At 41.0% G+C, this 144179-nt stretch overlaps 3 protein-coding genes and 1 non-coding gene across 4 annotated transcripts; 1 reads left to right on the top strand and 3 right to left on the bottom strand.

Moving 5' to 3' along the window:
• Positions 1-25921: 25921 nt before the first annotated feature.
• LOC122670098 (high mobility group B protein 13-like) lies at positions 25922-26574 on the bottom strand. Its single transcript, XM_043867064.1, has 4 exons — positions 26414-26574; positions 26221-26324; positions 26055-26140; positions 25922-25959 (listed from the first exon to the last, which is right to left on the bottom strand). Exons 1-4 carry the CDS (start codon positions 26552-26554, stop codon positions 25931-25933), a joined length of 360 nt encoding a protein of 119 aa, XP_043722999.1. The 5' UTR covers positions 26555-26574; the 3' UTR covers positions 25922-25930.
• A 14093-nt stretch (positions 26575-40667) lies between these two features.
• LOC122670163 lies at positions 40668-40823 on the bottom strand. Its single transcript, XR_006334140.1, has one exon. It is a non-coding gene; the product is annotated as a U4 spliceosomal RNA (small nuclear RNA).
• Positions 40824-56308: 15485 nt separating this feature from the next.
• On the top strand, positions 56309-127759 carry LOC122667863 (serine/threonine-protein phosphatase BSL1-like). The gene is made up of 21 exons (XM_043864310.1): positions 56309-56547; positions 56676-56736; positions 56842-56920; positions 57011-57090; positions 57198-57292; positions 60930-61029; positions 83220-83289; positions 106126-106227; positions 106500-106581; positions 106674-106844; positions 110225-110411; positions 110509-110707; positions 110790-110960; positions 111050-111288; positions 125546-125630; positions 125727-125825; positions 125901-126100; positions 126196-126271; positions 126879-127014; positions 127089-127228; positions 127319-127759. The coding sequence occupies exons 1-21, from the start codon at positions 56343-56345 to the stop codon at positions 127400-127402; spliced, it is 2661 nt and encodes an 886-aa protein (XP_043720245.1). The 5' UTR covers positions 56309-56342; the 3' UTR covers positions 127403-127759.
• A 610-nt stretch (positions 127760-128369) lies between these two features.
• On the bottom strand, positions 128370-132195 carry LOC122667862 (lipase-like). The gene is made up of 8 exons (XM_043864309.1): positions 131892-132195; positions 131689-131783; positions 131463-131566; positions 131213-131313; positions 130992-131095; positions 130434-130871; positions 130195-130326; positions 128370-128645 (listed from the first exon to the last, which is right to left on the bottom strand). The coding sequence occupies exons 1-8, from the start codon at positions 132144-132146 to the stop codon at positions 128486-128488; spliced, it is 1389 nt and encodes a 462-aa protein (XP_043720244.1). The 5' UTR covers positions 132147-132195; the 3' UTR covers positions 128370-128485.
• Positions 132196-144179: the final 11984 nt, after the last annotated feature.

Here is a 144179-nt window from a genome sequence, read left to right as displayed (position 1 = left end):
GGATCAGAAATAGTCCAAATTATCATACTTCTTATGGACAAGGCCCTCCTAGCAAGAGTATCTACGATAGAATTAGCAGCCCTTGGAATATACTGAAAATTACAAGCTAGTATCAAAATAAGATTGCAGATTACGGATATCCTTCACAATGGAGGTTTCTCAAGAGTCGGTATATTGATGAACTCCTGCCGAGCTTGTTGTGCAACTTCAATAACCTCCACAAAAGTCCGTTGTTGACGAGCAAACAACAAATCATTACGGGCAATGCAAAGGCACCAACAAACAAAGGAGCAGGGAGAGGAGGACTCTTTAAAAATCTGTTTATAAAGAGTCCTCTCTCTGCTCCTTTAAAAATCTGTTAAATTATTCTAACACCATACAACATGGAGCCCCACACTAAGGTTATAGAGTTTTATTCTATTTTCATGGTTTGGAGTACATATAAAAAAAAACTTCTCAAAAAATAAAATAACTGTGAGATCCATACTCGACACTCTCTCTCTATCTTATATTCTAATCATATAAACTCAATATGGATGATGTCATTCTCCAAACCATCATTCGTACAATCATGCAAATTTCTTCTTACACTGCCCTTTAGAAAACCCTCCCTCAAACAAAATTTTGATAAGATTTTTCTTTAAAAAAATTCTTACTGGGCAAAAACGAACAATAATCCGATTCAGACTCCATGGCAAATGTGGAAGTTGCAAGTGGGTTCATATGTAACTAGGCTCGCACACGCCCAACATGGAGCCCCACACTAAGGTTATAGGTATTCATATTAGTGTCTGTATCGGTTTGTATTGGCTGATGGGCATAAGTTTAAAATTGAACTACACGATCCAATTCGGTAGATACGAGTATACGACTGATACAATATTTATACTTAGGTCCGATTCTATATTGTTTCAGATAAGATTCTCTCCCTCCTTGTATAATTTCAAACATAAACAATTATTTCAAAAGGAAATCCTTATCGATGTCATGCTAAATAATTTGTAGCCTTATTTTATAGTCTTACCCTTGTTTTTCGTAGAGAGACTATTTCCATACTCGAACCCATGACCACTACTTTTTTTTTTTTTTTTTGGATAGGTAGGGGGAGGATGTAGGATGTGAACCAGGAGACTTGAACTCAAGACCTCCTGATAGCAATGGGCCTTTACGCACCACTAGCTACCAGTGCACTGGACACTTGACCACACATGGTCACAATGGAGCAACCTTTATCGTTGCATCAAGAACCTTTTTAGTATAAGACATTTTTTTTCTTTCTTTCATGGAAAGTAAAATCTTATCATTTGTGTGTACTTGAAAAGTTTGTAAGAGAAAAACAACTTTTGAAAATGACTTGATGGTAAATCATTGTAAAATTACTTTAAGGAGAAAGGTTTTCGAGGATGCCAGTGAAGGACACTGCACTCAACACTAATAAGGGTTTGGATAATGGTATCATTCGTATGGTCATGGTTTAATAACTTCAAGGTATCAGATCTAGGATCGGTTGCTGTAAAGCTGGTTGAAGAGCAAGGATCCATTTAGCCGACCCTATTTAGCTGGGATAAGCCTGAGTTACTAAGTAGTCGTTTTTCATTGTCCATAATTTCCCTCCTCTAGTCTTATTTCAGGTCAGAACTTCTAATTCAAATCCCGTAATTCCAATATCTTACTTAAATTTTTAGTTTCAGCTTTAATTTGAATCCTGTTTAATGCTTCAACTCCCAAATAATCTGCTTTATTTGTATATCCAATTGTTTGCTGAATCTGATTAGCAGTTTCTGATTTAAGTCCTGTTCCCTGAAGTTAATTTTCCAATGGGCAGCTGTTCTCTGTATCGCAATGCAGACTGCGGCCAGGCACATGGGGGTGAGCGCAATGACCATCCTGCCCCCTATAAAGGCTGCTCATGTGCCTGGGCGCAGGCTGCGCTGCGGCACAGAGAACATTCTCCCTTTTCCAGGAGCCTATTTCAACACTACTTCAATTCTGGCTTTTCTGGATCAGATTTGAAGAATCCGATTTCTGTTTTTGTTCCCATATCCCTGCTTATTAACTAAATCAAATAACTATTAGCTCACTATTTATGCCCTTAAATCCCTGCTATCAATTTTTGTTTCCAGAAACGATTTCTAGTTTTCAAAACCCAGAACGAAAACTACACAATTTGAGATCTGTCCATTGGAACCAGAACTTCTCAGGTGAAACCCAAGGGAAAACCATCAGATATGAGTTTTCTATGTCCATTCCCAAAATCAATTGTGGATTACCACTTGAAATTGAAGTCCTAATTTGTTGTCTCTCCCCAACAATCTCACATACTCTTTAAAAGTATAAACAAGTTCGCGTCCTCTTTGGTGCTTTGATCCCACCTCAATTCTCAGGATCTCTCTCTCTCTCACTCACAATCAATTTGGATCCTCCACGGCTGAGCAGGGTGCTCAGTTAGAGGGTGGGGCAGTCATTTCACCCCTGTCTGTCGGTGGCCGTACAAGGACCACACATGCTATGCTAGTAATAAAAGAAACTACATTGTACATCACATATCATTATAATACCATTCTTATTTAGTGAGAGATTTGACATGAGAGAGAAACCATTAGTAGCTTGCACATAAAAGGAGAAAAACCAAGGGGTTGAAAGCATATACTACTATTTTCACTTCATTGCAACCTATAGATATACCTATCTAATAAAGAGGTTAACATCTCCGAGATATTCAAAATTAAAAATTGCTGCATATAATATGATAAGGTTTGATTGACATTTTTTTCTTTTTTCATTTTAAATACACTTAAGAAATGTGTTTTTTTTTTCACAGCACTATGGATAGTGAATGAATTCGTTTCACTATCATTTTATTTGCTCTAGAGTTCTGATTTGCCCTTATCCCTCAAAGCCTCTGTTGTACAATGTTATAATCTCATGTCAAATGCTGATAACAGAATTGCAACTAATCCATTATAAAATATCTTAAGAGCTGATGATCTTTTGTTCTTTGCCGTGTGATGAACCACAAATCATCCCACCAATCGGAAGATGCCACGTGTCCCTAAGAAAGAAATCCACCTGGACATCCTCTCCTCCAAGGCAACGTACTCCAACGGGATATAAGTACGAGTTAGATTACACTACGTCAACAACAAGATAAACACCTCTGCAGGACTCCGGAGCTTGGCTTACTACTCACGTAACCCACATGGACTCAAGAAGGACCTAGTCATCCGGAAGGATCTATCCATCTAGAAGGACAACCCTACTGGGACTCTAAATCTCGCCGGAAGACGACCAACCAAAGAGGAGCCCTGTTACTTAGGGAAACCTTCACCTACAAAGAAGACTCCACATCAACTAGGGACTCTCCACTCCGCCATGCACTACTATAAAAGAGAAGGTATCTTACACCCTCAACGGATCTTGAATAATCTCTATTCATCTGTTTGCTTAGGAGATCTCACTCTGGCATCGGAGAGCCCTAGGCCGGAACCACACCGGTTCTCTCTGGTGACTTATTTGGTCCTCTTGCAGGTGACGGCACTCGTAGGACCGCTCGACGATTTCTTGAAGCAACAGATTGGTGCCGTCTGTGGGAACGACGCTAGCCATTATACCTACTAGCTCGCTTCCATACTTACTCAATGGCACCATGAAAGAAGACCGCTGCTTCCACCAACAATGTTCCCAAGAATAAATCACCGCCCCTCGAGAGCTCTCGTCGCCGCAGAACTAATGGCAATGACCGTGTCTTTTTGGAGGCGGAGGTCCCAAACAATGATCCAATCGCCATAGTCGAACCTAACAACGAGGCGGTGGTTGAGGCGGTACCCGACCCCAATGCACCGGCAACCATAAGTCAGGTCAATGACCTACAGCGGCAGATACTGGATGACCACCGACTCTTCCGAGACTATCTGACGCAGCGTTCGATGTCCCACCGCTATAGGGTATCGGCAGCCGTAAGGGCAGAGCCTGTACCTAGATAAGAGCCTAATCCTAGGGGACCACCACTCCAGGAGGAAAGGTCAGAGAGACTCGCCAGGCGATCAACATCGGTTCCCCCACCAAGGGAGCAACAACTCGCCAGGCGAACACCCATTCCCCCGCCGAGGGAGCCTTCTCAACACCCTAGAAGGGCGAGAGACCTCCCAGGGCGGTCAGACCATGGAAGGATACGGGCGCCTGGGGCACGGGTGCCAAACCCAGAGAGATCTGCTAGGAGGTCTGTGGTCCAAGGTCGACTAGGGGAGAGTCACAGGCCAGGACAAAGTCGGATCCGGTAGGAGGAGAGCCCCTCCCCATCGCGTCAGGGTTCATCGCGACGTAACCATTCACCATCCCGCCAACACTCAAGGCGGGAGGGGACATCAAGGAGAAGTAGTGAACGAGGTCGTAGTGAGCGTCCTACCAAACATGAAGGACAGACACGTGAGGAAGAGTTGGACCAGAGACTCCGAGACCTGGATGAGAAGCTGGAAGGGTTGAAGAGGCAGACCTGAGGAGACACCCACTCCGTACCTGGACAACACCCGTTCTCGACAGAGATCATGTCAGCCTCACTCCCCTCCAGGTTTCGACTGCCTACCTTTGAACTCTACAGTGGAACCACGGACCGTAATGACCATATCAACTACTTTAATGGCATGATGACGCTGTATGGTGGGTCAGACGTGATCTCCTGTCGAGCATTCCCTACATCCCTCAAGGGTGCAGCCACCTCATGGTTTTCCAGGCTACGACCGAGGTCGATAGGTTCATTCGCAGAGCTGTGCGAATAATTTGTCACCCATTTCCAGAGCAGCGTCAAGCAGAAGAAGACCACCATCAACCTATTGAACGTGGTACAGAACCCTAGGGAATTTCTCAGGGAGTATGTCAGCAGGTTCACCAAGGAGTCCTTGGAGGTTCGAGACCTAGACGACCAGACCCAACACGTCGCCTTGGCTGGAGGCATCAGAGACCTAGAGCTGATCAAGGACCTGGCACTCCATGAGACCAAGACAATGAGAGAGCTCCTGGAACGGTGCAATCAATTCGCCAACATGGCTGAAGTGCTGCAGGCTAGGAAGAAGGTGATCGAGGCCAAGCCCCAAGACAACAAGAGGTCAGCATCGGATGATCGTAAGGAAGGCAAGCGGTCAAGGATCGAGTGCCAATAGGAGAAGAGTGACCACCCGTCAGGAAGAAATGATCGTCGTTCGGAGAGAAGTGAAAGAGCCAGCAGCCCTGAGTTCACGCTGCTGAACACTACCCGGTCACAAATCCTCATGCAGATCCAGGACCGTGACCTCATCCGTTGGCCACGACCCATGCTGGCAGGACCTGAGAAGAGGAACCCTAACAAGTACTGCCTCTTCCACAAGGAGTGAGCATGACATCAAATTCCAACCACGGACTGCCATCAAGGGCCAAGCCCTGGCAAACTTCGTCGTCGAGTGCACCCTACCCGAGACCAACCCGGAGGCAGACGAACCAGAGGAACAGGATCGTGGATTGTGGGAGATGTTCGTGGATGGCTCGAGTAACGCAGCAAGAAGTGGGGCTAGTTTCATACTTACCAACCCCGAGGGATTCTGGATCCAGTATGCACTCCGATTCACCTTCCCGGCAACCAACAATGAAGCAGAGTACGAGGCACTACTAGCTGAACTCCGGGTATCCAAGGCCATCCAAGTAACACACCTATCCATCCGGAGAGATTCTCAGCTCTTCATGAACCAGGTGAATGGAGAATATGAGGTAAAGGATGAGCGAATGGCCGCATACCTAGCACGTGCCCGGTCACTGATCGAGGGGTTCATGAAGTTCGAGATGGTTCGTGTTCCCAGGATCGAGAACACGACTATCGATGCTCTGTTTAGGCTAGCCAATGACAAGTTCCGGGACCTGGCAGGAGCAGTGTACATTGAGGTGCTGCATGAACCAACATACCAGGAAAAGCAGGTTAATACCATAGCGGAAGGGCCCAGCTGGATGGACCCCATACTTGACTACATACAGAACGACATCCTACCAGAGGACAAGGTCGAGGCAAGAAAGGTCAGGATGAGAGCTGCGAAGTACATAGTCCTGGATGGAGTACTATACAAGAGGGGGGCCACGACACCACTACTCCAGTGCCTGGGACCCAAAGGAGCTGACTATGCCCTAGCTGAGATCCACGAGGGGATATGCGGAAGCCACATGGGAGGACGACCCATAGCCTACAAGGTCCTCCGCCAGGGACTCTACTGGCCACGAATGCAGGAGGAGACCATACAGTACGTGAGAAAGTGCGAGCAGTGTCAGTTGTTCGCCCCTGTACCCCATCTACCCGCCACCAAACTGACATCGATCCTCAACCCCATACCCTTCGCCATGTGGGGGATGGACATCCTGGGCGACTTCATTGCAGCTTCAGGAAACAGGAAGTACTTGGTCGTCACTATCAACTACTTCACCAAGTGGGTCGAGGCTAAGCAGCTGACCAAAATCACAGAGGTAAAAATGGAGAAGTTCGACCGCGATGACATCATCTACCGGTTCGAGGTACCAAAAATCCTAGTCTCAGACAACGGCAAGCAGTTCAACAACCCCAAGTTCAAAGAATTCTGTCAAAGCTACAACATTGACTATCGGCCTGTCTCGGTAGCATACCCACAGGCCAATGGTCAGGTGGAGGTAACCAACAGGACCTTGCGGGAAGGGGTCAAGAAAAGGCTAGAAGGAGCCAAAGGGAAGTGGGTCAAGGAGCTACCAAGTGTTCTGTAGGCATACCAAACCATAGTACGGACACCCACAGGAGAAAGCCCCCTCCGCCTGGCCTATGGCACAGAGGCACTAGTACCGATAGAGGTGGTCGCCATGACCCACAGGGTACTACACTTCAACGAGAGAACCTATGTCGATGGACTCCGGGCAAACTTGGACTTCATCGATGAAATTCAAGAGAAGGCACTACTGAGAAACGTGGCCTACCAGCAATGAACTGCCAGGTACTACAACTCCAGGGTAAAAGAAAGGCTATTCCACCAGGGTGACCTAGTACTAAGAAGGGCAAGTGCGTCACAGCCATAGAAGGAAGGGAAGTTGTCAGCCAACTGGGAAGGACCTTACGTAGTCTCCAAGAAGATACGTCCAGAAACCTACCGCCTAAAGACTCCGGGGGCAAGAAGATAGACCGCACCTGAAACTTGGAGCACCTAAAGAAGTATTACCAGTGAGGAGAACACCAGCAGTAGCAGTAGCGGAGTAGACAGTCAGCCAAGTAGTAGTAGCAGAGTCGGCAGTCAGTCGTAGTTTGGATTTTTAAGGGTAATTTGAAAATTTTTATTATGAAAGACGTCTGGTGATTTGATTGCAACACGATGGTCTACTCATGCTCATGGACAAGCTACTGCCAAGACCAAGGTCCGATGACCACCAACGCCTATAGGCCACCAAGGCGTAATGCTACCAAGGTCTGTTAACCACCAAGGCGTAATGCCACCTAGGCCCGTAGGCCATCCGACACAAGGTCCGATGACCACCAAAGTGCAAGGTCTGCTGACCACCAAGGCGTAACGCTACCAAGGCCCTTAGGCCACCCGGCGCAAGGTCTGATGACCACCAAAGCGCAAGGTCCGCTGACCATCAAGGCGTAATGCCACTAAGGTTTGTTGACCACCAAGGCGTAATGCCACCGAGGCTCGTAGGCCACCCGGCGCAAGGTCCGTTGACCACTAAAGCGCAAGGTCCACTGACCACCAAGGCACAATGCCACCGAGGCCCGAAGACCACCAAGGCATAATGCCACCTAGGTCCGATGACCACCAAGGCCCATAGGCCACCAAGGGACAAAGCCACTCAGGTCTCCAGACTTCCGGAACACCTAGGTCCTACATAGCAAATAATAATAGAAGGAAAACACATTAACTATAAATGACCGAGGTCATGATATGTACAGCTTGAAGTTCAAAACACAAAAGTCAGACAAGTCTATGCATCCGGTACAACCATAAAACTAAGAAGCCTAAGAAGGAAGAGTCACGTTCGACTCGGCAGGGGATATCATGTCAACCTGAGGAATACAAATAGCACCCTCCTCAGGCAAAGCAGCATCCACCTCCGGCACTGGGACGCTGGCCACCACTGTAACATCAAGAAGCACTGCCGCAAACTCGAAGAACCCCGGGTTGGAGAAGTCATAACCGGGGGTCACCTCCTGGACGCAAGCCACTAGGTCCCAGATCCCCCCTTCATACGTCGGCTGAAGCTGAGCCTGGTATAACGCCAAAAATGTTGGAGACGTCTGGAACTCAGCCACAACTCGCTCACCTGCAGACTCTAGCTCCGCCTCATGCCTCTCCCTCAATGCATGTAGCTACTCCTCCAAAGCAAGAACCTTAGCCGAACTCTCGGTTCTGGCAGCAGAGGACACTCGAAGCTCCTTGGACACCTCCAAAAGCTTCCCTGACACCACCACAAGCTCCTCTGACACCCTCTGCGTACGGGCCTCGGCCCTCTCGTGGGCATCACGATGCCCCTGGAGCTCCTTCTCCACCTTGCGCAGAGCGTACTGTATCTGCACCTCACAGGAAACATGACCCTCCAGTCGAAGCACCGCCTCAATAAGACGGTAATGAACCTATAATCAGCATAACAAACAGTTAACACTCTAAACATGGGACGAGCGACGAACATGATGAAACCAAAAGGAATAACTCACCGAAGCCATATCATGGTAGAGAGTCTGGACCAGACACGCGTCGCTGAGCCTCTGCAGGGATACTCTCGCAGTAGGAAGCCTCCCCTTGTCCACCCATTCCTGAGACACGTCAGACCCGGCCAAGGTCGAACCCTCTGGCATGCCCAAAGTGATCACCAGTGACTCATTCCCAGCGAGAAGATCAGTGGCAGCACCACCGAAAGAACTCACCCCTTTCCCCTTGGAGGGGGGCAATACAGAAGGCCCTGAGGAAATGGCAGTAGAAGGGGGAGGCGGAGATCCCGAGGCATCGTCAACAGCAGAAGAAGTACGAGGAAGGATGAGTCGCACACCAAAGCTCGTCAAGTGAGTAGAGCCTGGAGTGCCCTTCTGCTTGGCCCCGACAACCACAAGCGCAGAAGAGCCACCGACATCTGTGACCCCCGCAGATGAACCTCCCTGGGAAGCAGCCTTCTTCCGCATGGTACTACAGAGCAAGCTAAAATCCAGACGCGTATCCACTGCATGACAACATCACATTAAGACCACAAAACGAGTCAAGCAACTAGTAAAGCAAAAGATAAATGTAGGTGCAAGCCAAAAAAGGAAACATCTTACCGAGACTCAACTTCCAGAGGCACAAGAAAGCCTCGAAATCCAACTAATGAACATCGAATGAGTCGCATCCCTGACACTACTGGAGGGTATCGTGCTCCGAGTCACTCAGCGCAAGGGGGTGGTTCACCTCCCTGATATCAACGGCCTCCCAGGAGGACCGCAACCCACATCGAGGGATCATGGCAAAAAAGAAGCGATCCTTCCAGCGCTTCACCGAGTCGGTGATCCCCACAATAGGATCAAATGTAGCAAGAGCAGCCTTAGGTACGCGATGGGCAAAGTGGTAGCACCCACCGTCCCCCTTCCTCAGAAAATAAAAGTACGAAAACAGGGGAACAGTGGTTGCACGCCCTGCCCGGGCAAAAAACATATACACTCCTAAGATAATCCGCCATGAGTTGGGCACCACCTACCCAGGGGTGAGACACTAGTGCTCCAAGACTAACTCCACAAAGCGAACAATGGGGAGACGAAGACCAGAGGCGAGGAAAACACGAAAGAGGCAAACCTCATCCGCTCTAGGGGAGTAGGCACGGTCGTCGGGATCAAGGACACGAAGAATGATCTCAGGAGGGATGTGAAACTCGCAACGAATGGAAGCTAAGTCCGAGGCAGTCAAGACACTAGTAGTCTGGGCCAACACACTGTGACGATCTCCCAGCAAGGCCCGGGAACCCTGTGAGCCCTGCCGACACTGAAAGTAGAGCCTCTAGGGACCTCCTCCTCCCCATCACTAGTAGGGGCGAAGGCAACGGCGAGGTGGTACCCGTAGGAGAGGACGACCCCGATAAGGACTCCCCAAGAGACTCAACCAATGTTGTACTCGGATAGGGGTCGTCGGAGGATGACATGAATAAAAAGGGAAGGGTGAAGCTACGTACTCGGAGCGACAGTTCCAACACCCGAAGAGAGATGTCAACCTACAAGCACCAACATGTGAAAATAATCAGGGAAGATCATATCCAAAAAACAAAAGAAGAAGAAGAAAGAAAGAGAGAAAATGCATAAGTTCTTACCAAACACCACAAGAACGTGACCGTGACCCTGGCGGGCGCAAAGACCAAGGAGGGCACAGCGGTCAGGGATGCGACAGGGAAAGCCCCGATAGGCTGGCACGGTGCCAGGCAGACGCGATGAACCCAAGAGGGCACGATGTGACCGAAGGTGTGGCGGACCTAGACGGCCACGACATGACCAGGCGGTCGTGACGTGACCAAGAGGGCGCGACGTGACCAAACGGGTGCAACAGACCAGGCGGGTGTGACATGACCAGGCGGGCACGAGTAACCGAGGGCGCGACGTGACTAGGCAGGCGCAACATGACCGAGGGCGTGACGGACCCAGAAGGCCGGGACGCGACTAGGCGGGCGCGACGGACTAGGAGGGCGCGACCTAACCAAGAGGGCGCAATGTAATAAGCGGGCGTGACAGACCAGGCGGACGTGACATGACCAGGTGGGCGTCACTTGATCAGGTGGGCGCCACGTGATAGAGGGCGCGGTGAACCGAGTGGACGCGACGGACCCAAGAGGGTGCGATGGACAAAGGCACGATGACCCAGGAGGGCGTGACGACCTGGGCAAGCGTGACACACCAAGGCATGTGAGGCGATGGCAGACGATCTAGGCAAAAGCAAGCCACAAGAGCAAGCTCGAAGCAAACCACAAGACACTAAGCCCCAAGGCTAGTAGGCAAGAGAAAACATGAGAGAAGACATGTAGCAAACACGTGGGGGGCACACCAATATGGGGACAAAGAACAAGGCAAGGACGAAAATCCAAAAAGCAAAAAGTAGAAAGCATAATTCACAAGACAAGAGAGAGAAGAATATATATCTGTACAAAAAGAAAAGAAAGAAAAAAGGTAAAAAGATGTGAGAGGAGGGATTTGAACCCACAACCTCCTCCTCACATCAACAATTTTGTAGACTCACCCCTGGAGAGGAATTATTTGCCAACAACCCCCTAGATGACATACAAATGCATGAAGAACTCTCTTGAGCACGTTGTTCCAAGAGAGTGGGGGCAAATGATGAACCACAAATCATCCCACTAATCGGAAGATGCCACGTGTCCCTAAGAAAGAAGATCCACCTGGACGTCCTCTCCTCCAAGGCAATGTACTCCAACGGGATATAAGTACGAGTTAGATTACACTACGTCAACAACATGATAAACACCTCTGCAGGACTTCAGAGCCTGGCTTACTACTCACGTAACCCACATGGACTCAAGAAGGACCTAGTCATCCGAAAGGATCTATCCCTCCAAAAGGATCTATCCATCTAGAAGGACAACCCTACTGGGACTCTAAATCTCGCCGGAAGACGAACAACCAGAGAGGAGCCCTGTTACTCAGGGAAACCTCCACCTATGAAGAAGACTCCACATCAACTAGGGACTCTCCACTCCGCCATGCACTACTATAAAAAGAAGGTATCTCACACCCTCAACAGCTCTTGAATAATCTCTATTCATCTGTTTGCTCAGGAGATCTCACTTTGGCATCGGAGAGCCCTAGGCCGGAACCACACCGGTTCTCTCTGGTGACTTATTTGGTCCTCTTGCAGGTGACGGCACTCGTAGGACCGCTCGACGATTTCTTCATGCAACACCATGTAAGTATCTGATCTAACCGCCATGTAAATCTTCTTCTGTGTTACATTGCAGTGGTGGTTGAAACAAGATGTTAAACAATGTCATTAATCGGCTTGAATCTCTGGTGATAGCTGAATCTATAGGGATTATCAAATCCAATTGTCTAGTGTGAATCGAGAAATATCAATAATCCAATACAAAATTGCCAAGCAAATAAGAGAATAAAATGCAATAAATCAAAATCACACAATGAACACCAAGAATTTTTAGGTGGAAAACCCCCAACGGTCAAGTCTTGCACAAATACATTATGAAAATATAGGAGTACAATGTTTCCTCAAGTTTTTACCTCACAAGAAACCAAATCATATTCATCTCACAAATACTCTTTGAATGAGATCTCAAAGTTATAGGCTCCAAAACAATTCCAAACCCCTTGTTGTTCATCCTTCTGCCTCCTTCCTCCCAGGTTCTCAAAAAGACAAACTTGTTATATTGTAGTATAAGTTTACATTATATAATAAACCTAAAGACATATATAAATAAAGTTATCTTCATTGCTTCTAGAAAGCCAAATATAAAATCAAAAAAATTTTAAAATTCCCAATATCACTCAAGCCAAACAATTCCAAGTAGTACATCATTGCAAGAGATTGCACTATATTATCGGTGGCATAACCAGAGACCCACTAGACCCATTAGTACTAGATCCAAGGGAAATTTCTCCCCCCAAATCACATCAATAACAAAACTAGGTTTAGTGAATGAAGCTTATTCACCTCTTCTCTTCTGTAGCCATGGAAGTGAGAAATAAGAATCCCAAGACAACTAACTACAAGTAATACAACAAAAGTAGACAGATAGAGAGACTGAGAGAGAGAGGAGACCGAGACCAGAGACTCAGAGAGAAAGCAGTTCTGGCCTTCTGCAGAAGATGAGGCTAGTCTGATATAAGTTACAAAGGGAGTTTTGTGATAACATCGACGGCTGGGGAAATGGGGATCGCCAAAATGGCTTACAATCGGATTGTCCATATTTAACTGTAGGAGGTTCACACGAATCACTGACGTGGATTCGGAACCTCTTGTTTTAACTTCCACGTATACACGAATTATCCAAATTATCCCTCATTTTCAAAATAAATAAATCAAAAAAAAAAATTTTGAAAAACAAAGTCGATGTAAGATTGTAGATGGACCAGGATCCTCTGCAGTACTGGTGGTGCACATCCAACGGCACAGCAAAGGCCAGATGGTACACGTGACCTCTGCTGTATTGCGAGATGTGCTCCGCCACCCTGCCGACACTGCAGAACCCATTAGTCAGTCGTATTTAGGGAAGAACCAGTCTTGCTTTAATTTCTCTTCATCAGATTATTTAAACCGTCTGATTTGTCACTGATTAGGTGACAATTGTTGACCTTCAGATTGATTTCTTGGGTTTTAGATACCACAAGAAAATGGTGAACTGATTTAACTAATAAGGAGAAGTTTCACTGGCCCTGACATTTATAAAAGATAGATCACGGTTTTAAGTATTAGTATTAATATTGGTATTGGTATCGATTATCAATATTATATTACTCGTATTCATCAATTTATATTGGTATCAGTCATGACTGACATGGATACCTGAGGTGTAAGGGTATTTATGTAATATCCCTTCATATGTTCTAATATAATCCTACTTGTATTAATGCCCAGGCTATGAGGGGCAATCTAGTAATTAGCCCATCTGACCTAAACCCTAGTTTCCTATAAATACTAGCTGGAGGCAGCAGTTTGGGTATTCCAAACTAGAGACTCAGGGTGTAATGCTTTAAGCAACCTTGTGCTTAAACCCTAAACCTTAACAATCTTAAAGCATTAGGTATTTTATCTCAATCAACTTTGAAGATCAAATTACGATTGGAAGATCGATTTTGCAATCCTTATTTTATTGGCGTTTATTATTCACTGCAAGGTAATCTCTGTGATTTGCTTAGGATTTTGGATCTCTTTCTCTGGCTTTATTTTGTGCGTTGTCATTCACGGTAAGACGTTGTTTATTACTTTGATCCAAAGTGCGTCTACAAAATTTGTCAGGAGGCTTTTTGCATCTTCTCAAAAGAAAGCTTCTGCGTGCTTTGATTTATATTTAAAAAAAAAAAAATCAGAAGGACATCCTGCATCTTTTTTGTCAGAGAACCTTTAATCAAAGGTATTCCATGGTGGTTTGATTACAAACGGTCAAACAGATATATAGCTTTAGAAAAGCATTAAGTCTCTTTTGGTTTTGTCAAATCAAATAAAGTGGAAGTGGAAGATCTACAGAATCGTTGTTTTCAAATCTCTTTTCTACTTCCTTTGATTTGAATAAAAAAATTTAAAAAAAAAAAACAAAGGAAAAGTAGAAGAAGGCAAAATCAGTTTTTGTCCGTACAAACCTTTTGGTTGTTTGAAAAAAAAAAAAAAGTAGCTTTGGTAGAAAGTTTTCTTTTCTTGGGTTTGGCCACTATCTGCAAGCAGTCAACATCGCATCAGAGCTGACACCACTGCAATTTTGCGATCCTTTCCTCCGCCATCTAAATTCAGGGTTCTCCATCTCAGGTGTGATTGTTCCTTTGAGCATTTATTTTTATTTGAGTTTTTCCTTGGGCATATAAACAAATCACGTAACATTGGAGAAACATGCTGTTCCAATTGAGATGATCAAATTGGAAAACTTTAGTGACTCTGAGTTCAATTCTTGGAAAAAGATGACTCAATTTGGACTGAAGTACCTTAATATTTTCTACACTATAGTAAATAATTTTTTGATTGCACAGACCTAACTGAAGCCCAATGGATAAGTGATGAAGACTTTTACAAAGACTATCTATTGAACTGCCTGTCAGATAGGCTGGCAGAGTGTTAAATCCGTGCCCAAAACCCAATTTGAAACCCGATCTGACCACCGATCTGGTTTGAACCTTTTGTGTAGAACCGGGAACGGAGTACACCAGTGAACTGTGGGTCATATTACTCAAGCCATCACACAAGATTGTCGACCGCGAAATAGGGGAAGTCCTCGAGGAAAGATCCACCGTCAGAGATAGGGGGAAAATCGTCCACGAAAGCATATTCTTGAAATTCCCTTATGATGGGAATCCATGGGGCCCGCACCTAAATCGCCCTTATCCACTTAGCGATGATTGGGAGTAAGTTACTATCCGACTAATTCATGCCTATGCATGACCATTAATAAGCATAAGAACTAGAATGGGCTTGGGGTTAGGAGCTTAGTCTCTTTCTATTTGTAACTAGAACTTAGGACATGGGCCCAAGTGGATCCAATGGCCCAATGACTTAAACTAGACCTTGGGCTTATACCTAACCAAACAAGCTCCTAAGCAAATGGACCTAAGGACTTGAGACTAACTAAATAAGACCTAATGCCTAGATGGGTTATTAAAGACCCAAAACTACTATTTACCTCACATTACAATCCTAAATCGTGGAGAGGAGAGAAGAAAAAGAAAGAAGAGGAGAAGAAGAAAGAAGAAGAAGAAAGAAGAAGAAAGAAGAAGAAGAAGAAAGAAGAAGAGAAAGAAGGATGGAGAAGGGAGAAGTATGGTGGAGCACAAGCTATCATCATCAACCCTTGGTGAGTCTCTTTCTCTCTCTCTCCATCTCTCTTTCCCTAATTCTATTACCTAGGGTTTGAATCGGTTGAGCACACCTTGAGTGCTCCATCTACTCAATTAGAAGAGCCATTAATGGCAAATCCTTGATGCTTAACTATGAAGCACCCAACCCTACCTTAAACCCATTCACCCTTCTCCATTTATGAACCCTAAGTTGGGGATTTACCTCCATTTATGGGTTTCACCAACCCTCATGGAAGACCATAGAGGTGTGGTTTGTGGGTTGTTAAATAACATTGATTAAAGACCCTTTCAAAACCCCAATACCCAAACCCATGAGTTTCCTTTCCATATGTATTTTAATGGAGGAAAACCTAATCGATCATGGGGTTTACAAACCCATGTTGGGTGTGTGCTATGGCACCTTGGTTGGAATTGTTCTCACGGCCAAAGAGACCCCAAAAAAACCCCTAAGAATATCCCATTTTAGCCCAAGACTTTGGGGCTGCAAAACCATTCTCGGAATGGCATGAACAGCAAGACTGGCACATGGACAGGCACATGCAAGTGCCTGTCCCTGAGAAACTAGATCTGCCGGTGGGAAGTCCGAGAGGGACAGGCACATGGACGAGCACATGCAAGTGCGCCCCGAGAAAGATCTGCCGGTGGGAGGTCCGAGAGGGACAGGCACATGGACAGCACATGCAAGTGCCCCCCGAGAACCTAGATCTCGCGGGGAAAGGCCGAGAGGGATAGGCACATGGACAGACATGATATAGCCTTTACGTGTCGGTCCCCTATTTTAGCCTTGTTTGATAACTTATGGGGCCCAACTCTTCTAGTCCTAAGGCACTAATCTCTCCCCACGTTGTACACTCTCTTTAGGTTGACTGACTCGGCTCGGGGGCGTATTAGTACATGGAACAGTGTACTTGGCATCGAACGCCGATTTGAAGAGCTCCGTACTGACGATTGACTGAGAATCAAGGTGAGTGAGTTAAGCAAACGTCTTAATTTATGGAATGTTTGTGTGTCGTGTCTTGCGAATGCCATTCATGCATGTGTGCTATAATATATAATTATTGGTAAGATATAGGACGATATAAATGTTTAGATGTTGATAGGACTTCACATTCTTGTCTTGCGATATTATTTATTTTATTGCACTATGGTGCAAATGGTATTGGATTTAGTTATGGGACTCGGGTGCCGGTTGGTGCTGGACCTGGGGATTCCATAATATAGACTCACTCATGGCATGTAGATCTAGGGCTTCGGAAGCGGGATCCAAGTGCCGGTGGGTGCTGGGCTTGAGATTGTCGTACTTGAAATTGCATTAGAGTTGTAAATTGCATTAGGTGGAAATGGGATGGTGACCGACCGACTACCTGCGGTATTCACATCTCGTACTTGTATACGTACGTATGGGCTAGAGGGGCGAGAGGATAGCCGGCCGACCGTATTTCGATATCTATGGACTCGGCCTCTGGCCTATGCACATGCGTACCTCACTCATACAATAGGTGAATGCTGGCTAGGATAAATGTTTACCCAGTACTGTGACCCTTACCGACAGGGGGTTAGGTGTCGGTCAAATCTGTGGGTTCCGACCGTTATTCGAGTATACCTACCCGGGAAGTTCGAGCACCAACCGTATTTTGGGCCGAATGCCAGGACGGGATTTGACTTGGGGGTTTGCGTATATCTCTGGGTGGAGATCGGTACGGCAGGCTTCCAGCGCAACTCGGGTTTGTCATTGCCGGTATACCATCCGTTTATGGTACCGATGTCGGGGATGCTACCTAAGGTGTTGCTATAGTACTATACCTGACTTAGTTGTGTGTTAGGTGGATAACAATAAAACTATACATCATCATTCATTCATGTAGCATGATTGTAAATTGTATGTGATGTATGGTCTACCTTGGTGGTATGGGACACCTTGGTATCCGTCCATCATGTATGGTTTGCAATAACCCCATTCATTATTATTATTGTGTATGCTTGTGTGGCTTAGCCACTCATTGGGCTCAGTTGGAGCTCACTCCTCGAGGAAACATATTTTTTAGTTGATGCAGGTACATTCGAGCAAGACGGCACGGAGTTCAAGACTCCTGAAGAAGGTCATGAAGAGTGGTGGACTTCGGAGTATGAGGATCATGGACCGGAGTGCTACTGTGAGATGTGTTCCACGAGGGAACAGTGATTCTTGGCTGGTGGCCATCTTTTGTTACACTTTGATAAACTATTTTCTGATTCAAGGTGTATTCTTTTATTCCTTTCTTGATAAGTGTATTTATTATACAGTGATAATACATAGATCTTGATTAGAACCCATTGATATGAATGGGTAAATTTGAATAGACAATATTTTATATGCTATCACCTAGCTTCTGCTAACTCTGATGTTATTAATATTAATCCTTTCCTTTTACCTATTATTTGTTGTTGTGAATGAGTTAGTCTTGGGTACTGCATCAGTGATTCTGGTGGTTAGAGAGCGTATTGATACGCTCTGGTTGCATTCCCTGTGGTTCAGGGATGGGAGTGTGACACAGAGACCTATAGTAAATATGAGACTGCAAAAGAGATTTGAAAAAACTTAGAAGCCCAATTCAAAAAGGAGGAGGACCTATCAAAAACTCACTTGGTTGACAAGTTTATGGATTTCAAGTTTCAAGAAGACAAGGAAATACTTCCTCAAGTAACAGACTTTGAGAACTTGAGAACAAAACTGAACCAAGAAAATATCCCTATTGTTGATGCATTCTTAGTGAGTGTAATTATTTTTAAGTTACCCTCTAACTGACATTCGTTTAAAACTGAGATGCATAGGAAGAAAACACAAGTGGGGCTAGATGATCTCAAACGGTTCATTAGAATCGAAGATGAAAACAGAGCCAGGAATAACTTGGAGATGGTGAAACAACAACAGGCATCTACCAATTTAGTTTCACAATCCAAGAAAAATTCTAGGCAGTCTAAGCCACCTAAGAAAAAACCCAACAGTTGGAGGCCAAAAAGACTAACTTTAAAAAGAAGGACAAGTGCCGCAACTGCGAAAAATATGGTCACTATGCATCTGAGTGTAGGGGTCCTAAGAAAGGGAACACTGACACACCACAGAAGGAAGTTCACATGTTGGTGGATAAGACTGAGCCTACTAACTTTGTTGCCATGGTTGGCAAGGGTAAGGGGTTGGCCAGTACATCTTCAGATTGGTGGTTAGATTCTGGAGCGACTTGTCATGTTTGCAATAGCAATGACCTGCTCACTGATGTTGTTCAAGTAGTAGGGACTATCGCTGTTGCAAATTGAGACGTCGTGGAAGTGATTCAACAAGGGACAGCGAACCTGGTTCTTTCATCAGGTAAAATATTTACTTTGAAAAATGTTAAAATCTTTCCTGATTTTGAAAATAATTTAATTTCAATTGAAATTTTGCTTGATGCTTGCATGTTTATTACTTTTAGTAGTGGTAGAGCAACACTGTCTGTTAACTTCTTTTATTTTGGATGTGTTTATAATTTGAATGGTATGTTTAGGTTGAGTTTAGCTAATGAGACAATAAACCAGGTTAATCATATTTCACTTGATCCCAAAATACTACACTGTAGGTTAGGACATGTGAACTATAGGAAAATGCTCAAACTAGCTAAAACTCATAATTTACCATTAGACACTTCAATTAGATTTAACAGATGTGAAGTGTGTGCTCAAACCAAAATAACTAAAAAACCTTTCAGACCGGTTTCTAAGAGCACTCAACTTCTTGAACTTATACATTCTGACATTTGTGACTTTAAAAACTACATAACTAGAGGAGGTCGGAAGTATTTGATAATATTTATAGACGATTTTTCTAGATATTATCATTTATACCTGTTAAAATTTAAAGATGAAGCATTTGAAATTTTTAAAATTTTCAAGAATAGGGTAGAAAATCAGTTGAACCTGAAAATTAAAAGATTTAGAAGTGATAGGAGAGGAGAATACAAATTGACAGAGTTCAAGGAATTATGTGCCTCTACGAGCATAATCCTTGAAACTACTGCTCCTTACTCACCTCAATCAAATGGCATAGTTGAAAGAAAGAACAGGACGTTAACAGCGATGTTAAACTCCATGTTATTGACAGCTAGCATGCCCTCTTGCTATTAGGGAGAAGCAGTGTTGACTGTAAATCACATTCTAAATAGACTACCACATTCAAAACTGACTTCTACACCTTATAAACTATGGCATAACCATTCCTGTAGATATGATACTCTTAAAGCTTGGGGCTGTATAGCTTATGTTAGGATACAAGTAGGAGACCTAAGGTGGAAACTATAACAAACACTTGTGTGTATCTAGGTTGTGCAGAAGACAATGCTGCAGATCAATTTTTTGGATCTATCAACCAATGTGGTGATAGAATCTAAGGATGCTATATTCTTTGAAGATAAATTCCTCAGAGATAAAGGTCTGACCTTGCCTGGTTTAACAGAAATGGTTACAGAATCACCTTTGGAATCTGAACCAATTATTTCTGACACTACTCCTACAATGCTCCCTGAATCAGAACCTAGAAGAGTATCTACTAGAGATAGAGTACCTAAGAATTTTGATGAGGATTTTGTGACCTACTATCTAGAGACTGATCCATCCACCTATAAGGAAGCGATGAGATCTAGGGACTCAATGCTATGGACAGATGCCATTGATGAGAAAATGAGCTCTTTAATGCAGAATGAGACCTAGCACCTTGTTGATCTACCTAAAGGGGCCAAGGCAATAGGGTATAAGTGGGTACTAAAGAAGAAACTTAATCCGGGTGGGTCTATACCCAGGTATAAAGCACGGTTAGTAGCTAAGGGCTATACCAAGGTGAGAGGGATAGATTATTTTGACATCTACTCCCCCGTCTACCATTTGGCAACGATAAGGATTCTTCTTGCCATAGCATCTATTGAGCACTATGTTGTGCATCAAATAGATGTAAAAATGGCTTTCCTTAATGGAGACCTAACAGAAGAAATCTACATGAACCAACCTGAAGGGTTTGTCATGAAAGGTTATGAAAAATGAGTTTGTAAATTAAACAAATCTCTCTATGATCTTAAACAAGTACCTAAATTGTGGCATGAAAAGTTTGATAAGACAGTAAAGAGCCTTGGTTTTCAAACCAGCAACTCGGATAAGTGCCTTTATTTTTTGTCTAAGTCAAACAAGGTTGCGATTATTTGCTTGTATGTAGACGACATGTTGATTCTAGGTTCTGATCTCTCTGTAGTGAGACATTAAAGAAACTTTGTCCAACGAATTTGACATGAAAGATCTTGGTGTGGTAGACACCATTCTTGAAATGAGAGTAAGTTTCGATGAGCAAGGGATCACTCTTAGTCAGTTTCATTACATTGAGAGGCTACTTTCTAGTTAGGGATACAGTGATTGTAAACCGATTGAGACATCCTATGACTATAACAAATGGTTGAAACCTAACACAGGCGACACCGTGAATCAGTCAGAATATTCTAAACTGATTGGTAGTCTCATGTATGCAATGAGTTGCATTAGGCCAGACATATCCTTTACAATAGGCATGCTGAGTCGTTTCACTAGTAATCCTGAAAAAGAGCATTGGGATGCCCTGACGAGGCTGATGAGATACCTTAAGGGTACTCTAGGTTATGCTCTATGTTATACTGGACATCCTTCAACTTTGGAAGGATGTTCTGATGCATCTTGGTGCTCAGATTTGAGAGACAGCAGATCCACCAGTGGTTATGTATTTACAGTAGGAGGAGCAACTATAGCATGGAAGTCCAAGAGACAGACTAGTATTGCTCTGTCATCTAAGGAATCGAAACTTTATGCTCTGGCTTCTGCGGGAGATGAAGCAGAGTGGATAAAGGATCTAATCATGGATATTCTATTGAGGAGTTTTAAGTTAAACTCCATATCTATATTCTGTGATTATCAAGCAACAAAGACGATTGTGAATAACTCACTCTATAATGGTAAGAGGAGACACATCAGGCTGAAACAGGCCATACTGAATTATCGAACAGAACAAGGGATTATCACTTTGATTGATGTGAGATCGAAGGATAATACGGCAGATGCCCTTACAAAGGGATTGAACAAAGATCGAACATTCAAAACTACGAGGGAGATGGGATTAAAGACCATTTAGTCAGGTCTTAACCTAACCCAGTATTATTTTGAATTATTTGAATCTCATCTAGCCTTGGAAAACATTCGAGATAGTTTACATGTTTCAGATAACTTAGTTAAATTACTAAGCATGGGGGTTTGTGAAACCATTCCAAATTTGATGGTGTAGCAAATTTTCATGTGAAGTTTTCTTACTTTGTTATTCCACAAAGGAATATGAAAAATGTCTGTTATGTTTCAATGATATTGTGCTAGTCTTTATGTCATTCCAAATTTGATGACATGTCTTTCATAGTATGGTGTACCATTCCAAATTTGATGATATAACATAAATCTAAGACTGATATGACGAACAGAGTATTCCAAACAAAAACATGGTATGATCCTTATGATAGAGACTATATAGGATCGACTTCTTGTAAAGAAACTTGATGATGATGCTCATTGTTTTTTATTTACCTTCAGCCATATATGAAATGTACTAAGTTCTTATTGTTGAACTAGATACTATTGTGCAAATGATTGAATTCATATTATCTTATGAAATTCATATTTGATAAATTACAGAGAATGGCGAAGATGGAGGAGAACGGTTGAACCTGGATCTCGATGAGGATGACTTACTTGATGAGTAAAGTCACATGGATTGCAAAGACTTTTTCTTTTGATTACTTCTTTTGGTTTAGCCACTTGCATGTGGAACTTCGGATTTATTGTTGGGTTTAGTTTTGATCTAAAACCCTAGTTTTATTTCTTGAAGTTTACTTATTGATTACTTAATTTTTTGGATTATTGATATTCAATTTATACTGATTCAATTACTGATTGAACAATGGTTTCTATACATGTGTGGTGGATATATGTAGAATATAGGAGGAGATTGTAAGGGTATTTATGTAATATCCCTTCATATGTTCTAATATAATCCTACTTGTATTAATGCCCAGGTTGTGAGGGGCAATCTAGTAATTAGCCCATCTGACCTAAACCCTAGTTTTCTCTAAATACTAGCTGGAGGCAGTAGTCTGGGTATTCTAAACTAGATACTCAGGGTGCAATGTTTTAAGCAACCTTGTGCTTAAACCCTAAACCCTAACATGAGGGACATCAATATTTTATTTAAAAAATATTGCTTTGATTCTATATTGGTCTGGTATCAATATCATCTACCAATGCTGATGCCATGAACTAAATCTTTGGATCAAATGTAGAGACTGCTCACCAACTAGCCAATAAAGTTAAAAGTGAGAAATCTTTTATGTCAATAATGTGGATCTATTCTACCAAAAAATAATAATGTGGACCTAAACTTAGTTTCTCCATTATGGCAATGGAAATAAATAAAGGAGAATGGTCTACCTTGGGTCCTAACATCGTATCTTCAGATGTTGCTGTCCAATTTTGGTGACGTCTTCTTCCGGTGATGGTCTTTTGATTCGGCAATGTCCATTCAAGAGAATTGTCTTCTAACCTATATCAGTCTCTCATTATTCACACAAATAGATAGTTTCAGTATTTTACCTAATGAGACTAGGACTCCCTTATTGGTATTTTGCTTAACCTTCCTTACCATCAATGGGAGTTATCCTGAAGTTGGAGAACCACCATCACTAACTACCACGAAAGCAACTCCTAAATGATGTGACATATTGGACCACATTAGCCAACAATCATTTCATGTGTTTACTCAAAAGTGCCTAAGATAATGATAACTTTTTTAAGATGTCTAATTATTTTGAAAACCTTTTCTTTTTACTCCTTACTTAAAAATTGGGGAACAAATGAACAAAGGGCAATTAATAAAGTGACCGGAGAAGCTCTTCAAATCTTGATTTTAGTTCCCCCTAGCTGTGAAGAACAAAATTTTTCCTGGAGTTATCATATTTGATGCAATGCCACATAGAATGTAAGAGTGGATTTGAGGAGCCAATCAAAATTGGATCTCTAGCTCCTCAAATCCCCACCTTCTTTTGGTGGAGACCTTGGTGCAATGATAAGGTTGCTACATTACGATCCAGTGTTTGCGGGTTCGAGTCAAAAAACAACATTTTCACAAAACAAGGATAAGGCTGCTTACATTATGACCCTCCTATAATCTGCACTGGCGGAAGTCTCGTGTGCTAGGTATGCCCTAAACTGAGAATTTACATCAACAACCAACATTCATAGACTTCATGTACTTAATTGAAAAGGAAAAACTACTCCATATTGATTTCAGGGGGGTATTATAATGGGATTTAAAAAATACAGACACAACGTTAGATGTTTCCATTAAGTGGAATAGTTTAATCATTGACCCAAAACATCTAGTTACCAATGGCTTCCCAATGGCAGACTAAGAAATCAAGTAATGCTTTTTTTTTTTTTTTTTTTTTTTTTTGGGTAGAAGAAATCAAGTAATGCAAACCTCCATTATTAGCCTCAGAAAATTGCACTCTCTGTTTTGTAACAAAAGAAATACCGGAAAATGGAATATTTACTTCATACAAAAGAGCATTGAGAACTAGATCTGCAGCAAGCAATTAAAACTGTAGCATGACCAACACACCTCCTACCAAACTTGAATCTACAATTGAAGCAATGTGCAATTTTTTATGAAAAAGAAGTAATATCAAAATAAGGAAGAAATAGGGAGATTAATTTCGTAGAGGAAGAAAATGAGAGAATAAGCTTTACTAAATCTCTCTCCTGAGCTCGTTCTCTCCAACATATCTCTGGTTCGTTGCTATGATGTTTTATTTCCATAAACATTGGGAAATAATTTTGCTAGTGTAATAGACGACAATAGTTTAAGAACATTGGGAAATAATTTTGCTAGTGTAATAGACGACAATAGTTTAAGAACATTGGAGGAATAGAAATCAACATTCTGTGGTTATTTTAGACACTTCGTACAATAAGGAGAGTTTGATTCTATTTTCGTGGTTTGAACCACCAGACCGCACATTTTCCCATCATTTGTTTTTTGACGTAAAAGTATAGTGTGGACAAGAATATGTGTGTGATGTGTGAGAGAAATATAGCGTGTGTTTGAGAGAGAGAGATGTTATTGGTGAAGCTTGATTTTGGTCCAGAATGTGCGGTTGAGATCTTCGGAGGGTCATTTTGGCCTCGAAACGATCTCGAATTGCCGAAAAATTGTATATTTTGAGATATATGTTATGTTTTGTTCCGACCCTGTCCAATTAGACAATTTCTGGGTCTAAGGGTATTTTTGGACTTCCTCAGGTTAGGGCTTCTATACATAATGTTCTTATCTCTGAGGAATTAAAATCCTTTGCAGAACCCGGCGGAGCGGCACTGCACATCCGACAGCACAGCAAAGGCCATGTGTGCCATGTGTACCACGTGAGCTCTGTTGTGCCGTCGGATGTGCACTGCCGCCCCGCCGGTATTGCAGAGGATCCTGGTCCATCTCTGAGAGGGTTGTATGAGAGGTTTTATAACATTTCTAAGAGATAGTGACATTTGTTCTATTGCTCGGTCATGGACGTAGCTTCCCATCTTGGGGTTGAACCACGTAAATCTCTGGTGTTGTGTGCTAAGAAACTGTTTCTCGTTTTCTTCTGCAAATCGCCACTTCTGGGTGTTGTTTTCTTAACAAGAGAGAGCGACGGAAAAGAACACCCCAACAATTTATCTTTGTAGAATACAATCAAAATTTAAGGTGGTGAATAAAGTTGTGGTTCAGTGCAAGACTTAATTATGATAGTTAACAAGAGTAGGAGATTAGAGTAAACAAAATTGTGAATTTGCTGGACATCTTCAATTGATAGCTCAACCTCAACATGGGCATTGCAAGGTAGAAAAATATAATTTTATAGTATATTAGTCTATTATAGGTACTATACATTTCGCAAGTTTGTGCTCAATGATCGCCAATGTGGATCATTCAAGGTTAAATGATTTGATTAACGACGTTAAATAAGCCTGGGCTGCAGTAAGTAGATTGAGAGGTCATTCGGCCCCTTTTCCCCGAAGATGGGTAATATATTCTCATACAATGTTGCTCCAATCTGACCTAGCTAGCGAGCGATCCCAATTCGCGACAGAGAACAAGACAACAAGCAAACGTACCTTTGTTCGCTTCTTCTCCACCAAGCAGGGAAGTTTAAGGATAATTTAAGTTACTCATCCTCAATGTAAATCTTTCTTCAAAAATTACTATCCATCTCGACGAAGAGGAAAAATCAAACTCATTAAATCTCTATGTGGCACTTTCAAATAGAATGGAAAAGGGTTGCATCACCAATGCTTGTTTGTTCAAGCTGCTGCTTGCATTTTAACATTCTAAAGCTGTTTGTCCGCTTCATTCAGCTCGTGTGTTACACAATCCACATTAATCAATGAAAAAGGCAGAATGTAAAGCATGGAAAGAAGCCATAACCAATCATATCTGTATCCTGACTCTATACCTTCCATTTTACTGAAATCAGAACATTAAGAGTGGAGTAGCTGATGCTTGGTCTTTCCAGCAGAAGTTCCTTCCTCATTTCTTTGTTGTAGCCACAAAATAAGAACACCTCAAATGAAGTTAACAAGCCAAATACTTAAAAATTATTAAAATAAAAAAAAAGTACCGGAAAAGAAAGAATGCAGAAGCTGGCTTCTTTGGCCTTTTGGGGTCTGAAATCTGTTCTTCCTTCTGCTTCTTCTTCTTCTTCAAGCAGTTCTCTTTTGTTTTCTGTTAATAAAGACCAAAAAATTGGTCAGCGGTGAATCTTCATGAACAAATTTTCTCAGATCATATATGAATAGACTGATAAAATAAACCTTGATTATATTTCCTGCCGTCTTCTTTTTATTTTTGTGCAATTGCAAGGCCTCCTGTTTCTGAATTTTCATCTGCTCCTCCTCCTCTTCCTTATGAAGGCTTGCTGCTTCCTCATCCTTTTTACGTTTGTATATCTCCATTTCCCTCAGATACTCTTCCTTCTGCTTTTTGGCTATCTGCCAGATTCATAAATTTTAAATAGGGTAAATTACACATCACCCTCTTGCTTTCAAAAGAAACTTAAATCACCCCCTGGTTTTTGAAAATACTTAAATCACCCCCTGCATTAGACCGCAATATAACAAATTAATCCCTACCGTTAATTTTATGATGTTGAGTGCTGATGTCAGCCAGTTAAATGAATTAAATCCCTTAACTACCCTTCAAGATGAAGGAAGGTTAGTATTTTAAATTTTATTCTAATGTTTTAGTACAAGAATAAAATAGTCCTTTCACATCAATAACTAACAGCAGACTAACACCGTTACTGTAGAAGGAGACGGATGAGTATTTTCAAAAACCAACGGGTGATTTGAGTTTCGTTTGAAAACCAAGGGGTGACGTGTAATTTACCCTTTTAAATATACCATCTATCAAGGATAAGAAACAGGTTAAAACAAATCATGGCAAATCGATCTCAAGGATGAAATGAACTCTTCATATGGTCCATCCTATTCGTCTGTCATGTTCTTCCATTCCTCTCCTGCAAGCTTGGCAATCTGCCAAACATTAACGATGGTAATGAGGTGAATGAAGGAATGGAAGTGACCCAGAAAAAATGAATCTCAAGATGGGCTAGTCAAATACCTCCAAAACATTAATATTATCTTGAAGCAGAGCAGCACGTCTGTTCAAGCAACTCCATTGTTGTCTTCTGCTTCTGTTCCTCATCAAGAAGCTTCATACAGCATCTTCTCTTCTGGGCTGAGGTTCTTCCATTTCAATCCCAATATATTTGAGGTTTCTTTGAACTCTGCTTGTGGGTTCTCTTTCTTTACCTATATCAACATCTCCAGAGAACAATTTCAGGAGAAATCAAGTAGGAAATTGCTAAATATGTGAAGCTATTTCTTCCCCCTGTTTAACTGGTTCCATTGGTCTCTGCACTACAGGATTGAAAACGCAACAACCTAACGGTCACTGCCACCTCATGTGGAACAACCTGAATTCTTATCTTTATCTCTTGTAAGTCTTATCTTCAAATACCCACGGTTGTAACCAAACCCTGAAATCATGTACCACTTCAAATATAAATATACATGGTCACACTCACGTCACAGTGTGAGTTCAAACCAATATCTTTGTTTATCTTTCTTTATGGTATCAGTTTCCAGGTTCTAATACACACCTATCATGGCCGATGCTTCTTCATCCTCTCCCTTCCCTATAACCAACTTAGCCAACCTTGTTGCCGTCAAACTCGACGGGACAAATTACCTCTTATGGAAGGAGCAGCTCGAGTCAATTTTCATTAGTTGCGATCTCATGAATCATGTTGATGGTACAACCTCAGAACCTCCCCAACACCTCTCTCAAACTGCAGAAAACGGGACTGTCACAACAACACCCAACCCTGCCTACCATACTTGGCGCAAGACAGACCACTTTGTGCGCGCATGCATCAACGCCACCCTCAATGAATCTCTATCTTCTCATATTTTGGGTTTGCGTACGGTAAAGGAGGTCTGGGATTATTTATCCCTACTTTTTCAACAACAATCTACTGCTCGAAGGACCTTCTTGCACAGTGAATTACAAACCATTGTCAAGGGAACATCTATTATCACCGATTATCTTCACAAGGTAAAATCACTTGCTGATTCTCTTGCTGCGATTAATGAAAAGGTTAAAGACTCTGATCTTGTCACCTGTACACTGAATGGGCTTGGATCCGATTACACTCCTTTCATCATCACCATAGAATATGTCTCCCCCAGTGACTTTTTCTGATTTGAGGGCCAAGCTCTTAACTCATGAGCAACGATTGCGTCGTGGATATGGAAATAATGGATCTGTCCAGCCAGACCCACTTTCACAAACTGCTCTATTGATAATGGAATACCCACGCAAATCAAAGGGAAATGGTGGTGGACAGCACAAACAGATGCAACCCCATAATCCCTCTTCAGCCACACGTGGCTACAATCATCCAAATACACCATTCACTTCATTTAATCAAAGGCCTTTCAATTCCCAACAATAGCCACCCAAACCCACCACTTCACCACCTGGCAATGGATCCATTAAATGTCAAATATGTGCAAAGTATGGTCACGCAGCAAGCAAGTGCTTTTTTCGGTACTCTGCTAGCCGAAATAGTGCAGTTACTCCCCAAGCTCCTCAGGGCACTCCATTTGCTGGTGTTCACACCTATCCACACCCGATGGTCTCTACTCCAGAAACTCAATGGATTCCAGATACCGGAGCTACATCCCATATGACGTTCGACACGTCTCTGTTGCAACAAGCTCTGCCTTACAATGGCACGGACCAGGTAGCAGTTGGTAATGGTAAGAGACTAAATATCTCCCACATTGGCAGTACCTCTTTACCTTCCTCCCCTACCCCATTATCACTCAATGATGTTCTAGTTGTGCCTGATATTACTAGACAATTGATTTCGGTTTCAAAACTTACCCGTGAAAATAATTGTTCTGTTGAATTTTTCCCATGGGGATTCTCGTATAAGGATCCGCACTCCGGATCGACACTCTGAAGGGCCCTCTCATGGATGATTTATATACTCTCTCTCGCACCGAATGTCCATTCTATGGCTTTTTATGGAGCTAGAATACCTCTGCCCGGCACCAACGGTTAGGACATCCATCTATTCCAAGATTTCATCAAATAAAGGAGGATGATGATTTATTCACTATTCATGGCAAGGAGCTCAATAATTTATGTGAGCCTTGTCAAATGGGCAAACATCATAAATTACCTTTTTCCAAGTCTAATAGGCAGTCTCAATTACCTTTAGAAATTGTTCATTGTGATCTTTGGGGGCCTACACGCCATGTTTCTATTAGTGGTTACAATTCTTATATTATTTTTATTGATGATTTTAGTCGCTTTTCATGGTTGTATCCACTAAAGTGTAAATCTGATGCATTAACTTGTTTTCAACACTTCAAAACCATGGCCGAGGATGTGTTGTCCAATACAGTGAAGTACTTTCAAAGTGATGGAGGATTGGAACTTGTCAAAGGTGCTTTCAAGGCTTATTTAGACAATTGTGGCATCGTATCACGGGTCTCATGCCCTCATACCCCCGAACAAAATGGGGTCTCTGAAAGAAAACACAGGCATATCACTGACATGGGCTTAACTCTACTTTTTCAAGCACACATGCCTAAAAGGTACTGGCTAGAAGCATTTAACACAGCAGTTTATCTTATAAACCGTCTTCCAACACCAGTATTGCAAGGACGGTCACCCCATGAGGTTCTATTCAACTCAAAGCCAGACTACTCGGCCATGCGGGTTTTTGGATGTCAGTGCTATCCTAATCTCCGACCATACCGTCAAGATAAGCTCAGCCCCAAATCAAAAGCCTGTGTATTTCTCGGCTACAGCATCTATTCAAAAGGGTATCGTTGCTTGGATCTACAAACAGGGAAAGTCCATCTCTCTCGTCACGTAACATTTGACGAGTCCATTTTTCCCTTTGCAGCTCCCTCACCACAAGTACCCATTACACGCCCTCTCTCTACAATTACCCTTTCTTTACCTCACCCATCAATTCCAACACACCAAAACTCACCATCCCTATTACCCATTACAACGTCTGTGACCCCACCCACAATTCCATCACCTACACCCCCTCCATCCACTAACCCACCATCTTTATCTACTCCATCACCACACTCCACCACCCAATCAATAACAACAAATGACCCACCGCCAGCACCCCCAACCCTACCACCCCCCCATCCAATGGTCACTAGAAGTAAAACTGGATCAAGAAGATCTAGAGTTCCTCTATCTCTTCTTCATATCCGTCATCCCATTCCCCAAGCCTACACATCCATACGCACCTCCATACCCACTGATCCACATACCTACAAGGCTGCAGTGAAACATCCACACTGGATTGCTGCTATGCGTGAAGAATATGATGCACTACAGGCTAACCACACATGGACTTTGGTTGAACCCAAGAAAGACATGAACATCGTCGGATGCAAATGGGTCTATCGTACTAAAACCCATAGTGACGGATCCATACACCGTTACAAAGCCCGGCTTGTTGCCAAGGGATACCACCAACAACCTGGAGTAGATTTTACAGAGACCTTTAGTCCAGTGGTTAAACCCGCAATGATCCGTGCCGTATTAAGCCTGGCCATCACTCGAAACTGGCCTATACGACAATTGGACGTGAAGAATGCATTTCTACATGGGTGCTTGGATGAGGAGGTATACATGCAGCAGCCGCAAGGATTTGTTGACCCTCAAGCTCCACATCATGTGTGTCGCCTTCAAAAGGCACTATACGGCTTGCGACAGGCCCCAAGAGCCTGGTATCACAGGTTCCGAAATTTTTTACACCAGAATGGGTTCACTCAAAGTAAAGTTGATACATCCATGTTTACTTTTCATACCAACAATGGCCCGCTTATCCTCCTATTGTATGTCGATGACATCATCCTAACAGGAGCCGATTCAACATCTATCACTAATTTTATCAACATCCTCAGCCAGGAATTTTCAATGAGTGACCTTGGAGCATTACATTATTTTTTGGGGCTGGAAGCTATGCATGACAACAAGGGGTTGTTGCTAACCCAAACAAAATACACTCTGGAGCTCTTGGATACCACTAATATGACCAATTGCAAACCATGTGGAACCCCTGTGGCTGCTGGAACTAAGCTCTCAGCCAATGATGGTGATCTGTTACAAGACCCTCATGAGTACAGACAAATAGTAGGTGCTCTGTAATACTTGACAATGACAAGACCGGACATCTCCTATGCTGTCAATCAAGTATGTCAGTTTATGCACGCACCGCGCACAACCCATCTCCACTCGGTGAAGCAAATTTTACGATATTTGAAACACACAATTGGAGCGGGTCTTCCTATCAGGTCAGGTTCTCTTGACTTAATAGCGGCTTACACAGATGCCGATTGGGCCGGATGCCCTGACACTCGACGGTCCACTACAGGGTTCTGCACATTCCTAGGCCCCAACCTCCTCTCATGGGGCTCGAAAAAGCAGCCCACCGTCTCTCGTTCTAGCACAGAGGCAAAATACAAGGCTTTAGTTGTTACTGCGTCAGAAATATTATGGCTATCCTACCTCCTTCACGATTTGGGAGTCAGCATCAACAAACCTATGGTGATACACTCGTGATAGCATATCTCGCGCTCACATGGCAGCCAATCCGTATTGCATGCTCGAACCAAACATATAGAAGTTGACTATCATTTTGTTCGAGATTTAGTTCTCAACAATACAAAGGCAAGTTCGTTTCGTCCGTTCAAACGCCAAATTTCGACATATTTACAAAGGGGTTACCATCGCCTTTGTTCAACAGTCATCGGGCCAAACTGCTGTATGTTCCACCCATCAGTTTGAAGGGGGGTGAAAACGCAACAACCTAACGGTCACTGCCACCTCATGTGGAACAACCTGAATTCTTATCTTTATCTCTTGTAAGCAGTTTGTAATTCTTATCTTTATCTCTTGTAAGTCTTATCTTCAAATACCCACGGTTGTAACCAAACCCTGAAATCATGTAACCACTTCAAATATAAATATACATGGTCACACTCACGTCACAGTGTGAGTTCAAACCAATATCTTTGTTTATCTTTCTTTAAGGATATATGAGCCGGAGATGGCTTTTTGATGGCTGGGCCTGCCTTCTTTTTTCTCTTAACGTAAATCCTGCCTCCAAGTCTGTAAGGAAAAAAAAAAAAAAAATAGGCACCAAAGGTGAAAGCTGTAAAGGTGCAATTTCCATTAGTCCAGCATGACCAACAACACCATAGGTGCTATAAGAACATATTTAGGCATTTAACTAGTAGAATATTGTGGCAGTCTACCAATGACAACATTCCAATGCAAACACAGGCAAGGATTGGAAGTTTGGAACAACATAAACAAAGCTAGGCTAAAAGTTTTTTCGACCCCGCAACACACAGGAACTGGGAGATACTAGGGCCCCCATGTTCACCAGGGAGTTTCCTCTCTGGCAAGCAGGTGGCCCCAAGGGGGGAGGTGGAGTTGAACTCAGGACCTTCAGCTTCCTTAGGCCTCCTCCCTTGCCAACTGTGCTGCCACTTGGAGTTAGGCTGAATGATTTCTGTCCAAAAGAAAAAGATTTCACCACCCAAAAAACCAATTAAAAATAGCAGATATGAAGAGTTTTACAAACTGCTGCTCTCTTTTCTTTTCTTTTTTGGATAAGTAAAACTGCTGCCCTTCGTTCTCATGCATAAACCTATAGACTGAAATATAGAGAGATCAATATAGCCCATCAGTTCACTTGTTGTGCATTCAAGTGGATTTGATTCACAAATGATTCAAAGGATTTTCCCCATTGTAATTATTTGCTGGTTTTGAACTTATAATTTTATGTGAATTGATGCCTTGAAAATGTATGGATATTCAGTAGAGGGTCCTCCCTCCCTACCATCTCTCCTGCTCTCACATTCCTTCTTCTTGCCTGTTTTTGTGACTTTCTTTGAGATTTTTTTATTAGCAATATTTTTTTTGGTTGGGGGGTGGAGTTGGGGGTTGAGAACAGGAGGACATAAACCTGAAGAAATCAATCGTAGATCATATTGACAATATCTCCTCATAGCACAGCCACAAATAAAAAAAACAACCAATACCTAAAAATCCAGAGGTTGCAAGTACTATAAACGTTCAGAACATGAACAAAGGCTCATAATTAAGTAGTAATCAACCTCAGTCCTCGCAAATCCAACATTTTTATCTACCATAAATATTGAAATGAACAGAAGCCATCAATTATCTATCAGACAACCTTGTCGTTTCCTAAGGATGAACTAGGGAACCATGAAGATTTGCAAACCCTTTCATCACCGTCGGTTTGAGAACGGAAGCGAGAAGAGAACCTTAACCATTGCCGACAACATTTTTTGTTGCCTTCTTCATCATCATCGCCGAGCAAGAGCAGCCGTGAGGTGATGAGTGAAGGGAATGTAATCCTAAATGGGGGATAAAGCCAACTAGAACAGGGTTTAATGGGATCGGAAGCGAGAAGAGAACCTTAACCATTGCCGACAACATTTTTGGTTGCCGGAATGTAATCCTAAATGGGGATAAAGCCAACTAGAACAGGGTTTAATGGGATCGGCTATGGCAGAGTTATGTAAATAGTAAAACTAGTTAGTGTTTTAGATTTTTTTAAGAAGAAGATTAATGTAGAAATTAGGGTTTATGACAGGGCTGGCACGTGAAGAGTATTTGTTCCAATTTTGGGGTGGATTTTATGGGTGGTTTGATCTACACAGAACTTAGGGTGTGGGGAATGATATTCTAACATGGTAAGCTAGGGCTTGGTTTAGGGTATTAGAAGAAGAAGGGATTGGAGGATTAGGATGGGTAGGGATTGGGGGATTAGAATGGGTACTGACTTATTGGTTGAGGATTCTTGAACTTGCAGCAGGATCCACCAGCTGAGTATGAGTCTAAACAATATCGGCTATGGCAGAACTGAAACTGATGAATCACTTGAATGCAGATCGATGGGGAGAAGCAGTGAAGACTATATCAGCCAGGATATTTCAGTGTTTACAGAAGCGGGAGATAAAAATCCAAGACTTTTTACCGCTACACCTTTCCCTTGAACCACTACACCCATTCCCGACGCTCGTTTGGCTACAATTCCAAACATTATACAACGTTACAGTCTCACAAATTAACTCTCATTTGCTTGATTGGAGCTTCAATATTTCGGTTAACCAAGCAAAAAACAAATCCTCCGCAGCAGGAAACTTACGAGGTATTATGTCCAGCGGTTGCATTATATCATCACCATGATAACCGGCGTTGCCTCGTAATCAAAAACCAGCAGGACTAGATCCAAGACCGAAAAGTTCTATCCAAATATCATTAACAGCAAAAGAACAGCTCCAAAAGAAATAGAACTAGCAGCAATAACAGTGGAGTGGAGAAGGCTAATTCACTTCTTCTGTAACCATGAGAGTTACAAACAAGACTCACCAGACAACTAACTACAACTCTACAAGTATAATTACATAAACAGAAGATAGAGGGACTGAGAGAGAGGGAGGCAGAAACAGAGAAGAGAAAACAGTTCTGATGGAGAAGACGTAGAAAGTCTGAAGGGATTTGAAAAGGGGGGTTTTGGGACAAGAAGGAGAACTGCCGAATGGAGCAATATCGACGGCTGAGGATCACCAAAATGGCTTACAATCGGAGTGTCGATATTTAACTGCAAGGGGTTCACACAGATCGCTGGCGTGGATGGGAGAACCCTTTCCTTTTCCTTTTACAGTTTATACCCGAATTACCAAAATTATCCCTCATATTCAAAATAATAACAACTCAAAAAATTATAAAACAAGTCCAACTTATTTCCGTGGTCAGTGGACCATTGCTAAGCTGCATATTGGACCTACAAGACTACAATTGGATAGATAGCATTTGCCCAAGTGTTCTTCATCAAATAATCTAAACCGTCTGATGTGTAACTGATTAGGGTGACATTTGTTGACCTTCATAATGATTTCTTGGACTTTACCTATTAGAACCGAATGGTGAATTGATTTTTAGTTTTTTTGGTAGTACAAATGGTGATTTGATCGAACAACAAGGAGTTTCACTGGCCATGACATTTGTTTGTAGTGTTGTTTTCATATCCAAATTTTGTTGATTCGTTTTTATTCTGTTATAGTCATAAAAGAAAAATAGATCAAATCACCGTTTTAGGTTGTATATTCGCCATTTTCGATTCCAAAATTTGGTTAAATGTTAGGTACTTCATCGATACGTCAAAATTTCTAAAGTAGATGAAATGCATTAAATCAAACATTTTAACCTATTCCATACTAGGTTTACCCAACTTAGTATCAATACATTAGAGTGGGTCCCATTAGGAACATAAGAGACCACCACTCTTCCGCAACCGTCGTCTTTGGCGACTCTCACTCTACAGTACTAGGGGTGCAAGTTTGGCCTTGTCGACCCGAACCCGCCTTGGCCTGCCCTGAGTGCGAATAGGGTTTGGGCTGAGATATTTGGCCATAAGGGCGGGTCAGGGCTGGGAATTTCTAGCCCTGAGTCAGGGCCGGGTTGGGACAGGGTTGAGGCCTCGGGCTAAGCCCAGCCTGGCCCGACCCTGTTTTATATATATCATATAAACTTTAAACATCACCCACATTTTGTTATATAATATATAGTATATGAAGATAATAAGTGATATAATACATTTTATTATAGTGTAATTTTACATAAAATTGATCATTTTTCCCCGGCCCATTTCAGTCCATGCATTTCCTTCCCCCTCCTCATGATCAGGGCCAATCAAGGTCAGCCCGGCCCGGACCGACCCTGAGGGCGGGTCAGCATTGGATTTGTAAGGCCTTGAGCCAGGGTAGGGTCGGGCTTGGGCCCAGCTACGGGGACTCAGGGTTGGGCTAGAGTTCTATAAAGCCTAGCCCAACCCAACCCTATTGCAGCCCTACTCCAATACAGATCGTCTACGGCCCAGCTGCCTATAGCAGCCTATGCGGCGTAGATTGGGCTGCACATGCAATGACCGCCTTACCCCCTGCCCAGCGCCTTGCCTGAGCGGGGGTAAGGCAGTTATTGCGCGCATGGCCCTGTCACGTCGCACCAGCTGCTATGGGCAGCTGGGCCGTAGGAGATCTAGATCTGCCCCTACTCTAGACTGTTTTCACTCTGGCGGTAGGTAGCCCTTTCCAAGTGGCTCCACTCTGCTCTAGGATTTTAGCCTGGCAACAGGTAACCTTTTCTTGATGGCTTCACTCTACTCCAAGTAGCCATTTCCGTGACTTGAATCTATGACGTGGTGTCCAGCTCTAATACCAAATGTTAGATACTTGACTCATACGCCAAAAACTCCGAAACTGATGGAACGCATTAAATCAAATCCTTTAACCTATCTCATATTGGGTTGACCCCATTAGACAAATAACAGTTAACCTTTTATGACTAACGTGTGGTTTGAGTGATTTTCCAAAAAAAAAAAGGGAAATTTATACATACCAACCCTGAGGTTTGACGAAAGGATATTTTCACCCCCCAGTTTTGAAAAATTCTACGTATCCCCCTGAGGTTTGCAAATGGTAACAAATAAACCCATTCCGTTAGTTTATGACTAACAGTGTTAAAAACATGGCATGAAATGACAAATTTACCCTTGTAAAGAAAAAAAAAACCTGCAATTCATCCTGCAGGTATGGAACACCATGGAACGGATCCTGACTCACTCTCCTTCCTTTCCCTCTATTCACAGATCTTTCTCAGTGAAGTTCCTTCTCTCTCTCTCTCTCTCTCTCTCTCTCTCTCTCTCTCGTGACTCTAGGGGTGGAGTCTAGACAGAAGAGTTTCTGAGCTTTGACAACAGAGTTGTCTCCCTCACCATGGCGGCTAAGAAGATACTGAAATTCAGAGAGGTTTCAGCAATGATAAATAAGGTTCCATCAAAAAAAAAAAAAGCAATGATAAATCAGGGTTTCATTCCAGACCAATCTCTCTGTTTCTCTCCTTTAAGGATAGTTTCTGGGGTTTCTCCTTGTTCTTCTCCCTCCAACCCTTCTCCAGAAGAGGGTTTCCAAGATCTTGGCTGAAGCTCCATTTCACAACCTCAATGGTGAGAGTGTAGGTGATGTGAAGCTTACCATCAGCTCCAGAGATGACTTTAACATTTCTATGAACGTCCATCGCCATGTGCTCGCCGGTCGAAGCTGTTTCTTTGCGGAGAAGCTTGGGCAGGATGGGGACGTCTCTCATTCAGTGGAGATCTGTGATTACGACATTCATAGCCGATTTAGATGTAATAGCTGAAATCTCAGATTTTCAGATTAGCTTTTATTAAAAGAAATAGGGTTTTGGTCGTGTTTGCTACAATCGGTGGAGATGGGAAGAAGAATGGAAAGAAATGGTGTGGAACGGTTTCGGCTATTGGCAAATTGAAGATGGTGTTAGGTTTTTAGGACTTCGGTCATGAGAAAAGAAAGGATGGAGAAGAAGAAGGAAGAGGAAGACGGTGCCCTCTCTAGTTCTTCCCCTGGTTCAGGGACTGCCGCCATTGTGTTTCAGGCCAATCGTGTGTTTCTGTGTGATATAGCCTTGGTGCCATGATTTCTCGAAAGAACATTGATAATCTCAAATATTTGAAAGATATGTGCACTATATCCTTGCATATATTTGTGGATATGCTGGGCATAAATTCATTTCTTTCACCTCTTATTCTACATAAGTAATCTGTGTACAGAAAAAAAAACCTGCAACTCATCTCGTGGAAGAAAAATGGACCCCAAATTATCCTCTCTCTCTCTCTCTCTCTCTCTCTCTCTCCCAAGCAGCTACACCGCAATATTACATTTCTTGTTTTCAACTTCCACACTCAATTCTAAAGGAAGGAAGATGAGTTTCAAGATACCTGCAACTCATCTTCCCCAAACGATTTGGGGAAGATGAGTTGCTGGTTTTTTCTTTTTTTTTTTTAATGTTTTCTTACAAGGGCAATTTTGTCAGTTCACTTTATATTTTTAACACGGTTAGTCATGAATTGACGGAATGGGCTTATTTGTTACCATTTGCAAACCTCATAGGGGTACGCAGAATTTTTTAAAACTGGGGGGTGAAAATATCCTTTCGTCAAACCTCAGGGGTGGTATGTGTAAATTTCCCCCAAAAAAATCAAGGTTTTAAAGTATCGACCATGATCAATAATGATACATGATCTCGATACACATCCGCCAATACAAATATACAATATGGACATTTATTTTGTTTTGTTACAAAAATACTATTTTGATTCTTTATTGGTAGGATACGGTCAATATGTATTGGTATCGATTACGATCTCACCAACAATCGATAGCGGTGCCAATGCCATGAACTAAATCTTTGGATCAGGGATTTTCTTGTGGTCTAGAGCATCGCAAACGCTATTGGCTGTAGCACTTAGCTAGCTGCTACCAAGGTTATAGGTATTGGAATTGATGTTTGTATTAGTTTCGGCCCATATTTATACAGTATCGATAAGATTGATTGGAAGCAAGTGTAATTTCAAAACCCAACCACTTGCTTGATTCACCTGATCCATATTGGTATCAGACTCCATTATATTGCTACTAGTTGGTACAATTTGATACAATACCAATACCTAGAATCATGGTCGTTGCTAACCCGAACCCATGTGTAGATCTGGTTCTATACTGTTTCGGATAAGATTCTTTCTCTTTAGGAGTGTCAAACTCTAACCTGAACCAGCACGAAACGAAACCAAAATAACGCTTATTAAATCAGCTTCGTATTGTGTTTTGTGAAACCAAACCCAAATTGGACCGCACCAAAATGGATAGACACCGACCCAACCTTAGAAAATCGAACCCAAATTTATATAACCTATTAATAAACCAATACTGAACCTAAACCAATATAACCTCATAAGAAACCGATACCAGCCCAATTTCAAATAATTTATGATTTTACTCTTCTTGCTATCCTAAGATAACACATTTTTGCCTTTCAACGAAAGTAAACTTATAGTAAATCATTGTAAAATTATTTTGAAATTTTTTTGGCAAAAGTTTAATGCAGGGCATAAATGCCTGCCACCCGGATGGTGAAAAACCTTTCACACTTTTTTTAAGACAATCTTTACCATAGTTAGTAAAAATAGGAACGGTAAAAAGGGGAGTCTAACGGTATGGGTTTTAGACGGTAAAAAATTGCAATTGGACTGTCAAAGAACAATAAAAAATGGAAAATAGACAGTACGGGTTTAAATATTTATATTTCAAAGAAACGAAACCAAAAAATGGCAAACAAAAATATATGCTTCTAATGTTCAAAACAACTATAACATCCAAAATTAACTTTTGAAACCCTTTATAGTAGATGCGTCAATTTGTAGCTCAATTTCGAGGTCTGTGCATTGACCTTGAGTTGAAGGTGATATCATGAGAAATGTAGCCCTTTCAGTCATCTTTACGTCGATGAAAGAATCAAGTCGATCAACATTCGGGAGAGAGAGATATGATCAGTTAAGTAAATCATTGTTTAACAAGTCCAGGGTCTAAAAAACACTAAACAATAGGAATGCACTTTAAACGCTTTTAAAACAAAAATGCTTTTTTCCCGTGGAAAAACATGTTTAAAACGGTAAAAAACTAAGATCCTTACTTAAGGATGTCAACGGATATTTTAAAATCCGTATTCGATCCACGTTCGTATCCGTTTAGGACATCCGAATCTATACGAAAACTAATCGGATACGAATATGATAATCTCCCTATCTGACCGATTATTATCCGATTCATTTAGCAATCCAACGCTATAAATGTTGATTGGTTTAGGTGAGCACTAGATAGATTCCTTAGGGCAATGCCCCAGAGACAAAGCAAAAACTACTTCTTTAAGTTCCGATCGTGGAATGTTCTGTTCATACGGTCTCTCGATCATGTTTATACAGCTCCTGAGAAGCGTTGATAAGAAGAGGATCCTATGAACCAATTCTTCCCCTAATTCCACTAGCTATGAAACAAGATTCATCATAAGTAACAATTTTTTCGCGATTGCTCACAGTCGAGAAGATGGTCCAAAGGAATGCTTTGTCCCGTCATTTTGACTCATCCAATTCGAAATTGACTCAATGAATAAGTCATTCCTACCTCTCAACGAGAGAGAATTCCCTCCGGGAATTCCTTGGGTCGGTACATCAATAGTTTGAAAGATCCTTATTTCATCATTCAATCTCGGCTTGCAACTTCCATACATATCTCTTGAAATAAATACAAGATAAAATCAAAAGTACAAGAGATAAGAAAAACAAAGACTAAGAAACATAGAAGAAGTATTCTCAAGTCTCAACCCTAACCCTCATCAACAATGTCAACAAATCAGATATTTTATCCTTACCTTCAAATTTCCTAATTATTTCCAGATAAATCCGACAACTAATATTGAGAGCAGGCCCCTAAATTTGGACTCTTGACTACAATATGAAAGCTAACCTTAATGAAAACAATGATTCTTAAACTTTCAAACTAAGAATTGTAAGGCCTTTCCCTAGTTAAAGGGAGCCTTTCCAGAAATTCTCGATGGCCGTGAGCGAAACCCAGGCCGAGGAGGGGGTTTGGAAATAATTTTCAACCAGCAATTGACGTGCCTTGGTTATTACCTCACTAGCTGCGTCATTGCCCCAAGCGCAAAGATGCCTTGTCTCCGTCACCACTCTATCGTTTTGTAATCCACCTTCCTTCCATCTCATCTCCTCCGCATTCGATGTGGGATTAAACTAATGTTCCTTTAAATGTTCAACTAATTAAGTCTTTTGGCCAACAAGAAATTACTACTTTCACTAAAGTGAAACCCTCTCTTCTGTCTTCTCCTTGTGGTTTTAAGACACTAACATTTTCTTACTAAAAATTACGGAAAGGTGAATGTAGCTCCTCAAGACTCGAGTGAAAGTGCACGCCCGGATCTATTCCATGGACTTTAAATTACACTTCATGAAAACAAAAATTTAAGGTAAGGGAGTATTATTAAATATAGACTAAGGTTGTGTTTGGTATGCATTCTCAAATAATAAAAGCAATTATTTTTATCACTCGAGAACATGAAATCGACCTGGAATGGAATGCATTCTAAACGCCGCCTAAGTGCAGGCGAGTGAGATATTTTTGTGTAAAATCCCTTTATATATAATTGAGGAAATCTTTTTGTATGATTTTATGAATTGGAGCTTAGAGCTTTATCCCTCGCCCTCCCAACACACACCCCCCCCCCCCCAAAAAAAAGAAAGAATTGGAGCTCAGAGAAAGATTTAGTTCACGATATTAGTATGCATATTGATGTCGACTAATACCAATACAAAATGGTCATATCAAGTCTGATTAAACAATTTTGCCCCTCAAATGACCAATATTGTCCGTATTGCACAAAATTTACATTTGTCCAAAATAACCTTAGATGCTAAGTTTGTAAGACTATGGGTAATATCATGGCCAGGGTCGTTACCTTATTACCGTTATCAATTTTGGGGTAGACCATTTGTCTTAAAAAATGTCCAATGGATTTGTCATGAGAACCACACAAAAGACAAGTAGGTCCGATCGGGATCCATTTTGAGAGAATAGCTTTGACCGGTAGTCCTGCAATTAAAACAGGCCAAAATAACATTTTAAATTTCGGGTGGATATTTAACTTCCAAAAAAATTGCCACCATATAGAAAAGATGGACATGAGGGAGATGAGGATCAAATGAATTTAACAGCAATTTGACTTGAGAACAAATCATTCTTATATATTGAGCATATCCATTGATCCTCTTAACCAGAGATAGAAATTTTTTAAATTTCATCAACAAAGGAAGGTGGTAACAAGTTCAAAAGGCTACTGGTATTCCAAGATAGACGAGAAATATATAGAGTCACTAACACAAGAGATAGACTAGGCACGAACAAAATTAAAGGGTATAAACTAACCAGGGATCGATGGGATCCAATGATCAAACCAGAAATGCGCCTTATTACCATTACCAATTTTGAGGTAGATCATCAAAAATTTATCCTTTCAAGTGCGGTGCACTGTCTAGTGGACAACACTTGAGAATCTAATCGTTCAACCAACACTTACGAATTAAGAGGATAAAAAGACACTATTACCCATGTTTTTACGGTTGAATTCTCAAGTGTGGTCCAACACACGTGAAAGGATTACAATTATCCCCCCTAAAAACTTTCAAACAACTATTACCCCCTCTGGTGCACACTAACCACTAACTGACCCCCACCGTTACAGACTCGTAACGGAGGGGGTTAGTCTTGAGAGTGTGCCATTGTCACGGTTTTTTTAGGACCAAAATGCCCTTAGTAGTGAAATAAATCCTTCTTCAAACGGATACCTTCACTTCCTATTCACTTCACCTGTTGCTGCAGCAGCAGCAAACCAGAGGAAGAAGAAGAACTTCATCTCAGCCCTCTTCTCAAGCCACGATTTTAGCCCTCTCTGGTTTCACTATCTCCATCGTCTCAGTTGACATTGCAATTTCCGATGAAGTTAAGGTAATACATGCATGTCTTCTTCTCCTTATTTTCTCTCTTTGATTAGGTTATAATATCACAATGTCTTGCTATACCCTTTTGATGTTTGTTGTAGATGAAATTACCCTGCCCATCATAAGCTCACAATGCCTAATTTTGTTATCCCTTAGTTTCCCCTGCAATTTTCGGTGAAGGCCCACAAATTTGTTTTGGGTTGAACTATCCTAGAGTTGGCCTATTATTTAATAGTTTTCTCAATTCAGTATGATATCGATTTCATAGGGTCAGCCTCCCTAGGTAAAAATACAGAATTACATTCAATAAATTGCCGGATTAGATGAAGTATATCACAAATGACTGGTTCCGCTTCTGACGAAGGAATTGGGGAAGAACTTGATAGAACTCGAACCAGGTCTTTGCAATCAGTTTCCACCTGAATGTGCGATAAACCAGCTTCAGTAGTGTGAATAAGCCTTGTTCGGACTGCTAAAGCCTCTCCAGTAATAACTTCCTGAGATGGCAAAGCATTGACTCCCCTAGTAATTTCTTGTTATAATTCCAAGGCCACCTGTGGACGATTCTTGTGTGATTTTGAAAAAATTTCCACAAGAAGGAGACCATCTACATGGTTGTGGTTGACTCTGGCATGGAGATTGATCGTATCCAGGCTTATTTGCATTCTAGAACTCATCCATGGCCTTTTGAGCTGGCATTGATTACTGCAAGTGGAGTCCATTCTTGGCAAATGGGGAGTTGTGAGAAATATCCTTATGAATTCCTACACCCTTTATTTCGGTTGTTTTATTTCATACCGAATAAGAAACCGTTTTTTATATGTCCAGAATATATGAGGTGTGTGGTGAAGATGAAAGTCCAAGAACCAATGGTATTAAGGGTCCACTAGATTAAGCTTGTCTTGACCAAGAGATCAAGGTACTCATTGAGTGGTCTTCAGAGAATGCACTTGTGCTTGGTTCTAGGACTTGGGGAACAAGTGGATAGTGATCTTTTTTGTCAACTCATTTAGATCCCCATGTACAAACACCCAGCTGCAAATGGGTTTCTAGTGAATGAAAAGCCAAGGAATTTCTAAAGAAATTATGGAAGTGGGTATTCGTTTGACAATTCATGAAAACGTCAAATACTTCTTTGTTTAAAAAGGAAACAAAGACTAATTAATCTATGGCTTGTTCTCCTGGAATGTTTGCAGGTAAGATGTCATCTGGGAGTGTGAATAGCGGTTGTGCAAGGTGGGTGAGGTTCCAAAACATGGAATGTTATTGCCGGAGGAGATCTACTGTGAGGATTTCAGAGTCAATGGACAACCCAGAGAGGCTGTATTACATTTGTTTTAACAGAGACAATGGTGGTTGCAGATGGGTAGTACCCATTGGTGAAACAAGCCAATCTGTGCATGCTAGTGATGCACTAAACAATGAGGGTGAAATAGAGCAGCAGAGAAGTGAAGAGATTGGTAGTCTGAATATTAGATTGAATACTGTGGAGAAGACTGTAGCAATAATGAAGATCACAAATCAAGTAGTAATAGTTCTGATTGTATTGTACTGAATTTCGAATGTAGTGATTTAAGTCTAGGAATTTCAAAGTCATTTTGTTGAAGTCTATTTTGGTTAGTCTTGGGTTATAATCATGGATGTTTTTTAGTTTTGGGTTGTAATGATGGATGTTAATTATGGTTGAATATTGTAGTAAAGTAGTATCTTGTGAACTATTGTCTGTTATAAGAATATAGGTAGAATTAATACCAAGGCCCTCATTCTGACAATTAGAGTGTTCTCCTTATCTTTCTAAAATTCATGTGTCCTCCTTTCTAGTTCTCTGACTCAGCAGATAGACAACCCCTTCTGGTAAGTGTCTTTCAATTATGTTAGAGAAGTAGACAAGGTTATCTGAGTTGATGCCATTAGAAGGTACTCAATTAAAGATCATTTGAGTTTATGCCATTAGAAGGTGTTGATTTCATGAATATTTGTGATGCTTAAATTCAAGAGGTGCCAAATAGTGAATCTTTACTTCTCTGAGTAAGAGCTGAAGCATCTCTTGCAAATTGTCTCTTTGCAAACGCTTAGCCAAACATTATTGTTTAGCTAACTTGAATTTAGGAGTTCTTTTTTATTACTTCTTGAAATTCTGTTTTCCACTATAAAGCAATGTAAAGGCTTGGTGGCCTCCCTACAAATTGATGAATGAAATTTAGTTGATTTAAAGGTTGTTGCCTCTTTTGTCTTTCTCCTCTTCCCCCCTCCCCCACGATTTCTCTTTCCCCCATCTCTCCTCTCTCTCTCACCCATCAACCTCCTCTATTCTCCCTCTTCTTCTCCTTTTCATCCATCAATTTGACCCACCACAGTAGATCCATCCACCAATCTGTAGCACTTTAATTTTACATGCTATAGCAGGTACATCCATGACTCATCATATTATACGTTGCTACATAGAGGTTTGAGTTCAATCATCAATGTCTATAAATATGATGTTACCGTCAATCAATCTGAGCAGCCAGCGCTTCACTGGGAGTGTGAACTTCTTACTTAATCACTGTTCAATACAGTTTCCAACAATGCTCTAATTCCCACTTTACAAAGCCACTTTTACCAACTGATATAGGATACATGCATGAACGAAAGGAAAACCGCAGAAAAATAAAAGAATAAACAGGTACATAGGCCAACTAGAGCCTTTTCTTTCTTTCTGTGACAGAATAAACAGGTACATATTCCCTTTGAACCCTTTCTTCACTTCATCAATAAGTCCAGCAGTTATGCATGGCAAGCTACTGAACATTTATTGCAAATATTTTTAAGTGACCATCTGTTTCATTCAGTCACTTTAATAAGACCCCTAAATGAAATGCAGTCCATTCGGTTAATTAATAAAGATGTATCAAGCATGCACTATACCAGCAAACTTTTTAATGCTTCTTTAGATTCCTTGGAGCATATTTGATAGAAATAGCATGAATTACATATTGCAGTCTATCTATACGATTCCTCCAATGTCAATTTCCCAATGAAGATTCATAGAAATTAAGCTTCATTTCACCTTCTCAAAACATAGCAGGATCGACAGAACTATAAGCTCTTTGTTGACAAAACCAATACAAACAATGTTTATGCTGTACAATTCCTTTCAAAAGAAGCAATGCAAAGAATGAAGAAACTGAACATATTTTCCAGAACAAACATGGATTAGGATCATGCAAACCTACATGCTCCTGTTTCTACACAAAAAAGACTCAGCAATTTAAAACATAATTGAGTCTCGATAAAATTGATATTAGAAATAAAAAAACAAAAACAAAAAGAAGCACAATGTGTATATAAAAAGAAGAAAAAAATCTTCGATTAGAAAGGTAATCTAAATAGCCCAAAACAGATATGACCACAGCAAAGAACAGAATATATGATCATAGACACAAAATAGCTAATCAGGTTTACAGACATAGAAGGGTAATAAGATATTCCCAGAAACAGGGTAAAATAAGATTATATTGTAGAAAGTAGATACCTCAATGAATATTTATCCCATAGATGGCTATAAGATGACTAGGAGAAGAAGATGAGAAAAAAAACCTGCAACTAGAACATTGCAGGTAAGGAAAAAAAAGATGGGGGATCTCAGGAGAGAGAGAGAGAGAAGAAGGCAAATCGTGGGGAGAAGAGAGAATGCATATATCAGAGCTACAAAATCTTCAACCAGAAGTACCTCATCAACAAAAAATGCATATATCAACCTCAAACAGTGAGATTCACAAATAAAGTTACTGCAAAATCAAGTCCAAAGGGCAGGATAGCAATCAAGCCCCAAATAAGTCAAGAACCCCAGTAGGAGTGCAAGTAAACAGTCTCTCTAAAACTGGCCCTTAAATGGAGAGGCTTTCCAACAGTAGTAAAAAAAAGTCACAATGAAATTACAAAGACCCATTGTACTTAAAAATGTCACAAACAACCTATGACCCTGCACCTTAGTACCAGCCCAACCCCAAGACATATTTGTAAATCCAAAAGACATAGTTGTAGCATCTCATTGAAGTTGGCTCCTCAGCTCAATATCACCTCACATATCTAAAAGTCATGAAACAAATTCCAAGTGACCAACTATACTTAAGTAAATGTTAAATGTTTGTTTTAAACAAATCAAGTTAATCAAGTATTACACCCCATTGATAACTAGTAATTTAACTCATATCATTATTGTTTTGGGTTTGCTCTTCTGAATGCTATAACCTTTGCAGACTTGGCAGCTATTTTTCCCTTCACCTTCTCTTGTGCACACCCAATTGAAGTTGTAGTAGATTGCTGTGAGGACCTCTGTGAAGAGGTAGCATCATCACCCCTGCTGTTTCTCTTTCTCTAAAAAAAGGTAAAAACAAAAACATTAGATTCTACATAGTTTTATCCTGCAAAACTAAATATGACATTGAGTATGTTATCATGCCATACCTTAGGAGCACTGCGAGAAGTAGATGGTCTCTTGTCTTTATACTTGCAAGTCCTCTTGTTATGATTAGTACCTCCACAGAATTGACATTTGATACTCCTTGTCTTCTTCCTTGAATTGCATGGGGCTGCCTCATCTGATTCTCTTCTCCTACTCATACGAGGTCTACCAGTCCCCCTCTTTAATATTGGAGGAAGCAAGTCAGTCTCTTGTAGTGTACTAAGATCACTCATTGGGTAAATTATTTCTTGATAGGCCATTAAATATCTTTCTGTGGTGTAAGCTGGATCACAATAGTCCTCTAAAGTTCCCCTATAATTTGGAATGCAAACTCCGGCATGTTTACAAGGTAACCCTGTTGCTACCCAGACCCCACACTCACAGGTTGACTCAGTCATGTTAACAACATATCTTAGGCCAGATCCATCTTGTATCTCAAACAACCCTCTACCTGATGAAATGGGTACACAGTGCCTCATACCCTTCTGTACTGCCTCCAGTTTCTCACAAATTGTTGGAGTCAGCCTAGTTACACTGGTTAAGCCACTCTCATACCTTTTATGTAATCTTTTCATCATCTTCACTCTAAGACCATCCACCAAAGTAAGGATAGGCTTAGTCCTCAAGGGTCCTACCCAGTGATTGAATGACTCAATACAGTTGTTGGTGATGTGGTCACTTATGGCTCTATGATCAAAAGCATGTCTTGCCCACATTGGTACTGGTGTCTTCATCAACCAATCATAAGCCCCTTGATTATCTTCCTTCATTTCATTCATAGCTTTTTGGAATCCATTGGCATTATATGATTTGCATGCAGCCCAGAACTGACTCCTCAGTTGAATGCCACTACCCCGTCGTGACTTGAAGTTATTGTATAGGTGTCTGCAACAATGCCTATGGTGTGCCTCAGGGAATAATGTTGTAATAGCTTCAATAAGACCCTATATATGAAAAGAATATTCACTAGTCAAAAACTTAAACATCATTAATATATTTCCATAACATCACAAATATATATAATGTCAATGATATTAGTCATACCTTCTGTTTATCTGTCATAAATGTATATGGAAGTCCTGTAGGTGTGACTGGACCTATGGCATCATGTAAGCAACTGAGAAAGAATAATCAACTGTCAGTGGATTCATTCTCAAGCACACCATAAACAACTGGATACAAGCCATTGTTTCCATTCATTGAAACAGCAGATACCAGAACTACACCATATATTCCCTTCAAATGACATCCATCAAGGCCCAAGAATGGCATGCATCCCTTCAAAAAACCTTCAACACAAGCATTGAAACATACAAACAAACGCTTGAACTGACGATCTACTCTATATTCATCTCTGATTAATTCTCTCTCTACTAGTCTATATAAATATCCATTCTGATATTCTATCGCTACTTGATTCTAATGTTTGCTCTCATTATCATGTCTGCATAACTTTTCAGTCTCCTAAATGCTTTTTTATGACTTGAACTATCTTCCCCTAGGGCAATCCATTTAGCCCTATACAATTGCATATTGCAGGTCTCCACTGAATACAGATCTCTCAACATTTGTTCCATGGTTTTCAGACTCATATCTGGGTCCGATCTAATTTTGGACCCAATCTTTCCTGCTATCCAACATGCACTTACTCCCTTAATTCTAACCAATTTCGTACATGTGTGAGTAGGAGTATGTCTTGATAGCAAATGTAATGCCATCTTTTAAATGTGAAGCATATATCTTTCATGGGCACCCTCTTCCTGCACATATTGCACTCACCTTTTTGCCCTCATTTTTTATCTTCAATGTCTTAAAACATTCTTGCACTTCATAATCCTTTAGGATTTCTTTGAAGTGTTGCCCATTCTTGAACAATTGTCCAACTTTCAAATGGATCCTATTGCTTGGATCCCTCACTATATCAGACTGGGTGGAACCATCCTCTTCCTCACAATTTGATTCCTCTTTGCTGTTCTCTTCCTCTTCTGCATCACTTCCAAATTCTTCATACACTTCATCACAACTCTTTGAACTCTCACTTAAATCATCAGATTCTCCAGCTACATAATCAGAATCTGATGTGTCATTGTTCACTTTCTGTTCCTCAACCTCAAGTACCTTGCTAGCTGATGGATTGGTTGGATCAGCTGATGGAATGGTTACATCATTACTTCCCAAATCTATAGTGGTAGTAGTAGTTGTAGTAGATCTCACAATACTAGTACCCCTACACCTACTAGACATATCAACTTCAGTAAAAGAAACCCCACTATCATGCATAACTGCAGAACTCTTATTGTCAAATGTGACTCGGCTATGAAATGCACTAGTTGACCCAAGAACAGCAGTCTGACTGCTATTATGCATTATAATAGCACCACCATTCTGAACATTCATGTCACCATCACTTTGAAGATTTTTGGCACCATCCCTTTGAGGATTATTGAGGCCACCCCTTCTTATATTAGCTTTTGGCCTAGTACTTGTAGTACACATATTAGTAAGGGGAAAAGCTAGATATGGTGCTCCAATCTCTGGTCTATTTCTTGCAGTATCATCCACAAACTGGACATGGTGTCCATTGATGGTAACCTGATCAGTGTTGTTACCAACTTGGACATTGTAAACATACATGTGGATACAATCCACCTGAGTACCAAGCATGTTTACCATTTCCATCACATCTTTATCTGTCCTCACTACCATATCTTTCATATTGTCAGTTGTCATATATTTGACATTGAAGTCCACAGATCTCCCTTTCGGAACAGTACTCAACAGTGAGTTATATATGTCAGATATCATATCTAGGTAACCATATTGATCAACATCAATAATCTTTGTAAATGTGCCTTGAAGATAGTGGTATTGTACTTCAGTCGTTGTCATTTTGAAGATTAGAGACGGTTTGGCTGCATGGTATATGGATTTTATAGAAAAGTGGGAGAAGCAACAATTTATCACATTAGTCAAGAACAGTCATTAAAATTCAAGTTTGACAAATTACATCCAGGTATCAATAATTTTAGATAAACTTCTCAACTAAAGAAACAAATACAAGATTATCCATTAAGTCAGGTACAAATTTATATAAAGTTCTTCACAGCACTAAATGGAAAAGAAGGGAAGAAGTCAGGGCTTTTGAATGGAAAAAAATCATGCAAAAGCCTGAACCTTTGCCTATTTTTAGAACCAAATTTGCAGCACCGCATTGAAGTTGGGTCACATACAAGAAAAATGCAATTTACATAGTCAAACTACAACAAAGAAGAGAATTAAGTAGCATTTCTATCAAGTAGGCAAGAGATTGATCAAGGAATGCATTCTTTATGTAGCATCTTGAAGAGAAAAAGAGAAAATCTATCTATTTCCAAGCAAAAATAGAACACCAGACACAGACGCCAAACATGTTTATGAACATGGTATGAACCAATTTTTCCATGAAGAAGCTTACATTGAACTTTGTAATTTAGAAAGATCAGTCTCGGATTCTCTATTCACCATGAGCACCTTCCCTAAAAATCAATTCTCTAAAATTGCAGCCCCCATTAGGACCATACGCAAATGCACAGGGGGTTTACCAGGCCAACTGGCCACCCCTCTCACCCCACTTCACTCTCTCTCTGTCTCTCACATTGTCTCTCTTTTCCTCACTTGGCCTTCACCATCTAACACTTGAAATCCTACAATCACCAACAACTATGGCTGTACTGTAAGCTATTCCCAGATCTTCCATCAGAAAAAATGGGCACAGCCACAAAGCTACAAAAATGGATCTTAAAACAATTTGGAATTAAACCATTTACTATGGATCTTAAAACAATTTGGAACTTGGGAGCTGGTCCAGCATGCCCATACCCAAATCCCATTCCATCACCATCGGTTCAATAAAATGAAGTTACTATACATAAATAACTAAAAATGGAAAACGAGAACTATAAGACATCAAAATAAAGAGATAGATTACATAGATGAAGGTGAAAACTAAAGTCCCAAACCCAGAACAAAAACCCTAAAACAAAAAAAACACACAATCTTCAATAAACGACAGATCTGTGGTGGCAACAAATTGACAGTAAATCTTTTCAAAACATTCAAAACGAATAGAAATCTGAGTCGAAAAACCTTAGCTCTTAGCGAGTTTGAGCCAAAAAAATATACCTTTGTGCCCTTGCTCGCTTCTCTCTTCTCTTCTCAGCGAGGATGCAACTGCATTTTTCCTTCTGTCCTGCTCCGAGAGCTTTAACGGTGGCACCCCTCTATCCTTTTATACGGCGGAAGAAATCGTGGCCTGAGAAGAGGGCTGAGACGAAGTTCTTCTCCTCCTCCAGTTTGCTGCTGCTGCAACAGGTGAAGTGAAGAGGATGAAGTGAATAGGAAGTGAAGGTATCTGTTTGAAGAAGGGTTTATTTCACTACTAAGGGCATTTTGGTCCTAAAAAAACCGTGACAACGGCACAGTTTCATGACTAACCCCCTCCGTTACGGGTTTGTAACGGTGGGGGTCAGTTAGTGGTTAGTATGCACCAGAGGGGGGTAACAGTTGTTTGAAAGTTTTTTTTGGGGGGGGGGGGGGTAATAGTAGATAGTAAAGTTTTTCGGATGGTAATTGTAAAAAACCCTTCTAATTTTAGATTAAATTTGTCCAAGTTGTCGATGTTCGGAATGTTCTAGACTTCTAGTGTTTTCTTGGGTGACCGTGGACATGGGCTACAGGTATCGGGTCATTGCATTACTGAAGACCACTCATTCGATTATCAACTGATCGTTGGAGCATTAGGACAAAACTCAAGAAGGGGGGAAGATATCAATTACCCACATTTTATTTCTCGTGTTGTTGGGTTGACTTGGTTCCATACCGAAAAAGATTCTCTCTAACTCCAACTTCTCTCCAACCATCCATTCAATGGTGGGAGGATTTTGACACGCATCGTTAGGTGTTGGGATATGTGTTCAAGTCCTTCTATCTGTTGGATAGCTGGTTGGAAAGGAGTTGGATGCCTATGTAGTTGAAGAGGATCCACATCCTTTCATATCCCATTACTTAGGAATTGTCTGGGTAGCAAACATCAATTTGACACGAATGCCCCCATTGATCCCTGTTCGTACCAAATCATGGACTTCTTTTTTTGACTCATTGGACCATTTGTATATTTATGCATTAGGATCTCGATTCATGGATCTCTCAATTTGAGAAATAAGATGATTAAACCTTTTCTTCTAACTCTTTAAAATTCCAAAAATTCTAGTTAATTGTAACAAGCTCAACCCTGTTTGTTGCTTTGTTGAGGGAGTCCCAGCGAAAACAATATGATTGAGGATAAGCCATCTTTTTTTTTTTCAATACCTCCCCTGCTTGTATCTCTTTGACTTTGTATGTAGACTCGCTTGGAACTTTGTTCCCCAAATAATAAAACTCTTTTACCAAAAAAAAAAAAACCAACCTCATGAATTTACATAGGTCAACATAGGTCAAAGAAATGATTTGTTTTTTTCTCTTTGAAATCCCTTGTATTGGAATGTGGGTGGATGGATTGAAATCTCATCCTCCCATTAGTTACGATATGATTTTCAATTTTGTTTTACTGGTTTCCATGCCATGGCTAGCTCGTATAAGTTTTGATAATAAATGGTAGACATTGACCACCGGGTCTAAATTCAAAATGGTTGAGCAAGTTGTGGAGGGTTGGCATGTGGGAGACTTGAGGAATCATAATTAGATTGGTCGAATAGGCTGAGATTATCCTATTGGATTTGTTTTTCTAGGATTCTAGGATTCAAGCTCACAATCCTGATTTTGGATAATTTAACTTGTGTTTCTATTGGTTTAGGTTGATTTCGATCGGATTTGGTCCCTATTGCATACTCTTGGATGGACACATCACTCGTGTGTGGCAAGCTAATAGGTAGCATCAATGGGGGCGTGGGATGGGGCATCATACAAGAGGGGTAAAGGTTCAGTTCAGAGAGAGAGAGAGAGAGCTAATAAGAGTAAGGGCAGATGTTCTCTCTCGCAATGCAGCCTGTGCCTAGATACATGGGCTTGCCATTAAGGGGGGCAGGGTGGTCGTTTTGCCTACCCCATGTATCTGGCTGCAACCTGTGCCCCGAACACAGATAACATTTGGCCTAAGAGTAACATTGGAAATAAACTTTGGGGGGGGGGGGGAAGAACCTTAGAAGACAACGTAGCTCCTAAAAAAACATGAAATGACCATCCTACTCCCATGAAAACCCCAGTTAATCCCAACACTGCCCTCACGGAACTCTCTCCCTTAACTTTGAATAAGTGATTAATTAATGCATTAATAACGAGACAGTCTTTTTGGCCGGGCAGTAAAAAGAGGGTTTTTTTTGGTAAGAAGAAAATTCATTGAGCTAAAGAGTCATTACAAACAGTGGCTTCATTCTCACAAAGATGAAGAAGCCAAGGAGAGGTAAGAGGCCAAACAATCGGAGACTCAACCGAAAGGGTCGACCTGGCCAATGAATCAGCCACTGTATTGGCAGACCTTGGAACAAAAGAAAAAGAGCAATCATCAAAAGATACCTGAAGATGAACAATATCGTAATGAATACTCTCAATGGCAAACGCCGGATCAGAAGAGGATAATTGCTTAATTAACAAGTTGCAGTCTGATTCCACCAAGACCTTCTTGAAGCCTCCCCCAGATGCAAGAAGAAGGCCGGAGCGAAGGCAATGAAGGCTGAATCACAATGACCACCAACCGAATAAGCCGAGAGAGGAAGCCCAAAGTGATCCCTTATAATATTTCCAATACCACATTTCTTAGATCCTTTCCTTTGATCCAAGCTGCATCAACATTCAATTTAACCCAAGAAGGCGATGGGGGAATCCAACTGTGAGTAGGAATAGAATCCGAACTACGAGATGAATCCATGGTATGAGCAGAAGAGTAAGGAGGGTTATTTGGTAACTGGAATTCAGTGAAAGCTTTCTCTACCATTTGAATAACCTCCACCGACGACCAAGATCGATTTTTAAAGATAACATCATTCCTAGCTCTCCAAATATACCATAATAAAAATGAAGCTTGAGAAAAAAGATCTTGGGCCATCTTCTTATCCGCAGAAAACAAAGGATCCCAGGCTTTAAACCAATCGCTCATAGTAGCTTGCATTGGAAAATTGACCTTTTGAGAAAGACACGAGCCGAACCAAATAGCTTTAGAAAAAGGGCAATTGAGGAAAATATAGCCCACTGATTCCATATCTGCTCCACATCTTTGACAAGAAGGATTAATAGAAATATTCCTAGAAAATAGGCCAGCCCCAGCGGCAATCACATCCGCACAACACTTCCATAAAAACAGCTAAGAGCCCGCTTGATAACCTTATGAGAAACAGTTTCTGGTGTTTTTCTGTTCTGAGAAATGGAAAAACACATAAAAATCGCTTGATAACGAAGTGTTTTTTATTCATCTAAAAAAAAACGAAGTGTTTTTTGTGACTGTTTTTGGAAACATAAATCACAATTTATGCTCCCTGGAAGACTTTTGACAGAACATGTTGGACATGTTCGATCGTTTCTTGGCTGAAAATTGGAAAAGTGTGCCCTAGAAAAACTCCTATAGTCGTTCACTATGCTCTTTTGTAAAATTGGAAAAGTGTGCCAAATATATCCTTTTGTTAATTTAAAAAAAAAAAAAAAAAAAAAAAGATTTTGCTTGTTTCTAAGAATAGGTTTACCAAACAGGTCAAAATGGTTTCTCAGCACAGAAAATGAAAAAACTGTTTTGTTGTTTCTCAGCACATAACCAGAACAGAAACACCTGTAAGGTTATCAAGCGAGCCATTAGTTTTAGGAAGATTATTAGCATGCCAAATACGTGCCCGTTTGATAACCTTATGGGTGCTTCTGTTCTGGTTATGTGCTGAGAAATAGTAAAACCGTTTTTTCATTTTCTGTGCTGAGAAACCGTTTTTGACCTAGTTGGTAAACATGTTCTTGGAAACAAGCAAAACCCTTTTTTTTTTTAAATTAACAAAAGGAATCGGAGAGCTTCCTCCTCAAATCGCAGAGTGAACGAATATAGGAGTTTTTATCGGGCATACTTTTCCAATTTTCAGCCAAGAAACGATGGAACATGTCCAACATGTTCTGTCAAAAGTCTTCCAGGGAGCATAAATTTTGATATATGTTTCCAAAAATAGTCACAAAAAACACTTCGTTATCAAGCGATGTTTATGGATTTTTCCGTTTCTCAGAACGAAAAAACACCAGAAACTGTTTCTCATAAGGTTATCAAGCGGGCACGTAAACGTTCCCAAAAAAATTCCTTCATCAACTGGTATGTTTTAGTATTTGAAGAAGAACTCGGGGCGATCCATAATAGAAGCTGCTCTCCTATTAATAAGGAGGAGATGATACATAAATCTAACTGAAAACTTTCCTGACTTGGCAGCACCCCACACAAGTTTATCATCATGGAGATAAAAGCTTAACTGAATTTACAGAATAACTTGCCTATCCGCTTATTCAATGGATTGAACCATTGAGGAGGGGACCAGCTCGCGTCCAGGAGATTCTATAAGTAACTGTTTGTTTCTTTTATAATTTGTTTGATTCCTGGAGGGAGATATCATCATTTTTTGAATTTGACAAGGAAAAGAGAAGGGGAAATATTTAAATGATGTTGATATATCTGATACCCGACAGAGCGGGAGGAGACGAGAAGACGAGGAGAGAGAGAGAGAGAGAATATAAAGACGGGGACTTCTGGGAGATGTCAAGGAGTGCGAGGAAGATCTTGTGTGCATGACTGGCATGTATGTTGACTCTGTAGTGGTTGACTTTCAAGCTTCTTCGGAAGTTTATGAGGAAAACTCCAGACAACCCCACCGCCCACCACACACCCCACTTCCTTGATTCCTCCTCTCTCTCTCTGTGTGTCTCCATTTGTTTTATACTTTTTTTTCTTCTCTGTTTCGTTTCTCTGTGGTAGAGCACGACCCAAACTAGAGAAGAGAATTAATTAAATAGATAGAACAGAACAAACCCAATTAGAATTCAGATCAATCAATCGTCAAAGCAGCAAACAGACAGAAGTGGACGAAGGAAGAGTTCGGTATCGGTCCTCAGCTCTTCACCTCTCTGATCCACCACATTAGATCTCCTCATTTATTCCCCTCTCGACACTCTTCGCTTCTGTCTGTTCTTGTGACCTTTGCCTACTGTCCCTCTCTCTTCCTTATCTGTCGCTGGCTGGATGGGTTCAAAGCCGTGGTTGCACCCGGCTCCGACCTTCCATGGCATAGAGACGAGTTGGGACACCGACGAGGACGCACCGGGTCCACGCTGTGGCCACACTCTCACCGCTGTCGCCGCCACCAAATCTCACGGCACTCGCCTCATTCTCTTTGGGGGCTCCACTGCCATCGAGGGCGGCGCCCCCTCCTCTACTGCCGGAATCAGTTACTGATTTATCTCTTTCTCTCTCTCTCCTTCTCGATCGCTCGCTACTTCTGTTAGCTTCCTGAGATTTGCCTGATATTTATTAATCACGTAAGCAATTTCATTGTTATTACTTCTATTTTTGCAGGATTGGCTGGTGTGACCAATTCCATTCATTCTTATGACGTTGTCACCAGGAAATGGACCAGGTATTAAGCTTTTAACCTGTCCCCCTGGCAGTTCTATTTAAGAATTACATGAATGTGGGTTTTCTTTTTTCTTCGTACTTAAATTTTTTTTTTTTTTTTTGGCAGGCTCCAACCGGCCGGAGAGCCGCCTTCTCCGAGGGCTGCTCATGCTGCTGCTGCTGTTGGCACTATGGTTGTTTTTCAGGTGAAAGAAGATAATCTCCATTGATCTCTGCCTAGTAACGCTTGTTTTGGTTGGTTAGTTTTGTTTTACTGGGTGATGCTGTCTTGTTAGGGTGGCATAGGTCCTGCTGGGCATTCCACAGACGATCTTTACGTGCTTGACTTAACCAACGAAAAATTAAAGTGGCACAGGTTTTATAGAAGCTTCTTCTTTTCCTTCTTTAAGCAGTTTCCTCTTTCCCAGATTGTGGCCTCTTAGTTCTGTAGTAATGTTTTATTTTTCTTTCAATTCAATGTAGGGTTGTTGTTCAAGGCCCAGGGCCTGGGCCTCGCTATGGCCACTCAATGGATTTGGTTGCCCAACGGTATCTTGTTAGTGTCTGCGGTAATGATGGTGAGGTCGTTATACTCCCCTCCTTCGCTTCTATTTTCTCCTCCTCTTTGTTTTCTACTGCATTGTGGAAGGCAAATGATCATGCAATGTTTGTAGGAGACTCAGAAATTGTAAAATGAATTCATGGAAAATTGAGGTGATAGTTGTCCTGAGGTTTAATAGGATTGTCCTCGGAATGAATCTTTGCATTGTAAGAGCTGCCCTCTCTGCAAGCTCAAAAGATTCTAGAAGTAATACTTGTAACATCATAAATAATTAATGCACTTGGTGTGGACTTGATCTACTAGCATCACAAATTGCAAGTATTAGTATATATCTCTTTGAAAAAAAAAAAAAAAAAAAAAAAAAAAATCAAAAAATCCTTGCTCATGCTTTAGCTTTGTGACTTTCCCTTATTGTGTCAACACATGTAATGTTTTGTTGGTAGTGGCTCACTGGCCCCCATGGATCCCCTAGGATGAATTTAAGAGAATTGTCCTTTAACTATTGAATCTCATAATCCCAAGGATAAGAGGTATCCAATGTTTAGCCTGTTAGATATTTGTCCACCTGTAAAATAACACAAAAGCTTTGTAAAAAAAGAATGTTTAGATTTATATTGTGATTGATAATTGATGTAGGAGTATCAATGCATGGTCTATTTATTAATCCTTGTATTACCATTTTATGCGGTATATGAGCAGTGACAAATGTGAGAGCGTGGACACTTTTTTAACAATTATGATGAGTGTAACCCATTTGCAGTCAATTTAAACACAAGCTATTATTCGTATGATTACCCCATCCTATGAAGATGTTTTATCAGTTGTCTCGCGATCTGTGAGTTTAATGCATAAGAGATAAACGTTGTTATAGTTGCTGGGTGAAAATTTTGGGCAGCTCAAGTGTAGCATGAGAATGGGGTTCTAATAACTAATGCCCTTCAGACTTCAGACGCTGAGTGTGGAAGTTGATCTGGTGGTTTTCATTATTTGAGTTTACAAATTGAAAATGATTTGTGAATGTTAAAACATAAGTAAAGAAAGGCTTGTATTTTGGCATCATTTGGTTTGTGAGCTGGGAAGATGTCCATGGATGTTAGCCTATGAGACACTCATACTTACGCTTTCTGGTTGAAAATCTTATTCTAATGAGGTTCGGGTTGAGGAATATTTTTGACGGGCTTTTAATAGGAGCAACAACTGGTGCAATGTCTGTTGACAGGGACAGATTAGCAAATTTGTTCCTCGTGGTCTGTTTCTGAGATCTGACATCTGATCTCTATCACCAGTCTGATCTCAATGAGTTGTTGGATTGTTTTCTGGAGAGAAGTCTTGAAGCACATGCTTATTTTTCCCCTGGTGTGATTGAAGTTTGTGATGGCTGCAAAACCTACTTTTGGAGTGTTAAGTGGCCCTTGGACAGGTCTGTTAAAGACCAATTCCTGATCTATACAGCTCAGCAATCTAATATGATAGCCTGGGTGGCAGAGGACTTGGGGATGATAAAACCATCAATATTTGGACTCTACGTTAGAAGAGCCGAGGATGATGAGGGAGGTCCTTTTTGGTGAAAATGTATGCATTGACCATTGGGACAGTATTGCAAGTGATCTTGGCAGAGAAGACTGAAGAGTTTAGTATTTGAATCATTCCGGTACCTTCCCTATTAATACTTAACATGAGGCGCTTTGTAGTGCTTGGCCCTCTGACTTCACTTTTACTCAAATCTGAGTGAAAGGAGCAATTGATGAATTCAGGTCCTATAAGCCGTATCACGTGGCTGTGTCCTCACAGAAATATTGTTTCATATCAAGGGGGCTCTTAATTACCAATGTATACTTCAGGTTCATGGGTAACATTAAATCATGCGGAATCTGTACCCCACATGCCCTATTTCCACTGGAGGTCTGAGATATTGTTCTTTCTCGAACTTTGATGTCAGTTGAGTCATGCTAGGTATTCTTAAGGAGTTCATGAAGTTTGGAATCCTCCAGCAGGAGTCGAAAAGGAAGGAAGAATTGAAGATTAACATCATCTGCCATGATCTGCTCCTCAGGGTTGGAAAAGGACATATAACTTTGACTGGTCATTTTCTTAGTATCCATTTGGAAGAATTTAAAAGGAATACCAAACAGTTGCCAACATTGGATCTTAGTGGCACATTCTATTTCTGGCTAAGCTTTACTTTGTCAGTCCCTGTTTTTTAACACTTTTGATGTTGGGAGGCTAATGTAGGACCAGTTCCCACCTAGTCAACTAGGAACTATTCCCACAATCTATGTTGACATCAGTATCCAGTAGTTTACAGCATATAAACCATCAACAGAAAATAACAGAAACACCTAAACAGAAGGCAGCATGGTGTTTAACTCTTAAAGCTCTCAACAATGTGTAACATACCTTAGGAAGATGTCTAGCCACGGGAAAACAAACACTACCAATTCTGGCCTATCAGCTGGACAGAAAACAGGTTAGTAACCCGAAAAACCACAAGTTCCAGAATTAAAACTAAACACCTTGGATGAGGATGATTTTCCAGTCGAGGACAGAACTCCTAGGTTGGGATAATACCTCAAAATCTCAGCCTATTCTGATGGCTGGATTAAGAGATATCAAGGGAACTCAGAATTAGAAAATATGAATCAAAATAGCAACTCACTGTCACAGCAAGATCCAGCCTTTGTTGGATCAGGCTTATCCAGCCATCGAAGAAGGTCCCTAGGGAGGGTATTACACTGTCCAAGGATGGGCTGAAACTGTGGGTTTGATCTGGGTATTCTTGGACTTGAAGTCTGTTGCAGAGCAAACACCAGAATAGTTGAGCTGCAGGGTTAGGGTTGACTCTCCCAGGTCTGCTTGAGTTGGTACTTGATAGGACACAGTCTTCAAAGTGTCAAAAGCAACTCCAGCAGTAACAACAGTGCTTCAAATGCCTCACAGATGCTTGATAGTGGCAGACGAACAAAATAGTAATGAGCACTCGATGGGCAAGGAGAAGAGGAAGAAGGGGGGGGGGGGAGATATGACCAAGGCCTCTCACCTATGGCCTTGGTCCGTCTCTCACAGACCTTGGTCTCTCACCAAAGACTGTCTCACACAGCAAGCATAAGCTATTCTATTTTCAAACTCCAAATCATTGCCACTATATTGGCCTCTCCTTTTATTTATAATGAGTAAAACCAAAAAATAGTAATTCTCTATGGCTATTGGAGAGTTAACAAAATAAAGTTGCATTACAAAATAGAAACTCTTTTAAAACAACTACTTACTGGTCAAGGAAAATAGAAATAGACATTAAATAAAATTTAACATTGTCATTGGCTAAGTAACACAGATTGGTAACTAAGGAAATAAAAACTAAAGATATGAAAGCCTAAAGAATATAGGTAGCATCTGTCATGCACACCAGCTGTCCACATGGGCCTATAAAAGATCTCCAGGAACAGTATCACGTGAACAGTGCAACGTGAATAGTGCTGTGTGAACAGTATTCTTCTTCATGCTTCGATCTACATCAGGGGCCCGTTATTTTTAGTCATCTTCCCCTAGGACCATGTTTTTTTTCTTTAAATAATTCCCTTTTGAGTGATTTATCTTTAAGCTTCTTGTTATATGTTATAATCTGTTTAAGGTTTTGAATTTGGTTCTTGTCCTAGGGAAGAGAGTTTTATCAGATGCTTGGTTTTTGGACACTGCACAGAAACCATATAGATGGCAACAACTCAATCCTGAAGGCGATAGTCCTTCTGCTAGAATGTGAGTTTACATACTTATGCTTCACAATTGAAAATCTGCTCATTTGCTAATGGTTGAATAGTGGGTGTGTGCACTTGTTCCTGTCCTGTAATATATGAGGCTCATGAGCTTCTTGCTGAAAGCAAAAGATTATAATCACAAGCATTTTTACTGGGTGTTTGCACTAGTTCCTCAGCTGTACTTAAAGCCACTATAGTTAGAATCCTGATGAGGAAAAAGCTGATTGAACTTATAAGGAGTTTATGTCCAAAGGGGACAAATATTACCTCCCCTCCCCTCTCCCCCAAAGAAGAATGTAGAAGCTGTTTCTCAAACTTTGATGGACTCTACTTATCTAGGGTTTCCTCCATAACCATGTGATGCAGATAGTCACCTAAAGGGCTCATTTTATTGGAAATAAGCCTTAGGTTGGGTTATGTAGATGTTGGGCCTTTGATCCTATGGGTTTTCTTTGTAATGAGTTTCTTTAATAGGCCTAAAATATGGTAGAAAGTAGGAAAACGGGATTTACTTCATTAGTTTAGTTAGAGTCATGTTTTGAGTCAGTTTCTTTCATTATTTTAGTTTTGTAGTCAGTTTATTTTACCTTGTTAATTAAGGATTGCTGTTGCAGATTCATCACCAAAATAGGCTTGTTTTATTAGGAATAAGTCTAGGGTTGGGTTCTATACATGTTGGGACTTTGGTCCCATGGGGTTTTCAATGTAATAGGTCACTTTCATGGACCTTGTTAGAAGTTCTCGATATAAGGGGGAGGGAGTCGTGAATTAGAGCTAGCGCTAATTCACGATCTCCCTCTTAGGGGTATTTTGGTATTTTACTTTTACCCTATTGTATAAGCTATTAATTATGAAGGTTTTGGGGCAGTCGGACTTACGGCTGTGACTCCCAACTTGTTACAGCAATTCTTCTTCTCTTCCTCCTCTCTTTCTCCTTTCTCCTTTCTCTTTAATTAGTGTACATGGTATCAGAGCAGGATCGATAGGGACTGGTTCATGCTTCTAGAGATCCATTGTTCTCTTTTGATCACGGTTTTACAGTAGCTGACGTTGTCTTCTACAAATCAATCAAGTTGTAGACTCTTCAGTCTTTCGTTTGAAGGGGTGCAGCACCCAATGCTGTCTTTGGTTTTTGTTTAGAGACTAGTTCGTGAGTATATGAAGAACTAGGTCTTTGTTTTTTGATGATGTTGATGAGTTGTGGGACGTGAAGGTTGATGGAGTAATAGGTTGAAGTCAGCAATATTGGGAGTATTCACGATATTTTTTTGTATCATGATTTTGTGCTTTGAGTTGTATTATACTTTGGGGGTGATTCTCTATTTTGTTTTAATCTGGATTATTTAGTGGAGTGTTCTTTGGCTGTCTCTGCGATTTGAAGATAGTTAGAATGGTTGAGACCAAGACTACGGTTACTGAGCTTTCGTCTTCTCATCGTATTACTGATCGGAAGTTAGAAGGAATATCAAATTTTCAGCAATGGAAGAAGGTGGTTTGATTGGCTTTGATAGGCTGTGATCAACGAGATCATTTGACAAAATTGAATCCTGTTGATGATACATCATGGGACATTGTTGATGCAAGGATTTTGAGCTAGATGCTGAATTCAATGGAAAATCAGATTGCAGTCTTGGTGACTCATATTGATACAGTTAAGGAATTATGGGAATATTTGAATGTCCTGTACTCTGGACAGGACAACCTATCACGTATATATGATCTGTCCCAGGCTTTCTATAAAGTGGATCAAAAGAATCTTAATGTTACCCAATATTTTGCTGACATCAAACGTTTGTATGAGCAGCTGAATTCTGTCCTTCCTATTTCATCGGATGTGCAAGCAATGCAAAACCAGCGGGAACAACTTGCTGTTATGGTATTTTTGGATGGACTTCGTAAGGAATTTGAGTCGGTGAGGTCTCAGATTCTTGGTGGAGATAAGGTCACCACTCTTTCAGAAACTTTTTCTCGAGTTTTACGTGCTTCCCGTGAAAGCAGCCAAGAGCCCACCAATGCTGAAAATTCTGCTCTTGCTTCTTTTCCACCAAACCGTGGTTCTAATGGTGGGATAGGTAATAGTGGTGGTGGTGGTCGTGGTCGTGGGACTGGTACTAGTAAAGCTCCCACTTTTGGTGCTTCAGAGACTTCAGGACAGGTGAGGACTTGTCATCATTGTGGTAAGTCTGGCCACATTCAGCGCTTTTGCTGGAAACTATATGGTAAACCACCTTACTTTGCCAACTCGGCTAGTAGTGATTCGGGTGTTCCTTCTCCCTCCAAGCTTGAGGGTAAGATTGTGAAGATGTCTGATGAAGATTATGAGCGCTTTACTCAATTTCAGAATTCCCAGTCATCTCAGTTCTCCCCTGCTACTCTTTTTCAGACAGGTAATGCTACTGCGTACCTTTCATCCACCTCTTATCCCTAGATCATTGATTCAGGTGCTTCAGATCATATGACTGGGGTTTTAGGTATTTTTTCTTCATTTTGTGAGTCTTCTTCGAATGTTGTGTCAGCTAATGGGTCTTTAGCTCAAGTTCGGGGTACAGGCACTGTGCATGCTACCTCGTCTTTGTCATTATCCTCTCTTTCTTATTTGCCTAAGTTTCCATTTAATTTGTTGTCTGTTCACAAGTTCACCAAAGCTGATAATTGTTCTATCACTTTTTTCCCTGGCTATTGTGTATTTTAGGATCTCAAGTCAAAGAAGACAATTGGTAGAGGCCGTGAATTTGGGGGGCTGTATCTACTTGAAGACACATCAGCGATGGCATGTTCGAGTGTGGCGCTTCCTCATCAGATTCATTGTCGTTTGGGTCATCCTTCCTTGGAGAGTTTGAAAATTTTAGATAGTCGTTTGAAATCTTTGTCTAGTCTTAATTGTGAGTCGTGTCAGTTTGGGAAACTTCACCGTGTAAGTTATCCCCTTAGAGTCAATAACAGGGTTGCCCACCTTTTTTCTTTAGTTCATTCTGAGGTATGGGGCCCTTGTCCGGTTGTTTCTCAGTTGGGCTTTCGTTACTTTGCTATAGTTGTTGATGATTATTCCAGTGTTACCTGGATTTATTTAATAAAGAATCGTTCTGAATAATTTTCCATTTTTTGTTCTTTTGTTCTTGAAATTCAAAATCAGTTTAATACTTCATTAAAAGTTCTTTGTAGTGATAATGCTAAAGATTACTTTTCTGCTCTTTTATTACTTTTATGGTTCAGCATGACATCATTCATCAGTTCCCTTGTACGGACACACCTTAACAAAATGGTGTGGCCGAAAGGAAAAATAGACATTTAATGGAGGTCACTCGATCTCTTTTGTTTGAGATGAAAGTGGCTAAGATTTTTGGGCTGATGCAGTTTTGACAGCATGTTATCTTATTAACCGTCTGCCATCTTCAGTTTTGTATGGGGGTATTCCATATTCTTTATTGTTTCCTTCTCAACCTTTGTTTGCTGTACCCCCTCGTGTCTTTGGGAGTGTTTGTTTTATTAGGGATCATCGTCCTAGTCGCTTTGAGTTGGATCCTAGGGCTCTTAAATGTCTTTTTGTGGGGTATTCTAAAACTCAGAAGGGTTATCGTTGTTATTCTTTTGATTTAAAGAAATACTTTGTTACAGTTGATGTCAAATTCTTTGAATCCATTTCGTTTGTTGAGTCTTCACTGTCTTATTCAGATTTGGACGATGATCTGCCCATCTATGTTGTCGAGCATTCTTTTCCTTTGCAGGATCCTTTGCCAGTAGCGCCACCTCCTACTAAGCTACCTGTTATGTTCCACCGAGCTCATCCGACGAGTCGACACCTCGCATTCCAGCTTATGACAACTATAGTACCCGGTTAGCTACCTCTACCTCGTTTTCTTTGCCTCTAGATGTGGATCCTCCAATAGGTACTTCCTCTTCGCCTCCCATTCTTGTTATTTCTGATTTAGATGTCCCTATTGCTCATTCGGTGTTTTTCCGGCATTCTGATGCAGGGAGGATATTTTTGGTAGTTTATTTAGATGACATTGTTATCACAGGAGATGATTCTTCAGGTATTGAGAGCTTGAAGACACATTTGGGGCAGCAATTTCAGACTAAGGACCTGGGATGTTTGAAATATTTCTTTGGTATTGAGGTAGCTCAATCACGGAAAGGAATTTCGCTCTCACAGAGGAAGTATGTTCTTGACTTGCTTCCAGAGACAGGGTTACTGGGATCTAAAGCTTTGGATACTCCTATGGATCCTAATTTGAAACTGATGGCAGATGATGGTGATATCCTTGATGATCCAAAGAAGTATCAGAGGCTTGTAGGGAAACTCAACTATTTGATTGTGACTAGACTTGACATCTCCTTTCCTGTCAGTGTACTGAGTCAGTTTATATCCTCTCCTCGGACATCTCATTGGGATGCGGTTCTAAGGGTTTTGCGCTATATCAAGAAAGCTCTAGGACGTGGTCTTCTGTATTCTGATCATGGTCATGGGAGGGTTGAAGGTTTTATTGATGCTGACTGGGCAGGATCTCTAGTTGATCGAAGGTCCATTTCAGGTTATTGTGTGTTTGTTGGAGGAAATGTTGTTTCATGGAAGAGGAAGAAACAGATTGTTGTAGCTCGGTCCAGCGCAGAGTCGGAGTATCGTGCTATGGCACATGGCACTTGTGAGTTGATGTGGATTAAACAGTTGATGACAGAGCTTGGCTTTGATGATGATTCTCCTATGTTATTATGGTGTGACAATCAGGCTGCCATTCATATTTCTACTAATCCTGTGTTTCATGAGAGAACGAAACACATTGAGATTAACTGTCATTTTGTTCGTGAAAAGCTGCAACAAGGGATTATTTCTCCTTGTCATGTTCCAAACCGGGGAGCAACTTGCTGATTTTTTTACAAAGTCTTTAGGAAGTGTGAGAGTAGATTATATTTGTAACAAGCTGGGCATGATTAACATATATGCTCCAACTTGAGGGGGAGTGTTAAAAGTTCTCGATATAAGGGTGAAGGAGTCGTGAATTAGAGCTAGCGCTAATTCACGATCTCCCTCTTAGGGATATTTTGGTATTTTACTTTGACCCTATTGTCTAAGCTATTAATTATGAAGGTTTTGGGGCAGTCAGACTTACGGCTGTGACTCCCAACTTGTTGCAACAATTCTTCTTCTCTTCCTCCTCTCTATCTCCTTCTTTCTCTTTAATTAGTTTACAGACCTAAAGTAGGGGTACATAGGTTGCATACGGAATTAGTTGTTTTAGTTCCATACTTAGTTTTATTTTGGTGTTTTTGTTGATAAATTGAACCGGTTCAACCAATCGTTCAATTTAAGTGATTTTATTAGTTTTCTTTTAAGTGTTTAGTGGGGCTGGATTAGGATTCTGTTTTGTGTCTATTTCAGTTTCCTAGTCAATTTAAGTTACCTAATAGGTTGAGGATTGGATTAGGCCTGTCCTTTTTAGTGTAGGAGTCTAATTTTGAGTCTTTTATATAAAGTTATAAGGGGGGCAATTATTGAACACGAATTTTGATATTAATGAAAAGCTTTTGTTGCTCTTCTTCTCCATTGAAGATTTTTGTCTTGTGTTTGATCAAGGCTGGTGGGATCGGTGTTTGATCCGATTGACACCTTGCGGTGGGAAGCCCGGGTGGTTCGTTGGTGGGATTGGTGTTTGATCCAATCGACACCTTGAGGTGTGAAGCTCGGGTAGTTCTTTAAGCTCTCTTTCAATTCTTTGAAGATCTCCTTCAAGTTCAAGATCAAGATTCAAGGTTTATTCAAAATTTTCTAACAAGCTGAGCTGCCCTTGCAACAACAGTAAGTTGGAATCATCCCCATCCCCAATCTTCTTCTCCTAATCCTCTACATCCCCAAGGCCTTCTTAATCAACTAGGGAAAGCTCATAGTGACATGGCTATTGAGGAAAGGATTGGAACTGCAGAAATATAGAAGAGAATGCTCTTTTCAAAGATGAGAAACTTGAGGATACCCATTCTTCTCCTAATCCTCCAAACCACCCCAAAACCCTAATTTTCCCACCCATCTCTTGAAACCATCCCATCTCTCAAAATTCTTAACCTTTCAGCTAACAACACCTTCACATAATTGGATCGAGTATTCTTCTGCCCAATTGGAATACTCGAACCAAGCTGTTTTCCCATTACTCCATGCAAACCACAACATCCCACCTATTTCTGCAGATCATCCCATTACCCAAATTCTTCATAGACCAATCCAACCATCAGAAACACACCATACCTGAATCGAATTTCATTCCCTACACTAGGAATAATCGATCCAAACCCTAGCCCCAAATTCCCATCCTAAACCCTAGATCCCCCTCTTTTTTCTCTTTTCCAAAACCCGAAACCCTAAACCTAAGTTGCTTCCCATTCAAATTTACACGCTTCCATCCATTAAAACATTTTAAGACCTTCATTATAGACTCCCCTATCTTGACTTGGCATAACCCTAACATCAAACCCTAACATTAATTTCACCTCTTACCAAACCCCTTCCATCTCAATCCTTTACGATCCAAACCCCTTCCATAGTTCCATCTCAATCCTTCGTTGGGCCCTCCCTCTTACCTTTTTCTCCCCTATCTCCTTTGGGCTCAGCCCACAGGCCCACCCTAGTCCCTACACCTCTTTCCCCTTCCCTTTCCTCCCCTACCTTCTTTGAGCCCATTCCTCAAGCCCACCCTTGCCCCTCTACCTAGCCCAATTCCTTCTTCTCTTATAACCTCCCCATTATCCAACCTCCAGCCCATCTTTACCAAAAACACTACCCAAACCCACCCAATCCCTCTACCACTCCTACCCTTACCCAATCATTTTCAGACCCTCTTATCCCTTCCCTATTGCTTACCCCCTTCTCCCCCCCTCCCCTGACCTTCTAACCTTATCCGCTAAATTCCATTCCGTTCTTCCTGGTGAGGTTCTGCCTCTTCCCCCTCTTCGGCCATTTGTTAGCAGCCCCGCCATTGCTTATTCCAGTCGGTAGTACAATAGTACCCCCCCAAAGAAATCCTTGCCCCTCTCCCTCTAGTTTCCCATGTCGGCTGGATTTATCTGGAATGTCCGAGGTCTTAACTCCCTGGCTAAGCACCAGGATATTAGATCCCTCATTAAGTCCTCTCATCTCCTTTTGCGCTCTTCTTGAAACTCATGTTCTCTAGGAGAATGCGGCTCGTATAGCCGCATCCGTTGCCCCCTCTTGGTCCTTCCTATCCAACTACAACCATTCCCCTAACGGTCGTATCTGGATCCTTTGGGGCCCCTCTAAATTTCATATTTCTATCTCTCATTCCTCTTCCCAGCTTCTCCATCTCCGTTTCTCCTTTCCTAATTCCCCATCCTCCTTTATTTTTGTGATCTATGCTTGCATCTAGGCTGCTGACCGTGTGTCCCTTTGGATTGATCTCACTCTTCTCAAATCTGGAATGGATTCCCTCCCTTGGGGAGTTGGTGGTGATTTCAATGCCGTGAGGTCCTAATCGGAAAAAATTGGAGGTAGATCCATTGATCCCTCTTCTGTCAATCCCTTTAATGATTGCTTTGAGGATCTTCGCTGATCGGGCTCCCCTCTCACTTGGCACAATCGCCGAGTTGGCCCTGATCGCATTGGTTGCAAACTAGACAGATTTCTCTTCAATGAAGCTTGGCTTACCTCCTTTCCCCATTCCCATGCCTCTTTCCTCCTCCAGGGTCTGTCCGACCACTGCCCCTGCCACATCCTTTTTCAGCCCTACTCCTTTGGTCCCATTCCTTCCAAGTTCTTCGACATGTGGACCTCCCATCCTCTCTACCTCCCCACCATCTTGAAAGCTTGGCGCATCCCTGTCTCTTCCCCCTCTTTCCCCCTTATAGCCTTTGCTAGGAAGCTCCGTCACACCAAGTCTGCCCTTAAAAGCTGGAATCTATCCACTTCTGGCAATCTCCCCACCCGGCTCTCCTCTTGCCGGACTGATTTTTCCCTATTCAATCCAAGCTCCAATCAGATCCTCTCAACCCTGAGTTGGCCAATAGGGAGAAACGGCTCTCTGAGGAATTATCCTCTCTTTCTTCACTCAAGGAAAGTTTCTTGCGCCAAAAATCTCGCATTTAGTGGTTGGAGCTCGGAGACTCCAATTCTACCTACTTCCACCGCTCCATTAAAGCTAGGCAGAACTTCAACTCCATCACCTTATTGCATGCTCTAGATGGGACCCCTCTCTCCTCTGTCCCTGAAATCAGTCAGAAACAATTTCCTTTTTCTCTTCTCTTTTCAATCCCCCCCTTCCCCCTGACCTTATTGATAAGTTTATCCCCCCTCTCTTAGTTGATTCCCTTCTAGCCATCCCCTTTGATGAGGAAATCTCTAAGGCTATCCTCTCCCACAAATCCAATAAAGCCCCTGGCCCTGACGGATTCAGCATGGGATTTTTTCTTAGCTGCTGGGACTCTATCAAAGGAGATCTCTTCAAAGCCATTCGTAGCTTCTTCTTCAACCCCAGCCAGCTCGCTCAGGTCAATTAGACTTTCATCTGCCTCATCCCTAAAAAAGATGGGGCTACTTCTCTGTCTGATTTCAGACTTATCTCCTTCTGCAACCTTCTCTATAAGTTCATTGCCAAGATCTTTGCCAATAGAATTCATGTGGTCATTCCCTCTCTTGTCAGTCCCAATCAATCGGCTTTCATCTCTGGTAGAAGCATAGCGGACAATATCATTCTCTGCTCTGAGATTGTGAGAGGTTTCGATCGTAAATCTCACTCTCCTGCGGCCCTTATGAAAATCGATCTTCACAAAGATTTTGACTCCCTCCGCTGGGACTTCATCTGCGATGTGCTTTCCCAAATGGGCTCCCCCCCCGCTTTTGTTCGATGGATTTATGCCTGTATCTCTTCCCCCTCCTTCTCGGTTCTTGTCAATGGCTCCCCCGTCGGTTTCTTCCACTCTAAAGTTGGCATCCGTCAAAGCTGCCCTCTCTCCCCCTTTCTTTTCTCCCTTGCCCTAGAAGTCCTCTCTAGAAGTCTCCAATCCAAAACGGACCTCCATCTCATCTCCTCTATTCCCAAATGCAAGCATATCAATCTCACTCACCTGGGCTTTGCAGATGACCTGATGATCTTCTCAAAGGCCACCCCATCCTCTATTTCTGCCATTATGGATTCCCTCCGTCTTTTTGAATCTTTCTCGGGTCTCCGCATCAATCTCCTCAAATCCAAAAATTTTCTCTCTGGCATCCCTGACTCTGACAAAGAGACCCTCCTGCATCTGACTGGCTTCTCTATCGGTTTGCTTCCTATTAAATATCTAGGCCTTCCTCTAATTCCTGCTAGGCTATCTAGCCATCACTGTACCCCCATGCTTGACAATATTCGTAAGCGTCTTCAGCTTTGGAAAGGCAAAATCCTTTCCTATGCTGGCAGACTTGAGTGTATCCATTTGGTCCTTCATGCTTCCTATATTTATTGGAGTGGTATCTTCAGTATCCCTAAAGCCACCATCAAGGCTATGAAGCGCATCTTTTGTGCTTTCCTCTGGAAAGGGTCTGATACCTCTAATTTCCTTCACCCCATCCGCTGGAAGTCAATCTGTCTCCCCAAATCTAAGGGAGGTCTAGGCATTCGTCGCATTCAGGACTCTAACATTGCTGGCATTCTCAAGCTCATCTGGAAAATCTCTTCCCGTCAAGATTCCATCTGGGTTAAATGGCTCTACTCCCAACTCCTCAAGACCGACTCCTTCTGGACTGTCTCTATCCCATCTAATTCCTCTTGGATTTGGTGTAAGATTCTCTCCCTCCGTCCCCTAGCCCTCCGCGATATCTCTACCTCCATTGCTGATGGTTCCTCCGCTTCTCTTTGGCTTGACCCCTGGCACCCTTTGGGGTTCCTCTTTAACTTCTTTGGCCCCAGATCTATCTACTCTTCTGGTCTTTCAAAAGCCACCCATCTCTCCTCCCTCATTTCTTTTGGCTCCTGGTCCCCCCTCCCCCTTCTCTCAATCCCGCTATCCTTTCCCAAATCTGGGCATCCCTCCCTCCCCTTTAGCCTTCCCCCTCCCCCCATGCGGATAAGGTTGTTTGGCTCCCTTCTCCCAATGGCCTATTCATCTCTAGTTCATTCTGGAATTTCACTCGAGTCCCTAGCCCTATAGTCCCATGGCACAGTTTAGTTTGGTTCAAAGGCCACATCCTTTGCCACAGCTTCACTGTTTGGAGATCCCTTAGACTTAGCCTACCCACCCAAGCTTTCCTCATTCACCGCAATATCCCTGTCCCCCCTTTCTGCATCTTTTGTTGGAATGGCTTTGAAGACCTCCCCCACCTCTTCTTTGCTTGCCCATTCACCTCCCCCATCTGAAAAAAAGCCCTTTCCTCGATCTGGCCTCCTAGTAGGAGAATCCTTGCCTTTGACCAAGAATGGCTTTGGATGATCAGGATTTTCTCTGGGACCTCTATTTGTGACACTATTGGGAAGCTTGTTTATGGCGCTGCTATCTACCATATCTGGATGGAAAGGAACCTCAGGAGATGGACTTCCAACTCCCGATCTTTTGATTTGATTTGGAAATCCATCTCCTTCGATGTGTCCTCTAAGCTCAATTGCATTCGTCATAGGCATTTTTTGAATACCCTAAGGAATAGGCATATTGTTGTCTCCTAGGGTCTTGATGTGCATCTTTTGTAGTCTTCCACCTCTACGTAGGTCAGGTTGATTGTTATTCCCCCCCACCCTCTCCTCTCCCCCTTTTTTCTTTCTCTATCCCCTCCTGGGGTTTCGTAATATATTTATTTACCAAAAAAAAAAAACATTAATTTCACCAAAAACCCTATTTTGACCTAGCCAATTCACATGTTCATAACAGATCCTGGTTTACTGGCCCTAGTTGGTCTTCTACCAATCTAGGACTATATTAATTGGGTTAGGCCTTTCTTTTTTAGTTTGAGTTTTTTATTGTCTTATATATAAGTTTGTAAGGGGCTACAGCCTTGTACATGAATTTGATTAATGAGATTGAGTTAAAAAAAAAAAACACCGTTTTGTGCTTTGCTTTGTGAGAGAGTATGGTGAGATGCCACTGGTGAGAGACCAAAATACGGTGAGAGACCCAACTTCCGAGTCTAAGAGATACTACCCTATCTTCTTCTTTCCTTCTTTGATTTCTTGTTTTTTATTGCTCTGAAATTTCCTGCAAATCTGAGAACTGGTCAAAATATTTATTGTTGCTGGATCTGAAGTTTGCGATCCTCTTGTGGACTGGTTATCACTTGCAAGGTTCAAGAACTTGGTTTTGGTACAGGTTTTGCCCAGCCAAAAAACCGTGTTGGGCCAAGATCTCGGCGAATTGGTGTAAAATATATTTTTTTAACTCGAAGGCTGGTTACGGTAGTTTTTAGACCTAGTTTGGGCCTGAAATTTTGTACTCAGCCTATTTTAGGCCATTTAACACAATGATACTCAGATTTTACAAAAACAAAGACCAAATAGGAGTTTTACTTCGGACCCTAGGTTGGTAGGCGACGATGTACTAATAGGCCCTATTCTACACATAATTTAGTAATTGAAAACAATCAAATCATACAATTAATATAAAACAACTTAAGTAAACATTACAAATCTAAAAGTGTACAATACATCAATCTTGACATATTACATATATTTCTAACATAAACTGCTGTAAAAATCCTCAAAAATCAAGTCAAATACCCACTTCTCTGTCGAGTTTTGGAGTGATCTCAACTATCTCGGTCAAGATATGTACATTATGAAGGTAAGTTTGGTCCAAATCTCGGTCAAACTGAAATCTCGAACCGAGATCTCGACCAAGTTGGGGTAATATTTCATTTCGCCTTAAGTCTCATCTCGCTTTTTTTCTAAAAGAGAGATATTACCCACGAGATCTCGGTGAGTTCTTGAACTATGATCACTTGTGACTGGTCTACATTACCTTGAGGTTGACCATTTGACTTCATAATGCAGTGCTAACCCCAAACCAGTGAGATCCAGTGGGGGATCAGCTTACAACAGGATCACAAGGAAAAGAACAAACCAGATTAGGAGAAAATTGAGCAACTAAACCAGAACAAATCTGATATGTATAAAATTTGGTAAATTTCTCTAATCAGCCAATATAACAAGTATGCGAAAGATGATCTAATCATCTAAATTAGATGGACAGATTCAGAGATTTGAAGTAGCCATACTGGGAGTTGCATGGAAACAAATCTCGGTTTCGCCAACTTCCGAGACGAGTTGGTCAGGTACTTGAAAAAATGCATGGTTTCGACTGGCAAGTAAATGATTTTATATTTGGTATTTCATTTACTTAAGATATTATTTATAAATAAGCAAATACCCCCTATTTGAATCCAATAAAAATAGTTAAAAAATAAAATTCCAAAAGGATAAAAACTCAACCCCCCAGTTCAAGAACACAAACTAGATTTTTGGCGGTAGGTGTAATTTTCAACTTTTAAATGTCGGGGTTTTTTTCAAATCTATAAATTCCATTAATCTTAATATGGTAAAACATGCTAAAAACCAGAAGTGTGGTAAAATATTCATTTGTTTTGATGTCTACAAAAATATTTTCATTTAGAGAGATTTTGATAGCATTCACACATACCAAATTAGATTTGACCAGAACATACCTCCTTCAATATAAATTAGATTTAAGAAATCTCGGTTTTTTAGCAATGTTTTACCATATTAAGATTTATAGAATTTATAGATTTGAGAAACACCAATTTCTTTCTGGTGTACTAAGCTAACTAGACGATTTCCCGCTACCGGGATTGGTTACCCACCGTAATTCCATTGTTAGATAGTTAGGTCAACGTCTTTGGTTTTTAGCTATTCATCACGTTGGCTGTGGGCTGAACTGGTGAGTTAGCCTGGCCTATAAAGACACATCCATTTTCCCATTTTTCTCATCAGACTTTGTTTGAAACTATTCACTTACACGGACCCGTAAACGGAATGAGTACTGTCTCGATTGGGTGTATAGTAATTAGAAAGGTTACATTGTACTATAACTCTTGGTTCTGGAATAAGGGGGTTCCGGCCCCTCCGCATCAAGATAGTCAATCGAGAGAAATGTTCATCCGAGAAAAGCGGCTTTCGCACCTCAAGTCGGTTATCCGTATCGGTGAAACCCAACATTTAAAAGTTAAAATTGCACCTACGGCCGAAAATCCAATTTTTGATCTTGAACCGGGGGGTTGACTTTTTATCCTTTTGGAATGTGATTTTTTAACTATTTTTATTGGATTCAAATTGGGGGGGGGGGGGTTGTATTTGCTTATTTATGAATAATATTTTAAGTAAATGAAATACCAAATATAAAACCATTTACTTAAATGATATTTGCCATAAATAAGTGTCTGTCTTGGTTTCCAGCCAATGTCCAAGAACAATATACACTATCAAACTTTGGTAAAAAACCACGAGTACCATTTTGAGTGTTTTTTGTGTGACAATAGTTCATGCATTGTGTTTAGAATGTAAAAAATAAGCTGTATACAAAAAATCAGATAAAGCAAAAGCATTTCTGGGCCTCGAAACCACCAACTCGAGTTGGCTGGGAAAAAATCACAGGTTCGACCATATCTCGGTTTCTGGCTGGTCAAAACCCGAGTTTTAGAACCTTGGGGACTAGTAAAGTTGAAAAGCTACAGAATTTAATGGGCAGGTGTGTGGGGTTTCAGATGTGAATATAGCAATGTAATGATTATCATATAAAGGGAGGGTGGGCCTGCAACGGTAAAGGTTGCTCCATTGTGACAAAGTGGTCATGGTTTCGAGTCTGGAAACAGCCTCTCTGCAAAGGCAGGGGTAAGGCTGCGTACATTATGACCCTTCCCAGACCTCGCAGTGGCGGGAGTAATGCAAAAGTGGACCTCGAACCAGGGAAACCAGCGGGAGATCAATTGCAGTGGGATCGATACAATGAAAGGAACAACAGCAGGGTTCAAGACTGAGATCTAGTGGGCTCCGTGGGGGCCTGAAGCAGTCCTCCAAGTATCACTCTGATTGGGAGGAAGAGTGCTGAAATCAAGACCTTCGAATCAGCAGCAGTGAATAAGGAACTGATGCAGCTGCAAGTGTGCAAAGTGGTCTTCTTTGCCTCTGGACAGCAACAGCAGATGCAGTTGTTGTTTAGGATGCTCTCTAGGTCTTCGCAGATGTAGTAGCAGGTAGCAGCACTTGATTGCAGTCACACAACAGCAGGAACAGTAGGGAATCGAATAAGAGAAGAAGGGGAAAGGGATAAGGATATTCGGCTCTCTCAGCCCTTCATCCTCACAATAGGACAGAATATTTTGCCAAAACAATAATCTCAATCTTCATTAATTCATCCGTTTGGCTTCTAAAAGCCTTACGTATAAATAGGTAGCAATGACTTGTTCCTCAGGTTACAAAAATTAGAAAGTTTTAACTTTGACAAGTCCTAAAATTGGAAACTATAAAAATAAAAACAATAAAATAGCAAGTCTCTTATAAGGCTGAGACTTGGATTACAAGCAATGAAACTAAAATAGTAATTATCCTAGCTTACCTCAATGATCCAAGGCCTTAACTCTGCCTCGAAGCAAGCCTCTGTTTGTTCCAAAATCCGCTCCTCTCACTTTGTCTTCTGCTGCCTCCTTGAAACTCATATCAAGGAGCAAAATTCTGCAAATATCCTCCTGTCCATTGCCCCAGGCTGGTCCCTTCTCTCTAACTATCCCTCCCATCCGAATGGCCGTATCTGGTTCATTTGGGATCCTAGAAAAATCTCCATCTCCCTCCTTTCCTCTTCCTCCCAATTCCTCCATCTTAAGTTCTCTGATCCCTCAGGCCTTGATTCCTTTCTCTTCACCGCCATCTATGCTCTCAACTGCCCCATCCAAAGATCCCTTCTCTGGGATGATTTGCGTGCCACTGCCAGCAGTATCGGTGTTCTCCCTTGGGGTCTGGGGGGTGACTTCAATGTCATCCATTTCAGTTATGAAAAACAAGGTGGAAATCATCTTGACTTGGAGGCTATGGACAGTTTTAATTCTTGTATTGATGACATTGGGGTCAATGACCTCCGGTGGACAGGCTTTCCTCTCACTTGGAGCAATAAAAGTTCTGGGTGCCATCGTATCAGTTGCAAGCTAGATCGAGTTTTAGTCAATGAAGCTTGGCTCACCACCTTCCCTTCGTCCCAGGCTTCTTTTGATAACCCTGACATATCTGACCACTCCCCTATATCCCTTCCCATCCAGCCTTACATCTCCTTTGGTCCAAAGCCCTTCAAATATTTTGACATGTGGTCTTCTCACTCCTCATTCCTTCCCACGGTTTTGAATGCTTGGTCTAAACCTGTGCTTGCTTTCTCCTCTCCCCTTATAGCGTTCTCCAGAAAGCTCGCAATGTCAAGGAAGCTCTCAAGCTTTGGAATAGAAACACCTTTGGTGACATCTCTCTCCAAGTTACTGATTGCAAAGAGAGGTTGGCCACTGTTCAGGTTCAGCTGCAGGCAGATATGCACAATGTTTCTCTTGCTGAAGCCGAGAAGACCATTTCAGCTGAGCTCACTTCTTTGTTTTCCCGGGAAGAGAGCTTCCTCAAGCAAAAGTCCAGGATCAAATGGCTTGATTTGGGGGATTCAAATACTGCTTTCTTCCATCGTTCTGTCAAGGCCAATGTCAATGCAAACTCCATCACTCAGCTCACTTCCAATGATGGTTCTCTTGCTACAACTGTGAAGGACATAAAGGACCTGGCTGTCCAGCACTTCAAGGGCATCTTCAATGCCCCCTCGATGGGAGATACTCCCCTGCCTAGCCACTTGCTCAACAACTTCCTTCCTCCTAGTCACATTGATGTCCTAAGCTCCATCCCCAAAGAAGGTGAGATTTGGCAGCTATCCACTCCCTTAAAGTGTCGGGTGCTCCTGGGCCGGATGGTTTTAGCATGGGGTTCTTTCTTTCTACCTGGGACATCATCAAAGTGGATCTCATTGCAGCCATTGAAAGCTTCTTCTACAACCCCAGCCAGATCAATGGAGTCAACCATACTTTCCTTTGCCTCATCCCTAACAAGGATGGTGCTTCAGCTATGAATGACTTCAGGCCCATAGCCTTATGCAATATCCTCTACAAGTTTACGCTAAGATCTTAGCTAGAACACTAAAGACTATTGTGGATCTGCTGGTCAGTGACAACCAATCTGCTTTCATTCCAGGAAGAAACATCTCTGACAACATCCTGCTCTGCAATGATATAGTTAGAGGATTTGACAGGAAAAATCATGGCCCAGCTATTCTCCTGAAGATTGACATTCACAAGGCCTTTGATTCCTTAAGGTGGGATTATATCTCTCAAGTCATGCTCAAGATGGGGTTCCCTTTGCCTTTTGTTCACTGGATCAGCTGTTGCATCTCCTCCCCAAAGTTCTCGGTCCTTATCAATGGCAGTCCTGCGGGTTATTTTGGAGCTTCTGTGGGAATTCGGCAAGGGTGCCCCCTTTCTCCTTACTTGTTCACTTTGGCCTTGGAAGTTCTCTCTAGGCAAATTCAGACCTGTATTGATCAGCAGCTCATCCCTCCTATTCCGAAGTGCAAAGCTTTAAAGCTTACCCACCTTGCTTTTGCTGATGACAAGATGATTTTCTCAAAGGCTTCCATTGCTTCCCTAGATTGCATTATGCTATGCCTGCAGCATTTCCATGAGCTCTCGAGTCTACGCATCAACCCCTCCGAGTCCCTTATCTTCTTTGCGGGTCTTTCTGAGCTTCACAAAGGGGACTTCCTTGTCAAATCAGGCTTCCAAGAGGGGCACTTTCCTGTGAAGTACTTGGGCCTTCCTTTGATCCCGGCTAGGCTCACTGCTCACCATTGCACCCCCATGTTGGACCTCATGAGAAAAAGATTGCAGTTGTGGAAAGGCAAGCTACTTTCTTATGCAGGTAGGCTGGTCCTTATCAGATCTGTCTTGGAAGCCTCTTATATCTATTGGTCTGGAATCTTTGGTCTCCCGCAAGCAACCAACAAGTCCTTAGAATCTTTACTTGCTTCTTTTCTTTGGAAGGGAGCTGAGACCTCCAGGTTCCTCCACCCTACTTTTTGGGCTTTTGTTTGCCTCCCAAAAATGGAGGGAGGGCTAGGCATAAGAAGAATCAAAGAAGTCAACGAGGCTGGTATTATCAAGCTGATCTGGAGGATAGCTTCAAAACAGAAGAGCATTTGGGTTGATTGGATTTATTCGGGGCTTCTTCGGCAAGACTGCATCTGGACTGCTTCTGTCTCTTCTAATGCTTCCTGGGTTTGGCGCAAGATCCTAGAGTCCCACCATTTAGTTCTCCCCTCCATCCACTCCAGCATTGGAGATGGCCTCTCCACCTCCCTTTGGTTGGATCACTGGCACCCTAAAGGGATTCTTTTGCACCTAGTCACGCCAAGGACGATCTATGCTTCAGGTCTTCACAGGATGGCTCTTGTTGCGGACATCCTTCATCACAATGAGTGGGCTCCTCCCCCTTCCTCTTCCTAGTCTCTCTTTCTTCTTTGGGACGACCTTCAGTCCATCCAAAGAAGACTGCCTTCTAGGGGTGATTGTGTCTCCTGGACAGATGATGGTTCGCTGAGGTTCTCGTCCAAGGCAGCTTGGAATCTTATCCGATCCAAAGGCTCTTTGACTGGTTGGGGGAAGCTTCTATGGTTCAAGCATCACATTCCGCGCCATTCCTTCACTGCTTGGAGAGTCTTCAACAACTGTCTTCCTACTCTAGCTTTCCTTCGTAGGCATCACATCCAAGTTTCCAATGCTTGTTGTCTTTGTTGGAACAACATTGAAGACTCAGATAATCTTTTCTTTGAGTGCCCTACCTCCAGAGCCATCTGGAAAGGTATTCTGTCTAAGTGCTGGCCCGCCCAAAGAAGTATCCTTCCTTTCTCTAGAGAATGGATATGGATTGATATGACTGTTTATGCAAGAAATAAATAACCGCAAGCGTACGGATCAATCGTAGCTACTGGTCGAACTCAAGGAGATGTACGCCACTCTATCTTACTCACTTTAAAGCAATGCAAAGTGAACCAAATTAATTAAAGTGTGAAATTAAACTAATGATAATTAAATTAACCTATCCTAACTCACAAGCATCTAGCGTATCTAACGAATTGAATTGGCGTCCTAACACACATCCATCTAACCTATCAATACTGACTCGGATTGGAAGGAATAAATCGCAGCCACACACCACAACCACATAAAAAAAAAACAAAAGAAGAATGAGATTAAGAGATTAGAGAGGTGAAACCCGAAGGTGCTTGAACCGGACTGAAATTGCTTGCTTGCTTCTACCACACTTGAAATGGCGCTACCAAATCTGAAATTAAAACAACAATAATTAAATTAAAATCCTACCATAATGCATAATGATAATAGTAACTAAAAAAATAAAATCCTAAAAGCATGATTGAATTAGAGAGATAGAGAATGAGAATGAAAATAAAAATAATGGAGAATGAAAATTCCTAATAGAATGGAGGGATTAATGGAGATGAGAATACTAATAAAATAAAATTAATAGAAGAAGAAAGAGGTAGAGAATACGAAGAAGAAATTAGAAACTAGAAGAATTAAGAGGTTAAGAAGAAGAAGAACATAAAAATAAAAATAAGAACTTGATACTCCCTTCTACCAAAGTTGAAAGTGCATGAATTAATTAAGCCTTGCATGAATATAGTTGAAGAAGCTTGAACACTTGAACAATCCTTGCATGGCTTCCTCTTCCAAGTCTCTAATTCTTCTCACTAGAATTAGAAGCCTAGACTAGAAAGCTTTAAAACTAAACTAGAATTAAAATATTAAAATCAAATTGAAGACATAAATAAATTAAAGCATGAATTAAACCTATTACAACCATTAAACTAAGCTCATAAATCAAACTAGAAACTTAGAAAGCCAAAAAATTAGAAGGAGAAGAAGAGAAAATTTCACTAATAATTGAACAAGTTTATAAGAGAGAACCATGGGGTATTTATAGGGAAGGAGAGGAGAAGGGAGAAGAGGTAGGAGAAATATTCTCTTCTCCTTCCTTTACAAAAAGCTTGAATCCCAAGAAAAAAAAAGAGAAAAATTGAAAGAGGGAGAGATAAGAATCTTAGCTACATAAATCTTCTATTTTACAAAAAGTGACTTTTTAATTCATACTTGTGCTTCCTTTTCTTTGTAGGAGTCTTCTCTAAGCAATGAGATCAAGGCATCTTTGACTTTTCAACCTTCCATAGATGGGAGAATATTTTCCAAAAGAAATCTATCCATAGTACAATTCCAAAAGTGCCCTTGGAAAGTTGGAGGAGAGAGCGAATAAGAGTGATGACTAAGATTCCCCTCAAGAATTAATTAAATTCCTATTCTGTCCTTCAAAAAACATGGAGCAGGGGATGCTTATATAGGCCTCACTGTTGCATTCCTTGCGAAAAATCACCCAAAATAGACCCAAATTTCGTCCAATTTGGAATTCGGGAGCCCAAGATATCTCAAGTTGAAGTTGGACTGCTCCAGAGCCTTCCAACTTTCGGCTAATAGAAAAGATAACTTCTGATAATTGCAATACGGCCCCTCAAATCCAAACTTCCGCTTTACTTTGTCCCCGGTCAATTTTTAATAATTACAAACAAACCCTTGTCATAAAAATTGAAAACAATGGCATGTCATTTTCGCGCGTCGTTACGGAAACGACCGTAACTTCTTCGTTTCAACTCAGAATCAAGTGTCGTTTGAACTGTTGCGAAGCTGACTCGATGGGCTACGCATCCATACTATTAACACCTCAAAATTATGCTAAGGTACCCATTGTACTCACGTTCAAATTTGACTAATTGGCGTGATTCTTTCAGTGCTCAATCCAAACTTGATTTTCTCGATTCCTAGGCACTTCCGGCTACTGCCAAACACCACTAAACAGCTTAAAAACAGCTCCGTAGCAACATTTGCTCCATTTTCACAAGAATTCACCTAAAACCTGAAAACACAAACAAAAACCTCGAGTAGCTCCGTTCCAAGTATAAAAATGCACGCTTTATGGCCCTAAGATTTCACACATAAATGTGCTCATCAATGACTTTCGGAGGGACCTCTATTTGTGACACTGTTGGGAAGATGGCTTTCTGTGCTACGCTAAACCACATTTGGATGGAGCAAAATATTAGGAAATTGACCTCCAATTCTCGTTCATATCAACAGATTTGGGATTCCATTTCCTTTGAAATCTCTTCCAAATTATTGTCAGCCCCTCTTTTTGTAATGACACCCCAAGGAACAGGCTCATTGTTGTCTCCTGGGGTGTCCCAAATGTTTCTTTCTCTTCTTCAGCTGCCTCTAGCTGAAGTTCCCTTTAGCGATCGGCTGTTGTATTCCCCCTTTGGGGGCCCCTTGTTTTCTTTCTTTCCTTGGTAATGAATTCTTTTATTCACCAAAAAAAAAAAAAAAACTAAAATGGAAACTAACTAAAATAGAAAGTTCTAAATAAAAGCTAAGCAACCAAAATAGAAACTCTAATTTAGAAACAAATAGCTAACAAAATAGAAACTAGGTTTATGCCAATCTAGAAACTAAATTAATAGCCGCTTCTAATAGAATATATCACCAGCATCCAGCACCTAATCTTCACACCAACAGTGAACAGTAACTTTTTTTTTTCTTAAAATCTGTCTGTCTTCTTCATGCTTCGATCTACATCAGGGAGCCTCATGCACTGGGTACACTCTTTTTAATAATAATTAGATAAAGGAGTTAAACAGCTATTCAGTCAGGAAATCAGAACCAGAAATTATAAAAAGTAAACAGATTCAGAAATCCCAAATTTGAAGAAGTTTATTTGCAGTAAAATTTTAGACTTGGATTGGAAATATTAGGTTTGGCCATGTGCAATGGAGGCGTGGGGACACCCTAGTAAGGAGGAGTGATCTGATTCCGATTGAAGGAGCTAAAAGAGCTAGGGGTAGGCCTAACATGACTATAGGTGAGGTTGTGAAGAATGACATGCATACTCTGGGTCTTGTGCCAAGTATGACCTCAGATAGAGCTTATTGGAGGGCAAGGATCCATGTTGTCGACACCATGTAGCTGAGATTTTCTTATTTTTCTAGGCTATACTCTTTCCTCTTACTTTCATCTTTCATTTTTCATTTCTCACTTTTCTTATCTCATTTCTTCAATTTTAATTTTCATTCCTCTTACTTTCCTTTCCCTTTGTGTGGATCTTTATTTACCCCACTTTGTTTTGAAAGGATCCGTGTAGCCGACCCCATTTAGTTGGGAAAATTATGAGTTGTTGTTGTTGTTGTATTGGAAATATCAGGTTTGAAATCTGGAATTAGAACTAGAAGTTGATATGAAGAGAGGAGAGAATTAGAAGAAATAAGAGAGAATATGAACAGAGAAGAAGAGAGAGGAAAGATTACTCCGGATCTCAGAGATAACAGATCTAGAAGAAGGAGAAGGGGGATCAGATCTGGAACTCCAATCCTGCGTGCACAGCTCAAGTGCTCAACAGCCTCAAAACTCTTGAAACAACTCAAATTTCTGTATTCAAAACATGTCCAATTGATTGGTGTGGTGGTGATGGTGTATACATATATATAACCTTGTAAAATTTTATATAAAAAAAACAGCAACCCTGTGCACGAGGCTCTCACTACTGCAGGGTCTGGGAGGGGCAAATGTACGCAGCCTTATCCCGCTGCTTCACAGGAGAGGCTGTTTCCTATACTGACTCATAAAAGGATTCCTAATCACTGTTTTATATTGACTTGAAGTAAGTAGACTAAAACCTAATCTAATTCAAACACTCAACTATTAATCTCGTATCCTAACTTTAACTCCCTTTATGGGCTTATAAATTAGGCCTATTACAATGAAACCCAAGATAATAAATGGCCCAAATTATATCATAACTACCCAATGCTTATTTTTAGCCTATTAGACCGTCGCCAACACCTTGAGGGCCTCCCAAGCTTACTTCTAGGCCTCCATACGGGATCAAGGTCTAATGCAACTGCATCACTTCAATCTCATTGCTATCGGATGAAACAGAGATTTGATGCATTTTCCGTATTTACTTTTCGGTAAAATTACACTTGAGCTACTTTTAAGGGCTTCATCAACTATTCTGCATGTATGTTGAAGATTTTTGGCTGCCTACCTGATTGTTCCATTTTTTAAGTAAAATTCTGACTGTTCTGCAGGTATGCAACAGCTAGTGCCCGCTCAGATGGCATGTTCTTGCTCTGTGGTGGAAGAGACTCTACAGGCACGGTATGATCTTATGTTGTTTGGAATTGGAAATAGTCTCAATTGTTGGTAATATATTTCATGCATACAGCATAAAGATTGAAGAGGTATTACTCTATTTTGATCTAGTTGCATGTTTTGCTGCTTAGATGAGCTTTTATTTGCAATTTATTTTCTCAACTTTATTCTGTGTGTATTGGATTTATTGTTTCCCATTAGACCATTTGGTCATGATTTCTTTCTTTTTCAGCTAGTTTTGTTTACTATAATTGAATTTTTGTCATAATTGATTTTTCTATATGTGGCCTTGTTTTTCCAATGTGCAACTCAATGTGTTGCAGAACACTTAGTAAATGACAATGTTTTAGCTACATTGGGTCCATTATTTTGAAGTTCTGCTTGAGTTGTTTGGTGAAATTCAATAGAGTTATCGTCTTAGTGAGTCTCCTTCTATGGGCGTGCTTTATTCTTTTATTGTTGGGTACTTAATATCAGAATAGAAAAACAACACAACAGGAACCAAATATCGATGGAGCTTCTTGGATAGAGAACTCGGTCGAAACCTTCAGTATCAAGGTTTTTAAGTATCCTTTCGTATCTTCCGATACCATGGAAAGAGAACTCGGTCGAAACCTGTCGAAACCACCGAGATATCTCAGTTTCGTAGGTTTCTGAGACAAGTTGGCCATGTACTTTAAAAAATGCATGGTTTCGACCGAAATTTCGCAAGTTTTGACACTTATGCCCATCGAAACTTGGGGAAACCTGGCTCGAAACCAGTACAGATACTTATGTATCCCAGTAACCAGGTCAGAAACTAGGACAACCACTTATTTATGCCTAATATCATTTAAATAAATGATATTTACTTAATATATTATTCATAAATAAGCAAATACCCTTATTTGAATCCATTAAAAATAGTTACTGGATTTTCGGTGGTAGGTACCATTTTCAACTTTCTAATGCTGGGGTTTTTCTCAAATCTAAAAATTCCATAAATCTTAATGTGGTAAAACATTTGCTAAAAACCAAAAGTGCGGTAAAATATTCATTTGTTTTGATGTCCAAATTTTTTTTTTCATTCAAAGCGATTTTGACAGCATTTATACACACCAAATTAAGTTTGACCGGTACATAACTCCTTCAATATAAATCAGATTTAAGCAATCTTGGACTTGTTGGAAAGCCATCAAGGGGGTTGACTTTTTTATCCTTTTGGTATTTGATTTTTTAACTATTTTTATTGGATTCTAATAGGGGGTATTTGCTTATTTATGAATAATATCTTAAGTAAATGAAATACAAAAACATTTACTTAAATGATATTTGGCATAAATAAGTGCTTGGCTTGACAACTATGACTTTTAGCACACTGTGCGTACATTAGTAAACTTGGGTAAAAAACCTCAAGTACCATTTTGAAGGGTTTTTTTTTTTTTTTTTTTTTTTGTGGTGAAAATAGTTCTTGTATTGTGTTTAGAATGTCAAAAATAGGCTGCATACAAAATATCAGATAAATAAAAAGTATTTATGGGCCTCGAAACCACCAACTCGAGTTGGCTAGGAAAAAATCACTAGTTTCGACCATATCTCGGTTTCTGGCTGGTCGAAACCAGGTCGAAACGCGAGATCTTGAACCTCATCTGATACTAACTAATACGTATTGTACTGATGTTGTTGGAACCCCTTCCTCTAAAAGGCCGACCTTGTAGGCAAGGGAGGAAACAATCTGTATATCATATAGGAGCTCTAACACGACGGACCATTCAAAGGGGGGCATGGGTGGATAAATATGTTCTTAACACCTGCCCTCTCTCAGAGGGACTCGATACTGTGACCCCTGCCTGCTTTGATACCATGTTGGAACCCCTTCCTCTAAAAGGCCGACCTTGTAGGCAAGGGAGAAAACAATATGTATATCATACATGAGCTCTAACACGGTAGACTATCCAAAGGAGGACACGGGTGGATAAATATTTTTTTAACAGATACCTACAAAATTTTTGGTATTAGTACATGTAAGAAACCTGTTAAGGATTGACTAGATGTCCAGATTCATTGAATGTCCAGGTTCATTATATGTTAGGATAAGAGCGATGACTCAATCTTACCTATCATTCCATATTTGTAATTGGTTGCATATCTATAAATAAGCAATGGCCTCTGTCATTCTAGACACGTCAAACTATTCTATCAACCTTCTCTCTTCCTCTCTTCTCAACTGGGTATAAGAGCTCAATACTTCGGGTATTTTTTCTAAGTTTTTTTTTTTGCAGAGTTCAACCCTACACAGTCGAGGATTGGCCTCCCAAGCATGGTTCGAGAACTTGGTTTCAGTATTGGTTTTGCCCAGCCAAAAAACCGAGCTGGTGCACTTTTTGTTTTTGAATTCGTTTGATGGTTTCGGTGGGTTTTTGACCTACTTTGGTCATGAAACTTAGTATACAACCTATTTTGGGCCATTTAAACACGATGGCACTATCAAATTTTCCAAAATCAAAGTCCAAGTAGGAGTTTGACTTTGGACCCTAGGTTGGTAGGCTATGACGTACTAAACTACTAATAGGCCCTATTCTACACATAAGTTAGTAATAGAAAGCAATCAAAGCATACAATTAATGTAAAACAACTTATTTACTTAAATAAGCATTAAAATGTAAAAATGTAAAATACATCAATCTTAACATATACTTCTATAATTCCAAGCCATAGTTTCAAAGCAAGTTAGCCTCTGTATGTGACACATAGGCTTCCCATGTCATAGTCCTGCTGAAGCATTGCACGTACTTGTCCACATAATACATAAAAGTGTTTTTTTTTTATGGAAAAACAAAAGATATATTACTAAAGCAAAGGTAGATATACAGTATTCTTGGATTGAGCATACTTAGCAAGGTTCATGGCTATAGCTATAAAAAAAGGGTCTCCTTGCTTATCAAACACTATCAGAGATATACACTAAATCCTTAATACAATACCAGGGCCAAGAAGATTTAGTTGGAGATGGAAGAATATCAGTGATGTGTGGATTGGAGCACCATACTTTTTTAACCTTCAACCCCATGCTAGCAGCATGGTCTAAGCCTGATCGAATACCAAAAATTTTAGGTCCCATATCAGTAGTAGTACTTATATAACCTGCAGCAAGAAAGGTGAATTTGCCATCTTTCAAAAAGATATAGGACCATCCTGCCTAGCTTAGTCTAGGTATGATGTATCCTGCACAGATTAAAACAACAAAATTGAGCACAGGTAAGGAAAAAGAAGTAGGTACTAAGAAATTCTCCACATTACTAACAATTACATCCTGGGATGAAATTGAGGGGGGGGGGGTAATTTTAAATCCACCAACCATTTGCATATATGTTTCATAATCCAAATTGGATCAGGCTTTCCTGACCCATTGACAACTTTGTTTCTAGTTGCCCCAATAAAGAAGCAAGTAATAATAAAGACACTGAAAAACCAGGTTAACATTTGTTTATCTAGATGATGATTAAAGTAAAGTGCTAGGCAGAAATCTATCAAGCTTTCATAAGCCAAGAATTCGGTTCTCAGGCCCAGAGGTCCGGCCACCCATATGTGTTTAACCCAATCACAAGATAAGAACAAATGCCAGGAGGATTCGATACAATTTCCACATAGAGCACAGGAAGAGTCGATCTGAAGCCATTTTGAGAGAGTAGCCCTGATTGGAAGTCCTGCATTTAGCAAATGCCAGAGAAAGAGTTTAAATTTTGGATGAATTTTGAGTTTCCAAAAGAAATTCCACCAAGATTTAATAAACAAATTAGTAAGACCACAATTAGGAGTGATTTCTTTAGCAGCCAGTTTAGTACTGTGGGTACCATTTTTGTCCCTAGTACACCACCATCTATCCTCAAAATTTGACAAATTCATTAATTGAATTCGAGAATGGATAGGTGCAGGTAACATAGAATTAAGTAAATCAGAATTCTAGTTAGAACCCACTCTGAACCTGTCAATTTTTTCCATGCTTGTAGCAGAAGTAACAGGAGAGATGGAAAAGGAAGAGAGATTACCTGATAGAGAAGGGATCCATTTTTCAGTCCAGAAAAAAGTGGAATACATAAAAGTGTTGTCATTAACTATTCGAAGGAACCCTATCCTAGGTTATGGAAGAGGCAGTTGCGAACTTGCGATGAGATCGATCCACTGCTACTGCCACCAAGCTGTTGAACTACCACCGGTATGTATGGCTGGGTTGGGACTATGAATATGCCGTCCACAAAACCTGACCCAATGCTCTGACTGTCGAACTCATGTGCAGAGTGTAATTGCGGCTGCCCAAACCAATTTTTTCAAGTTTCTTGGAGCTTCACTGTTGAGACAACCGAGAGCACCGAGACCAGTTGAGATTGAGTTAAAACATAAATTAAAGGGGGTTTGGTTTAGTCTCAGTCGAACCGAGATCTCGATCTTGATCGAAACATTGTAGTTTTCCATTTCTCCTTCCATCTCGTCTCGCCTTTTGAAAATAACGAGATATGACCGAGATCTCTGCAAGTTCTTGTTCTATGCTGCCAAGGCTGAGCATGGTTACATAGGTCATGTCGCCTCTACTCACTACTGAGCACTAACGTCACCATGGACAATAGGCCCTTTGGGATCACCGCCTCCAGGGCTCCTGCCCCTTTCACCACTCACCGACAAGGCTCCCGCCCATTACCGCTAGCCACAAAGCTCTCCAACTAATCACCACCAGGGTCCACTTGACCCCACCGGCCTCCCTGGCCTTCTCACGATTGCCCCTAGGCCTCAACAAAGCCTCTGTTGGACCTTAGTTCTCTCTTAGTTGACCCTATGCTTTGCCGTCATCGTCTAGGCTTTTAAGCCCCTGCCATCGCATCATTTGGGCTTCTAAGCCCCTGTCATCGCATCACCTGGGGCTTCTACGCCCTTGCCACCTCTCGCCAGGGCTTTCCAGCCCTTACCGCCGCTTCGCCAGGGCTTCTTAGCCCCGCCGCTACCTCCTATCGTGTCTCTATTGTTGTGTTGTTTGTTGCCAGCTCTTTGTACTCCCCCTTGTGGTATATTTTCTTGGTTATATTGTTGCACATTAGTCTATGTACTACAAGTGAGTGATCCTACTTATTTTTTTCCTTCGTTATTACCTCATTCTATGGCGGAAAGCATTGCTACTTCCATAGGAGGAGTTGAGGGTGGTGTAGTGGGTTGTCTTGGAACCCATGGGCATAATTCTACTCTTCAGATTGGACCTACAAAATTGAATGGGACCAATTATCTTACCTGGCCATGGGCATGCCTTCTTACAATCATAGGTAATAATCTTTAGGGATATTTGAATGGTGCCATTCTCAAACCAGCTGAGATTCCTACAGTAAATAACTGGTTGGCAAATGATGCAATCAAACAGACCTAGTTTTGTCTTGTTAAACTTTGTCAAGGATTTATGGGATGTAGTCAAACAGATCTATGTACAGACAAACAATTATGCTCAGACCTATGAACTTCGTCGCTAAGTTTGTGAGACCACTTAGAAGGAGTTATCACCATGGTTCGAGGTTTCGGACCCCAACTCGGTCAGTTAGAAATCCGAGTTGGTACACTGTTTTTTTTAACTCGTTCCATGGTTTCAGTGGTTTTTGACCTAGTTTGGTCATGAAACTTGGTATACAACTTATTTTGGGCCATTTAAACATAATGGCACTATCAGATTTTGAAAAGTCGAAGTCCAAATATGAGTTTGACTTCAGACCCTAGGCTGGTAGGCTACGATGTACTAATAGGCCCTATTCTACATATAATTTAGTAGTAGAAAACAATCAAAGCATAAAATTAATGTAAAACAACTTAAATAAGAATTATGAATGTAAAAATGTAAAATACATCAATCTTATCTCACCTCTATCACGCAAACGAGTGTTGTGCTAGATCAAAACCTCAAGACCTCGGTTGACTCTACCGAAGCAAGTTAGCCTCTGTCTGTGACACATAGGCTTCCCATGTTATAGTACTGCTGAAGGCTGAAGCATTGCACGTACTCTTCCATATAACACATAAAAGTGTTGTTATCAACAAACTGAAAGGTACCCTATCCTAGGGTATGGAAGAGGCGGTTGCGATAAGATTGATCCACTGCTATTGCCACCAGGTTGTTGAATTACCATCGGCATGTATGGCTCAGTTGGAATTGTGAATATGTCGTCTACAAAACCTGACCCACTGCTACCTTGGAATGTTCAAATCTTCTTCAAAGTTCTTTGGATTTGTTGTAGATCTTACAAGTTTGATGTTTGCTGAAGTATCTCTGTGCAATCTGGCGGTTTTTCCATAAAAAAATGGGATCAAAACCAAGTTTTTGGAGTATTTTGGAAGTTCTCTGCTGAAACCAGCGAGACGACCGAGACAGTCGAGATTTCGACTGGTCTCGGTCAAGTTCAGTGTCTTTTTGAGTTCAAGTTATTGGTCGTGATAAGTTCTCTACTTTACTTAAGGCCTACAATTTAGTTCAACATGAGGACTGACGTTGCTCAGTTAGATTCCTTCTATTGCATCCACCAGATCAACACTTGTTATTGCTGCTCAAACGGATCTGAGCATTCCCAGTAAACCGTCTGCTCCTGCTGAAGAGCTGGTTAAATGTGACTATTGTGGGTGTCTTTGTCACAAAAGAGAGACTTGTTGGAAGCTTCATGGTTATCCTAAAGGTGGGCATGGTGGTAAACAAAGGTTGTCTCGCCCTCAGGTTCATCTCTTTGAGACTGCTGATGGTTCCTTCTCTATGGCTTTTCCTTTCTCTTCAGAATAAATGGCTGCTCTCCATCATATGATGACTCAACTTGGCACTACAGCTCCTACCGTAGCTTCTTCCACTACACCAACTTCTCATCTCGCCCAATCAGGTATCTTCGACGTATCCTCCCCTACTAGTCCATCATGGCTTCTTGATTCTGTAGCCTTACCATATTACTAACTCCTCGGATATATTTCGTACTTATCTTCCTTGCTCTAGTAAGGACAAGGTTCGGGTTGCTGATGGCTCCCTATCTGCTATCTGTAGTAAAGGTTCCATTTCTTATTCTCCCTCTGTATCTTTATCTTCTGTTCTCCATGTCCCTAACCTTTGCCAACTTGCTCTTCATTTATCGTCTTAGTGTTATCTTAACTGTTGTGTTTAGTTTTATTCTACCCATTGTGTCTTTCAGGATCTGGCGACGAGAGCAACGATTAGATATGGTAGGGTACGAGATGGGCTATACTACTTGGATCTAGATATTTATTGAAATAGGCTGCTTATCCGATTGGGGTAAGCAGTCGTAGTTTGATTAGGATTAGTCTTACTAGTCCTAGCTGATTAGGATTAGTCCTAGTCATGTTAGGAGTAGTACTAGTCAGATTAGATTCTCTTCTTTTATTTTGTTTTATTGATTTTCCCTCAGCCGAGTCTTATTCTGGCATTCCTAGTTGTATTAGGAATTCCTAATAGGATTAGGACTGAGGTAACATTCCTATTTGTATTTTGTTTAATTGTATTTCAATTCTCTATAAATAGAGGGCCTTGGGGATCGGTTAATATCACTCAAGCATTATATTTCACTGCTGTTTACATGGTATCAGAGCCACTTCTGATCTGAAGAAGCAGCCCTCTCGAATTTCTGGTTCTTTCTTCTCCAACTCTCGAAGCTACTGGTTCTCTCCTTCTCTAACAACCTCGGTTACTAGCTCTCTTCTTCTCCACCACTCTCAGACTCTCTATCTCACTTAGGGCAGCAACTTTGAGGTGAATCCAATGAAGATATAGCTGCTGCCCTCAATGACACCTCACTGAAGATTGAAGACACTGGTGTGACCTAATTCTGCCGGCAGATTCCCTCCATCTTTAGAGATCAAGCTACTTCTTAAACTACAGTTTGACTTCTGGTTCTTTGGAGACTAGTTCCTGCCATTATTGGTCCACACCATTCCTTTATAGAAGACTGCAGCCATGGATAAAATTTAGATTCCAAACCTGCGATATTTCTGTATTTTTCTTTTTTGCCCTAAATTTTGATAAATTTAGGGTTTCTTATTAGCTCATCCGAAGGAGCTAATTTTGGGAGGACTTCTTCCCCACTACTAGAGGAGCACTCGATCAAATTTTTAGCCTATTCTGACGGCTGAAATTGCTGCCAACTTCAAAACCCATATTTCAGATTTGATTCAATTTTTGAAGACATTTTTTTCAAATTTGTGGATCGATTTTTTCCTGGCTGAACTATGGGTGATTCAGAAACAACTACTGCTACTTCTGGAGGGGATGGTCAGAGTAGGAATGACTTCCTTCCCTATGTTGCTACCATCAAGCTTGATGGTACGAATTATTTAATCTGGGCCAGATCACTATCCTTGACTGTGGCTGGTAGGGGATTCACTGGCCATCTTACTGGCACCACCAAACAACCAGCTGAAGAAGGTGCTGCCCGTACTAAATGGGCTGCGAACGATGCTATGGTGATGTCATTTATTTTAAATTCTATGACCACTGATCTATCCAGTCAATATCTCCTCCTTGACACTGCTACTCAGATATGGATTGCTGTCAAGGGAACTTATGGTCGATCAGGAAGTGGTGCTCAGGTTTATGAAATCAGGAAAACACTCCAAACCACTACTTAGAAGGAGATGTCTGTTACTAAATACTATGCTGCCCTCAAGTGTTTATGGCAGCAATTGGATCATTATGCTAGGTTTCAACCTACTACTACTACTGATATTACTGCCTATTAATCTTATGTTGATCAGTTTCGGGTCTATGATTTCCTAGCTGGACTCAATGATGATTATGACCCTATTCGGGTGCAAGTCCTTGGTCGGGTTCCTTTCCCCACTTTAGAGGAGACCTTTTCTTATGTTCACAGTGAAGAGACACGAAGGGCTGCCATGATGCTTACTCCCAAAGTCGAGAGATCGGCCTTACAGACTGCTGGCTCCACTTCTTCTGACAGTATTGCTGCTACTACCACCAAAGAGCCTGTGAAGTGTAAGCATTGTCACAAACCATATCACACTAAGGTTCAATGTTGGAAATTACATGGGAAGCCAGCTGATTTTGAGGCCAAACGTGGTCGTGCTAAGTCTAAAAACAAAGTCAATCACACTGAAAGTGTAGTTCCAACTCCCACTGCTGACATCGGTTTCTCCCAGGAAGAACTCCAGGCTCTACGTCGTATGTTGAACACATCCGCTGCCTCTACTACATCTGCTGCCAATTCAGGTTCTTTCTTTGCCCGTACAGGTATTTCCTTTGCTGGTCATTGTGCATCAGTAGTTTCCACTCCATGGATCATAGACTCCGGTGCTACTGATCACATGACAGGTTCTTCCAGCCTTTTTAATACATATTCTCCTGCTTCTCGCAAGGATAAAGTCAAAATTGTTGATGGGTCCCTCTCCTCCATATCAGGGAAAGGTTCCATTGGTTGTTCTCCTTCTCTTACCTTGTCATCTGTGTTGCATATTCCCAAATTTACAACTAATCTTCTTTCCATTAGCAGTATCACTAAATCCCTGAATTGTAAAGTGTCCTTTTTTCCCACTCACTGTGTTTTTCAGGAACTGGACTCGGGGAAGACGATTGGATCGGGTAAAATGCATGACGGATTGTACCTGCTTGATGGCGATCCTACACCTATACAAGCTTTACCATCGGCATCTTTCTCTTCTGAATTACATAAATGGCACTCTAGGCTAGGCCATCCCCCATTAGGTACTTTATCCAATTTATTTCCAGCATTAGTTAAAGATTGTAATAAGGAAGACTTTTTTTGTGAGCCTTGTGTCTTGGCTAAATAGGCACGTTCCACTTATCCTATTTCTAATAATAGATCTTCTTCCTTATTTCATGTTGTTCATACTGATGTGTGGGGTCCTAGTAGGAAAGCTTCCTTGTCTGGACATCGGTGGTATGTCACTTTTATTGATTGCTATTCTAGGTTCACTTGGGTATATCTTATGCACACAAAAAATGAAGTTTTTTCATGTTTTCAGCACTTTCATCAGTTGGTTAAAACCCAGTTTAATGCCACTCTCCAAACTTTGAGGAGTGACAATGGGAAAGAGTATATGGAAGGATAGTTCCAAAAATACCTTGCTGCCCATGGAATTCTCCATCAGACCAGCTGTGTCGACACTCCAGCCCAAAATGGTGTAGTTGAGAGGAAAAATCGCCACCTCTTGGAGGTGGCTAGAGCTCTTATGTTTGCTCGCATTGTCCCTTCTCTTTATTTGGGGGATGCTGTCCTTACTGCTGCCTATTTAATTAATAGGCTGCCCAGTCGTGTTCTTCTTTCCAAAGCCCTTATTGAGCTATTACATGGCTCTTCTTCCTTTATAGTTCCACCTAAGGTGTTTGGCTGCGTTTGTTATGCTAGGGATACAAGGTCCCCTGGTAAACTTGACCCACGTAGTCTCCGCTGCATTTTCTTGGGATACTCTGCTACTCAGAAGGGGTACAAATGCTATTACCCTCCATCCCGCAGGACTTTTGTCAGCATGGATGTTGTTTTTCATGAAAGCGTCCCATATTATATGTCCCCACCTCTTTAGGGGGAGAGTATTAGTGAAGATGTGCTGACTATTGACTCTCCACCTCCACTTCAGTTTGTTTACCATGAGTCTGAACCTGTTCGGCCTGCCCCTAATACTTCCCCTGAGTCAGGGGGAGAGGTTCCTATACAGGGGGAGACTATTTCTATTCAGGGGGAGCAATCTACCCCTATCCAGACTCCTATCCAGAGGACTATTAGTGAATTTCAGAGGAGGAGTGATGCTAGTAACATGAAGACCTATGCAAGGAAACATAAGCAGGTTCAATCAACTATTGCTCCAGTACCCATCCAATTGCCGAACCTGGATCCAGAACCTGCCTCTCCACCTGGTAATGTTCCTTCTCCTGAGTTACCTATTGCTCTTCGCAAAGGGATCAGGACTTGCACTCAGCATCTCATATCTCATGTTGTTTCTTATGACTCCCTTTCCCCATCCTTTCGTGCTTTTGTTTCCTCTCTTTCTTCTGTTCGTATTCCTAACAATTGGCAGGAAGCTCTATCAAATGAAAAGTGGAACGCAGCTATGATGGAAGAAATGGAAGCCTTGGAGAAAAATAACACATGGGAGCTTGTGGTTCTTCTACCTGGGAAGAAAACCGTTGGATGTAAATGGGTGTTTGTGGTGAAACAGAAGGTGGATGGCACTATGGATAGGTATAAGGCACGACTCGTGGCCAAGGGGTTCACTCAGACATACGGCATTGATTACCAGGAAACATTTGCACCTGTTGCAAAGTTAAATACTGTTCGTGTGTTATTATCTTGTGCAGTCAACCTTGGCTGGGATTTGCAACAAGTAGATGTAAAAAATGCCTTCCTAAATGGAACACTGGATGAGGAGGTATATATGGACATTCCACCAGGGTTCTCTTGTGATAGAAACCAAGGAAAAGTGTGTAGGCTGAAGCGTGCACTTTATGGGCTGAAGCAGTCACCTCGAGCATGGTTTGGCCGGTTCCACAAGGCCATGATATTTGTGGGCTATAAGCAGAGTAATGCTGATCACACACTCTTTATAAAGAGGGCTGGTGAAAAACTCATTGTTCTTATAGTCTACGTTGATGATATAGTGGTTACCGACAATGATGGTGATGAGATCAGACGGTTGAAGACCTTCCTTGGACAAGAATTTGAGATTAAAGATCTAGGAAAGCTATGATACTTTCTTGGGATTGAAGTGGCCAGATCTTCTAAAGGCATTTTTCTCTCCTAGAGGAAGTATGTCCTAGACTTATTGGCTGAAACCGGGTTGTTAGGCTGCCATCCTTCAAATACTCCTATGGACCCTACTATTCGACTCAAGGAAAAAGAGGGTGAGCCTGTTGACAAAGGCCGGTACCAAAGACTTGTAGGGAAGCTGATTGATCTCTCACACACTCGTCTTGACATTGCTGTCGCCGTGAGTACTGTGAGCCAGTTTATGCATGATCCCTACTCTTCCCATAGGGAGGCTGTTCTTTGGATCTTGCACTATTTGAAGTCAGCTCCTGGAAAATGAATTCTTCTGTCTATGAATGGTCATCTACGGATAGAAGCATATACTGATGCTGATTGGGCTGGTTCTGCAGATCGCAAGTCTATTTCTGGGTATTGCTCCTTTGTAGGTGGAAATCTTGTCACATGGCGTAGCAAGAAGCAAAATGTAGTTGCTCGTTCTAGTGCCGAAGCTGAGTTTCGAGCTATGGCACAAGGTATTTGTGAGTTACTCTGGCTTAAAGGTTTGCTACAAGATCTTGGTGTTTCTATTCGTCTTCCTATGATGTTGTACTGCGACAATAAGGCTGCAATCAGCATAACACACAATTCTGTACAGCATGATCGTACCAAGCATGTTGAGGTGGATAGGCATTTAATCAAAGAGAAGTTAGAAGATGGGCTAATTTGTATTCCCTTTGTGACATGTGCGGATCAACTTGCTGATATCTTCACCAAGGGATTGTCTGGAAAATTGTTTCATCCCAATCTAGTCAAGTTGGGTATGATCGACATCTTTGCTCCAACTTGAGGGGGAGTGTTGAAATAGGCTGCTTACCCGATTGGGGTAAGCAATCCTAGTTTGATTAGGATTAGTCCTACTAGTCTTAGCTGATTAGGATTAGTCCTAGTCATGTTAGGAGTAGTACTAGTCAGATTAGATTCTCTTCTTTTATTTTGTTTTATTGTTTTTCCCTCAGCCAAGTCCTATTCTGGCATTCCTAGTTGTATTAGGAATTCCTAATAGGATTAGGACTGAGGTAACATTCCTATTTGTATTTTGTTTAATTGTATTTCAATTCTCTATAAATAGAGGGCCTTGGGGATCGGTTAATATCATGCAAGCATTATATTTCACTGCTGTTTACAATATCAATACATCATCCTCCACAATTTCTGCTCATATTATTCATAAAGAAAGTGCTCTTGCTTAACTCCATCAGTGGCATCACCGACTCGGTCACCTCTCTTGTCAAGTTTTACATTATTTATTTCCTTAATAAAATATTGTAATACGGATTGTTTTGCTTGCGATATCTGTGAACTCGTTAAGCACCCTCATTCCCCTTATTTCCCAATGATAATAAAAGTATTTTTCCCTTCTCTATATTCATTCAGGCTTATGGGGACATTCTAAAATTGTTGCTAGGGGTGGGTTTCGTTGGTTTATTACCTTCATTGATAATTGTGCCCTATTAACTTGGGTTTATCTCCTCCAGTCTAAATCTGAGGCTTTTACGTGTTTTCAGTCATTTCACACTATGATCAAGACCCAGTTTAATCCCTAGGTTCAGATTTTGCGGAGTGATAATGGTACGGAATACATTGATGGTTCCTTCCTCCATTATCTTAATGAACATGGATTTTTGTCATAGACCTCATGTATTTGTACCCCCGAATAGAATGGTATCCTTAAAAGGAAGAACTGCCACCACCTTGAGGTAACCCGTTCCTTGATGTTTACCATTCGTGTTCCCAAGTTTTATCACGGTGATGCAGTTCTTACTGCTGCCTTCTTGATCAATTGGGTTCCCTACAGTATCCTAGACTTCAAAACTCCTGTTAGCATTCTTCCGGATCCCTCTCTTGCTTCTCACCTCCCTCCTCAGATATTCGACTGTGTGCTTTGCGCACAATTCTTCCCCTTGATCCAAATTTGATCCTCGGGCCATTCATTGTATTTTTCTTGGGTATTCTGGCTCTCAAAAGGATACAAGTGTTATCATCCTTCTACTAGCTGTCTACTGGTCACCATGGATGTCGCTTTTCATGAAATGAATGCTATTACCAGCCTTCTCTTCAGGGGGAGAGTATTGAGGAAGAGCTTCCTTCTCTTGTGGTTGACCCTATTCAGCTTCAGGGGGAGACAGATGATGCATCTAGAAAGGAGAAATATGATATCCCTTTAGCTCTAAAAGAATGGGATTTGATCGCTTACTCTCAATGGAAGGAAAATCTCATCTCCAAACCACCAAGTCCACCTATGCTCCTGGCTCCAGCTCCTCCAACTCAATTATCAAGTAATCCTTCCTCTTTTGATGATGCTCCTATTGTTGTAAGAAAAGGAGTTAGATCATGTACTCAACATCTTATCTCCAATTTTATTTCCTATGAATCATTGTCGCCTTCCTATCGTGCCTTTATTTCCACCTTGTCTTCTGTATCTATCCCACAAGGTTGGAAAGAAACTGTTACTGATCCTAAGTGGAAAGATGCTATAGTAGAAGAAATGCAGGCCTTGAATAAGAATGAAACCTAGGAGTTAGAGTTAGATTTTAGGTTATGAAGGTAAGTAAGAAGGGGAGAAGAAGAAATGGAAGAGAGAAGAAGGAGACAAGAGGGAAGAAAGAGGCGGCTAGATCGATTGTAATGTGTTGTGTTGGAGCGTGTTCTCCACACAGCTATATTACTTCATTGATAATGATAAACATATTACATCCACCTCCCTAGGGAGGTAAAAGGTAAAAAAGGGAAAAAGAAAAAAAAATAGATAATAGGACTGCTAGAACTTAACCAGTTCCTAAAATACCCTTAGACCAAAACATCTAATAACTCTAACACTCCCCCTCAAGCTGGAGAATAAATATCATGCATTCTCAGCTTGCATAAAAGGGTACCAAATTGAAGGGAGGTAAGCCCTTTGGTGAAGATGTCCGTCAGTTGATCACCAATCTTCACAAAGGGAGTACAAATGCAGCCAGAGTCTATCTTCTCCTTGATGAAGTGTCAATGCACTTCAATATGCTTGGTTCTGTCATGTTGCATTGGATTGTGAGCAATACTAATGGCTGCCTTGTTGTCACAGTAGAGTCTCATAGGGCCTTCAGTATTAAAACCCAATTCATGAACTAGTCTTTTTAACCATATTAGTTCACACACTCTATGAGCCATGGCCCTAAATTCTACCTCTGCACTATGCATGCCCCCAAAAGTGGCCACTTGGATGTTGTATATCGTATTCTCAAATATTTGAAGTCTTCTCTAGGGAAAGGACTGTTGTATGCCAAGTATGATCATTTGAGAGTGGAAGGTTTTACTGATGCTGATTGGGCTGGATCCATCACAGACAGGAGATCTACCTCTAGCTATTGTACCTTTGTGGGAGGTAATTTGGTTACATGGAGAAGCAAAAAACAGTCTGTTGTAGCTAGATCCAGTGCAGAGCAGGGATGTTAGGCTGCAAACCAGCAAGTTCTCCTATTGATCAGAACCACAAACTAGGATAAGATTGTGGTCCCTCTCTTGTTGATGCGGGAAAGAGCTTATCTATCTTTCCATCACACACCCATATATTTCCTATGCAGTGGGAGTGGTGAGTCAATACTGTCAACAAATCAAGGACGAACTTTCGTTGACATATGTTGATTCCTCTCTTGGTGTTTGATACTTCAATTCCTAAGAAATACTGCAAAGGACCCAGATCTTTAATTTCAAACTGTTGAGCCAAGTAGATTTTCAGTTTATCTGTCTCAGTCGTATCGTCTCCAGTGATTACAATGTCATCAACATAGACAATAAGGGCTGTGATGGTACCATTGCCCCTCTTGGTAAAGAGTGTGTGGTTAGCTTGGCTCTGAGAATATCCATTCTTCAGAATAACTTGTTGGAAGTGCTCAAACCATGCCTTTGGTGACTGTTTGAGGCCATATAATGCCTTCTTGAGGAGGCACACTTTCCCTTCAGCTGAAGTTATTTTGAAGTCTGGTGGGGTTTGCATGTACACTTCCTCTTCCAAGTCGCCATGAAGAAAGGCATTTTTCACATCTTACTGATAAAATGGCCAATCTTTATTGGCAGCCAATGATAAAAGAGCTCTTATAGAGTTGTGCTTAGCTACAGGAGCAAATGTCTCCTGATAGTCAATTCTATAAACTTGACTGTACCCCTTGGCCACCAACCTTGCTTTGTATCTCTTAACAGTACCATCAGATTTATACTTGATTGTGTAGACCTATCTGCATCCAACTGAGACACGTCCCTGGGAAGATTCACCAATTGCCAAGTACCATTCTTCTCAAGTGCCATCATCTCCTCAGATATAGCTTGTCTCCATTTTGGGTCAGACATAGCATCAGTAACATTCTTGGGAATAGAAGCAGTAGAGAGAGCAGCAATAAAGGCAAGACCTGTAGGAAAAAGAGCATCATAGGAAACAAACTGGGCTATAAGATTAGTACAAGCTCTTTTCCCTTTTTTAACAGCAATAGTAAGGTCTAAATCAGATGGAGGGGAAGGGATGTCACCTGATTGAGGAGAATGAATCTCAGGATGTGGATCCAAAGAGTACTCTTGGTAGGTCTTCTTTCCTTTACTCTTCAAGCTTTCACCTTTTTGGTACTGAATGTGGTAATCCTTCTCATTACCAGAACCACTTTCTGTTTCAACGAATTTAGTATTCACACCTGATTGATCATCAATAACAACCACATCCACAATCCTGTGTTTTCTAATGTCAAGCATAAAAGGAGAGATAGGTAGAGGAGAATGAAGGAATCAACAGCCTGTTCACTTCCACAATTTGCCCCCTGAAGAGGATGCTGAGAAGGGGCAAAGAAAGGGACAGATTCAAGGAAGGTGACATCTTTGGAGATAAGGCACCTGCGAGAAGAGGGGTCATAGCACTTGTAACCTTTGGTAGTAGAAGAGTACCCAAGAAAGAAACACTTGAGAGCTTTGGGGTCAAGTTTAGTGCGAGTGAATTTGTTAACATGCACATAACAAACACAGCCAAAGATTTTAGGAGGGAGAGAGAAAGCAGAAACCTATGGGGATAAGGTTTCTAAGGGAGATTTGAAATAAAAAAGTTTGGTAGGCATACGATTGATGAGAAAGGAAGCAGTGAGAAGAGCTGCAGACCAGAAGGTCTTGGGAACATGCATGCCAAACAAGAGACTACAGGCGACCTCCAATAAATTGCGATTTCCTTTCAGTAACCCCATTTTGTTGGGGTGTCAACACACGCTAGCTGATGGATAATGTCCTTATTAGTAAAGAAGGCTTGGTGGCCACTAAACATGTATTCTCCCCCTTTATCATACCCAACAATTTTGGTTCGAGTATCAAACTAAGTAAGAATCATTTGATAAAAATTCTTAAATGCATCACAAACGTCACTTTTATGTTTCATTAGAATACTCTAAGTAGCACGAGAAAAATCATCAACAAATGACACAAAGTAACGATAAGCAAATAAAGAGGTAGTAGGGGAAGGTCCCCAAGCATCAATATGCACAATATGGAAAGGAGCAGCAGTTCTATTACCATGATATGGATAAGAAGAACGACAGTGTTTGGCAAACATACATGGTTCACATTGAAATACATGAGAAGAACCAATAGAAGAAAATAAATGAGGCAATTGTTTCCTCATTACAACAAAAGATGGATGGCCAAGACGACGATGCCATAACATAACAGACTCCACAGAACTACTATCATTACGTCCACATACATAGGACTGAGTTGTGGGCAAAAAAGGGTAAAAAAGGTAAAGGCCTTGCTCCTCACGTCTACTACCAATAATCCTCTTTGTCACCAAATCCTAAAAGAGACAATGAGAAGGAAAAAAAGTGACACAGCAGTTCAAAGATTTAGTTAAATGACTCGCAGATAGAAGATTAAGAGTAAGTTTAGGGACATGAAGAACAAAAATAAGAGAAAGAGATGATGTAACAGGAGTACTGCCCTTACCAAAGATGGAGGAAAGGGAGCCATCAGCTACCCTAACCTTATCCTTACCAGAACAAATGGTATAGGAATCATTGACGTACTAGTCATGTGGTTAGTGACACCAGAGTCAATGACCCAAGGCTGGGCTGCATTAGAAGCTGAAGAGGAGACCTACAAAGCTGAGGATGAAGAGGTGCTGGCCACTATAGGTGTAGAAGATGTGCTCAGCTGTGACATGACCCTGTGAAACACTGCATCTGTCACAGTAGAGTCATCCTGTATAGCATTTGCCTCAGTCATCACAGAGTATACTCAAGCTCCCCCTCTACGACCAACACGAGTACCACCTCGTGTACCAGGGGGACGACCATGAAGAGTCCAACACCTATATTTGGTATGTCCAGATCTCCCACAATGATCACATTTAAACCTGTCTCTTCCACCTCCACTAGCACCACCTGTCTCTATTGCTTTGTCTTCCCCATGGTTAGGCCCCTGGCCTCTATCACCTCCACGGGTGTCCTGGAAAGAACTAGAATTGAGGGCTGACCTCTCAAGAGATGCTGGTGCTGGTTCCGTAGCAACATGTCGAGTCTCCTCACTCTGTAAGTAGCTACAAACCTCATCAAGAGATGGAAGAGGGGACCGGCCTAAAATCTAGAGCCTGACTGGTTCATAATTAGGATTTAGGCCACCAAGTGAAGACACGCTCCTTTTCAAGAGTGCGACGTACCTTTGCTTCATCCTCTGGGTTAGTCAAGTGAAGATCCCTGTAATGGTCATACTCCTTCAAAAGACTAATGTAAGCATTATAGTACTCAGAATCATGGTACAAAATTTCGCGATATATCGCCGAAATTTCGGTAAATTTCGACACTACCGAGACGAGATGGGCTTCCGAAATGAAAAAAGTTCAAATTTCGTAGAAATTTCGGTATATTTCATAGAAATACTGTGTATTGAGCAGTATATTTCGGTAAATTTCGTTGCATTTCGGTATATTTCGGTAAATTTCGTAGAAATACTTTGTGTATTGAGTATTGAACTATTGACTATTATGAAGTTTATGAGTTATGACTTATGCACTTACGACTTTATGAGTTTAGACTAAAGGCTACAATTGACTTTATTTTTGTTTCATTACTTTGTTTAAATTTCTTATTATGTCTTTTAGTACTTAAACAATATGTATTTAACTATTTTATACATCAGGGTCCGACCGTATACAGTCAATCAAGGGTGCAAATCCAAAACACCACTTTGAGTTCATTTTTTTTGCAATATGAAGGTTTAAATGTGTTTATTTAGCTTAAATAAGGGTGTACATGAAGTATCAGGCCTTAATACGGCCAAAAACCCATCGAGATGGAGTGCCGAAATATGGCAGAAAAAATACCATATTTCGGCAAAATTTTGGTATATTTCGGATATCTCGACCAGCCCGAGATACCGGGATATCGCGAGATTTCAAACTATGCTCAGAAGTGGTCCTGTCACCTTGCCTCATTGAATTAATTTTTTGGTGAAGCTGATAAACCTTGGCAGAGTCACCTACCTTGTCAAAGGTTTGGGAGACACTGTCCCAAATTGCCTTGGCTGTTTCCTTTCGCATAAACCTTCTCGCAATCTCGGGCTTCATGGTGAAGATGAGCCATGTCATGACTGTAGAGTTTTCTGTTTCCCATTTCTCATAGGCAAGACAACCATGCTCTAGGGCTTTAACAACACCTGTAATATACCCAAGCTTCCCTTTTCTCCTAAGGGAAAGCTTCACTGAGTGTGACCAGTCCAAGTAATTAGTGTTATCAAGCTTCACAATCGAAATCTGTGGATGTGTGTTCTCATAGACTAACTGAGGAGCCATTGGAGTAGGCTGTGAGTCAGCCGAACCAAGCCCAGAGGTTTCCGATTCAACCATAGTGTAGGGGAAATGGCTCATGACCATAAACAAGAGGACCAACAACAAGTGGGGAGTGCACACTCAACCCAAACAAGGATTCCAACACCAAAAAGAAATTCCAGCAAGGAGGAAACAGGAAAAAAATGGACAGAACTTCACCCTAACACTTTCCAAGAAGAAGAATCCACTTAAACAAGCTCCAGGACCTCAACTAGAGGTGTCCATAATCACTTCTCAATCAAGAAGGAAGCCCATATTACTCAAAAAGCAAGAACAAGCAACTAGTAGCAGTCTCGGTTTTACCTGGGCAGACAAGGAGCTCGACGAAAATGAGCTATGCTCAAATAAGGCACTCAGCCATCAAGAGAGAACACATGTGGCATAAAAAGGGCTCTTGTATGATCCTAGTAAGCTGCTCCAAGAGCCAAACACAGACCGAGATGAAGAGATATGGGGGCTGCAACATGAAGCTAGCGGAAATCCTAGAGGGAGCTTGATGAGTTTCAAAACTTCATGGAGGCTTCAATGCAGCTCAAATAACACCTTCGGACACTTGAATAGGTTGTATATAACCTATCTCATACCATTTCTGTAAGCTGTTTACATGGGAGCCTCTTCCTTGGAATCCCTTGTGTTTTAGGATTCCAAAGAGAGGGAAAAAAATAGGAACAAGTGAACTGATTCGACTCTCAAACCTGATGCCCTGATACCAAGTTAGATTTTAGGTTATCAAGGTAAGTAAGAAGGGGAGAAGAAGAAGGAGACAAGAGGGAAGAAAAAGGAGGCTAGATCGATTGTAATGTGTTGTGTTGGAGAGTATTCTCCACACAGCTATATTACTTCATTGATAATGATAAACATATTACATCCACCTCCCTAGAGAGGTAAAAGGTAAAAAAGGGAAAAAGAAAGAAAATACGTAATAGGACTGCTAGAACTTAACCAGTTTCTAAAATACCCTTAGACCAAAACATCTAATAACTCTAACAGTTAGTCCCTCATCCTGAAGGAAAAAAGTCAGTAGGCTGCAAATGAGTGTTTACTATAAAGCAGAAGGCAGATGGAACAAATGAGAGATATAAAGCAAGATTGGTTGCCAAGGGCTTCACCCAGACCTATGGGAATGACTATCAGGACTCATTTGCCTCTCTTGCACAGATGAACTCCATTGTGGTTCTGTAGTCCTGTGCTGCAAACCTTGGATGGAGTCTCCAACAACTTGCTGTAAAGAACGCTTTCTAAGTGATGATCTCGAAGAAGAGGTGTTTATGGATATTCCTCCAGGATTTTCCTCCTCATCTACAATTGGCAAGTTATGTAAATTACTTTAGGTATCTGGGATTAATCATCAGTAATGAAGGTGATATAGAAGATGATGTTGCATAGAGAATTAAAGTAGGATGGATGAAGTAGAGAGGTGCATCTGGAGTGTTGTATGATTGGTGGATTCCTTTAAAGCTTAAAGGAAAATTTTATAGGGCAATCATACGACCGGCTATGATGTATGGTGCGGAATGTTGGGCAATTAAGAAGCGTGATATAGATAAGCTAAGTGTAGTAGATATGAGGATGTTGAAATGGATGTGTAGCAAAATTAGGAAGGATAAAATAAGGAATGTTCACATTGGAGCCGATTTGGGAGTTGCCCTGAGGATTCTTTTATTTATTTATTTTTTTGTTATCTTTTTTGGTTCCTTTAAATACATGTAACACACAAAATTAATGGTTAATGTATAATTTACTTTTTTAGTGAAAATTGAGAGTTGTGAGAACTTTATATCTCATATCTCTCTTCCCTCCATAGTTTAAATTCTCGTCTTGGAGGGCCATTTCGTCCTGACCGAAATTTTCGAGATTTCAGTGAAAGTTTGCCAAAATCTTTTCCTTTTTAGCAAGAAGTTTCGGTTGGCCGTTTCGGTGGGTTTTAGGCCAAATTAAGGCTTGATACTTCATGGAAACCTTATTTTAGGCTATATAAACATATGTAAATGTTCATATTGCAAAAATAATCACCCAAAATATTTGTTTGGATTTGCAGCCTTGATTTGTAGTGTACGGTCGAATCCTAATGTTTACTTACTTATTGTCTAAGTACTAGAGACATAATAGGCAAGTTAAACAAGTAAATCATACAATCATAGAGTCAATGAGTCATAGAATTAAGTAGATAAGTTGGATGTTAATGCACTTTCCTAATACCAGTGTCTACTAATAATAGTTACTGCGCCATCCAGGATGGCAAGATTGATCCCACTCATGGTCCAATGGAGCCGACATGCATTTTCCTTTGACTTTAGGACAAATGAATGTCATGTCATAGTCTGGGAAAAGAAACAAGTATAGTACACAACTACCATGTAAATTGCCTCATCGACATATTGAAGGTAACCTATCCTAGGATATGGGTCACCAAACTATGAAGAACTACCCACTGAACCACAATGATATGACACCATTGGCACTTGGCAGCATGTACGGCTGGTGGGTTGGGTAGGAGCAGATGTCGTCCACAAAAGACGATCCGTTACGTCCTTGTGACTGGGAGTCATACTCAAAACTGGGAATGGATAAGGAAGATATATGCACCCCCAACCTAGTGAACTGCCCATATAGATGTGAATGTGATGTACTGAACTCCAATGGCGATGGATTGTTCTTCCCGCCAAAAGATAGGGTACGCCAATGCCCATTCAATCTATTGTTGCCTATACTCAATCGACCAACAGAGCTCGATAAGTTATCAATGTCCATAAAATCAGCCTGCCCACCTGGACAGAACTAGCCACAAGGCCCTCTCATGTAACCCTTACGTGTGGGGGCACGTGCACCGTGATCCGTATCCTGTGTGGCATGATCAAATTGTGTTTCTCCGGTGAATCGGATTGGCTCTGCCGCCGCCGCCTCCTACTCCTGTACTACATACTGCTCTTGAATTCCATCATATGCACCATCACCATCATATTCGAGATCTCGCTGAAATCTGAGTTTTTGAACTATGCTAGTGCCTTAAAAAATAGTCAATTAGAATCCCTCCCACTCAGTTTTTGACAGTTGCCAGAAAGCACATGTAGTTCTCCTAGAAATGTTTGCACATCTCATCAGTATTTGGCTTGTCAAATTGCTAGGATGAAGGTTCACTTTTTTTTTTATGTACAATGGGTAAATGATTTGAGTTTCCTGTTCATGTTTGCTTAAGTGAAGTGTTGTTCTGGTTAAATATTAACTGTATGTTTGCATGTACAGCCTCTGGCAGATGCTTATGGCCTGCTGATGCATAGAAATGGTCAGTGGGAATGGACTCTTGCACCCGGTGTGTCTCCTTCGCCAAGGTACCAACATGCTGCGGTAAGTGATAGCTATATACCAAGACCTTTTGAGTATTATATATGTTCCTTACACAGTATATTAGTGATATAATTTGTGGGTGAAAAATTATCCTAGACATTTGGTCTTTCATACTATGTCAGAAAATTTGTGGGTGTAGGAATGTATATTGAATAATTTTGTATTCTATTTTTTTTATTTTTACCTCCAAAAAAATTGTCCTCTGCATTTTAGTATTTAGTTTCTTTCCTTCGAGTTTCTGTACCAATGAGCTTGGCATCTCTTGTCAATAGGTCTTTGTTGGTGCTAGATTGCATGTTATCGGAGGTACTCTTAGGGGTGGACAATCAGTAGAAGGTGAAGCAGCTATTGCAGGTACAGTATGTGTTTTTTCGGTTTTTATCGCTGACATGATTGTATGAGACAAATATCTCATCATCTTCCGTCTCCCTCTGCTCCTTCTCAAGTCTTGGATACTGCTGCTGGAGTATGGTTGGATAGAAATGGGGTTGTAACTAATTCTCGCACTAGCAAGGCCCCAATTGAGTACGATACTTCGCTTGAGCTTATGCGTCGTTGCCGCCATGCAGCTGCGTCAGTTGGAGTTCGAATATATGTTCATGGTGGTCTTAAAGGAGGTGATGACTGTGTAGCCACATATTTGAGCACTTTTGTTATGTTTGAACGACCTTATATGCTGAATATCTAAAGTTGCAAATTGCAATTGAATGTGGAAATTGCTTCTTTTTATGGTTTGAATACATCATGTGATATGCCTGACCAGATTTTGGACCATTTTGGCCTTATGGAGATCCAAACTGTCTGTTCCCATGGTCCAGATGGTGAATCAATTAAAGTTGGGATTTACTACTTAAAAAATGACTCATAAAAATAATGCAAGTTGAGTTGGAGTTCAGTATTTAAGGAATGACTTATGATGGGTTATGTACATAATAAAAGCTAAGTGCTTGGAGTAGTGGTTAGTATGTTGCCATGCTATCTGTTTGGTCCTGAGTTAAAATTCGTATGGCGTCATTGAGAATGTTTTATCCATTTTTTAATTGGGGAACATGGCATACTCTTTAAGATATAGTTGTCTGACTATCTGGTTTGAACAGTAAGGAAGATATGATCATTTGTTCTGGACAGTTCCTTTACCAGCGAATGCCTGTGTGCACATGGGTGTGTGCTTGTGCGTGCAGCATGTGTATGAATGCTTGTATAAGGACTGTCGAGGTTCTGATTTGGAGATAAAGTAAAGCACATCGGATTTGATGTGAAATGTTAAAAACTAGGGTTTACAGGGAATTAGGATTATTGTTTTGTACAAGAACAATAGAGATTCAAAAGAGAACTGGGAAAATAGGAATAGTACGAGAACAAATGAATTAACAAAGAGTTGCTGGGAAAATAGAAAATAGTAAGAAGAAGAAGAACCGAGGCTATCACTCTTGTGTTTCTGATTATTCACTATTTTGGTCTTAGTAATCATGCTCAGAAGTTGAAAGTAAACACACTTTATAGTAACGATAGCCCTCCTAATGTGGTTCTAATTTAGACGTTAAAACCAGTACCAAAACAGGATCAATACAAGAGAAAATTTTCCAGGTTTGAGAGAACTTGCATAAAATCAAATCCATAAAATAGATCAGACTGTAAGTCTGGTCAAGTGACTCTTTTAGAGGTAGAAAATATGCTGAAAATTCCAGCCAGATCTGATGGCTAGATCTGCTGATGTGTGACAAGTCCTAGTGAATCTAGGATAGGTAAAACCCAGTCAAACCAGGAGTCATATGACTGATCAGAATACAGATTTTATATGCCCAACATAAAGTCAATCTGGAATATTAATTTCAGACATAACAGATCAGTATATGTCAGATATAGAATAGCCTTCAAATAGCAATAATCGAATCCTACTTGGAGTAAAACTACGGAAGTTATGCAGCAGATTCAGAAACCGGGAACAGAATATTGATTAGAACATTGTCAACAAGAGTTTTCTGAAGTCAGAATTGAAACCACAACTGAAATAGTATGAATTCCAGCATTGATAGGAAAGCCAGTGTTGCAGGAACAGAACTGAAATCGACTGCAGAAATAGATGAACAGATTTGATACCTTAAGAAGAATTAAAACAAAGAACAGCAGTACATGTGATGGAGAATCCAGGAGGGATTCTTGCAGGATCGATTCTGGAGGACAACCAGATTAAGATCAGGTTGTGTAGGACCAAAGAGTGATAGAAGGTTTGCAAGCGAGGGAAGATGAAGAGTCACCTAGCCGCGGTTTGAGTTTAAGGTGGTTTGATGGAAGGTTGAAGATGATGGAGATGATGGAGATGGATGAAGTTAAAATTAAGAGAAAGAAGATAAACAGAAAATAAAAGATAGCTTTGGCTGCTAGAGATCCACTAGAGCCCACCTTAGGAGTCCACCTAGGTCCACCAAAAGAGATCCACTTTTGGATGTATTTGTTGAGATCCACAAGTAAAATTCTCAAAGAGAGTTGGTTTTTTTTTTTTTTTTTTTTCAATTCTAGGTTCTGAAACAGCAACCCACCATTCCATTATATAGCTTAGGAGGAGGCTTAATAGCCTCTTGGATTACATCAAAAGACTGTTGGAATTCCAAGATTAATCAGAATTCTCACATCTAGAAACTAAAACCCATACATAGATAATATAAATCCAATACATTAAACCCCACCTCCAAGAAAACTAGAGACTTGTTCCAAGACTTTGGAACTACAAACAAGGAAAATAATAAATCTGTCTAGGAATATGAAAAGACACTTAACTACCTAGATATATGAAAATAAACTACTACTAAGCCTAAACCCGTATGCCTTCCTTGTACCCACATTATGCCTTCCTTGTACCCACATTTTAGGCCCATTACAAAGAAAACACAGAATCAAAGGTCCAATGTATATATACCTCACCCAAGGCTTATTTCCAATAAAATAAGCTCATTATGTGACTTATCTGCATCAACATGGGCTAGTAACCAAGCTCTGATACCATGTAATCAAAGGCCGAAGAGAAAAGGGAAGAAAAGAAAGAAAAGAGAAAAGGGGATTGCGTACGGCTGTGTACCAATTCTAGTAACCAAGCTCTGATACCATGTAATTAATGAAACCAGAGAAGAAAAGAGAAGAGAAGAAAGGAACAGAACTGCAGCCGTAACTTGTTATTCTCTCAATAATGAAGAAGATACAATATAAATAGGGATAGGGGCAAATCTGGAAAAGATAAAAAATAAAGCACATAAATCGAGACCCATAAGAGATTTCGGTATTAGCGCCAGGCGCTAATCCCAAGACCCATAGATGGGTCCCACTCGATACTTCTAACAGACCTCAAATTGCAAAATTACAACCCTTGAACCCAAAAAGAGTATAAATAAATTTAACCCTCAATAAAAATCAACCCCTTCACACATGTAGAGTTCAGTTCATCTTTTTTCTCTTCATCAACAGCCCATCCTTGTATTTATATCGTCTCTCTCTCTCTCTCTCTCTATCTATATATATATATAAGGTTGCTCGGTGCAACGGTAAGGTTCCTCCATTGCAACCTAGTGGTTGCGGGTTTGAGTCGGGAAACACCTTCTCCGCAAAGCGGGGGTAAGGCTGCATACATTATGACCCTCCCCAGACCCTGCAATGGCGGGAGCCTCGTGCACTGGGTACACTCTTTTTTTGCTGCTACAGATGCATCCATGTGATAGAAAACTGAGTCCATCAACACATATCTGTGGCCATGGACATCACAATACTGCACGTTCTAGTAGTCTTTTAGTTGCATTTTGGAAGGTAATGCCTGGGAATATTTGATCAATATATGGGTACAGATTCCCCCCCCCCCATGGTGTTGTGTTGACATCAAGATTGGACATTTATCATACAATCTTTGGTAATTCATGCAACATCTACATACTATTTCTTTAGTTCGTTCGTCCTTTTCAACTCGTATTTCTCATTTTGTGGCCTAAAGTATTTGGGTTCTGTTCTGCAGATATGCTACTCGATGACCTTGTTATCTCCGAAAACTCACCGTTTCAATCTGACCTTAAGTCGCCTATATTAAATTCTGAGAGAGTATCAACTATGACTAGTTCTAAAACATATCAATCATGTGCAAGTTCTTATATGCCACCAACTTCAGATGGAAGGCTGGAGGCCTCTTCAGCTGGAGGCTCAAGGTTAATATTCTGTAACTCATGCTGCTTAGTTATTGGCATTATCTCAGTTCAAATTTCAGTCTTGCAAAAGGTGAGTGAAAGTTTTCGTCTTTGCCAGCATGGACAAGAAATCTATGGAGAAGCTGGTGGAGGCTTCAGCAGCTGAAGCTGAAGCAGTTAGTGCTGTCTGGGAAGCTATGAAGGCAGCCTCTACTGTCCCTGTAGAAGCATCAATGTCAGATCATAGCTTGCATCTCCCAGAAACCTCCTCGGATGGTAGTGATAGCGAGGGAGATGTTCGTCTTCACTCTAGAGCTGTATGTATCATTGCTTACCTTTTATATGTCTGGATTTCTATCAACTTGAAGTTACATGTCCATAATGATTCTGATGTTACAGGTTGTAGTTGCCAAAGAGTCTGTTGGGAACTTGGGGGGATTGGTAAGGCAACTGTCCTTGGATATGTTTGAAAATGAGAGCAGACGAATGATCCCCTTAAATGGTGACCCATCATGTCCTACAAAAAAGTTCCTCACTAGACCGAAGTCACCCCTAGGCTTGCATAAGAAGGCAAGCATTATTAGATTTCTACCTTTATGTTTTTCTTTAATTTATAGAAGAGTTTCATTCAATGTACATTTGTGGTTTTTCTTCCCCAGATTATTTTTACATTGCTCAGGCCACGAAACTGGAAAGCTCCGGCTAATAGAAAATTTTTTCTGGATTCCTATGAAGTGGGTGAGCTTTGTTATGCTGCTGAGCAAATATTCATTCAGGAGCCAACAGTTTTGCAGTTAAAGGCTCCAGTGAAAATATTTGGGGATCTTCATGGACAGTTTGGTGACTTGATGCGCTTATTTGATGAATATGGATTTCCTTCAACTGCTGGAGACATAACGTGAGTAGCAGGTTTAGGTACATGCTATTTTCATGATTTTGCGTGTATACATGCAAAGCCAAAATGGGAGTTGACATGGATAATCTATATTAACTGTAGTGGTAAGGCTGCGTACATTATGACCCTCCCCAGACCCTGCAGTGGCGGGAGCCTTGTGCACTGGGTATGCCCTTTAATCTATGATCTGTAGCTACCCTTAAGATAACATGTACTTGATGTGTTTCACCAACTTGTTAGGACAGATTTGGAAACTAAACCACAGGGGCAGAATCACAGTGATTAAATACTTGGTAGAAACAGAACCAGAACTGAGGATAGTCGAATAACTCATCATTGAATACTCCGATGGGGCTGAAAATTTTATAAAAGGCTTATATCCTGATATACTTGCTGAAACTTGTGAAGAAGGAAGTATATGACTTTGGAATCACCACCAAACCCTACCCTGGAATCACCACCAAGGGCTGATGCTGCCTCGCCAAAGTCTAAGGACAGCTTCACCATGATGTAGATTGAAGCATGAAGAAGAAAGGGACCAAAACAAAATTCGGGAATAATACTGTTTTTTTTTTTTAGGTGAATAAAAATTTATTACAAAAGCCCAAGGGGGGCGAGAGGGGGGGATACAAAGGAAAGAAAGGGGGGGCGGAGAAAGAAATAAGCCCCAAACCCAACTAAGAGGGGGTATGGGGCCGTAAAAGAGCACTATCTAAACCCGAGGAAACAACAATATGCCTGTTCCTTGGGGAGTCCAAAAAGGCCTTTTAAGGGAGAAAACTCAGTTTTGAGGAGACATCCGAAGAGATGGCTTTCCAAATCAAGTCGAAAGACCGAGAATTGGAGGTCCATCTCCTAAGGTTCCTCTTCATCCAAATGCGATAAAGGGTGGCGCCAAACACAAGCTTGCCAATAGTGTCGTAGATAGAGCATCCAAAGTAAGTCATGACCAGCTAGAGCCACACTCTAGAGAAGGGGAGGGGTCTCCTGCTACGAGGCCAAATAAACGATAGGGCTTTTTTTCAGATGGTAGAGGTAAAGGGGCAAACAAAGAATAGGTGGTCAATGTCTTTGGAACCGCTCCAACAAAAGATACAAGAAGGGGGGACAGGGATTCTTCGGTGGAGGAGGAAGGCTTGTGTCGGAAGCCAAAGGTTAAGGTTCTCTAGGCCATGAAGCTATGGCGAGGGAGGTGACCTTTGAACCAGACTAGCTTGTGCACAAGGACAGTAGGGGCATAGGTCCTAACAAAGTTCCAAGCGGATCTAAAGCTAAAAAGGCTGTTTGAGGCGGGGAGCCAAAAAACCTTGTTCGCATGAGATGGGGGGGAGGGGGGGAGGGGGGAGGGGGGAAGGGAATGCCAGATCTGGGAGAGGATGACGGGAAGAGGGGTGGGGGGGACTAAGATCCATGGGAGATAATGGAGGAGAGGGGGGCAGACTTGGGAATGCCGGAGGAGTAAATTGATCTAGCCCCAAAAAAATTATAGAGGACCCCATTAGGGTGCCAGGGGTCAAGCCAAAGGGAGATGGAAGAACCATCAGCAATAGTAGAGGAAGTGCCTCTAATCGCCAAGGGGTAGAGGAGGAGGATCTTGTGCTAGATCCAGGAGGAATACGAAGGGATGGGGTCAGTCCAGATGGAGTCATTTTTGAGGAGCTGGGAGTAAACCCAATGAACCCAAATGGAGTCATGTTTGGAGGAGATTTTCCAAATAAGCTTCAAAATACCCATAGTATTGAAGTCGTGGATGCGGCGAATGCCAAAGCCTCCTTCCAATTTGGGAAGGCAGATGGATTTCTAGCTGACTGGATGGAGGAATTTGGAGGTTTCTTTCCCTTTCCAAAGGAAAACACAGAAGAGGGTTTCCATGGCTTTAATGGTAGCTTTAGGTAGGCCAAAGATGCCGCACCAGTATATGTAAGAAGATTGGAGAACCGATCTAATGCACTCAAGCCTACCAGCGTAGGAGAGAAGTTTGGCTTTCCAGAGCTAGAGACGCTTGCGGATATTGTCAAGCATGGGGGTGTAGTGATGGCTGGAGAGCCTAGCCGAGATAAGGGGGAGGCCCAGGTATTTCACTGGGAGGGAAACCAAGGAAAAACCCGTAAGGCGCAGGAGGGTGTCTCTGTCGGAATCTGAGATTCCAGAGAGAAAGAGCTTGGATTTAAGAAGGTTGATATAGAGGCTAGAGAGACTCTCGAAGAGGTGAAGGAAAGACATGATAGCAGAGATAGAAGAGGGGGAAGCTTTGGAGAAGATCATTAGATCGTCTACAAAGGCCAGGTGGATGAGATTAAAGTGCTTGCATTTGGGAATAGGGGAGATAAGGTGGAGGTCAGTTTTGGCTTGGATGCTCCTTGAAAGGACTTCCAAGGCCAGAGAGAAGAGGAATGGAGAGAGGGGACAGCCTTGGCGAATCCCAACTTTAGAGTGGAAAAAGCCGGTCAGGGAACCATTGACAATGACAGAGAAAGAGGGGGAGGATATACAAGCAAGAATCCAATGGATGAAAGTGCCCGGGGGGGGCCCATCTGGGATAACACAGCGCAGATGAAGTCCCATATGAGGGAATCAAAAGTTTTGTGGAGGTCAATCTTCATAAGGGCGGCGGGCAAGTGGGATTTTCGGTCAAAACCACTCACAATTTCAGAGCAGAGGATGATATTATCCGCAATGCTTTTGCCAGAAATGAAGGCAGATTGGTTGGGGCTAACCAAGGATGGGATGACAAGCTGGATTTTGTTAGCTAGGATCTTCGCAATGAACTAATAAAGAAGATTGCAAAGGGAAATAGGTCTGAAATCAGACAGAGAGGAGGCTCCATCTTTTTTAGGGATGAGGCAAAGAAAAGTCTGATTGACCTGGGCAAACTGGCTAGGGTTGAAGAAGAAGCTGCGGACGGCTTTGATGAGATCCTCTTTAATATGGTCCCAGTAGGTAAGGAAAAAACCCATACTGAAACCATCAGGGCCAGGGGCCTTGTTGGATTTATGGGACAGGATAGCCTTGGAAATCTCATCATCAGAAGAGATGGCAAGGAGAGAGCTAGCCAGGGAAGAGGGGACAAATTTGTTAATGAGGCCAGGGGGAAGGCGGGGTGGAGGAGGGGGGAGGGGAGGGTTAAAGAGGGAAGAGAAGAAGTCAGCCTCAGACTTAATATCGAGGATAGAGGAGAGAGGGGATCCATCCCGAGCAATGAGCAAGGTGATGGAATTGGAGCTCAACCTAGCTTTTCAAGAACGGTGAAAGAAAGCAGTGTTTGAATCACCAAGCTCCAGTGATGTAGTCCTAGGTAGGAGAAGTCCCACTAGGAGCCAAGGGAATAGGGTTACCTAATAAGGCTGGCCGATTGGGACAGATTAGGCTAATTAGGGCAAAAATTAGGGTTAGGGTTAAATAATGATAATGGGGTTTATAGGGTTTTAATATGCAGGTTTAGGAGGCTTTAATGGCATAAGAATATTAGGGTTTGGAAGGGTTCTAAAATTCTGCAGTTGGGCGGAATCGAGTTGCAGGATTTTAGGTTTAATGGAGTGGGGGAATGGAGGGGTGATAGTGGAGACTAAAGGCTAGGGTTAAGGTCGAGTGTGGGGAGGGATGTGGGGAATGTAGGCTGGAAGTAGGGTTTGAAAGTGAAGGCTAAACCTGGAGTTATGGGGGAATCCTAGTGGAGGTAGGAGTGCAGGTTTAATGGAGAACTAGGGTTTGATGGATGAAGGGGACTGTAGATTAGGTCTAAGTAGAAGAAGGTATAAAATAAAAACAGATTCAAACTCACTGTATTCCAGAAACAATGGCAGCAGCTTGATGACTTGAAAGAACCTCCCGATCTTCACAATGCAAGGAGTCGTAGGAGTCCACCCACCCTTTACCACCTTGAGATCCACAAGGATGTAAACACTCACAAAGGAGCAGAGGCAGCAGCACGATGGCAGCAACAAAGCTTGAAAAGCAGGAAAATTTTAGGCAGGAAATAGTGGGGGAGCCTGCCCACGGTTGTCTTATTTATAGCTTTAAAAAGGGCCAAAGGCCTTACAGATATTCAGATCTGGATTAGGAATCCCAGATCTGAGTCCTAGTTACATTCCTAGTTACAAAACAACTCCACCCTCTTAAAATCGTGGAGGGGGGAGGCTAAAACATAGTTTAAACAAAAAATACAAAAGATGCTCTAAGAGCCAATAGAAATAAAACAAAAAACAGCCAATAGGAAAGAGTCACTTAAATTGGACCATTGGTTGGACCGGTTCAATCTAAGAGCTCAAAAAAAAAACTAAGTATAGAAAAAAAAGAGAAAGGCTCCAACATAAAACAGCCAAGTCAAGGCTTCTTCTTCTTCCTAGTGCTTGGACCTGCATCAGCTCTCCCTGGCTTAGAAACATTCATCTCCGATGAATGGGTAAAGGCCATATAGCGATTATACAATTCCGGATCAAGCTTCTTGAAGTCATCGGCATGGATCCAAGTACTATCCTGGCGTGGGCAACCTTTCCATTTGACAAGGAAAGAGTGGTAACCGGCGCCTTGTCGAGTCGTCTTGTGCATGTTGTCCAGAACCTCCTCAATCCCATCTTCAGTAGGTGGTCTCAGTTGGGGCTGCCGCAACATGTGCTCCGAATCACCATCATCTGAATGATGCCCTGTGTACAAGTAAAGATCAGCCACGTTGAAAACATTGTTGATGCCCATATCAGCAGGCGACTCTAGAATATAGGCATTGGGCCCAATCATAGTTGTCATGGCGCCGCCATGGCGTCCTGGCGCTGGAGAAACTGGCATATCGACCTTCGACATGGCTCATGTATAAATATCGCCCGATATGGCGTACATGGCGTCGCCATGGATGCCATATCACGATATATGGGCATATTGGTCGATATAAGTGTAAAAAACTCAGGTTTAAATTTTTTTTTTTTAAAAGCTTAAATGCTTTTTCCTTCATTTGTATTGGTCACATTAACATTAAAAATTAAAACCATTAAAGATTAAACAGTACACTTTAGTAGTATTCCCTAAATCCCTAATTGGATTATTGGAATTGAAATTTGGGGATTTTAGAAATCGCAAAGTTTGTCAAGAGAGAAGAGAGACTCCGTGAGATGTCTGGAGACTGAAGGAGTCAAGAAGACGAAGAAGTGAGAAGAAGAAGAAGAAGAACTGAAGCTGCAAGTCTGCAACTCTCGGCAAGTTTGAACCCCTCCGCAACCTCCGGTAAGTAATTTTTATTTTTTATTTATTTGGTTCTTCTTCTTCTTCTCCAATCTCCTCCCAGTCCTCCGAGTGCGACTCGATCCTTCTTCTTCTTCTTCTTCTTCTGATTCTTCTCACTTCTTCGTCTTCCTCACTTCGCAACTTTCTCCGTCGCTTCTTCTTCTTCTTACCTTGCAGTTGCGAGTTTACACACATGGCAGACCTCTCAGTTTTTTTTTTTTTTTCCTTTTTCTTCTTCTTGCCTTGTAGTTGCGAGCTTGCTTAGATCGAACCTCTCGTTTTTTTTTTACTTTTTCTTCTTCTTGCCTTGCAATTGCCAGGCTTGCACACAATCATAGACCTCTCGGTTTTTTGTTTCTTCTTCTTGCCTTGCAGTTGCAGGCTTGCACATAGAAATAGAAGGTGTTTTTTTTATCTTCTTCTGCCGCACACAGCCACACATACACAATTACACACACAGAGACAGGGAGAGAGTCGAGAGACAGAATGGGGGTGGAGGGATTTATTACAGCCGTAGTTCTCTCAGCTTTTTTTTCCCTTCTTCTTGCCTTGCATTGCAGGCTTGCACACAGAGATGGTGTTTTTTTATATTTTTCTTCTTCTTACCTTGCACACACACACACACGACACACATACACGCTTATTTGATAGGCTAATCTATGTTTTCATACTTTCATGTACACTAATGGATATTACACTTTCATGAATTAAACCATAGTATATTAGTAGTACACTTTCATGCTGATTTTTGATGTTATAGGATATATACTATAGCATACTAAATGACATTAAAAATAGAGAAAATAAAAAATAAAATATGGTCGACATGCTCGCCATGGCGGGCAACATGTCGATATATCGACGTGACACCCCTCCACCGACTTAAGTTCGCCGTGACGCCGTGACAACTATGGGCCCAATACGTTTCAGCACCTTGTATGGACCCATCTTCTTTGGATGGAGTTTACTGTTGACACCCGGTTGGTGTCTCTCTGGATTCACCCGTACCATGACCATGTCTCCAGGCTTGAACTCGACGAACCGGCGATGCTTGTCAGTAGTGGACTTGTAGTGATCAGTACTGAGTGCTATCTGGCGGCGAACATCAGCGTGCACTTCGGTGATATGGCGGAGGAATTCATCCGCTTCCACACTTACCCGAGCTTGAGGGGGTAAGGGAATGAGATCAATAGGACGGCGGGGTTGTATCCCAAGGAGAATCTCAAAAGGGGTACGATCGGTGGTCCTGTTCACGGAACTGTTGTATGCAAACTCAGCAATGTCAAAGATAGAGGGCCATGTCTTCTCATAATCTCAGACCAAACATCGCAGCAAGTTACCAAGGCTCCTGTTTACTACTTCTGTTTGCCCATCAGTCTCGGGGTGGAATGCAGTAGAGAACAAAAGCTTGGTGTTTGTCTTCAGCCATAGAGTCTTTCAGAAGTAACTCATAAACTTCACGTCACGATCAGAAACGATGGTACTGGGTAACCCATGGATGCGAACAACCTCCTTGAAAAACAGCTTGGCAATGTGGGAAGCATCAAGTGTTCTTCGATAGGGGATAAAGTGAGCCATCTTGGTGAATCTGTCAACCACCACCATGATGGAGTCAAATCTTTCTTTGGTAGGGGGCAGTCCAAGTACGAAATTCATACTGAGAGCAACCCAGGGCTGGTGAGGGATCGGCAGTGGTGAATAGAGACCCGTGTTTTGCTTGGTACCTTTAGCTAGCTGGCAAACTCGACATCTCCGGATTACATGCTCTACATCTTTGGCCAAGTGAGGCCAATAGTACCAATCAGTCACTTGCAAGATGGTTTTATCTTTCCCGAAGTGTCCTCCTAAGCCTCCTCCATGTAACTCCCTGATAATATGATGTCGTAAGGACAGGTCGGGAATGCAAAGCCGGGTTCCTAAGAACAGGTAACCATCATGTAATGAATACTTAGGGTGCTGTCCACCCTTCTTCAAATCAGCATATAGGACTTGAAAGTCCTTGCCACTAGCATACTCTTCTCTGATCTGCTCGATGCTAAGTGCATGGGCTGAAAAAGTGTTCAGAGTCAGGACTTTTCTACTCAGTGCATTAGCCACTGTGTTCTCCTTTCCTGACTTGTATTTGAGGGCAAAATTGAAATCCTGTAGATACGCAACCCATTTGGCATGCCTGGTGCTAATGGACTTCTGTGAGTGGAGGTGCTTGAGTGCCTCATGATTAGTGTACAGGACGAATTCTTTGCCAATAAGATAATGTCTCCAATGTCGCAAGACCTGAACAATAGCACAAAGCTCTATGTCCTAGGTAGAGTACCGAGTCTTGGCATCATTAAGTTTTTCACTGTAGAAGGCAATGGGATGCCCATTCTGCGTAAGAACTCTGCCTAGACCAATATGGGAAGCATCAGTATCAACTTCGAAAATATGGTCAAAATTGGGCAGGCGTAGCACTGGAGCTTCAGTCATCTTCTTCTTAATCACCTGGAAAGCGTTGTGAGTTGCTGTTGTCCATTCGAATTGGCCCTTACTCTGCTTGGTGCATTCGGTTATAGGTGCCATGATGGCACTAAAATTTTGAATGAATCGCCTGTAGAAGGAAACCAAACCGTAGAAGCTTCGTACTTCATTGAATGTTGTCGGAGTAGGCCATTCAACAATGCTTCGGACCTTTTCTGGATCAGCTTCTACACCCTTTGAAGAGATTATAAAACCAAGGAAAACAACCTTAGGCAGCATGAAAGAGCACTTCTTTAAGTTGATAAACAGCTTCTCTTGCCCGAGTACTCTTAGAACTTGTTTCAGGTGGTCTATATGTTCATCTGGGTGCTTGTTGTACACCAAAATGTCATCGAAATAAACAACGAGAAACTTACCGATGAAAGGACGAAGTACCTGTGTCATGACTCTCATGAATGTGCTGGGTGCATTCGTCAGGCCAAAGGGGATGACCTTCCACTCGAACAATCCATCTTTGGTCTTGAAGGCTGTCTTCCATTCGTCTCCAGGCCGGATTCGAATCTGGTGGTCCCACTTCGAAGATCGATCTTGGAGAAGATCTTAGAACCGGTCAGCATGTCTAGCATGTCATCAAGTCTAGGAATTGGGAACCTATACTTGATGGTAATCTTGTTGATAGCTCTGCTGTCCACACACATGCGCCACAAACCATCTTTCTTTGGTGTTAACAAGGCTGGAACAGCACAAGGACTTATGCTTTCTTCAATGAACCCCTTTTTGAGCAACTTTCCAACTTGTTTATTAAGCTCTTCATGCTCGGTAGGACTCATCCTGTAGGCGGGCAGATTTGGTAACATAGCACCAGGTACCAAGTCGATGACATATTGAATGTCTCTCAGTGGTGGTAGCTCTTTGGGCAGTTCTTCTGGCACCACATCCAAGAAATCCTGTAATAACTCCTTGATGGGCTGTGTAAGTTTCACTTCGGTTTGGGCAGCAAACTCTTGAGTCACCACGACAAGAACCAAGCCTGTATCATGGCTGGTTTGTTCAAACTCTCTCTGTGGGACAGCTAACAAATTACTCCTAGATTCTGTCCCCTTCTGATTGGTGCGCATGACACAGCGTTTACGTACTTCTTCAGGCAAATTAAGGGGGTACCACTTGATCTGCTCTCCTTTATGTTGAAACACACACTGGTTTTTCCTTCCCAGGAGGGCAACATCGTTGTCGTATAGCCATGGTCGTCCCAATAGAACATCAATCATTCTCATTGGGATGATATCACACCAAATTTCCTCTGAATATTTGTGGGCCTATAAGGGAACATAGCATCTCTTGTTCACATCAAGCTTATGCCCATTCAATAAGGAGACTTTGTATGGCATTGGATGCTTTTCAAACTTCAGATTTGCCTTCTTCACAAGGTCTTCAGAAACAACATTAACACAACTGCCACTATCAATAATTATCTGGGCAGTGCACTCGCCTGCTCGTAAGCGAGTATAGAAGATGCAACTACGTCGCCAATCTTTACCCTTAGTTTCAGCACTCAATATACGTGCTACTACATGAACACCTCGGGTATCTTCAAAGTCATCACCCAGGTCATCAAAGTAAGCAGTCCCGTCATCATCATCATCAGGGGGTAATGCATAAATACCCTGTTCATCAAAATCATCAGGGTTTTCTTCTTCCCTTTCAGCTACATGAATCGGCCTCTGTTTTTGTGGGCAATCCTTAGCATAATGTCCCTTTTCATTGCAGCGATAGCATGTGTTTGGTTCACTGGTGGTCATTGGGGCTTTGCCCATGTCCACACGAGAAGAGCTGCCAGTATAGGGGGCTGTCCATGTAGAACCAGTAGTGATGTTGTCACCTCTATTGTAACCAGTAGTTGGTTTGGATGCTGGAAAAGATTTCCTGGTGACAGCAGTGGAGCCAAACCTTCTATTGGTGTACAATAGGTCTTCAGCCTTCAGGGCTTTCTCAAAGCAATCCTTGATGTCCAGAACATCGGCAACTCCAATAGCCCTAATAATATCAGATCTCAATCCTAGCCGAAATCGAGATAACATCTGAGTAGCACTCTCTCTGGTATCAGTACGAGAAGAAAGAGAATCGAACTTCTGCATATACTCGGATATAGTCATAGTCCCTTACCAAAGGGAATTGAGTTGATCTTGCATCTGAGCTCTGTAATGTCTAGGCAAATATTTCTCCTTCAAGTCATACTTCATGTCTTCCCAGTTAGTAGGTGCATCACCTACGGGTTTCATGTCTCTCTTTGTCTTTCGCCACCATTCTCGGGTAGGGCCAATCACGTGCCAATCTCATCTTTTGATCTTCAGACAAGTCATACCAGTCAAAATATTCATCCAAGGCAGCAAGCCAGTGATAGAACACCTATGGATCACCATGCCCATTATACTCCTTTAGCTCTAGTTTGACATTCTGTGTATCGTACCTCCTATTAGTAGCTTCATCTCCAGTGAAGTAGGATCTCATGTATTCCTCAAAGTTAGGTCTTCGAGGTGCTTCTGTAGTTCTGTCCCTATCTTCTCTGTGGTCATCTCTGTCGGGTCTACATCGGTCCCTGTAATCTCTGTTGTGTCTGGAATGATCTCTGTGGTCCCTGTGACGTCTGGGATGATCTCTATGATATTCATCCCTTCCTAGAGTTCCATGTATTTCAGAATGAACTTGGAATCTATCCTCCTCTACATATAGAGGGTTGCTTACAAGAGGCACAACTTGCCTTTGTTCCATTGCTGTCATTCGATCACCAAGGGCTTGCTGGTCTGTTGAAATCTTCTGCAGCATAGTCATTATTGCAGCAAGGGAATCGGGTGGGGGTGGTTCTGTGGGGTCCATAGCAGGGGTGCCATGTTCAGCCATGGCTCTGATACCACTTGATGTAGTCCTATGTAGGAGAAGTCCCACTAGGAGCCAGGGGAATAGGGTTACCTAATAAGGCTGGCCGATTGGGACAGATTAGGCTAATTAGGGCAGAAATTAGGGTTAGGGTTAAATAATAATAATGGGGTTTATAGGGTTTTAATATGCAGGTTTAGGAGGCTTTAATGGCATAAGAATATTAGGGTTTGGAAGGGTTCTAAAATTCTGCAGTTGGGCAGAATCGAGTTGCAGGTTTTTAGGTTTAATGGAGTGGGGGAATTGAGGGGTGATAGTGGAGACTAAGGGCTAGGGTTAAGGTCGAGTGGGGAGGGATGTGGGGAATGTAGGCTGGAAGTAGGGTTTGAAAGTGAAGGCTAAACCTGGAGTTATGGGGGAATCCTAGTGGAGGTAGGAGTACAGGTTTAATGGAGAACTAGGGTTTGATGGATGGAGGGGACTGTAGATTAAGTCTAAGTAGAAGAAGGTATAAAATAAAAACAGATTTAAACTCACTGTATTGCAGAAACAATGGCAGCAGCTTGATGACTTGAAAGAACCTCCCGATCTTCACAATGAAAGGAGTCGCAGGAGTCCACCCACCCTTTACCACCTTGAGATTCACAAGGATGTAAACACTCACAAAGGAGCAGAGGCAGCAGCACGATGGCAGCAACAAAGCTTGAAAAGCAGGAAAATTTTAGGCAGGAAATAGTGGGGGAGCCTGCCCACGGTTGTCTTATTTATAGCTTTAAAAAGGGCCAAAGGCCTTACAGATATTCAGATCTGGATTAGGAATCCCAGATCTGAGTCCTAGTTACAAAACAATTCCACCCTCTTAAAATCGTGGAGGGGGGAGGCTAAAACAAAGTTTAAACAAAAAATATAAAAGATGCTCTAAGAGCCAATAGAAATAAAACAAAAGACAGCCAATAGGAAAGAGTCACTTAAATTGGACCATTGGTTGGACCGGTTCAATCTAAGATCTCAAAAAAAAAAACTAAGTAGAGAAAAAAAAAAGAGAAAGGCTCCAACACAAAACAGCCAAGTCAAGGCTTCTTCTTCTTCCTAGTGCTTGGACCTGCATCATCCAGCCACTTAATGCGGGATTTCTGGCGGAGAAAGCTTACTTCATGAGAGGCGAGGGAAGAGAGCTCTTCAGAAAGCTTTCTCTCTTCCTCAGCCAGCAAGGGGTTGAGCGGATCCGATTGAAGGTGGGATTGCACACTGGCAAGGTCGGATTGACAAGAGGAGACGCGGGAGGGGATATTACCAAAGGTGGAGGAATTCCAGGTTTTGAGGTTTGATTTGGTGAGGCGGAGTTTTTTGGAGAAGGCAATGAGAGGGAGGGAGGGGCAAAAGACGGGAGAGCTCCAGGCTTTGAGGATGGTTGAGAGGTAAAGATGATGGGAAGTCCACATGTCAAAGAATTTAAATGGCTTGGGGCCGAAGGAAGAATAACAAAGAACTACCATGCTGTCCTTACTCACCAGCTTAACAACAGTTCCTACAGGCAAGGCCAAGAGGTTAAAAAGGAAGTCCACAACCTCCTTCCCTGCCTCTGCAAACAGGATTTTCTAGCCCTTCTTGTCCACCAAAAGTTTCACTTTCAGATTCGAAGCTGCCATGGGTATGGGTTGGTAGGTTACCTTGCACGCACAACACTAGGGTTTTGTCTGGATGTCTGGTCTGGGATAGGATAGGCAGTGCATGGGCTTGCTTTATATTGATGATGACCGCAAGGCTTCATGCACAGACATAACGAATATTAATAACAGTTTAGATTCCCAACCAACCTCCTAACTAACCCCACAAGGAAGGAAGAAGGAAGAAACTCTCTGTAACCCAATTGTTAAATTACTTTTTAGTTGTGTTTATTGAGGGAGAGAAAGCACTTTTGAAAAGGTGAGTTGGTCAATACAAGTAGCCATAGAGGCATAGAGCAACATTAATGAAGGGAAGGAGTAAAGACGGTACAGGGAAGCGTGCCAACTTTGGTTTTCGTTCTCTACAGCCACTCCATGGGAACTTTAATATTATAGAATCAAGGGGATGAGGATTGAGGAAGGAAGAAAGGCGATCGAGGTGTAAAGACACATTGGGCTGGTCATGGGTGGCTAGACCAAACTCACCAAAGTACATGGTAGCCGGTTTTTCAATTCAAATTAGTCACCTTCGAACCCCCCCCTCCTCCCTTTTTACAATTACAAGTCTCTTTTTTTTTTTGGGTAGAAATATCCCGGTTCGTCTCGGATTGGCTTCCAAACAGGTTTGTACCGATCCAATAAAATGTTACTGCATCACTAGGGTCAGGTAATGGCCTTCCCCATGCCCTGCTAGGCATATAAGATTTTTATCCTTACCTCTGAGGTCAGGTAGGTAAACCCTTACCCTATAAGGTTAGAAAATCTCATTACCTAACCAAAACCAGCTCATTTATAATCAGGCCGGTTTGAATTAACTTACGCATTGAGCTTGGCTCGGCCTTAACCAGAATGACTAAAAGGTTTCCGTATCTATTGGGAAACAGACCTGTTTGTTATCAAGACCAGTCAAAAGTACGAAGCCCATCTCCGTTTTGTGGGTTTGGGCTAGTTGAACAAGGATGCAATAACTAGATGGGTGCATAGGTTATGCTAGGACTCAAAGTAATAATTGGTAAGCAGGTGAACCAATTACAGCCTGATTATTAACAGTGTAGGGTTTGGATGGGTTAGCCTGTTGGCTGATCAGGTCAAAAAATTCCACCCCTTATCCATTTTGTTTGATGAAGATATTTTCGAAATTTTCGAAACAAGAATTTTTTTTTTAAAGGAAAGGGGATCGCCATGCCGCCAGTGTAGCCTGCGGTTCCCAAGTGCAGCCATTGTTGGGGGGGGGGGGGAGGGGCAGGAGCACAGTTCGTACAATAGGAGGACGAGGGAGAATGTGTGACGGAATTCGGGGCTGGCAACATATACAACATTTTCCCTTGAAAATTAAAAAGAATTCTGCATGTAGTCCGTCTGTCTTTTTGGATTTGCCTAGTTTGACACCTCATGTGCATGTTTGTGTTCGACATGCACCCATATCCATGTAAGATAGCTTGCCAGTTAGTGAAAGGACTCCATTTCCTTATCCTGAATTGCCATGTTACAGTTCGTAGTCAATCTTACTCTACCCTTATCAGTGAAGGTCTACACTACACTAACCTGTTTAATTTCAAATTACAATAAAACCCTGCAGTCATATTTAGGATAATTGGTACTTATGTCTTACTACGTTAAAATGAGGCACATTTATGAATAATTATAGTAGAAGTTGGATTTTAGGTTAGGGAAGCAAATGAGAATGAAAGAAGTTGTTGAAGGAGGAAGAAGAAGAAGAAGAAGACGAGGGAAGAGAGGAGTGTATTTCAGTGGGAATGTGTTGTGTGTTGAGAGACTTCTCAACACACCTATATTACTTCATTACTAATTAGAAAGAAATTACATGCAACTCCCTAGGGAGGTAAAAGGTAAAAAAGAGGAAGAAAAAAAACAGAAAATACATAATGAGGAAACTACACATAAGGCTAGTTCCTAAACTACCCTTATTATTATTTTAGGTGGTTGTAACAGGTTGTGTTTGGCTGTCTTTCCCAATAAATTTTGTCTATTTTAATCTTGTATACCTTCAGATTGTTGTCTAACCATGTGAACTTCAATTTTGTCAGTTATATTGACTATTTATTCCTGGGGGACTATGTTGATCGTGGACAGCACAGCCTTGAAACAATAACCTTGCTTCTAGCTCTCAAGGCACGTTTCTGCTTCAAAGTGAACTAACTGAAAATGTTACCTTTGCTCCATCAATACTTCCATTAACTACATTGGCTCTTTCTTTTGATTGTCCAGATTGAGTATCCTGAGAACGTACATTTGATCCGAGGAAACCATGAGGCTGCTGACATTAATGCACTCTTTGGTTTTCGAATCGAATGCATTGAGAGGATGGTATTAATGGTTACTTACACCTTTCTTAGTTGAAACATAAAAGCTAGTATTACTGACAAACAGTTGCATTTGTAGGGCGAGAATGATGGAATATGGGCATGGTCTCGGTTCAATCAGCTTTTTAACTTTCTCCCACTTGCTGCACTCATCGAGAAGAAAATTATTTGCATGCATGGTGGCATTGGGAGGTCAATACACTCTGTGGAACAAATAGAGAAACTTGAAAGGCCCATTACAATGGATGCTGGATCAATCATTCTCATGGACCTTCTATGGTATACTTTTAATAATTTAGTTCACCTATGGTTTGACAATCAAGTTTTTCTGATGTATATATTGTCTTAGTCCAGCTGGTTGGTGTTATTTGCAGGTCTGATCCTACAGAAAATGATGGTATAGAGGGTTTGAGACCAAATGCTAGGGGCCCTGGCCTTGTTACTTTTGGGGTATGTATTAACTGCATCAGGAACTCATCTATGCAATGCATGTGTCTTTGTATTCTATCAATTTATGTTACATGCATGGCTGGATTTCTTTTAAATGCTTTCTTAAGTGGAAAATTGTTCACTTGCAGTCTTCCTCATTGGTGCTTGTGAGTTTATAATGCTAAAATAAATAGCCTAAACATTAGAACTGCAGTGAGATGTTGATATGGTTTAATATCTTTAGACCAATAAGTGTGTTAATGGTTTGAAGTAACGTCGTGTTCATGGTTATGTAATACATATTATAGTCGTATATAACTGGGATGCACTACCATATCTTTACCGGCATTGCTTTTATTGACATATTTATTATATTTCACAAGTTATGAATTAAGATTTTCATATTCTTTTTGAGCTGGGATGCACTACCATGTTCTTTTTTCCTTAGCCCTGGTTTAGGATTCTTAACTCCAAGTAAAGTTGTTGACATGTGTTTCCTTCATGCGATCCATTCCAATTTTTTGCTTGTACGTATTTAACATTCATAATTTTGATTAGTTCTAACTTCTAATATTCACAACATTTTCTTCTGAAACCCCATATTGATATTATTTATAATTGATGGCAGCCTGACAGGGTGAAGGATTTTTGCAAGAAAAACAAATTGCAACTTATTATAAGAGCACATGAGTGTGTCATGGATGGATTTGAGCGGTTTGCTCAGGGACATCTTATCACTTTATTTTCTGCTACTAACTACTGTGGTAAGATAAAGAAGATTGAAGCTCTCTTCCATTTTCTCTCCGCAATTTTCATGCTAAGTTTTCAACTGCATCAGGAACGGCAAATAATGCTGGGGCAATACTGGTGGTTGGTAGGGGATTGGTTGTGGTTCCAAAATTGATTCATCCATTGCCACCTCCCTTTCAGTCACCTGAGACATCTCCAGAGCGTGTCTTAGATGATACATGGATGCAGGTAAAGATTTGGTAGTACACGCAGTTCATGTATTTTAAGACAACCTGTCAGGACGCAGCTTATTCCTTTTGTTCATTTTGAATGCTGCAGGAGCTCAACATTCATAGACCACCAACTCCAACTCGCGGTCGGCCACAGCCTGACCATGATAGAAGCTCATTGGCATATATTTGAATTTTCCCTGGCAGATTTTTTCTAAATGGTGCTTTAATTTAGTACCAGAATTATACTTTCCAGTGATGGTAATGCAACATCAGGAGGCAGGACCCATCACATTCCTTTCTTGTAACTTAAAAGCGTGTCAAAAATTGAGGCTTTGTCAAGTGCGCACATAGTTCGGGAGATTAGAGTCAGCTTTTTGTCAATAGATGGGATTAATTCTTTCCTCATTGCTCGTGTAATGTTTGTACAACTCAGCATGTACAAGAGATGGTGTAGCATTTCAGCTAGCCAATTAAAGATCTTGGCAGATGTACCATATTGGAATTTGAGAAATTTAGGCTTGTAGTGTACTGGAATGTAAATTATAGTCTTAAATTAGCATCTGTTTTAGTTCGGTTTATGTGTTCATTTTTTGGTTCATAATTTTGGCTAGGTATGATAACATCATTGTAATAGATTACAGGAACTATAGTTTGTTTTCTTTTTTTGGTAGAAAGGAACTATAGTTTGTTACCCATTAAATTCAGTTCTTTCTTTCCCATTACAGAACAATGGGTTGGGTCAACTCTTGTGATTGTAAAATACATTGTTAAACTGCAGAAAATAAATTCAATGTGTCAATTTCATTGCACACATCTTAGCTCAATTCTCAACTCTATTTAATAAGAGTTGTAATTTGTGGTACCATTCTCTCAAGAAACCTAAAATGTTTAGTTCTGTTGCTCATTTTTTGCCTTTGGTTTACTGCTGCTTTGTCTGGGTGGATATGAGAAAATTATAATTTGGGTATAGGTGACAAGGATATATAAGGTCATAGTGCAGGAATCATGTAGGGGCACAGTAAAATTAATGCTCATTGAAACTTATGTAAAGTTTGCTACTGAATCTGAATTTCTTATGATGAAAAGTATGAGTTACAAAATGAGAATCCAAAAAACTACCGCAAAACTACAAAGTGGATTGGCACTAGACGAAAAAAAAATGAAGAAAAAAACAGTAATTACATCTGAGAGAGGGGGGAAAAGTGTTTGGGCTGATCTGGTAGCTTTGTTTTTCATTTTCTTCGCTCTGGGTATATTCAGAATGTATTTTTTACTACTGGTTTGTTTGATTGGGTAGTGTCTGTGGTTTGCTTCTAAAGACATGCTTTCTGCAGCGCTCGAAGATACTGTCGTATATCAAATCAAATTGCACTCCAGCTCTCTCCCGATTCACAACAAAAAGTATGTGATCGGCTTCCACAAGCTTGTAATACCTGCATCAAATGTCTCTATTAGTTATATAACTAATGTTAAAAACTAAAGTATCTGACAAACCAAAAGGAAAATGCAACAGAACCCAGAAGTGGAAAATTTATAAAAGGCTGTTTGAACATGGGGAGGTATAGCGAACTTACAAGCGAATAAAGACATTTTATGAGAAAAAAATTCAATAGCACCTGTGGTATTAAATGTACGTTGGTAGCGATTATTGAGAAAAACATAATGTCTCATTTTACTGGCTATACTTTCGATATTTTACAATAAAACACATGGACCTTAAGAATCTGTACAATTTTTCTAACGATCAGATGAGTATCTTATAGAAGTTTTAAGAACACTGAATAATATGACAGGTTAGAACTCCTTCACAGGTACAGATACAGTATCCACTCTCATATATTATACATCTAGATGCTTCTGGGTATCCCACAGTAAATGGTAGTTATAACTATGATTTTCTTTTCCCCCCTTTTGGATCACAGTCATGGTAATGAAAATGGAAATGAAGAGAATATAAAACTAGAAATCATCAAATGATTCTGGGGACTCTATAAATGATTATGACAATTGAGGGATAATCATCAAAATGTATTCATCTAATTATCTGATTGCATGTACCATATCTTGTTTAAATGTCAAATGATTCTGGTGGTGGTCTGTGTCGATGATAGAAAGGAAATCAAATATGATGAGCGCAGAGAATGATGCAATCTTCACACATTGGAATTGAAGTCTATGATGGTTAATAATGATGATTAATGTCGGGAAGTATTGCATTAATGATGTTTCAGAAACTTTAACAGCACCAGGTACCAAAGGGTTGCATATGGACTAGGGTGACCTTGATCAAAATATGCAAATCTGGAAAAAGAAAACCAGGGAAGAGGGGGAGGGGAGCAAACCAGTGAAACTGCTAAACCATAGTGTGTAGATAAATATAGCAAAATCTGGTGGAACATCCATTAAAAAACACCTGGTTGAACAAAATTCATCCAATTGAAGCAAATGAAGGGGTAAAGCTTTTGTTGAGTTGAATTGGTAAATGGTCTTATAGTCTTTCCGACTCTGTTTAGAATTTTCACATAAGGTAAAGAGAAATCTTTTTTGAGTCTACTGGCATCAACAAAACTAGATACAAAATCCAGTAATCATTAAGCAGTATCCATCATCCACTACCTCTCTCAGAAATTAAGAGTGTTGATAGCAGTAGTAGATATGAGTGACTTGGTAACACTGAAGTACCACTGAGCTACATCATAATGGTAAATTACGACAGCAATAATGACAGTGAGAGCATCAAGATGGGCAGTAGACATTTCAAAAGGCAGTGGGGGTGAATTGCACGATTTTATCAATGATGATAATTTTAATAGTGAAAGTGACAGTTTAAGATAATCCCCAAGATGTACCATACTAATAATAGTTTGGCATCTAAACTTAGCTGATGAAATTTTATGGATGTGAATATATCTGAAATGCAATAGCAAAGAATTGGGGTGTTGGTAATAGATAGTGTTAATCATGTTAGGAGAAAGAACTAACCAGATTCCCGGTTGCAAAGGCTGGCATTCAGAGTCATCTACAATGAAACGGTTTGGGTGTTTGGTCGGTATACGAGGGTATGTCATGGATATGGTATTGAGTGCTCCATCATTGTCCTGCCAATCCTCATCCCTGCACAGATTTTAACATGCAGGCAAGAAACTAATTAGCAATACAGTAAACAAGATCAATTTGGTTATTTGGATTTTTTGGCTCAAACATAGCCACCTATCACTGACCTGTATCCTTTGTAAGGAGGCAAAACATCTGGAGGATGTCTCCATTGGCTCATCTGGAAAATTCTGATGAAGAACAAGGGGTGTATATGCAGTATGCTAGAAGGGACTGTGATCCCCATGATCTTCCTAGTCCTCTTCGTAGCATAGCTGAAGTAGAATGTGTTAGGGAAAGTGTTGAGATGAGAGTTGAGCCGCATGGATCCTTGAATTGTAAGGTCTGGAAGGATCCAGTCTCCATAAGCAAAAGGACCTGTGTTCCCTAGGAGACAATCCACAAGACCAGAAATTCCAATTTTCTTCCATGACATATTGTAGTGGCTGAACCCAAAATCGTAGTAGTTCTTCAGCAAGGGAATGTCAAGCCATTCATAAATTATGACACCCAAGCGGCACAACTGAAGCAGACATACAGGCTTCATAGATCTTCCATCCTCCGGTCTGAGAAGAAAAAAAATATATTAAAAATATGAGATTTTGAACACAGAAAATCAATGATTTGTATTTAAAAATTTTAAAAAAAAATTAAAAAAAAAAAACGAGGATGGAAATTTCACTCACTGCATCCCATCTAAATAGGTTCTAGTCGTCCCATTCAACGCCCCAGATAAGGAAGTTACGCTCAATACCCAGTTCTCAGAAGTGTTCTCATAACCCTTAAAAGCCTAAAATTAGAATGAATTTTGAATAATTAGTAACAAAACTACCCATCAGCAGCATTACCTTCTTCTTCTCCCTTCTCTCAAGAAAAAAAAACATTAGAGATTGGGAAATTAGCTGACCTTGTCTGCTAACATTTGCTGCAATAGTCGAACCACCTGGGCTCCCGCAGAATGTCCAACAAAATGAATTGGATGGTCTTCATCCCATTCAGGGTAATGACCTGCATTCCAGGGAAACCAACCGAAAAAAGAAAAAAAAAAACAAGAGTCAAACAAGTATCCTGGAAGTTGTGAACCATGGAAGCGAGAGAGCCAAGCGTTGGGCGAAGGGGGTTGGGGGAACATAAGGGGAAGAAGTTTAATCTCTAACCTTGCTCATAAATCCTTCCAAACTGGGAATGCCCACAAGCTTTACTGTGTTCTTCTCCATAATCCACTTGTCCCCCTTTCAAGTAGTAAAACAATTCGCGAGCCCTGAATGTTTGCAACGAATAAATAACAATGACAAAGGAACAGAAGGAGAAGGCAAAAGCTAAAGCATGTAAGCTCAATATAATTTACATAGCTAGCAAGCTTTCGTAGCTTCAAGCACACACCTATCATATATGCTGGTCAAGGAACCCAAATCTGGAACGAGCACCCGGTCATCCTTCTTCTCTGCTCCCGCAAAATAAGACAAACCCCCTAACCTCTGCAATAAAAAATGGCACATAGAGAATCAAAGCTCAAAACCCAATCAAAGGCAGAAGAAATAGAGAACCCATTTCGATGAAATGAGAATGAATAGAATATCACATACCCCTTTGCCAAATCCAAAGATGCCATGGACTAAGACAATAGGAGGCATATCATTGTTTGATAGTTTAGAGTCCAACCCTCTCAATTCAGTATCTGTATTAAAATTCACATTGGGCTTCAAACATTCATTTATTGCCTGTGAGAAATCTGATGCTACAGCCGTGCTGAAAATGTAAAACCCATATAAACAATGGACCACAGAGCTCACAAGGAGCTCTGATAGTTGAAGCGCTGCAATCCACAACCGGGGTATCATGGCAATTCCGTCCAAAAGACCCAAGTCCCAAATTCGTTCTTCCTTCCTCTTTCCTGTTGTAATCCAATTCCCAAAAAACATAGCCAAATAAAAAAAAGAGGAGAATAATAGAAGAAGAGCCCTCTTATCTCTCTGTCACGAAACAAATAATGAAAAGAAAATCTCTTCTGCTACACCACAACCCTCTTCTCTCAAAATCAAAGAAAGTCTCTCTTTTTCCACATTTCCTCTCCCGCCTTCTCTCCCCAATAAAAGGAATTTCTGAAAGGAGAGGGAGAGAGAGAGAGAGAGGAGAAGTTTCTTCTTTTCTTCTTTCTTCGTTTCTAGCACCTCCCTCCCAGCTCCCAACTTAACGTTTTTCCTTTTCACCGTTTTTTTTGTCTTCTTCATTTATCTCATTCTATTGGGATATGGATACCCCCTTCCATTGCTGTTAGTCTTACCCTATTCCACATTTTTCTCATTCTTTTGGGCGCTCAACCAATCAAACTCTCTTTGATCACCCCAAAAAAAACAAATTTAAATAAATTACATGGACCTCCCTGTACTACATCCCACACGCATAGCATCCCTCTATTATCAAATATTACTATTGTCTCCTTTTAGAGTGACGGTGTTAACTTAAAACATTCAAGAAAAAAAAACAAAAAGACCATTTTAACCTTCAACATATCCCTTGATATAATATGTCCCTATATTATAATAACCTAGGCATACCTAGTCATGGTTTTAGTGTACGGTATCGGAACAGGTATCGGTAACTTACAAAATCGATACGGTATCGGCTTGTATCGGTTGTATCGAATAAAATTACCCCTAAATCTCCTTAAAAATGAGTTTTCTAACCATTTTACCCCTTGTCCATATCTTGTTACCGATACAATATCGGCATAGTATCGATATCGGCGACTAGCAAAATCGGTATGTATCGCCCGATATAGACGATACGATATTGATACTTAGAACCATATATCCAATGCACGAGGCCCTACCATTGCAGAGTCTATGAAGGGTCATAATGTACGTAGTCTTGTCCCTGCTTTCGCTTTTGCATTAAGGCTGTTTCCAAACTCAAACCTGTCACAGAGCAACCTTATCGTGACCACTTGCTCGGGGTATGTCAATAAAAAAACCTCTGTAAATGAAAAAAAAAAAATGTCAAAATTCTGTCTTTTTTGCTTTGAAAATATAACTTCTCTGCAAGTTTCAACACTAAAATAGGGTTTAATTTCTTAACAAAAATTTTAAAAAAATAGGGAAAAAGAAATGTTCAATCTCACCTTTTGTTGAAGATTTCCTCCATTTAAACTTCTCTGTTGGATCTTCCTTTTTATCATCCAAATATTGTAGCTTCTTATCTTAGTTTATAAATTCTCTGTGACTTTTGTTAGGGTTTAGGGTATAAACATAAGGTTGCTTAAAACATTACACCATGAGTATCGAGTTTGGAATATCCAGGCTACTTCTTTCAGCTAGTATTTACGAGAACACTAGGGTTTAGGTCAGATGGGCTAATTATTAGATTGCCCTTCACAGTCTGAGTTTTAATACAAGTAGGATTATATTAAAATATATAAAGAGATATTACCATAATACCCTTACAATTTTCATTCGCATTTAACAATACTGGAAGTATATCACTTCTCTCCAGACCTAGGACTTATTAGATCCGAAAAGTTAAAAAAGATTTCTCGAAGAACCATAAAAGAGAAAAAGTTGCAATTTCATTTGGGTGGGTCAAGACCCAGATCCTCTGTGACACGACAGGGCAGGGCGTCTAGCATTAATCGAACGGTCAGAGCACTTAGGCACGTAGCCCAACTCACTGGCGCTGGATGGGGCTCCATGCCCAGGTGCTCCTAGCTGTCTGATGTGTGCCGGATACCTTGCTACGCCACAAGGGAGCCCCATCGGGTTGGTCATGGATTCTTTTATTCTTCCAAGCTGTAAATTAGAGAAAAAAACAAAAGCTTAGTGAAAATAGGTACTCTCTCATAAGAAAAAGGAACCCCAGGATTTGGAAACGCTCTAAATAGTTTAAAATCATTTCCAATAAAATTTAAGTTATGGGAACCGTCCATCCAACTTAGGTTTGAATCTAGAAGGAAGCAAGGGACATAAACGTCTCATGGGTATAACTTTGGTGGTCCATTCTTTATTTTTGGTATGAAGCAAACTCATTTATTATAATGTGTCCAACACAAGGAGTTTGAGTTACAAAGATCACAGATTGAGAGAGTGAAAAGCGGTCAAATTGTCTCACACGTTAAAGATATAGCTTTTCAAGCTCAAGAGTCAATCACGCTGATAATCTCCCTAAGGATACTGTGGTGGTCCATTCACTCCATTGTAGCGGTTGCATACTATCTCGTACAAAAAACAGTGATCATCAATTAGTTCCTCCCTTCTCAAGTCACCAAGATGCTTCGAGGATGAAATTGCAGTTCGTCGGTCGGAAATTGAAGCAGGAAGTTGAATAGTTCTTTTGGGCAAAATCTCAAAGGCATGGTGTTCATCACACCCTGTGATTTTGGGGTTTCTTTTATATAAGGGTAAAACAGTAAATTTACTTTTCTCTCAAAATAATTTGGGCATTTAGAAGGAAAAAAAAAACTGATGATATCATCACTTAACGGAGAAATGGAGAATAACTAACGGAATAGACCTTTATGTAATAAATGCCTTTAAGTAAAGGGAGGTCTTAATAATATTTGATAATCGAAGTCGTGCCGTAAGTATAGGGCATAGTACAAGGCAGATCCGTGTAATTTACCCAACAAAAAATCAAATTAAGCCTTGTGTTGACTCCAACCCATCTATCTAGCTACTGGTGCATGCAGCACCGGCTTGGCTTGGCTTTGTTGGGAGCAATAAAAACAGTGGTTGGGTGGATGCCACATGTCATAAGGTAAACCACTCTTATGAATTATGTAGAATCCACAAGGGACCCACAGGCCTTAACTGCTAACCCACCCCGAGTTCTTTGGCTATGCCCATCTGGACAGAGAATCAAAGATAGCTAAAAATCCAAAAGAGGCTATTTTATGGATAAGTAGTTTGACCACAAAAAAAAAAAAATTTATTTTATGGATAATCAGTGTGTCACCAATCGGTGAGTGCTGGTTATGGTTTTAGGTATAAATCATTAAATTGTGTAAACGGTATGGATTCATATATATATATATATATATATTTTGATAGAAAGGCAAACTTATATTACTGGAGAATTAACAGAATGAACGGTATGGATTCACAGTAAAGAGATTAAAAAAACGATTGTTTAAAGAAAATTAAAGGCAAAATCATCCGATAATGTGCTGATATAACCCATTTTCATTTTTTTAGAAGGGTGTATCGATCATTTTTGCACTGGACTATGTCTAGATGTAGGTACACACCAAGACAGCATCGATTAGCATTCTTTCTCTTATAAAACTTTTATATTTATATTTACATAAATATACATGGATTAAAATCCTCCGCCAATGTGGGCATCTTGCGGTGCACTGTAATATAAGCCTGAGAGCTTGACACATGGAAGAAACTTCATCCAATTGTATGAACTCGCAACTTCAACATGTCTAGCTCTCGGGTCCGCATTGCATTCCACCGCAAGATTTCAACACTCCAAAAGATTTTTTTTCCAATTATACACCAGTCTGTATACTTTTTTGTTCTCACTGTATTTGATTGGGTGATGTAAACAATAAGCTGTTATTCATTGGTGGAGAAAAGGTTGGCTTGTGGGCTTCTGCTACTTTTTTTAATATTCTACTAATTTCAATGTGCCTAATGGCTGTCTCAACGCTGGAAGGTTCCTCACCAACCTGTCAAAACTGATTACCCATATCTACCTACCCCTTATCCATCTCGCTCTCTGTCTCTGTCTCTCTCTCTCTCTCTCACCACAAGCACATCAATAAATGATTTCTCTCTCTGTGCGACCACAAACACATAAATAAATGATGTGCTGTTTTGATTCATATTTTTTATTTCATCAATGGTTAGTCGGCCTTATTGCATGCTGTTATATTTAGGCATAGGAACCACGTGATTAGTTAGTTCTTTTTCCTAAATAAATTAAGAGAGAATGCTCTTTGAGTCTAGCATGCGTTCAAGCACATGGACAATCTGTGCAAGGGGTAAGATGGTCATTGCACCCACCCCATGTGTCTGGAAGCAAGCTACGCTGCAACATAGAAAACAATGCCCCATAAATTAAATTGTGAGGATGAATCTTACCACGAGCATGTAGGAATCGACATCTTCTTGTACTCATCATATTCACTTGTTGAGTAAAGATTTGTTTTTTTGTTTTTTTGGAGGGAGTAGTTGGGGAAAGGAGTGTTGGGATGAATTCTTACCTCTCCATCATGGATGAAGGAAAACTTTATCCTTGTTTGATATACAATACATGGGTGGCAAAATATATAATATGTTTAATATTGTAAAATTGGACGCATTGTGCTCCTCTTGCCCCCCTTTGCAATAAAATCTGTTTTTACCACACAAAAAAAAGTGTTGTACAATTCAAACACAACTCCTAAACCATCTTCGCTATAAATGAATCAATGTATTTGTTTGGTGACCCACTGATAAGTACCCTTTCCAGACCAGGGATTTAGTAAATGATATCAGACAAGATATTGGTCTTAGTCGATACCAATCTGATAATGATTCAGACCAGCTTGTATCGACCTTTGATAGGGTTGGAGTTGGGAAAAATGTTTCTTTTTTGAGATCGGACCCCTGATCCACCTAGGATTGGCCACTATCAAGGTTTCAAGATTTGGTCTCGGCCCGGGTTGGACCCGTATCAGCCATTATCGAGCCAGATTAGTTCGGATCAGTGTGTGTTTTTTTAAATCGGATCAGATTGGATCGGGTGACTTGGATCAGTTATCCATCAAATTACTGATACAAATTCCCTGACCAGGATCGGCCAAGAATCAGTACTAGCCTATCTGGCCAATTCCACCGATTTGATACTGATTCTACGTTCCATGTTCCAGACTCCAATCTTAAATTAGAAGCATTTGGAAAATTACTAAATGTTAGAACTTAATAGAACTTATCTTTAAAAGCTAAGCCACTGAGGAGAAAGTGTCCAAACCACATAAAGTAATATATGAAATAAAATTTTTTTTATTAAAAATTTATTGAAAATTTAAAAGGAGGCAAACAAGCCTAAAGACAGACTAAAAGCAACGAAAGTTAAAGTCTAAAAAAGTTACTCAGTCCTAAAAACATATTGGCGAGGGCAACAAGCCACTAGCTCACCCAAGAAGAATAATAAAATAAGGTTACAGGGGATCTATGAGCCGCACCGATGGGGTCCTTATCCTATTGGATCATCGGAGGATCACAGTATAAACACCAGGCCAATCAAGAGCCACACGGGCTAAAAGAACCTCCTTCTCTAGCGAAAAGGGAGAAAATTTTTTTTGCAATCCCACTCCAAACACTTTTTCAACCTCCCTATAAGAATTTTTAAAGATTAGAATACATTGGAGTAGATCAGCCCATACATCACAAACTTGCCCGTTTGGGTAAAATTTTTATTTTTTTAATTCAAATTTCAAAGTGGATTTTGACTTTTGAGTGTTTGATGTTGTATTCATCTTTCTAGAAAATGGATCCAAATCTTTTAAGGCGTAGTTGCCCGTCTAGCCTGTGCTACATTGACACGTGGCAATGCTCAATGATCGTCTTAATCTTGTTAGGGCAAGGTGCTCGGGCAAGGGTAAGATGGTCATTGTGCACAATCCTATGTCTGCACAGCAAAAACGAGACAGGGCAACGCACTATAAAAGAACTGTTTATGTATGAGATATATGGGATATATCTTCCTTCCAAACATTAATTTCTCTACATCGAAAGAGTAAGCAGGCCAACCACATATGATGGCTCAGCGAATTAAGAAATAAAATAAAGAAAAAGGAAAAAGAGCTTTCAAAAATGGCTAATCAACAATATTCATTTATTATATCCATCAAAATAAATGTATGGAGGGTGGTTATTAAAGTTGATCAACTACCCAACTAGCAAGATCCACTAGTAATGATAGAATACTTGGACGTCAATTAAACCACAAACATTACAGTTTCAATTTTTTTTTTTTTTTTTTTGGGTCTACTTGGTCTCGTTAGGTGCGCAGTCCTATGTCAAGATACAGGATCGTGCAAAATGACCACTGCATTTTCAGAGATTTTCGCCTTTCCATGGAGACACAACGGGTCCACACACGGCCAGGTAGCGTTCTCTCTCCCAATATATATCTCACACGCATCCGAATACAAAAACAAAGCTAGATAGCCGGAGGGTAAAAAATCCCAGCGAAAACAACATTGAAGAGCAGCTCCTAAGGATGCTAAGTGATCATCTACAGAATTGCTCTCTTGAGAGAATGATGGAAGACAATCTGGTAAAAAAGATTGCATTAATATAAGCAGTCTAGGATAATATGATGGATCCTCCAAGGGATCGACTTAGAATGCCTTAGAATATTTATGACAAGTAGTAGACAATCTCGTTCAATGCACAGTTTGTGAATGCCCATATTCAAAGCCAATGTAAGAGATTCCAAGGCTTCAGCCTCTTCAACTACTAAGGCATATGTATGTCCAAGGCCTTTGGAGATCCAAGAGTATATGAAATTCACATTAGAGTCTCAACAAACTCCATCGATACCAGCCAAGCCAGGATTTTCTTTAGAAGTGATATACCTAAAGTCCACCCACTTATGGCAAGTTGACATGTGACAAGGTTAGAACGAAGTACTCAAACTATTACTATATTGATCAATTCACTAAGTCAACGCTGCAGTATGCCAGAGTTGTCAGGGCATGCCCCCTTTTCACATAATGGTCTGGGTGCGTCCCCTTCTCCTAGAAAAGTCTAAGCTCACCGTCCTCAGGTAGACAGGCCTAGACTCTCCACCGCCATGCTAAGAAGTCAGATTCATGTACCATTTCTCCTATAAATAATAAGGTGAAACTCAAAAGTAAACTCTCAAGACAACATCCGGAACTATTCCACTCACAACTACTCTCTTATCTTCCCAAACTCTTATCCTGTTGTCTGGATTCTAACTTAAGCATCGGAGAGTCCCTTGTAGAGACCAACTACGTCCCTCTCTTGTGCTCATTCTCTGATTTAAGTTCTGTAGGTCTTTCAGCAACAAATCATCCATTCATATTTCAGCGACAACAGGAAGTACCATCCACATTAAATTTAACATAATCTTTAGATGATCCTTGCACCCAAACAACTTGGAAAAATTGGTGTAGGGGCCACCAATGAAAGACTAAGTCCATATTCCACCGTCTTGCAAACTGAACAATAAAATGATCCATAAGAATAGGAGCATTAGGAGACAAAGGGAAAGTAGCATATGGTAGATAAATCACGGGAATCCAATAATCATTCCACTGGTTAATATTTCTCTCATTACCTAGTTGAATGAATAGGCCTTCAGAGAGAAGAGAACGACCACTAATGATAGATTTTCAATCCCAAAAAAAATTAATAAGACAACGTACGATACGGAGGAAATTAGAGTTTGAGAAATATTTCTCTTTCATGAGTCTGCCCCATAAAGATATTTTCGAATGAAATAATTGCCACTTTTCTTGACTTTTAATGTTTGATTCATTGGCGCTAAATGTTTAATACTTAAACCTCCAGATTTCTTAGGTAGACAAATGATTTTTCAACTTATGAATGATAGGGCACCATTTTATGCTTTCCAGAAGACCAAAAAAATTTTGGGTTGAATCCTGACAAATTCTAATTGTCTTTGGTTTTTTATGTCTTTGTTTGTTTGTTCAAGTATTGAATGCTAGAAATCAGAGAGTTCTAGATGATTCATGAGAGGGAAATGCCTCTTTTGACTATCTTTCTCTCTCTTTCTTTCCTTTAATCGTGTACTTAAATACTTAATTGTGACATGAGGAAAATTGATTTGAAAATAATAATTTCTTCCAATCATCATTTACAACCAACCAGTTTTCAAAAAAGTAACCTTAGATTAGATATTCAAAGTTTTTGTTCTGTGATAGGATATGGTCAACCCCATTAAAATAAAAACTTAAAAGAGCAATGTTTTTGACATGACCAAATTGGCTATCTCAAGCTTGTGCACCTAGTACTGCCACATGGAAAGGCAAACTGTTAATTTTTGGATACTGACAAAATAGTATAATGAGAGGGGATCGACATGCTAACAGCTTGTAATGGAATCTTCTACACTAACACCTTATTAACCATCAGATGGGATTGGTTTGAATCTCTGTCAAATTGTATGGTGTAACACCTTCAAAGTTGTGTAGTTGCATATTGTTCTATGATCCCATGAGCTATTGCGCCAGATCTTTATCACCTCCAGTTTCCTGTTCGGCCCAGTTCCTCTAACAAAGGGGGACTAGAATGACCACCCTACCCCTACCCAAACACTCTACCTGGGTGGGGTCCACCACCCCCTATTAGAGGAACTAGGGAGCTGGGCAGGGCAGAAAACTGGAGGAGATAATTTTCCTATTGTGCCCCGCATCCCCTCACCCATGCTTCCCCTGCCAATTGTTTATGGCCTTGGGGTAAAACTTGATATTTGAGCAAAGACCTTTATCTAACTATTCATAAAATTTTAAACCCATCCGACCCACCATGAGGCAATAATTGTTCACATGCCAAAAACTCTAGTTAGGTGGACTAGAAAACCTTCCCCTTTACAAGAATTCAATTTGGCAAAAGTTTCTCTCAATGGATGCTTCTAAAAAACTAGGTGGGAGAGCTCGCTTATAATTATTTGGTCTAAATTGACCACATATAAAATTCCAGTCCAAAATTCAATAATTAACCATCTGATGTATATCCATACATCCTATTGCGTCAAGAAATCACCATAGGTTGTCTTCTAGTGCTGTGGCCTGCATAGAAGAATCGAATGAGGACAAAACCCCCATCTAACTTGGCTATATGGTAACAATATAAATCTTTGAGGCAGAGCAATGAACCCTAGATTGAAAAGATTTAATTTTTCTTGCTTGTTTGGAATACCAAATAATGGATCAACTTATTTAGGGCTCATTTGGAAACACAAGAGTTTAAATCACAATCCATCTTGACATATAGAAATCCAAGCAATATACAAGTAGAAAATGTAAGATGCAAAATGCATTTTAATAAAGGGAATGTCTAAATGACACTTTTATAGGGTGTTTAGAACTTGACACCTTCGTTTATTTGCATTTTGTTTTATTTCCAATAGCATCTAATACAGTTTTTTCAGTGAAAATAAATCTGTCATTTCACATAGGAATTGTATTAAATGATTTTCAACCTTGTTGGCCTCTACCCCTCATCCTTCCAAATTCTTTGCACCACTTGCTTGTTCTGTTCGTATGGAAAGAGATGTTGTTGGTCAAGCCTGCCTCACAGCCCAAGCCACTACTCGTGCCAAGCACATACCTTCTCTCTTATTTACCTTGCTGAGCTTCAGACTTTTTCCATGGTTCTTCTTCTTGTGTTGTGTTTGCCTGTCTTTCCAACAAGTCCTATAAATCTTGTGTTTATGTTATTGCAGTTGCAGCGATCGTGTCTTTCAGAGCAATCCATGCCATTCTTGCCATGGTGGGTTGCTGTTAACATCCTCGGCAACCAAAAACAATGCTGAGTTGCATCACGAGATTAGTATCACCTTGATCAGCCATTACCTTTATCATAACCACCATGATTTTTTGGGGAACTCTATGGGTGTTAGGTGATAAACACTAGGGAAAATTACTCTTACCTGATTGTATTTCTTATAAAAGATGTTACACAAAGAATTAAAATAAAGAGCAGTGCAATCGGATTATTGTGTGATCGACGTATTACTTTAAATTCCAAAAAAATAAAATTCTAGGATAGTTATAATGTATGGAGCTGAATATTGTACAACGGAAAAACAAAATATATGGTAAGTTTGTGAGAAAATTATTTGAGGTGGAATTGACATATGTATTAGAGGCCTTTGAAGTATATACGGTAGTTTGATTATTGAAGGAGGTAAAATAAAACTGAGAATGACCTAAAATGACTTTAAGAGAAGTGATGTAGAAAGACATTGATAGCTTTAGGAGAAGTAAAAAGTATGCATTGAATAGAAAGAAAAAAGATCTGTGTATCCAATAATGTTTAGTTGGGAGAAGGCTGAATTGAATTGAGAGAGAATATTAATATGGACCCACATCTCATTATGTGAAAGAACAAAAGAAGTAATTCACACTTTAGAGTCATGTGGATAGGGGTGTAAATGAATAGCCGAAATCCGTTACCTTATTCCTATCCATATCCGTTTAGCATTATCCGAATCCGTCTGAAAGCTAAACAGATGCGGATGCGGATATAACACTATTCGAGCCGAATGCGACTTTTTACATCCCTACATGTGGATCTTTTTGTGCTAAATGACCACCCCACCCCATGAAAAGATGGAAATTCCACCGCCAGATGCCAATATGTGCACTCATGCGGTCCCCACAAAGAAACCTCCCCCATATATAATCTTATCAAATTCGATTAAATAATCAAATTTCAAATATTAATCCTTTAGATTCGAACAAGGGTCCTCCCAACGGCTAACACCATTTAACAATTTTAAATTTTAAATGAAAACGGGAAAGCGTATACTCACTTTCCTATCAAAAGAAGACGTAATCAAATCTATAGCATTCTTGGCGGTTGGCATTTTTGAATAGAATAATAATCTGAAAACGATCAACAACTGCCTAGGTGAGCTGGGGTGCGCTTCATGCCCATGCTCATCAGGAGGTCTCCAGTTCTAGTTTCCTGGCTGATACCTCATCCCCTTCCCGGTTCGATTCCCCCTCTATACAAATTATATATAAAGCTCCCTATTCCCCAAAAAAAAAAAAAAAAAAATCTGAAAACGCATCACGCCCATTTAGTCAAGCATCACGGCCTAATTGGAATTAGTGCACTGCATGACGTTGAGAATCCTCGTTTCTTTACTTCTTCTATTCTACGGTCCATATGAGGATTGGGGTCTCCCGTTACGCACGGCTACCCCGACTAGCAGGGGTAAGGCGGTTATTTTGCATCTTGCTGTGTTTGCGCAACAAAACAGTTGGGGCAGCCACGCAATAGACGATCCGGATCCGTCCAAATGATGACCCCCCAAATCTGGCCTTCAACTCGGATTAGCATGTATCTCACACCTCCAACTATTACATTACAAAATATAATTTAATAAATTAATATTAATTTATCTTATAATCAGATAAAACGGATACGAATATATATTTTAGATATTTTATTATCATTAGATAGCTAAACAAATCAATAACAATTGATTGAAAACTAGGATTATCATATTTATATCCAATTAATTTCTAGACATATTCCCCTAAACAAATGTAAACAAGAATCCAATATAGATTTTTGACTATCCCTTTACATCCAAAAAACAAGAGAGCATCCACTGCACGTGGAACCTCTGTTTATAGATTTAAGAGAGAAGGGAACTTCCATTATCATACTTTGATCCCGCATAAGCTTCATTGTGGTGGAAAATAAAACATATAATGAGAAGTACAAACTAGGAAGAGGGTTTCCTACGATACCAATGCAGTGAGGAATCTACACACCACACTAATGATAATGTAGAGACCATTATTCTCTGGTGAAACAAAATATTTATACAAGAAAAAAAGGGGTACGAGGTGGACTACTACATTTCTGAGGTCAAAGAAGAAACCGTGAAAGCAACAATATTCTGAACAACTTAATTAAAAGGCCACCCGTTCTCTGTGCGGGATCCCATCTGGGTGCAAGCAGCGCCCAAACACATGGAGCAAAACAGGTCGGGATTTGGATATTTATGGGGGGTTGTCTGATCATTTCGCCCACCCCAATGTGTCTAGGCGCATCCCACGTCCCCAGTGCAGAGAACTTTATCCCTAATAGAAATAAGAGAAAAAGAGCATGGTTGCATGGTTCCTGCACTGAAACACATGCGCAAAAGTACCACCT

This window comes from Telopea speciosissima, chromosome 7 (assembly GCF_018873765.1).
Source record: "Telopea speciosissima isolate NSW1024214 ecotype Mountain lineage chromosome 7, Tspe_v1, whole genome shotgun sequence".
NCBI lineage: Eukaryota > Viridiplantae > Streptophyta > Magnoliopsida > Proteales > Proteaceae > Telopea > Telopea speciosissima.
Note: the sequence above shows the minus strand (reverse complement) of the source record. Positions and strands in the feature narration are given on the sequence as shown.

Bases quoted from the DNA above. Each gene is read 5' to 3' on its own strand.
- LOC122670098 (XM_043867064.1), bottom strand. From the start codon at position 26,554: ATGGAGATATACAAACGTAAAAAGGATGAGGAAGCAGCAAGCCTTCAT. The intron at 26,141-26,220 runs GTACTTTTTTTT...TTGTGGCTACAA, and splicing joins TCTGCATTCTTTCTTTTCCG to CAAAGAAATGAGGAAGGAAC. The intron at 25,960-26,054 runs TATAGAGTCAGG...GTGTAACACACG, and splicing joins GATTTCAGTAAAATGGAAGG to AGCTGAATGAAGCGGACAAA.
- LOC122667863 (XM_043864310.1), top strand. From the start codon at position 56,343: ATGGGTTCAAAGCCGTGGTTGCACCCGGCTCCGACCTTCCATGGCATA. The intron at 56,548-56,675 runs GTTACTGATTTA...CTATTTTTGCAG, and splicing joins CTCCTCTACTGCCGGAATCA to GATTGGCTGGTGTGACCAAT. The intron at 127,229-127,318 runs GTAAAGATTTGG...TGAATGCTGCAG, and splicing joins TAGATGATACATGGATGCAG to GAGCTCAACATTCATAGACC.
- LOC122667862 (XM_043864309.1), bottom strand. From the start codon at position 132,146: ATGATACCCCGGTTGTGGATTGCAGCGCTTCAACTATCAGAGCTCCTT. The intron at 131,784-131,891 runs GTATGTGATATT...TTTTTATTGCAG, and splicing joins TCTTTGGATTTGGCAAAGGG to AGGTTAGGGGGTTTGTCTTA. The intron at 131,314-131,462 runs GTTAGAGATTAA...CCTGGAATGCAG, and splicing joins TGGAAGGATTTATGAGCAAG to GTCATTACCCTGAATGGGAT.